Source organism: Dasypus novemcinctus, chromosome 24, assembly GCF_030445035.2.
Source record: "Dasypus novemcinctus isolate mDasNov1 chromosome 24, mDasNov1.1.hap2, whole genome shotgun sequence".
Lineage (NCBI taxonomy): Eukaryota > Metazoa > Chordata > Mammalia > Cingulata > Dasypodidae > Dasypus > Dasypus novemcinctus.
In genome coordinates, this window is record NC_080696.1 from 53,143,265 (window position 1) to 53,287,443 (window position 144,179).

The window sequence follows — 144,179 nt, forward strand, 5'->3', positions numbered from 1 at the left end:
TGCTGTCATCTTAGGGTACCTGTAGGGCACCTACTGTGCACCATCCCAAACCTCAACTCGGCCAGAACCCACGAAGGAGGCGGAGCTCCAAGGGGATCTGAGGAGCTGCTGTGGGAATAATAAAACTGTAATAGCTACTATTATTGAGCACCTATTATGGGCCAGATTTTGGTCCATGTGCTTTACATACATCGTTTCATATGTTCCTTTAAACTACCCACTTTTTTCACCTATATTTTTCAGAGAGGAAACAGACTCAGAGGAATCAAGAAAGCGCACAAATTCATACAGTGAGTGCCTTGGCCAGGACCCTATTAACTGAAAGTGGCAGAAACTTGACCCAAATTGGCTTGCACCAGAAAGGGAATTTGTGTGTCATATATCTGAAAAGAGCAGGGAAAGTGTAGGCTTCAGGCATGGCTGGATCCAGATGCTCAGCTCACGTCTACGGCAATATGTTCCCTCTGGCTCTCAGCTCTGCTCTCCCCCTCACAGGCTCTCCTCGTGGGGTGCCCCTCGCAGCTCCCAGCTTCCCTCTCACCATCAGCAAACCCAGAGGCAAGGGAGCCCCTCTTTTCCACTTGTTCCAGAGCGTGATCTGTAGGAAGGCCTCCCAAACTCCAATGTGCACATGACCCACCCAAGGACCCTGTTAAAGTGCAGATTCTGGCCCAGCAGGATTGGGCTGGAGACTGAGCTGCTACGTCTCTGACAAGTGCCCAGGGGATGCCGAGGCTGCTATCCGTAGACCACCCTTCGAGTAGTGGAGGGTCTCTGCCCAAGGCCTCGTCTCTAAATTAAAAGTGCATGAGACACGCACAAAACCCTCTCGCTCTCTGGCTAGCGTTCTCTATGAATTAACTCATCATCTGCTCACAACATGAGAAGTGGGTCCCTTTTTTTTTTCTTGGACATATGTGGATTGAATCTAGGACATTGTACATGGGAAGCAGGTGCTCAGTGAGCTACACCTGCTCCCGTGGGTGCTCTTTTTATCCCTGTTTCTCCATGAGGCGTAGAGGGCAGTATCTTTCCCCAGGCCATGCAGCCAGGAAACAGCAGAGCTGGCATCTGATCCAAGCCCTCTGGTCTCAGGGCCCACGTGGTTCCACAAGCTTGAATGTTGTGTCTCGCTGCTGCTCCAGATGGATGAGCTGGAGCCCCCTCCACTGTCCCGGTTGATGGCCTTTGAAGCTGTCTCCAGTTCTTCCCTATCACAAAACACTGCAACAAACAACCCCACTGACATGTGCTTGTAAGCATGGACCAGCCCGTCTGTGGGATAGAGTTCTAGAAGGGAAAGTGCCCATCAGAAGATAAGTAAGCATTTTCTTTTCTTTTTAGGAGGTACTGGGGATTGAACCCAGGACTTGGTACATGAGAAGCAGGTGCTCAACTGCTGAGCTACACCCTGGAGGAGCATTTTTATTATTGTTAAATGCTGCCAAATGCCCTTGGGAGAGACTCTATCAATTGATTCTCTCATGGGAAGAGAGCAAGAATGCTAATTTACCCACATCCATGCCAGCACTGGATGTTATCAGTATTTATAATTTTTGCCACTCTGGTGAGTGAGAGGCATCTTTCCTTACAGCCCCAGGAAGGTCAAGAGCACCGAAAAGGAACCTGGAATAGACACAGGTGCCCTGTGCCACCTGCCTCTGGCATGTAGGTAAAGATGAAAGCACACTCCTTTGCAACCAATCAGTTGCCATTGCTGCTTAGCAACCTCAGTAAAAAGAGAAAGACTCTTTTACTGCACACCCAAAAAAGTCCCGGGGGAGACCTCTGTGGCTGGCTTGGCTTGGGTCACTGCCAACCCTTGCCCATCCCGTGGCCACGGCGTGCTGAGCTCTGATTGGCCAGCCTGGCGCACACTGCAGCGAGGGATGGGCTCAGCCCGCCCGCCTGGACCCCCTTCTTCTTGACTGCTAGAAACTTATATTTCAAGCACACGAGGGCTGCAAATTCTCAGGGGATAGTTTTTTCCAACCTAGAGCTCAAGTTGCCACATACAAACTGGATATTTCCCCCCTAACTACCCCCTCAGGGAAAGGGCCCCTTCTTCAGGTGAGAGTCTTGGACTTAACTCCCAAGGCTCAGCCTCTTCTCCCTACGAGGCACATCAAACCCCAAGCGGCCCAGAACACCGGGAATGGTAAGCAGTCAATGGCAGAAAAGCTGATCACGTGACCAGGGGACCAAAGTCAGCGTCCCCAGAATGGGCGAGCCGGCATCCGGTGCCTCCCGGAAGGAAGCACCGAGAAGGCCCCGACGTCATGCCCGTGGTGCCAGCAAAACCACGAGGAGACTTGAGAGGGACAAGCTGCAGAACCGGCCTGTCCTCCAACAAAAATCAAGATCAAGGACGAAAGCTCCTGGTTTGAAGGAGACTCAGGAGACAGGACAACGAACTACGATGCATAATCCTGATTAAATTCTGGAAAAATACGTGAAGGTCGTAACTGGGACAATTGGCAAACTTTTTACGGACTTTAGATACCACCTTTGTTAAATTTCCTGAATTTGATAGCCCTGTGGTGATAAAAGAGAATATCCTTGTTCATAGGCAAGAGGTGCTAAACCATTGAGGGGTAAAGGAGCAGCACGTCTTTATTCTCAAATGATTCAGAAAAAAATTACATGTCTCAAGAAGATAGAGAGGATGATGAAAGACATAGCAGAACGTTAACCATCGGTAAATCTGGGCCACAGGTTTCTTGGAGTTCATGATACTCTTGCGAATTTTCTTTCATTTCTTTCAAGATTTTAAAAATCTTTTTAAAGCCCCTGGGTCCCACTCATGGTCGGGAAACCCTCCCTCGGCACTGGCGCGGGGCGGTTTTCACTCCTCCTTTGCTCAGCCCCGGGATCGCCCTTGCCTTCTCGGGAGCTCCACCGTATCCTTTAAATCCCTGTGCTCCTGGCAGGGGGTCTCCCCAGTTGTCCATGTGGACTTACTGCCGAGCCTCCCAGCTCCGAGGGCAGAAAGGGTCTCCCCCTCGCCACTGTATCCCCAGCCCCTGGTACAGACTTGGGACTCGGCAGATCATTGCTGAAGAAATAAGCAAAACGCAGGCACGGAACGCAAACACACACGGCCGTGAGTTACTAGGAGGCAGCTAAACACCCTTGGGGCCTCCCCCAGTCCCAGGTCAAGAAACAGACTTCACCGGCCACCCCCGAAGCCCCTCAGGATCGCAGCCCCCCTCACCCCCCTCCCTCCCTCCGACAGGAACCCCCGGCCTCACGGAGATGGCTTCAGCACAGCTGCTTCTGCACAGCTGCTTCTTTGCAAGTTTCTTTACAGTTGCTTCTTCACAGTTCTATCAGCCCCATGTGCGTCCCCAGACCATTCATTTTGCCTCTCCTATTTTAAAAAGTGTGCATGTCTTGCGAGTCTCTTTCAATGTGCATTTCCTCCTCCTGCCTCTCTTTTCCGTACGGTTTATCTGTTAGAACTGGAACCCTTTGACCAGAAGAGTTTCCAGGGTCTGTGTCGTGCTGCTTGCAGCCCGGTGGGTGTGCTCCACTCCCTCCTCTCCCTGGGCTTCCTGCAAGAGGGCAGCTGCCAGAGGCCTGACCTGGCTGTTTCCTAGCAACCCCCTCACAGGGTTGCAGGGAGAATCAAGCGGGAATGTACGGGAGCCCTTGGCATGAACGGGCAGCCCCCAAAGGCAGAAGCTGAGACCGCTGGTGGGGGGGTACCCACGTGGCCTGTACACAGCTGGGCCCAAAGAGGTGCCTGTCCCTGCTCATCAGTCCACCCTGGTGTCTCTTCCCCACTCAGACCCGCTCGCCCCACCTCGGGCAAGTTCCAGGGCCGCAGGCAGATTGTCCCAGAGGGAGCTGGCGGCAGAGTGGCCTGTAATTTTAGCTGTTCCTCATCCCTAAAAGTATTTCTCACTTAGAAATGTTTTCCAAACCCTGCCCAGGAAAGAGTTGGTGGTGCAGGGAACATTTTCTATTAAAAATAGCAAATACATATAAATATCACCAGCCACCAAAGGCTGAACCTTTACAGCCTGGGCTCTAGTGGCCTGGCTAAGCACCAGCTGTATACTGGGCACTGAGGTCCAGAGGCTGAGAAAGGACAGTAGGGACAGGGTCCCCAGGGCAGGGCAAGGAGACGGACCCACAGGACATGGGGCACAGAAGAGGGGTCTGGATGCAGGTGGGCAGAGGAGAAGGATTTGGCCTGGGGGAGGGTGGCCTGCCCAGCCATGGGGACCCTCAGTGACTCTGGGTGGTTCTAGGTCAGATTAGAGAAGTGATTTCTTTAGGGATTGTCTTCAGCTGCGCTGAGCCTCTGGAGGGAAAAAGCTCAGGGCCGCGGGTGTGTCCTTATCACCTCGCTACCACTCCCATCTCCCTTTTAACAAACCTCCCGCGGGCTTCGTACTCCAGACCTGGGCTAGGGAGGGCTGGTGACAGCGTCCGGTTAGAAGGTAATGAGGGAAGCGGACTTGGCCCGGTGGTTAGGGCGTCCGCCTACCACATGGGAGGTCCACGGTTCAAACCCCGGGCCTCCCTGACCCGTGTGGAGCTGGCCCATGTGCAGTGCTGATGCGCGCAAGGAGTGCCCTGCCACGCAGGGGTGTCCCCCACGTAGGGGAGCCCCACGCGCAAGGAGTGTGCCCCGTAAGGAGAGCCACCCAGCGCGAAAGGAAGCGCAGCCTGCCCAGGAATGGCGCCGCACACACGGAGAGCTGACACAGCGAGATGACGCAACAAAAAGAGACACAGATTCCCGGTGCCGCTGATAAGGATAGAAGCGGTCACAGAAGAACACACAGTGAGTGGACACAGAGAGCAGACAACTGGGGGGGCGGGGGGGGGGGAGAGAAATAAATAAAGAATAAATCTTTAAAAAAAAAAAAGAATGTAATGATGTTGTTTAGTTCTTATTGCATTTTTATAATCGTCTTCAATTTGGAACAAATGATACAGGATTTTTGTTTCTGCTCGTTTCCTCGGGACAGCAGGATGGGGCAAGTCCACGTAAAATATGCCTTAGGAAAGCAGAGAACAGAAAGTGCGGAGCTTATTCCTGACTGGAGCTTGGAAAATGCTGCTGCCGTGGTTAAGAGGGCAGACTCAAGAGCCCGAGGGCCTGGGCTGGAATCCTGGTGTCAACAATGGCAGGCTGTGTGACCTTGGGCAAGTCACTTTCCCTCTCTGAGCCTTGGTCTTTTATCTGTAAAAGCAAGGGAAATCAGGTCATGTATGTGAGAAGCCCTTGGCACTCGCGGCCTCTAAGTCTCAGCCGGTGAACTGAGCCACCATCTCTCCACCTCCCAGCCCTCCCCACATCCCATTCATGCCTCTTTAGCCGGACTCAGCTGCTGAGGTTTCCTTGAACCTCTTCCCGTCCTTTGAACGCACTGTTCTCCCAGCCTGAAGTGCCCTCCTGCTTCTACCTGGTGGCTGTAATTCTTCACAAAAAAGCCGGTCCCGCACCTCCTGCCCCAGGGGACATGCCCTGAGGCCGGGTCGAGCTCCGAATTTCTGGGCTCCCCCAGCTCCCCGGTTCTCTGACACTCTCTGAATCTCTGATCTGCCGGGGCCGGGAAAGTTCAGCCCGCTCCCCGAGCCGCGCAGCCTGCTTCCCCTCTTCAGCATCAGGTGCACTCAGGCCCTCCCCGGAGCTGGAAGCGCCAGCACCCAACGCAGGGCAGGAGAACAGTATCCCCTGTAGGACCAGACCACCCAGACCAGGGCTGGGACTAGGGTGAGGGAAGTGAGGTGCCGAAGGTACAAAACACAAGTAGGTTCCTGCCCTGCTTAGACCCATCTTTGAAGCCCCAGGGAGTCCCTGATGGCCACTCGCCCCCTGCTGGTCGCACTGCAGAATGACAGCTCCTCTTCTCCTGAGCCTCACCCCCAGAGCCGGCCAGAAGGGGGGCATCTGCCCGGCTTCAAGGGGCGGATCCTGCCTCTGCCCCCGAGGGAGCCTCGGTTTCTTCACCTGTACATGGAGTCAGAGAACCCGCCTCAAATGCAAGGGCAATAGGGGGGTCTCCTCAGACGCGGCTGCCCCTGCCCTCAACACCAGCATTTAAAAAGCACCTGCTGAGGGAGGGGACCCAGCCCCGTAGCTGCAGCTCCGAGGCCGCGAGGACCAGGAGTCTGGGGGCGCCCCTCGCCCTGTCCTCCTCGGCGGCATCAGACTGAGCGCCGACAGCGACAGTCATGAGAAGATATCCGCAAACTGCTCTTGAGAGTCTGTGCACCAGCCCTGTCAGGAGTGAACGACAAGATGAGTGAAAAACCAGCCTTGTCCGAAGTGGAGAAGTTCGACAGGTCGAAACTGAAGAAAACGAACACTGAAGAAAAGAATACTCTCCCATCAAAGGGAACTGTCCAGCAGGAGAAAGAATGTGTCCAAACATCATAAAATGGGGATCTCCTTGCAAGAGCAAATTTCAGCATTGTCTGGATGTCTTTGTTATAGGATCGTTTTTTGTAAACTAATGTGTTTGTAGAGAATCCAGGCATCTTCTTCAATCCTCTCATCCATACTCAGTAGTTAAAGGGTATGGGGTGGCCAGTGCTCCATGACCCTCGTTTTAAAACTCCCATTGGTGCTTAAATTCCAGATAGCTGATGCTGCCAGGAATCTCACCATTGATGACCTTGGTAATATGTAGTCTTTGCACTCCCTACAAGTTAGGGCACTTTTAACTTCCTCCAATGGTTCCCTCCATTGTTCCATAACTTTCAGTAAGTTGCATGACCTAGCAACTTCTCCGTTTATTTTCCTTTCAAATGTAAGCAATAAAATAATATAATAATTAAAAAAATAAAAAAATAAAAAGCACCTACTATGTCCAGCATCTGTCCCTGCAGCACCACCCAGGACAACTCCAAGTCCTGAAAATGCCCCCACATCACATCTCTTCTTCCCTCTCCCTACCCTCAGCAACTACTGTGGCCACTTTCTCCACATCAATGCTACAATTTCTTCCATTACTAATCACAGTATTTCCATAGTAGAATATCAGTAAGTCCAGTCTAATCCACGCTCTGTTCCTCCATCCTGTGGACCCTGGGATGGTGAGGTCCACTCCCCCTCTATCTGCCATGGTCCACTGGGTGGACTGGGGGAGAGTGTAAACTACAATGTAGACCACTATCCATGTGGTACAGCAGTGCTCCAAAATGTAGTCACAAAATGCAATGAATGTGCCACGATGATGAAAAAGGTTGTTGATGTGGGAGGAGTGGGGTGAAGGGGGTGGAGGGTATATGGGGACCTCTTATATTTTTTTAATGTAACATTAAAAATAAAATAAAAATAAAATAGAAAAAAATTTTAATGCAAATAAATAAATAAAAATAAAAGCACCTACTGTGCGCAAAGGTCTCAAGACATCTGAGACACAAGTCCTCCCCTTCAGGGGCTTAGGGTATGGGAATTGGATGGGGAGGGAGGTTGGGAATGGTGACTGAAGTAAGACAATGTCCCTCATGAGCATCGACTGGGCGCCACCCGGTTCTAAACATTTTCTGTGAGTTAGTTCCTTAATGTTCCCAGACACAATGAGGTAGTGTCCTGTCATTATTCCTGTTAGGAGGCTGAGGCTCAGAGAGGTTAATGAGGCTGCCCATGGTCACACAGCCTGTAGATGGTGATGGGACAAGAATCCTTACAGGACAGGGCTCTTTGGCCATCGTGCTGCTGTTGTGCGGATTCATTTGTTCGTTCATTCATTCAACAGATATGTAGGTGCGAGGCACAGAGAGAGGTAAATGGGAGACAACAGTGACCCAGTATTCATGGCCCCTGCCCTCGGGACAAGAAGAAAAATAAATAAGAAAGTGGTGGTTCGTGCTGTATGTAAAAAGAGAGCACAGGAGGGGAGGAGGGCTGGCTGGAGTGCGTTTCAATGTTAACTTGAATTATAAATTGCGTCAGGGCCTTGTGGGTCACTGAAGGACCTTTCGCGCCCGAGGGAGGTGGGAGCCATGGAGAGTTCCGTGCAGGGGAAGCACTTGGCCTGACTTGGTTCTCCCAGGATCCCTCCAGCGCTGTGTGCAGGACGGGCCGCAGGGCTGAGGGGCAGGCGGGGCGCCCAGGCAGGAGACGACGGTGGCTGCACTGAGCGGGGGCAGCAGGGACGGGGACCGGTCCAATTCCGTGCATATCTGGAGGTGGAACCCACGGGATTAGCTGGTGGATGGGATGTGGGCGTGACAGGGAGAGGACTCAAGGTCAGGGCGGCCCCCGGGGCTTCCAGGAGAGTGACGCTGCCTTTGAGCCGAGGAAGGCTGCAGGCAGGGCAGGTTTCGGGGGGGCAGCCAGGAGTTCCGTTTTGGGCACGTCCAGTCTGAGGTGCCCATTAGTGTGGTCATGGCCTTTGGGTTCAAAGACACAAAACACCTGAGCAGTGGCCGGGGACACCGTGAAGCAGGGACACGCCCAACACCGGGGCTGCCGCTGTCATTGCCGATGTTAGCCCACGACGGGATTATCCCTGAACTTGGCTGCTCCAGGGATGCGGGAATGTCCCATGCGGCCACCAGGTGGCGCCATCCCACAGCAGGTGCACCTGCGGATCCCTCCCCCAGCACTTGGGGACAGGATTACTCCTTGGGGGACTGGGGGGGGGGGGACTGCAGGAGGTTTAGCAGCAGCCCTGGGCCCTACCCGCTAGGTGCCAGCAGCGCTCCCCTTCCCCAGCCGGAACCACCAAGCACGTCTCCAGGCATGACCAAGGGCCCCCGGAAGTTCCCGGTGGGAGCCGAGCACCCACCGAGCACCCACCGTGTGCCCGAGCCTGGGCTCAGCCGGGGCTTCGCAGGGGTGGGCGAGTCGGGCTCGCCGTCGACAGGGCTCGGCCACCAGCAGGAGCCATTCGCCCTGTCAAAGCTGCCCCCAAGTGTCCACCAGGCAACCAACCGTTCAAGACAGCGGACCACCAAAAGCCCCTGCGACGGGCCCCCGGGGGCGGAGTCCCGGGTCCCTCCAGGCTCGGCCATTTTTTAACTGTGCGACCTTGAGCAAGTCGCGGCAGCTTTCTGAGCCTTGTTTTCCCCATAGGTCGACTGAGGAACCAGGGCCCGTGCCGGGGTCTGGGGTCCCTCCACGGCAAGGCCACTGACCCTGCCTGGAGTTCACGTGCCCAGACAAGCGACCCGAGCAGCGGGACTGTCGCCTGCGCGAGCACACGTGACCCGCGACCCTCCAGCAGCCTCCCTGCTTAGCTTCTCCCCACGCCCTCGTCGCACAGATGAAGCCTTTCACCCATTTGTCTGGTTTCCCATCAGAGTCCCCCACTTAAGAACGGGAGCTCCACGAGGGCGGCGCCTTGGCCGAAGTCAGCCACGGCTGCGCCCAGGGCTAGCCCGACGCCCGGCCCGCAGCGGCCGCTGCCCTGGGTGGGACCCTGGGTGGGACGCGTAAACTCCCTGTCCTGATTTTGGCCCCTCTAGGCCGTTCTCCACGAGTCGGCCTCAAGGATCCTGCGGAAGCTGACGCCAGCTCAGGGCCCTTGGAACGCTCCTCACTCAGAGTAAAGGCTCAAGTCCCCCCTCCATGGCCTCTAAGCCCGACGCGTCCACCCCCTCCGCCAGGTCGCCCTGACCCCTCCCCCCTCCCCCTCCCCCTCCCCCTTGCTCACTCTGTACCAGCCACCCTGGCCGCCTCGCCCCCACACTGGCACATTCCTGCCTCAGGACCTTTGCGCTTGCTATTCCCTCCGTGTAGAACGCTCTTCCCCCGGATATCGGCACGCCTCTTCCCTCCCTTTCGTCCAGGTCACCCTCTTCAGCGAGGCCCTTGTCCCGGCCATTTTCTACCCAGTTACCTGCTTATTTCTACAACACTATCACCAGAGGATAGGACCTTACTGAAATGTTAACCTCTCTATTGTCAGTCTTCCCCATTTAACAGAAAAACTCCTGGCCTCTCGTAAGCCAGATGGCAAGGAAGGGCCTCTTTGAAGTGGTGACTTTTGAGTTGTGACTAGAAGAATGAGAAGGGGCTGGCTGTGGGGGAGATTGGGGAAAGGTCTTTCCTGGCAGCGGGAACTGCATGTGCAAAGGCCCGGGGGTGGATGACCCCGGCCCCACCCCGCGCCTGCCGTAGAGCGGATGTGTGGGAGCCGGCCACACTCAGCTCCTGTCGGAGAGCCCTTGAGTCAGCAGGAAGTCATGTGGTGCAGACAGGGGCTGGGCTAGACCTGGTCACACAAAGGACCTTTGACCGCCAGGAGGGCAGGGCCGGGCAGCTCCCTCTCGTCAGGGCCCAGGAAACCCTGGGTGGGGACGTCTCCTTCTCCGGAGCCTCGGGTTTCCTGGGGCGTGGTAGCGGACGGCAGGCAGCGTGGTGACCTGCCTGGGCAGGCCAGCAGGTGAGGTCCCGCAGCCCCAGGTCTAAGGCCACGGCCCCTTCCTGGCCGAGGGATCTGGGCTGGGTCATGCCCCCTCTCTGAGCCTCTGTTCCCTAGTCTCCAAAATGGGACTGAAAACAGGACCAGCCTTCCAGGGGTGGTGTGGTAGAGTGGGTGGAGCTATGCGCGGCCCAGGAGGTGTCTAACCCAGGTGGTCAGTGTGGTGGTCGGCCGCAGAGGCTGGCCGTGACGGCTGTGGAGGGCCAGCGGCAGTGGGAGGTGGTACTAAGCCTGAAGACCGGCGGTGGAGCATGGCTTGGGTTTTTGCTCCAGACAGACCTGGGTTTGCCTCCCAGATCTCCTGCTTTCTCGCTGGGGCAGCAGTGAGCTTCCCTCTCCATGCCTCAGTTTCCCCATCTGTGACAGGGATAACGAGAGCATTACCTGAGGCAAGGACTGTAAAGCACCCAGCAGGGGGGGTCTGGTGCTGTGTTTACAGAATGGTCCAGGACTCTGGAGGGCAGCCTTGGGGGATCCAGGACAGCAGATGCCTGCAGGCCACAGGGGCAGAAGAGGGTGGACAGAAGGAAACCTGTGGAGCTGGTGGCTGAGGAGCCACAGGAACAAATATTAGCACAAGCAGGAGCTGGGCCTCCCTCCAAGGGCAGGGGGAAGTTTGAGGCTGATGCCGGGGTTTCTGGAAAGTTCCAGCTAACTGGCAAAAGCAGCATAGCAGGGCTGAGTGAAGGGCGGGGATCCGCGGTCAGCCTGCAGGGGTCAGTGCCCTGTGCTGGGTGCCCTTGGGCGGGTTCCTTCACCTCTCTGCCCTGGTTTCCTCCTTCGTGAAGCAGGGACAAGCTTGTCCCTACCCTACTAGGCCACGGGATTGGCGAGAGGCCAGCTGGCAGAGGCCCCACAATGAGACACAAGCCTGAGGGCATCGACCGCCCCTGGCCGGGAGGGGGAGGGGGATGTGAGCAGGGCCTGGAAGAGCCGGAGGCGCAGCAGGCAGCCCTGCATGTGGCATGTTTGCGTGAGCACGTCTGCAAGCCCGGCCACGGGCGACGGGGGGCAAGCCCGGCTCAGGGGGCGGAACAGCAAGGACACAGACCCCAAGGACGGGAAACAAGGCGGTGAGAGCAACAAGGCACAGGCATCTTGGCAGGCCTCCTGGAGAGGCACTGGACCCAGATAAGGGAGACAAACCCCCAAGATAAGGCGTGTGGACTTCGGCCTGGGGCAATAGGGAGCTTCGGGAGGTCCGGGAGGACTGGCCGCCCTTCCGGGAGTTAGCACAGCTAGGTGCTCAGGGAAACGGTGTTGAGTGTGTAAACGAAAAAATGGGTGAATGAGCATTTTTCGGCCCATGGGGAGCAGATGTAGCTCAATGGTTGAGCACCTGCTTCCCAGGTACAAGGTCCTGGGTTTGATCCCCAGTACCTCTTTAAAAAAAAAAATGAAGTTGCCTGTTAAAAATAAATATATAAATACTCATGTAAGCAAAATAAAATGCTTCTCTTGACCCCCATCATCTTCCAACAAACACCCCGTTCCTCTCCTCCCGGCCACACACCAATCTCTTGAGGGAGTTGTGTCCACTCCCCAGGACAATTCTGCACCTTTGTCCCATCCTTAGTGGGCTCCCAGGTGGCTCCCATTTCTCTGTGCCACCAGCATGAGTCTTGAGGCCACAAGCTCCTTGTCGCCAAATCCACTCGTGGCATCCGTGCTCAGCACACCTCTCGGCGCGGGGCGACAGCCTCGCCTTCCCGAAACAGCCTCCCACCGCGGAGATCGTGGCTTCCCCGCAGCCCTGCCTCTGCTGCTACCCCCCTTCCAGGTGGCCTCTCCTCCATCAGGGGAAACTGGGTGCTGCCAGAGCTCCCTCCTCGGACCCGCAGCCCACATATCCTCTGTGACCTCATCTGCTCCGGGGCTGTAAATAAATCCTGGCCCTGAAAAAACTGTCTCCCACCGCATCCCTCTTCTCTCGTCTCTCTCCTGGGCTCTGGACTTGAGGATCTGATTGCCTACTTGATATCTTGATTGCCTCAAAGACTTTTTCCAACCCCCTCCACACCCCCCACCTACAGTTTGCACTCCCTGCTCCCTGGTAAGTGGCGTCACCCTGTTTCTCCCAATTCCCTTGCTACTACCTCCAAAGATGTCCTGAACTGCCCACTTCTTGCCGACCGCACGCCCACTGGTCCAAGCTACCACCTTCCCCCCATGACTCCTTGCCGGTTGCTCGGCTGCCACATTTACGCCCCACCAACCAGCGGGAACATTTTAAAGCATGAATCAAAATGCATCACCTGTGAACGCACAATTTTGCAATTATGGCAAATATCATTGACTGCATCCTTTGGATGAATTGTGTGTTTATTAATATGTACCAATAAAATTGATTTATTTTTAAAAAATGCATCACTGGCCTGCTGAAAATCCTCAGTGGCCTCTGGCTGGCCTTCCAAACAACTCCAAAGTTCTCACCATGGTCTACAGACCCCTGTAACCTCTCCAACTTTGCCTCCTTCCCTGCCCTGCGGCCACACACTTCCTTGCACTTCCTCCAAGCCAAGATCATTCCTGCCTCAGGGCCTTTGGACATGCTGTCCCTCTGCCTGTAAATCTCTTCCCTCAGTTCTTTCCCTAACTGCTTTTCTCCTCTTTTAAACCCCAGCTGAATCATCTCCTCCTCTGAGGTCCCTTCCCTGACCATCCAATCAAAAGAGCTTCACTCGAGAACAGATGTGGCTCAGGCAGTTGAGCGCCCGCCTCCCACATGGCAGGTCCGGGGTTCCGTTCCCAGTGCCTCCTAAAGAAGACAGACAAACAACAAGCAAACAATGAGCAAAACAGATGGGAGAGCTAACTCCAGGCAGGGGTGGGGGAGGGTTGTTTGTTTTGTTTTGTTTTGTTTTGTTTTAAAAAAAAGAACCTCATTCTCCATCCCAGTCACTCTCAAGCTTGTCACCATTTTTCTTCCGTAGATTTTAGCCCTGTCTGGAGATCAAGGCTGTGAATGGAAGCCGGGCATGCAGCACAGTGCCTGGCACACAGAATATATGCTCAGTAAATATTAGTTAGATGGCTGGATGGCTGGCTGGATGTATGGATGGATAAATGAATGAATATCTGACCAGATAAATGAATCTAAACTACACCTTTAATCATATCATTCTCCCACTCAAGAACGTTCCTTGGCTCCCTGCTGCCTATAGACTAGAGAACAAACTCTTCTGTGTGACAAAGTCCTCTGAATTGGTCCCAAGTGGTGCCTGCTGCACCCCCAGAGGACAAACAAGTCATTCATCCTGAACTATTCGAAGTGCAAGTCCTCTGCCTTCCCACCTGGTCATGCAGCATTTGAGGCAAAGGTCTTGGCACCTTCCTCTCTGTATCTCTGCATTCAGAGATCTCTGATGACCTAATAGATGAATGGGTGAGTGAGTGTGAGTGTGAGTGAGTGGGTGTGGGTGCATGCAGGAAGTCCCACTGTGATTCAGAAGCCCGTAAATGAGAAGGCTCCGAAACAGGAAGCTGAGGCCCAGAGAGAGGTGAACTTTTCAAATTTAAAAGATGGCAATAGGAAGTGGATGGGCTCAAATGATAGGGCACCCGCCTACCATATGGGAGGACCCAGGTTCGATCCCTGGGGTCTCTTGGTGAAAAAGAAGGATAGAAAGTGAGCCCGCGCAGCGAGCCAGTGCCTGCATGGCCAGCCGAGTGCCCGTGCAAATGCCCACGTGGCAAACCAGTGCCTGCACAAGCGAGTCACGCAGCAAGATGATGACGTGAAGCGCAGCAGAGACCAGGAACTGAGGTGGCGCAATTGACAGGGAACCTCTCTCCACAGCAGGGGTCCCCAGGATCGAATCCCAGTGAATCCTACAGGAGAAAGAGAAGACAAAAAGCGAAACAGATACAGAAGATCACACGGCAAATGGTCACAGACAGCAAAAACAGCAGGGCAGGGGAGGGGGAAATTAAAAAAAAAAAAGATGGCAATAGTTTCCTGGCTTCAGGTCCCTGGTCAGACTTCAGAAGCCTGTCGAGCTACTAGGAACCAGGCTGGCAGTGCCCCTGGGAGGGGCCGATTAGGATGACAACAACCTGATCCCCCCACTGTAAGAGCTGTGCAACATCAGATTAATAAAAACATACTCCCACCCAATTTCGACCAAAGCCACGAAAACTCGCAGAGCTGGAAGTGACAGTTCTCGGGATTTCCAGGCTCACTGACCTACTTCTGGTCTTTGCAAACCTCTTGGGCCCTTTCCGACTTGAACCTCCTGGTTTGCGGGCGGGGTGGGAGCAGAGCTGCGATGCAGGAGGAGCAGGTGTGCCTCCACTCTGCCCTCAGCGGCGTGGCCCCGGGCTGAGGCTTCTCTGAGTCACTTCACTGAATGATGAACTTGTCACCGCAAACTGCCACAGCGTATTTTTCAGGTTCTTTTCATCTGTCCCCTTCTTTGGCTGGGTTCACTGGGAAGCTGATCAGGAGGCTCGGAGACTGAGCTTTGTTGCAGGTGGTTTTTGGGGGGCTGCTCTGGGGAACAACGCCTGCGAGGGGGTGAGGGCAGCGGGCCTGGGTGGGGCCTGCTATGCTGCGATGCGCTCACAAGAGAGGCCTCAACGTAGCTCTGAACTTGGGGGGCTTCTGAGACAAGGCGGCTGGGTCTTTAGGTCCCTCCAGCAGCCAGACACTGTGTGGACTGCCCCTGGGGAGGGCACGTGGCCTTGGGCCAGGCGGGTCTCCGGCTGAAGGTGAATTCCGGGGAGGCCTGACTCTAACACTCCTGGGGCGGGCGGCGGCGGGGGTGGCAGAGGGGGTGTGCCTGCCTGGGCCCCCGAGGGGCTTCTCTTCACGTCAGCACCCGAGTCAACCCCACCACCTCTCATCCCAGGCTCCTCTCTGCTTTCTCAGCTTTCATTCCCTTTTTTGTTTGTTTGAGATTTTCTTTTATTTATTTCTCTCCCCTGTCCTCCATTCCCCCTGTTGTCTGCTCTCTGTGTCCATTCGCTGTGTGTTCTTCTGTGTCTGCTTGTATTCTCCTTAGGCAGCTCTGGGAACCGATCCTGGGACCTGCTGGAGTGGGAGAGAGGCAGATACTCTCTTGCGCCACCTCAGCTCCGTTCTGCTGCGTCTTCTCTTTTTCTCTCCTCCGTGTCCCTTGTTGCATCATCTTGCTGTGCCAGCGCTCTGCGTTGGCTGGCACTCCCGCGCGGGGTGGCTTTCCCACGCTGGGCGGCATTCCCAGGCAGGGAGACACTCCTGCGCAGGGTGGCATTCCCGTGTGGGCCGGCACTCCACGTGGGCCAACTTGCCCTCACCAGGAGGCCCTGGGCATCAAACCCTGGACCTCCTATATGGTAGACCGGAGCCCAATTGCTTGAGCCACATCCACTTCCCTCAGCTTTCGCTCTTGACCTTCCACCAACACATCGAGTCCAAACTCTACCCGCAGTCGGAAAGCCAGGGGGGGCTCCCAATGCCTAAATCAGATCGCTTCACTCTGCAGCTTAGACCCCTCCAAGGGCCACCAGAATAAAATCCCGGTAAGTCTGATCCCCACCTCTGACCCTCCCTCTCCACTGCACACCAAGCCACAGTCTATTGCTTGAGGCAGCTCTGCCCCACCTCAGGGCCCTGGTACTTGCTGCTCCCTCTGCCTAACTCTTCCCTCAGATCCTCCCACGCTGGCTCTACAGCCTTCAGCTCACATCGGAACTGCCACCTCCTCGAGGCATCGCCCTGACCACCTACTCTAAAGCGGTCCCACATCCCAACAATGTCCCTGGACGTTACCTTCCTGCCACTTCTCAATGTCTGAAACTGCCTTCTGACTTCCTACCTCCTTCCCCTGGAGTAATTCCCTTGTCCTTGCCGCATGTAGTGCCTGGACCAGTGTGACAACGCCCCACAGATGCACATTATCTTACTTAATGAATGGGTGAATGAGAATTTCCTGATTCTTTGATTGTCTCTTATTCCTAATCTTGCTTTTTTTTTTCCTTCACCTTCATCAGATGTGCCAGGATTTATCTATTTTACGGGGCTTTCTTTTCCAAGAACCCACTTTTCATCTTATTTATCACTTCTACTAATTTGTTTTAATTTCATTAATTTCAGTGTTTACTTTTAATTCCCTATTCCTATTCTCTTTTGTTTTTATTCTATTTTCCATTTTCTTAAGGTAAATACTTAATCCATTTGTTTTCAATGGTTGTTATTATTTTTAAAGATTTATTTCTTTACTTCCCCTCCACCTCCAAGATGGGTCCCTCACCCATCAGTTCATTGGGTCTGTTCACTGTGTCCACTCATCTTCTTTTGGAGGCACTGGGCACCAAACCCGGGACACCCAATCACTCGAGCCACATCCGTCCCCATTTTTTTTTTTTGTCTGTAAAAGATTTACTTTTTATTTATTTCTCTCCCCTTCCTCCCCCCCACTCCCTGTTGTCTGCTCTCTGTGCCCATTAGCTGTGCGTTCTTCTGTGTCCGCTTCTTTTCTTGTCAGCGGCACCCAGAATCTGTGTCTCCTTTTGTTGCGTCATCTTGCTGCATCAGCTCTCCATGTGTGCGGCGCCACTCCTGGGCGGGCTACATTTTTTTCCTCATGAGCTCTCCTTATGGGGCTCACTCCTTGTGTGTGGGGCTCCCTACGCAGGGGACACCCTGTGTGGCAGGGTACTCCTTGCGCACATCAGCACTGAGTGTGGGTCAGCTCACTACACAGGTCAGGAGGTCCTGGGTTTGACCTGAGACCTCCCATATGGTAGGCGGACGCTCTATCAGTTGAGTCAAATCCACTTCCCTCCCATGGTTTTCAATGTTTTGTTTTGTTTTGTTTTTTAAAGATTTATTTATTTATTTTAATTTCCCCCCTTCCCCTGGTTGTCTGTTCTCAGTGTCTATTTGCTGCGTCTTGTTTCTTTGTCCGCTTCTGTTGTCATCAGCGGCACGGGAGGTGTGGGCGGCGCCATTCCTGGGCAGGCTACACTTTCTTTTCACGCTGGGCGGCTTTCCTCACGGGCGCACTCCTTTGCTCGTGGGGCTCCCCCACGCAGGGGACACCCTTGCGTGGCAGGGCACTCCTTGCGCACATCAGCGCTGCACATGGCCAGCTCCACACGGGTCAAGGAGGCCCGGGGTTTGAACCACGGACCTCCCATATGGTAGACGGACGCCCTAACCACTGGGCCAAAGTCCGTTTCCCTTCAATGGTTTTAAGTAATAAAAGTTTTAAGGCTATAGAATTTCCTCTGTGGACAGCATTAGCTATGTCTCATATGCTTTGGTATGAACAGTTTGAACAGTTTTTATTTTTCATTACTCTTCTGGCTAGATAATTTGCTATTTCAGTTAACTTCTGATTCAGGAGTTACCTAGAAGAGTGGCTCCTGTAGTTCAAGAATTTGGACTCTCTTTTAATGATATTATATTATATTATGAAACAAGAATGTGGCTTGGAAAACTCTCTACCATGAGTTTTGAACTTTGCCTCTCACCGACTTTGACGAGGTCAAGTTACTTTGCCACTCTGAACCTGCTTCCTTATCTGTAAAGGGGGCGCCATAAGCAGTGACTAAACAGCTTCTACAGAAGAAGGAACTGATCATCTGGTTGAAAGTTGGGGCTTGGAAACTTGTCTTGAACCTGTATTTGCTTAACAAACTCACTGTCTTTTACTTGTATGCTTATCTGGGGTAGCTTTGGGGGTGGGGTGGGATTGAAACTACAGGGAAAGAACCAAAGGCACCTCCCTATATCCCGGGGTCACCCCTGTGAGGCTGGCTAGTCAGGGATTAAAAAGACTAAGCTGCAACCAGGCAGAAAAAACGTGCCGTTAAACACGTGGCCGTGGATACCCCCCAAGGTGGCTGCTGGAAGAACCTGTAACTCCACTCAGACCAGGATTTCCTCCGGAAGCTAGGAGAAGCCCAGGGTATTCTCAGGGCCCTTATCATTGCGCCCTCCTGGGGGAACGATGGGTGGGGTAACTGATCAAAGCAGCAAACAACTGGGAGTTCTACCCTGACATTAGCAAAAAAGTCGAATAATTAACGGTTTAAAAAGTAAACCAAAAATCCAAACGGGCCCTGTTCTTGCCTTTTTCTCCTTGAATCAGCCTGCAAGTAAATGTGGGGATTTGTACTTTGTACTGGGGAACTATAGTCTGTAAATTAGTCCTCGTCACCTCTTTTCAGCCCCTTTGCTCTCTACCTGGGACCCATAATCTGTTATTCTCTCCCATTTCTCTTTCTCCATTCCTTAATATATCACTGGCCTAACTAAACCGGCTTGCACTTGAAGTTCATTTTTTTTTTGTAGCTTAGCCAAGAACATAGAAAAAGTCCCACAACACCTTGATGCAATGGGAACCCAAATGCTAGTTCCCTCCTGTTACCCACAATGTCCCAGTACTGGGAGGGTGCACAGTTGCCTAAAAAGATATGACCTCAGGGAAGATTTGGCCCAACAGATAGGGCATCCGCCTACCACATGGGAGGTCCAAGATTCAAACCCAGGGCCTCCTGACCCATGTGATGAGCTGGTCCATGTGCAGTGCTGATGCACACAAGGAGTGCCGTGCCATGCAGGGGTGTCCCCCACATAGGGGAGCCCCACGTGCAAGGAATGCACCCCGCAAGGAGAGCCGCCCAGCATGAAAAATGTGCAACCTGCCCAGGAGTGGCACCGCACACACAGAGAGCTGACGCAGCAAGATGACGCAAGAAAGAGACACAGATTCCAGGTGCTGCTGATAAGGATAGAAGCAGACACAGAAGAACACACAGTGAATGGACACAGAGAGCAGACAACCGGGGTGGGGGTGGGGGGCGGACAGGGAAGGGAAGAGAAATAAATAATAAATCTTAAGGAAAAAAAGATGATCTCTGGGAGCTTGCTTCAGCAGCACAAATACTAAAGTTGGAATGACACAGAGAAGATTAGCACGACCCCTGCTCAAGGTTGACATCCAAATTCATGAAGCGTTCCAAATTTTTCAATAGGATTTATCATTTTTTTAAAAGCAGGTTTACCACTGAAGCCTCTGGGAAGTGGGTGAAAAATCTGATCACTGAGTAATGATTCATCTTTAACATCACATGTGATGTTAAAGCGTAATTCATACCAGTTAGGGAGTGAATTGCTCACAGAAAACTTCCCTGGGTGGTTAAGGGTCATGCAACTTCTAGTGAAAACAGCTGTTCCTTTCTCACCATTCCCCTCAGCAACATGCTAAAGTCATGTGACATACAGAGGCTGGGATATGATTTCCAGGCAGATGGCGGGTGGCAAGGTGAAATAGTCACAGGAAAGCGGTCTCCAGTTGGCAGGGAGGCTAGGGGTAAGGAACGTGTGGGAGGGGGCTATCCATCTTCAGTTCTGAATTCTTCAAAGAACAAGGACCAGGAAATAAGCTCTATAGCTGGGACCTAGTTCTGCAACCAGAACTCTACAGCCTGGAGCGGTTGCTTCAACTTCTCTGGGATTCCATTAATTTCTGTAGCAGGCAGACGAAGAGAAAGTAGATAAAATCAGGGATGTGCTATATTTTTTTAAGGACAAACTGAAAAGCAAAGAAATCTGAGTAGACACATTTCATTCATTCATTCATTCAACAAAGATGTTAGCACCACCTATTATTGCCAGACATTGCTCTGGATGGTAGAGAGAGTGAAGCGTCCTCCCGAGCTGATGGGTATGGGGAATGACAGGAAGAGATGAGATGTGGAGGCACCTTTGGGACTTGGAGCTGCCCTGGATGGTGCTTCAGGGGCAATCACCGGACATTGTAAATCCTCCCAGGGCTCACTGGATGGAATGGGGGAGAGTGTGGGCCATGATGTGGACCAATGACCATGAGGTGCAGAGATACCCAGAGATGTACTTACCAAATGCAATGGATGTGTCATGATGATGGGAGTGACTGTTGCTGGGGGGGGAGGGTGCGGTGGGGGTGGTGGGGTCGAATGGGACCTCATATTTTTTTTAATGTAATATTTTTACAAAATCAATAAAAAAAAATAATTAAGGGAAATTAAAAAAAAAAAAAGAGTCCTCCCGATATTTAGTTGGGGGGGGGCAGGAATGGATAATAAACAAGCGAACGAGTAAATGAACAAGTCGATTCACCTAGTGAGAAGTGGTGTGAAGAAAAATTGCACAGGAGGATGACTGGGACAGGTGGCTGCTTTAGACTGGGTGTTCAGGGGAAACCACCGAGGTGATAACACCTGAAATCAGAGGCAAGGTCCCAGAAGAGGGGAGAGCAAGGGAAAATCCCTTGAAGCTAGTGCCCCTAACATCAGTTTTAAGCATACTCTGATTATTTGATGACTATATTATATGAGGAGTGCCAGACTCAAATAAAAAAACTTCATCTTTTATACTTCACACTGAATTAGCTGGGCCAAGCGCTGGCAAACTTTTTTTGTAGAGGACCAGAGAGGAAATCAGGGAATTGCAAGGTCTCGGTCAAAGTTACCCAAGTCTGCCGTGCAGCCCCTCAATTCCGCCACCCTAGTGACTCAATACTGCCACTGCAGGGCAAAAAGCAGCCATAAACAATACTAAAGGAACGGGCGTGGCTGCGTTCCAGGCAAACTTTACAAAACCAAGCAGCTGGCTGGCCATAGTTTGCCAACCCGATTAGAATGAAATCGAATGGAAATAAGACCGATGAAGGAGAATCCCAGAATAAGGAAAGAGTCCAGGGGAAAAAAAATAACCCAACATGTTGTTTAGGCTGGTCTGCCACCATGGAGCACGTAACACAGGAGGGTATCAGACCACCCAGTAAGAGGTGACCACGCAGGCCAGGCTTTGTCAGCACAAAGGCAAAGGACGTGATTGTGAGGAGTGACAAATCAGAGGCACGAAGGAGCAAAGGGCCACACCGCAGGAAGGACATGGTATTACATAAAAACCTGTACAGTCTTAGATCCTGGGACATGCCTAAGGGAGTTAGCGCAGTGGGGACACACTATGTTTTGGTGTCTGTCCTTTTGGTGCCTGAACAGGTGATCAAAACCAAAACTGAGCAAACCCTTTAGAACAGAAAGGAATGGAGGGACTCTGAGCTGCCTCCTGTCCCTTCCTAATGTGACACCCAGCATGAAGCTTTTTTTTTTTTTTTTTGCCTTTCCTCCTAAGGAGAATGAAGGACAAAGATTCTGTGTTAGGTGTTCAAATATTTGCTGAATGAATGAAAGAATGAACTTTCTCAATGTGCAGTCAATATAAGAAATGGAGATAAAATAATCTAAGGTACTCTCACTACTCAGTTTTATTTTGTATTGAGCCATAAAAAAGGAAGTTCTGCTATATGCTAAAATACGGATGAACTTGAAGACATTGTATTATGCTAAGTGAAATAAACCAATATGCAATATCTAGAATAAGCAAATTCATAGATGCAAATAGTAGATTAGAGGTTACCAGGGGCTGGGAGAGGGGGCCAATGGGGAGCTATTGCTTAATGGGTACAGAGGTTCTGTTTGGGGTAATGAAAAAATTTTAGTAATGGAAAGTTCTGACAGCAACACAATACTGTAAAAGTAATTGCATGCTTACAAATAGTAAAAATGGCAAATTTTGTTAAATATATGTAACTATCAAAAAAACAAAGTCTTACTCTTAAAACAAATCCACAAGAGAAGTGACTGTTACTGGAGTCTATCTAGGTTCTTGGCTGTGCGGCAGAAATGAATTTCAAAAGCCAGTCATTTATTCAAGAAGGTGGGGGAGGAGAAATGGGAGAAAATAACAGAAAATAATAGAGCAGGGGTCCCAGGCAGAGAGGAAGGGGATGAAAAGAGATGAAGAGGACTGATTTACAAGCTACGATTCCCCATGATAGATTATAAATCTCCAGTTTGTGTGGCCACGTGGTGGAGGAAAAATGGCAAAAACTACACACAGGGCAGGATGGGTCCATAGGCAAAAGGGCAAGGCGAGAGCCTGCGCTCTGGTTTGTGCCTGGCTTTTAAACTATTAACCATTCCACCCTTTTGCTAATGAAGGGGAGGGGGTCCCAGCTGTTTGCTGTTTGGATTGATTACCCCACCCATCAATTCCTTAGTGAGGACCCAATGATAAAATTTCTAGGGAACAAGGGGCTTTTCCTCGTGCTCAGGAAGGAGTCTTGGTTCTAGGTAGCAGAATCCCGGGGGTGGGATTCCTCCAGCAGCCATCTTGGGACGTTCTGATGTCCACGTGGACTCCGTCAGGTTCCAGATCCATTTATTAATTCCCTATCTTATTAGCCTGCTTCAATTGAGCACTAAGATTTCTAGTTTAAAGAACCATTTTACCACAAACTAGAAAATCCATAAGATTTGTTTATCATTTAGGGATTTTTCTTCCTTCACACTATTTTTGGTTAAGTCTATTGTCTAATAAAAATGTAGTTATGCAGAGCAGCTGTACTCTGTGGTTGTGTGACGGCTTTGTATATCCTGGGTTCAAACCCTGGTACCTCCTAAACAAAATTTTTTTTTATTAAAAAAAAATCTGCTGAATGAATGAATGAACTTTCTTAGTCTGACAGATAAGAAATTGAGATGGGGAAACGGACTTTGGCCCAGTGGTTAGGGCGTCCGTCTACCATATGGGAGGTCCGCGGTTCAGGCCCCGGGCCTCCTTGACCCGTGTGGAGCTGGCCATGCGCAGTGCCGATGCGCGCAGGGAGTGCCGAGCCACGCAGGGGTGTCCCCCGCGTGGGGGAGCCCCACGCGCAGGGAGTGCGCCCGTGAGGAAAGCCACCCAGCGTGAAAAGAAAGAGCAGCCTGCCCAGGAATGGCGCCGCCCACACTTCCCGTGCCGCTGGCGACAGCAGAGGCGGACAGGGAAACAGGACACAACAAATAGACACCAAGAACAGACAACCAGGGGAGGGGGGGAAATTAAATAAATAAATAAATCTTTAAAAAAAAAAAAAAAGAAATTGAGATGATAATCTAAGGTACTCTAAATTGTATTCTTGGGAAGCAGGCATGGCTCAAATGATAGAGAGTTTGCCTACCATATGGAGGGTCCAGGGTTCTACCCCCAGGGCCTCCTGACCTGTGTGGTGAGCTGGCCCACGCGCAGTGCTGCCGCGCAAGGAGTGCCCTGCCACACAGGGGCTCCCTGCATAGGGATGCCCCACGAGCAAGGTGTGCGCCCTGCATGAAAAAAGCACAGCCCACTCAGGAGTGGCACCGCACACATGGAGAGCTGACGCAGCAAGATGACACGCAAAAAAGTGACACAGATTCCCAGTGCTGCCTGATAATGCAAGTGGATGCAGAAGAACACACAGCGAATGGACAGAGAGAGCAGACAATGGGGGGAAAGAGGAGAGAAATAAATAAATCTTTAGAAAAAAAATCATATTCTTTATTCAGCCACATAAAAGGAATGAAGTTCTGATACACACTACAACATCAATGAACCTTGAAACATCATATTATGCTAAGTGAAATAAACCAGACACAAAAGGAAAAGTATTGTATCATTCCACTTATATGAAATATCTAGAATAGGCAGAGAGTAGATTAGAGGTTCCCAGGGAATGGGGTGGGGGTAATGGGAGCTACTGCTTAATGGATACAGAGTTTCTGTTTGGGGTGATGAAAAGTTTAGTAATGGAAGGCAGTGCAGTAACACAATACCGTAAAAGTAACTGTAGGCTTAAAAATGGTTAAAATGGCAAATTTATAGTCTTATTCTTAAGACCAACCCACAAGAGAAGTGATTCGGTACCAAGATTTCTATTTTAAAGAATAATCTTAATGCAAACAAATACACAAAATAGGAAGTCCATAAGATTTGTTTGCCTATCATTTGGGGATTTTCCTTTTTTCACACTATTTTTGGTTGAGTCTACTGCCTAATAAAAATGTAGTTATGCAGAGATAGTGTAGCTCAGCAGTTCAGTGCCTGCTTTGCACTGAACTGGTCCTGGGTTCAATTCCTGGGACTGCCTGAAAAAAAATTTTTTTAATTAAAAAATGTAATTTTAAGGCTTTAAGTGCTTATGTCTGGAACAGATGGTTCAAGGTTTCTTTTAGCAAAATAATTTGGTAATTCTGGAGATAAGACTCACTATGGTAAAGATACAGTCTCCCCAAATTAATACTTCAATGTAATATCAATCATAATCTTAAATAGAATTTTTGAAAAAACTTATTTATTTTTCTCCCTTTCCCTCCCCCTCCCCCCATCCTGCTGTTTGGGTTTTTTTTTTGCTCTGTCCATTCACTGTGTGATCTTCTGTATCTTTATCTCTTTTTGTCTTCTCATTTTTTCTCCTCTACGATTCACAGGGATTCAATCCTGGGAACCCTGAAGTGGAGAGAGGTTCAGCTGTGCCACCTCAGTTCCTGGTCTCTGCTGCGCTTCACCTTGACTCTCCCCTTCGTCTCTCTTTTGTTGCGTTTTCTTGCGGTGTGACTCACTTGTGTGAGCACTAGCTCACCGTGCGGGCACTCAGTTTGCCGGGTGGGCACTGGCTCACCATGTGGGCACTGCTCACCGTGCGGGCACTCGCCTCGCCACGCAAGCATTCGGTTCACCACATGGGCACTCACACGGGCACTCAGCTTGCCATGCAGGCACTTGCGTGGCACTTGGCTCACCGCATGGGCACAAGCTTGCTGCGCAGACATGCTTTCTCTTTTCACCAGGAGGCCCCAGGGATTGAACCCGGGTCCTCCCATATGGTAGGTGGAAACCTTATCATTTGAGCGATGTCTGCTTCCCAAGAGAATTTTAATGGAACTTGACAAAGTGAATCTAAAATTTAATTTGATTGAAAAAGTATTCAAAATTAGCCAAGAATTTTTTGATAATAAGTAACAATAGGAATACACACAGGTAACTCACTCTGACAATTCGAAGAGCTATTCACTTGTGATTTATGGGGTTTTTTGTATGTATACTATACTTCTATGATACTTGGCTTTTAAAAATATAATAAATAATAAGACATATGTAGCAAAATACTAAAAGTTGGTGGATCTGGGTATCTGGGTGGGGGGTATGTTGGAGTTCTCTGTATGGGTTTTGTTTTTTCAATTTTTAAAATTCTTTTTATTTTAAGGAGGTGCCAGAAATTGAACTCAGGACCTTCTATGTGGGAGGAAAGTGCTCAATCACTGAGCTACATCCACTCCCTTGTATTATTTTTGTAACTGACCTGTAAGTTTGAAATTATTCCAAAATAAAAGTTTAAAAAACATACTAATATATAAGAGAAAGTAACTAAAACTATGTAATTCTGAAAGCAGGAAAAGGCATAGCTCAGTGAGATGGAAGAGACTTGATACAGAATTTATCATATAATAGATGTAATTCAAATCAATGGGAAAATGATACCATTATTCAATACTGTTGGGAAAATTAGGAATCTATTTGGAATGAAATAAGTTGGACCACCTCTTATACACAAAATGAATTCCAGTGGATTATAAAGACACAAATGGCATGTTCATTCACAGCTGATAGAAGGGTTAATTCAAACTGTCTTTCTGTAGGACAATTTGGTGGGTTCCATCAATATTTAAAATGTGTGGCTCCTTTGCCCCAGCAATTACACTTCTTGGACCCTGTAATGGTTAGGCTAATGTGTCGACCTGGCCAGGTAATGTTGCCCAGTTGTTTGGTAAAGCAAGCCCTGGGCTAATTGTAATACAAGGGTGTTTCATAAAAACTTTAATTGCATCCATGGATTAAATTACAGCCACAATCAACTGAGGAGATGGCCATCAGCAATGAGTGATGTCTCAGTCAATCAGATGAAGGCCTTAAAGGCAGACGTGATCTGAGGATCCAGGGAGAGAGAATTTCCATCTCTACTTCAGCCAGCCAGTGTCTGACAAATCTATGACCTTCCACGGAGACCTCGGCTTGCAGCCTTGCCCTACTGAACTTGGACTTAAGCATCCCCACAGTTGTGTCAGACAATTTTATAAAATCTCATACTACTTACAGTTATCTCCTGTTGGTTCTGTTTCCCTAAAGAGCCCTGACTCATACAGATCCCCTAACGCTGACATATGTGCACAGAGAGCTACGGACAGCTGTGCTCAATGTGAGGGCGGGAAACTGGAACAATCTCCACGTCCACAGGGAATAGCTAAATAATCACATGCATCCTTAGAATCAGTTACTCTATGAGGCTGTTCAAAGGAGTAAGGTAGGTTCATTCAATTATTCAACAACTGTTTTTTGAAAATCTCTTATGGCTCTGGGGATACAGCAGAGGACAGAACAAAGTCACTACCTTCATGGAGGTAACATTTTAATGGAGTGGAATGAGGAATGATACCACAAAATAGTAAGAGTCCATAATATTTTGTTTGCCTATTATTTAGGGATTTTTCTTCTTTCACACTATTCTCGCAAGAGGGACAGTGTCTGATCTTGCAGGGTTGAGGACTAATTGTGTACAAGGTGCTTAGCACAGACATTTGCCCATTAACAGTCATTAAAAAAGAAAACTCACAGGGTGTTGTGTCTGCCACTAGAGATGGTGTATGGAGAGTTCATAATTCCACCTGTTTTTGGTTTTGTTTTTTGCATTTTGGTTTTGCTTGGTTGTTTTTTTTAAAGATTTATTTATCCCTCCCGTTGTTTCACTCTTGTTGTCTGTGCTCTGTCTGTTGTGTGCTTGCCTTCCTTTTTTTAGGAGGCACAGGGAACTACACCTGGGACCTCCCATGTGGTAGGCGGGCGCCAGACTTCTTGAATCACATCCGCTTCCTGGTTTTGCTTAAGTTTTTACTCTTGTCCCCTGCTACTAGTTCAGGAACATTCTTGCTGAATTATTCCTTGTTTCATATACAGTGTTACCCCTTTCTGGAGAACATTTCCCATGGTTCAAAAACACACTCGAGTTTTTAATGGAAAGCAAAACCTAAACCCTCGCTGAGCCTCATCTCCTTTCTCAGTGTGCTCCACCCCCGTTCAGCAAAATGCCTCATTACCAATGTCGGTCTTGTTGCTAACACATTACTTTTCATTCCTCATTTATTTGCTGCACTCAATATGGCTGGTCACTCCAATTGCTTGGTCTCTTCCTTGAATTTTCCTAACTCACCCACCTGTTTTCCTCTTATAGCTCTGTCTGCCCTGCTCACTCATCCACCTCTTCTCCATCATTAAATGGAGTTCTTAAAGGCATGGGCCAAAGGCTATCTTCTCTTCTAACTCCATGCTTCCTTCTCTACTCCATCCCTAAGCAATCCCATTCGCTCCTGGATTTTCAATTACTTCCTACATTCAGAGACTCACAAATCCATCTAGGCCAACTGTTCCTTTGAGTCCCTAAACCAAACCTGCCCATTTGACATTTCTGCTTGGTTGTCTCAAAACCCTCTGAATTCAACCCTCTGATCTTCCCCATAAACTTGATCCTATTCCAGTGTCCCCATCTCAGAATGGCCCTGCCATCTATGCAGGAGAGAGAGCTAAAAGTCTGGGTGGCTTCCTCCAGTCCACATACAACCCACATCCAGGTCCGACAGGTCTTAGCTCAGCATCTCTGTCTCCTCTTCTTCCACATGTCCCACAGGGTTGTACCCTAATTCCCACATTCTCCTTTGCTTCCCTGCAATCTTCCACTCACCCTTCAGCCAGAGTCATCTTTTTACATTACACCATCCAATAACATCACACACAGCCCTACCTGCTAAAGCTCTCGAACTCATTGCTCTAAGGATGAAATGCTCCCCTCTGCCCTCCTGCTCCGGCCACAGCGACCACCTTTCAGCTCCTGTAGCTCATCCCAGGCCCTGCTCGTCTCCCCTCAGCTCAGGGATGCCTTTCCTGCCATGCACTCCACGCTGCCTACAGAGTTTTCCTTGATTGCACTTACTGCAGTTGTAGCTTTAATTTAATCCTACCACCCAATGTATGGTAAGCTTTACGAGACCATGACCCTGTCTGAATGTATTTATTGTTCTAGCCCCGGCACCTGGGCAGAGAGCCTTACATTCAATATTTGTGAGTGGGAAAGAGTCAATAAATAGTAGCTGTGAGTAGAATCAGGCAGTGAGCAAACCCTGGACTGGCCACAAGGGACCTCTCCACCAGGGCCTGGGTGTCTCATTCAACTTTACTATACGCTTATTGGTAACTACATGCAGCTGCTCAAAGAAATAACGTAGGTTCATTCAATCATTCTGGAAATAAAACCCAAGAGTGGAGGGTGCCTAGCTGGCACCAGGGGCTTCCATGTTTTCACTGCACGGGCTGAGGCTTTCACTCAACCTGAAACCAGTCTGGGGACAGCATTTACTCTCAGGGGCAGGCACCCACGTCAGCCAAGCAAAGTGGAAGCTGAGCTGCTTTTAGGGACACACAGGAGCTGAACTCCCACAGAAACCCAAGAAGCCAAACTACCCTAGACAAAGAGATGACCACCAAAGTTTGGTTCTTGAATATGTATTTTTTACTGAAAAAATCATTCATAAATTAACATACAAAAATGTACAAACACATGAGTAAATAAGGTCATGACAAGGACTATTACTGTGAAAAGTGTTTTTTTTAAAACATTTTTAGATTTCAGTGCAAAAATGTACCCCCTGACACCTCTTAAAACATAAGAGCAAGCTCAAACAAACAAACAACAAAAAATGTAGTGATGGAAACAAGCTAGCTGTGCTCAATGTCATCATCAGCAGTGAGCAGATACAATCAATATGTGCGGCTGCTACTCAGCGGTTAATGTCTGTGGTAGAGGGGCTCTGACAAAAGCCTCCGTAATGTCAAAATGAATATTTTTGCAAATATCACGCATACATCCCTCCCCCCCCCCCGCAAATACTGAGTGAAAAGGGGGAAAAAAGGCTTGCATGTTTTTCATGACCCTTTCCCTGTACGCAGCCATCCATCAAAGACAAGTTTGATTTAAGGGGTCACCATCAGTACCCTTGAAGAATTTCAGCTGCCAAGATATGCACAAGGTCACGATTGGTTATGACTGTTCTTTCTTTACCATGAGAATTTCACGCTATCAACAGCACACACGCCTGGCTGTTTTTAGCTAGTACATTTCCCATGCAATAATCAACATGGCAGGTAACAGTACACATGAAGAGACACCACATTAATAAAACAAACGTATACATGATTACAAGAGAACGCAAGCGACCCTACTTTAAGCAGTGAAGAGAGAACTTTCCTTTTGTCCTCAAATCAACATTTTCTCTTAAAATCAGGTGTTTTGCCATGTTTGTCTGTGATGACAAATATGTCTCGTCTGAAGTTCCCCTTACAACACTCCACGCATACACACATCATCCTTAAGTAAGAATGAGTTTGACTGGCAAATCATTCCAAATTATATCCATAGTTTGATCACTGGGAAAGCAACTCATACCCTTCGGTGATGGAAGAAGAGCGTGAGTAGGCTGGGAGGAACCCAGCTAGCTCATAGGATGGGGTGGAGGAAAGGGAGAAAGGGGGAAAGAAAGCTTTATTGCTCTATGCACCATAAACAAAGGAAAACCAAATGAACTTCGTGTATAATGTTCCTTCATGATCATGAAAGTCTTTTAAAGCACAAATGCTCAAAATTCTTTAAAACATATCATACAACTTACCAGCATTTTCAAGGGCAGATCCCTGCTCTCTCATATGAGCTGATAAGAACTTTGAAATGCAATTATTTTCTGAATACCACTCTATTCCCCAAAAGAACAAAAACACAAGCAAACAAAGAACAAGGCCTGGCCAATCACTCCCACAGCTGGTGGGGATCATATGTCCATGGAACCCACACATACACACACATATATACGCCGCTTACACAAATCCACGTAAACCATGATAATCAAGGAAACTGAAGGCAAACAGGGCAATTAAAAAAAAATATGAAGTACTCTTCAGAATACTCCTAGTCACGATATATAAATATGTTTATGGAAAAGGAAAGAAAAAACTGGCATTTTTCAGAATTCTGCAAAAACCGACAGAGACTATGAATTGAGGGCTCTGGCTCAGGGAAAAACAGAGAGACACAAATTCAAACACAATTTAGAATCTGACTTCAAAAAACACATGGAAATATGAGCAGAGCACCTGGGCTCCCGGATCCCAGCTCACCCAGCACGCACAAGTGTCACCTGTTTCCAGGCTGAATTCTTCATCATTTGATTGTGCATCACTAGTTAATGAAGTGAACAAATAATCTTTCTGGAACCAAAAAGGGAAATATTCAGAGGAATCACTGAAGCCTGTTGGCAATTTAATTCAGGCACAGATTTCAGAAATTGTGGCCAAGTTCCACAAGAGAAAAAAACAAAAACAAAAACAAAAACCACCCCGCTCTCTCTCTCTTTGATGGTGAAAGGACAAAAAAGACCAGAGAGCACGGGATGTGTGCACAGTGAGTCCTCCTAGAGGGTCGGCTCTGGCAGATGGAGCAGCAATCAAAAAACAACAGTCTCCTGCTTTGCAAAAGACTGGATGGAAGTATATGTGCCCAACAAGGAAGAGAGACCAGAGCAAAAGTCAAGACCAAGACTTTCTGGAAGAAGAGGGTGATGGGAGGGGCAGAAGAAGACACCTACCTGTGGTCAAGATCAGATTACTTTGTTGTGTGTGTGTGTGACATGTCCTATAGCCACTTCCTTCCAAAGCGACAGCAATTTGGGAGAAGACATTCTTCAACTGCATTTTAACTGAGTTCCTGTATTCACGAATCAAGTAAGTGATCTAATGTATAAACCCTCAGTTTGAATTGGAGCCAGCTATAAAATTAAATTTTAAAAAGGCATTTTACATGGCTTATTTACAATTTTACTTCTTCAAGAAGTGATTGTTGTATATATATATATATGTCTATTTATCTTCCCCCATCCCTCCCCTCCACCCTCAACGCCCACCTAAAGCCAGTAATTTTTTTTTTTAATGAAACCAAAGAGAACACCAGAGATGTAGAAGAATGGTGGGGGGCATTTCACTCGCTCTTCCTAAAACGCAGCTGCCCTGTGGTGGTTTTGCCCCTTTGCTCTGAAGCCAAGACGCTCCAAAGGTCATTTGTAGGAACAGGTTCCATGGTAGGACCATGGCAGGTCACAGCTGTGGCACTGGAGAGTGTGGCTAAGAGCTTGTTAGGGCAGGAGACAAGGGCGAGAGGAGCAGCAGGACAGACGGCTGTCTTGTGAAAAGAGGAAAGCCAGTCCTGATGAAGGAAGCCCCCAAGCCGACTTGATCCAATCACAGTGGGCCAACACAGCGAAGGCATTTTCTGTGTGTTTTCTCTACGTTTTGTCCTTGAACCCTGTGATCCTTCATTAGACAATGTATTTCTCTTCTCTTCAGTGTAGACTCCAAAAATATCTCACCAGGCTGCTTTCTTGGTGGTGGTGGGTTAAAGCAAATGAACATTCTCTCCGCACCTCAGTACTCATTCACCTGAGCCAGCTCGGGTGTCAGGTTGACAGTTATGTTTTTGTACAAGGCGTCGTATGTGATGTTTGCAAAGTAGTTCAAGTTGTTGAGGCCATCTAGCCTTTGCCGTTCTTTTGACTTCCTCAGCAGAACATACCTGTTTAAGCAGAGAGTAGAGGTGGTTCTGAGCCAGGACAAAAATCTCCTCACATTTACAGAGTCACCCGGAAGGCCTGTCTCAGAGATAGAATATATGCAACCACAGAAGTGTACCCACTGGGCATTCTGCTCCTCCAGGTCAAATGTTATTTTTATTAAAAACACCTCTCATTTCATGCCTCTCATTTCCTTATGACATTGTTTCATTTAATACCCTCACCCCAAAATGAAGAAACCAAGACTCAGTGATGTTAAGCTACTGTCACAGAGTGAGGAAGTGGCAGGTAAGATTCAGGGTCCTCTCCTCCCATGAAAACAGTTTCTGCAATTAGAATCAGTGGCCTAGAGAACAGTCCTCTCCCCAATTCACCAAAAAAGTCACTTTTTTTTTTTTGAGGTGCTGGGTCCAGGGATTGAACTCAGGATCTTATAAGTTGGAAGCCAGGGTGCAACCACTGAGCCACATGGGCTCCCCTGCGTTGGCTTTTTTGCTTGTTTGCTTGTTGTTGGTCTTTGTTTTTAGGAGGCACCAGAAACCGAACCTGGGTCCTCCCATGTGGGAAGCAGGCGCTCAACCACCTGAGCCACATCTGCTCCCCAACTCTTGGTAATACAGAGACAAATGCAAAAACCGAAGCCCGGGAACACCTTTTCAGAAGTGGAAACTTACAGAAAAGGGGCTACCTCTGCTTTTTCACATCAGCATACGTTATGCTGAGAACTTTACCTGAGTGGATTTTTCTATAACTTCCCTCAAGGCTGCAGAGGAGACTACAAAGCTTAAAAAACAGGATCTGTGATTTCCCTGAAAGATCGTACTATCTTATTTTTCACCTATAGCCTCATTTCACCCCAAATGCCTGTCTCAAAGTTAAAATAGAATATAAGCAGCAACTTTAAACGACCTGTCAGAGTAGGAGCTTGGAGTAGGGGTAGGAAGAAGCTGAGGGGCTATAACACGCTCCAAGACATCTAGAAAGCAAAGTCTTGAGGATATATGTAAGAGGAATAAATTGTACCAACCTTCCAAGAAACTGGACTTCTCCTCGATGATGATGAGGAATGGACTTGTACTTCCCTGTGTCACCTTCTGGCCGACTCACAGAATAGCCTGCATTCTGAACTCTGTTTAAGACGGAAGAAAATGGGCTTTTACCTATAATAATAAAATCCCATAGGTGACCAAAGCCTAAAGACTTGTTACAAGTTTATGTTCACAATAAAGTATACAAAAGGCTTTCTCAACTCAGTTCCATCTACCTGACTCACTGGATTAACGAGGCTCTCCAAGTCCCCATAAAACACACCAAGCAGTGCTCATGCTGAGTGCTCGTAGCTAACAGGCCACTCTCTAAGACAGTTGTACAATTCGACTCCCATCAGCGGTGGATGCTTCCCAAACGTCAGCAGAACCAAACGTCAACCCTTCGTGCTAGCTGCACTTGTTTTGTTATTAGTCATGTAATTTAATTTAAAAATGCATAAACTAACAATAGAGAGCCTAAAGTTATTATTTCCATGAAGAATAAATTGACTGCTTTGAAAAGACTTGATAGAGGTAAATCGATTTAAAAACATTTTTAAATGTGAGCTGAGTATGGGTGAGGCAACTAAAAAGTACCAAAGGGAAAAATCGCAAATATTTAGAAGGATTTGACACTGATTATTTGAAAGCAGTTCTCAGTCAACTTGAAAGAGCCCTCCCTGAGCTAGAACTTGTGCTTGAGACACTATGGCTTGATTTAAGCAGAAGAGATGAGATAACTTGCATCTGTGAAGCCGTGATCAAAGAAAGGGCCATAGCCTTAGATAGAAAAGCTGGCAAATTAATGTCCCATGTCTGTAACTGAAGTGGAAATAAAACAATTATCCTTCTTTCATTCCTTTACTTAACCAACTGATTAATATGAACCAGTGGTTCTCAACTGGGGTGTGAGACAATAGACATTTTCAGTTGCTGCAAGGCAGCGAGGGTGGTGATGTTTCCTGGCCTTTAGTGAGCAGAGACCGGGAATGCTGCAAAACGTCCCACAAGGCACAGGACTGCCCCCCACAATAAAGAATTATCCAGCACAAACATCAACGGTGCCACAGTTGAGAACCTTGAGTTTAACAACAGAGTTTCTGCATCCAAATACTCCAACAGCTTATCCTGTAGGTAAGTTCAGTTTTAGAAAAGACACCTCTAATACGTGAAGTTTTGAAAAAGACAAGAATTTCAAAGGAACTCATAATCCTTGAGAGTGAGGTCTGATCTCAGTAATAGGACAATAGTTAGAGCAATTCGGCAAAGTCAAAGCAGGGATGGGTTTTCCCTCAAGTAGAACGGATGTCTCTGCCCACCTCCCCCATCACCAAGGGAATGAGCCAATTTACGTGGCATGCTTCCGATCTAGGCAGGAAGTAGAATTCAGAAGTAGGGTTTAGGGTACTTACCCTTCCCACTTCAGGGATAAAGGGAAGATTTGCCCAAGCTGGGTTTAGTGGAAACTTGATCCACATGGAATTTGTGGTTGTTTTTATATATTAAAATCATGGGAGAATATTATAACAAGATCTTTCTCTTGACTCCTAATTATACTCTCGTTTTGACATATGAACGTGTGTACTCACTTGCATTTGACAGGTATTTATGGAGTGCCTCCTGTGAGCCTGGACTGTGCATGGTGCCAAGGAAAACCAGGCACAGTTCCTGCCTCCAAGGAGCTCCCCACTGAGTGGGGGAAAAAGACTCCCAGAGAGCTAAGAGGACGACAAGTGCTACAAGGCACTGGAACACCAAGGTGACAACCTGGGAAGGCCTGGAAGAGCTAAAGTGGGTTCAAGGACTAGGCAAACAATTAAGTATATGGAAAAGATGTTCACTCTCACTAGGTCCTAAGAAACCCAAATTAAAAAGATGGGATGCAGGGGAGTGGATGTGGCTCAAACAGTTGAGTGCCCGCCTCCTACATGGGAGGTCCTGGGTTCAGTTCCCAGTGCCTCCTAAAGAAAAAAACAAGACAACGACCAAAAACAATAAGCAAACGGACAAGGGAGCTGGGTGTGTTTGGGTGGGTGGGGGGTAAATAAAAAGATGGGATGCCATTTTTATCAGATTGAAAAAAAAATTAAAAGGTTGTTTATATTCAACATTTATAGTGGTGTAAAAGAAAGAGGTACACAAAGGCACTCTTGGTATGAATGTATTTGCAATCTTTTTTAGCGTAAAATTTGGCAAAGGCCAACCAAATTTTGAGAGTGTGTATACTACTTGAGTCTGCAGTTCTACAACTGGGAATTTGAGCTAAAGAAATACTTGCAGGGAAGCGGATTTGGCTGAATGGATAGAGCGTCTGCCTACCACATGGGAGGTCCAGGGTTCAAACCCAGGGCCTCCTGACCTGTGTGGTGAGCTGGCCCATGTGCAGCGCTGATGTGCGCAAGGAGTGCCGTGCCATGCAGGGGTGTCCCCTAAGTAGAGGTGCCCCTCATGCAAGGAGTGTGCCCCACAAGGAGAGCCGCCCTGCACAAAAAAAGCGCAGCCTGCCCAGGAGTGGCGCTGCACACATGGAGAACTGACGCAGCAAGATGATGAAACAAGAAGAGACACAGATTCCAGTGTTGCTGACCAGAATGCAAGCAGACACAAAAGAACACTCAAATGGACACAGAGAGCAGACAACTGGGGGGGTGGGTAGGGGGGAGAAATAAATAAAAAATAAATCTTAAAAAAAAAAAATACTTGCAAAAAGGAAAAACAAAAAACAAAAAGATATACTTGCAAATGTGAACAAAGTATGTTCAAAATTGTAAACGACTGAGACTCATCAATAGGAGAGGGGTAAAATAAAGTATACTATATCCACACAATGGGATAAACCAGGTAATTGTTAAAAATAACGAAGTGGCTCTCTCTCTATAGAGACATGGGAAGAAGCAGAGAAAGGATATGCCTGTGATGCTGATGTACAAGTAGAAAGAACCTTTGTTTCTTATTAAAATGGCTACTTCTGAGGAATGAAATAAGATGTCAATGGAAAGTAAGACGTACGCACTTTGGCTTATGTATTTTTGCATTATTTGAAATTTTTCCAGAAAAGTATTACTTGCCTTTTACAAAGGAAATTATTTCTTTGTAATTAAGGAATGACACATACTTTCTTTTTAAAAATCAAGCTAGACACAAGTGCTATAGCTAATAGGTAGAAATTCTTGCATTTGTTCCTTATTAGATTAATATTTACTCAACTCTAAAAATATTACTTTATACCATTTCTACCACACAGAGTTGCTTACAAATTTTTTATAAGCCTTATCTGATGGCATGGATAAGTGTGTGTACACATATCACTAATATTTAATTCATTGGTTTGATAAGGATTCAATGAAATGGGCACTTACACAGAATGTTGGTGAAGTGTAAAGTTTTGGTAGAAACTTTGGGCACAAAGTTGTAATATGTCTTAAAATGACCATGTTCTGACCCTAGTAATCCCACATCTAAGAATTTTTCCTAAGCAGGAATAAGAAATAGGCAAAAGGACATCCACTATGTCACAACCTAAAATAGTGGCAAAAATGAAAAGACTAAATATACAACAAAAAGATGAATGGCTACACAAATTATAGTATATCTATATAATGGAATTAAATGTAGCCATTTAAGTCCTATTTTCCAAGATTATTTAAAGTTGATAAAATAAAAGCAATAATGTTTACTGAGAGCGTATCACACATCAAACACTATAAAAAAGTTTCATGTACATTAGCTTGAGCCTCAAAACCTGAACATTTGTGCTACTGTTATTTTACAGATTAAAAAAAACCACTGATGCACAAAGAATTTATTTCAGTATTTTTTTTCAAGGATATGTTATTTGTAGAAAGAAAATTCTGTAAATTAGCACGGGTTTATTTTTGCATCTCAAAGTGGAAAAATGAAAATAGCCACTTAATGAGTTGGTTTTATAAGGTGGAAAGATACTTTTTATGCTGTTTTAAGGTTATAATTGTGTAATTTTTTATAAGTGGAAAAAGTCATTTTTATGCTTCCAAATGTTCTAGTTTCTGTCATGAAAGAAAATTATCAGTTGCTCCTGAAATCCAATCAGAGAAAGAACTGTCTACAGCTGTTTTGTCCAATATGGTACCATCAACTACATGTGGATGCTAAACACTTGGAATGGGACTAATCAGAAGTGAAATGTGGAAGTGGACATGGCTCAACTGATAGAGCGTCCGCCTACCATATGGAGGGTCCAGGGTTCGATACCCCGGGCCCCCTGATCCATGTGGTAAGCTGGCCCACGTGCTGTGCTGCCGCGCACAGGGAGTGCCATGCCGTGTAGGGGAGCCCCATGCATAAGGAGTGCGCCCTGCAAGGAGAGCCACCCTGTGTGAAAAATGCACAGCCTTCCCAGGAGTGGTGCAGTACATACAAAGAGCTGATGCAGCAAGATGACGCAACAAAAAAGAGACAGCTTCCCGGTGCGGCTTGACAATGCAAGCGGATGCAGAACACACAGCGAATGGACAGAGCGCAGACAATGGGGAATTGGGGGGGGGGGGGGCGGGGAAGGGGAGAGAAATAAATAAAATGAATCTTTTAAAAAAAAAAAAAGTGAAATATGCTATGACTGTAAAAACATACCAGATTTCAAAGATTTAATAAGAAAAAGTCAATGTAAAATACCTAATAACATTTATACCGATTAAACATTGATGTGATACCAGTTACATTAAGCATACTGTTAATATATTATTAAAATTAATTTCACTTAAAAATGTGGCTACTGGAAAATTTTAAGTTACACACATGGTTCACCTTATATTTCTTATTGGACAATTCTGATCTGGAGAGCTTAAGACAACATTTCTACAAAACACCAGCAGAAGGGTAGTACCTGTTCCAGAGGTCGTCATCTTCTCCACCCCAACCCCAGAAAGCATTAGGAAAGCCATTAATTTTCCGAAACTGTTCCACTGTTAAGCCGCTCACGCCACCAAAGAACTCTGTGTAAGGAAGGCTGAAAGGAGACATACATCATCAATCATCTCACTTGAGAACTAAGTCTTTTTTTTTTAAGGCAGTACTGGGGATTGAACCCAGGACCTCATATACGTGAGAAGCAGATACTCAACCACTGAGCTACATCTGCTCCCCTGAGAATTAAGTCTTAAGTGAAACAGTACTCTCTGTGCCACTGCTCCAAACCATCTGAAATTGCTTTCATTTGCTGAGATTTAGCAACCTGAATAACTACCTGGATTTTTTTTCGAATTGATTTTTAAAATAACTTTACTGACAAATACTTCACAGACCATACAATTCACCCATTCAAAATGTACAAATGAGTGTTTTTTTAGTAAATGCACAGATTTGTGCAACCATGAGCACAATCAATTTTAGAACATTTTCATAAGCCCAAAAGGAAGCCTGGTGCACATTAGCAATTGTTCCCCATTGGCTCCACTCTCTGCCTCCGCCAACCCTAGGCAACCACGGATCTGCTCTCCATCTCTATGGATTTTCCTATTCGGGCCTGTTCAATCAAAGGCAATCACACAATATGTGGTCCTTCGTCTGGCTTCTTTTACTTAGCATGTTGTTCTCAAGTTTTATCCAAGGTGTAGCATATATCAGTGCTTCATTTCTGTTTATTGACCAAGAATATTCCATTAGATGGGTATATCACATTTTATTTATCTATTCATCAGTTGGACATTTGGGTTTAGCTAATTGGATTTTACAATCTTTGCTTCTCTCACATCCTTTTAGATTCACCCTCTTTAATTAAGAGGAAATGACACTCACAGATACATATACTTATCCAATTTGGTTGCAAAGTGCCTTGGCATCTGTCCACATCCATAATAGTTGCGATCGCTTTCTGGTATATGATCCACATCATGAAAAATCAGACAGTCCCAATCCATATCCTTCATAGCTTCTTGAAAACCAACGTTGAAAAGCATGGCTCGATTAAAGGGTTGGGTACCAACCTACAAGATGCAGAACTTTATTTTAAGAAGAACTCTCAAAGCAAAATCTTTGCTGCTTTAGTCTTGCCTAAGGGCGAGCTTATTGGACCTGACTGGAAAACACAACCATGTAACAGCATTTAGAAGACTGCCCACCCCATAAAGGTAAAGACAACACTGCCATTACCATTTCTAATTTTTACCACATTACCTGCTTCTTGCCAATCATTCACTTCAGTGTATCAACCATTCTGTAACTGCTCTACTTCACAATCCTAGTCTTTAAAGAAAAGAGTATGTTTGTTTTGTTTTGAAGGTCCAACTAAGACACTAGTCATTGAGAATATTTCAAATCAGCTACAGCCTAGTTGTGAATCAAAATACCCAAACTTATGATGGGCATATAAAATGTGAAATTAAATAAGAATAACTGATTTGTAAAAAGTCTTATCAATAGGATAAGGCTTTTTACAACCTAATTTCAACAAGCCACAGGCAAACAGAAATGGAAGTTACTTTCTTGAGACTTTTGAACTAGTTCATCCTATTCTTTTTAGGATAGTGATTCTCAGCTTATTTTTATTTTTTAAAAGATATATTTTTAAATTATTTCTCTCCCATTCCCCGTGCCCCCTTCTGCTAGTTGTCTGCTCTCTGTGTCCATTTGCTGTGTGTTCTTCTGTGTCCACTTGTATTCTTGTCAGCGGCATGGGGAATCTGTGTCTCCTTCTGTTGCATCATCTTGCTGCGTCAGCTCTCCATGTGTGTAGGACCACTTCTGAACAGGCTGTGCTTTTTTCACGCTGGGCGGCTCTCCTTACGGAGCGCACTCTTTGTGCGTGGGGCTCCCCTACACGGGGTCACCCCTGCGTGGCACAGCACTCCTTGAGCACATCAGCACTGCACGTGGGCCAGCTCACCACACAGGTCAGGAGGCCCGGGGTTTGAACCCTGAACTCCCGTGTGGTAGGCGGACGGTCTACCTGATGAGCCAAATCCACTTCCCTCAGCTTATTTTTCCATCATCCCAGCACAAGGCCAGCTGCACCATCGCCACTGAGAGCCGCGCAGGCAATGATTCTCAAAAGTGTGCTTTGGAGGGAGGGGTGAGTTTGAAAAAGGTCTTCAAGGTTGAAAATCAGTATATTAAAGGAAACCTGTAAATCTTTCATATTCTCATAATGCCTCTAGCTCAAGGAACAGACTATAAACATGTCCACAGAGGCCAGGTTGGTAACGACAATGTGTCAACTAGGCCAGGGAGGAGACAACAGCAGTGCTGGGGACTGAGGCAAGCTGGACAGTAAGTGTTTCATCTAAAGCAAGCAAATGAAAAAGAACATGCAAGAACGCTCCCAAAGAAAAGGATTTACGGAAAACGGACTTGGCCCACTGGTTAGGGCGTCCGTCTACCACATGGGAGGTCCGCGGTTCAAACCCCGGGCCTCCTTGACCCGTGTGGAGCTGGCCGTGCACAGTGCTGATGCGCCAAGGAGTGCCGTGCCACGCAGGGGTGTCCCCCGCGTAGGGGAGCCCCACGCGCAAGGAGTGCGCCCCGTAAGGAGAGCCACCCAGCGCGAAAGCAAGTGCAGCCTGCCCAGGAATGGCGCCGCCCACACTTCCCATGCTGCTGATGACAGCAGAAGTGGACAAAGAAACAAGATGCAGCAAATAGACACAGAGAACAGACAACCGGGGGAGGGGGGGAATTAAATAAAAATAAATAAATCTTTAAAAAAAAAAGAAAAGAAAAGGATTTACAGGCTGCATTTGTTACGTGAGTCTTCAATGTGTGACTTCTGTGTTTGATTCAATCCTAATACTCTAAAGAGTCAAAAGTCACAAGCCAAAATAAAACCCTGAGGCTCAGATAAGTTTGTTAATGCCTCAGGTCGCATGGTTAATTAATAGTAGATATGAGACAAGCACTGAGGTCTCCTGACTCCAAGCACAGGTCTCTGCCTGAACCTTGACCTAGCTCCTTATCTACAAGCAAATTCCTGGGACTGGAACAGAACCACCTCCCAAAGGGGCAAAGTTCAAGGGCAAGTTCCACCCTGGGATCAAATTTGCTGAGTTTGAGCAACATCTCAAGCCTGGAGCATAGAATTGCGCTCTGCTTTCCTGCCCGCCTCAGGGTGACTCAATTTTAAGATTTCTGTTTTACTGGTTCTTCACACTGAAGATGGAATAGCTTGAAACCCTCTAAACCGCTGTTTCAGAAGAAAAAGAATTTTTTAAAAAAGACCACTCACTTGCTCAACCACATAAAAAGCAAACCGCAGGCGCTGGCGCTGAAGCATGGGAATCAGGTGTCTGAGCAAGACCGGGAGGTGCTCGTGGCGGTTCCGGAAAGGGATAAGGATGGCCACCTGGAATAAGTGACAGCAAAAGAAAAGAGCCAGTTAGTCCTCTGAATTTTCGCTCGACAGCAGTTCACCCCTGCAGAACTGGCAGCTGCCGGGGAGCTCTGGGAGGCTGCTTTGTACCTTACCCTCCTCTAAGTGAAGACTTCTAAGCTGTCAGGTCAACCCTCGGAGGTAAAGGAACCATGTCGTTAGGTGGACCATGCCTAGCCAAGAGCAGGCCTATCAGATGGATTAGTTCATTCAACCCAAAGGAAGAGATCTATGTTACACTGTGCCCAGTACAAACATATCTACAGATAAACACACCTAAAATAAGTTTCACAAAACAGTTCTTCCCCTTATAATGTGCAATGCACTAATATTTTCTTTTCTTTTTAAAAAACTGCTGGTCATTAAATTGATTTTATAACCCAGTGATGGGTTGCAAACACTGTCCTAAACGCTAAGTTCCAGGTCTGCCTTGATCATGGCTGTACCACCAGTGCCTATCAGCACTGGCACAGAAGTAGCACTTTAATAAACACTTGTTCAAAGAATGGATTTAAATCAAGGTCATAAGCTTGATCCACACTACTGACACCTTCTGACTATAGTAGTGCAGAAAAACGCCAAAGAAATCTCAATGTCAAGCTAGATAATTCCACTTTTTATTTACTAACCATAGACTAGCCAATGGAGAATGAAGCGTGAAGCAATGAATTTGTGAAGATGATGCCTGCAAATGAGTCTTAAGAGAACTACCAGCCCCTTTTCCACCCCTACCCCTTGCTTGGTGGATATTTCAGTTAGGAAGACAAGAGGGTCCTGCTGAGTAATCAGAATGATGCAAATTTCTATGGGTACAGAAGAGTTCTCAGTTAAGTCCATTCCTTCAAAACATTTCTATCAATGCACTTTGTATTCAGTGGTAGGAAGCAAATTACTACATGCTATGGTTCATGTATCCATGGTAAGTCAGACCGACGGCACATTCCAGGTGGGCTTCCCTGTGCTTCGGATCTCACTGCGCACCCTACCTTCCACCGAGGCATGCAGTCAGAAGGCTTCCAGTGGCCTCCAAGCTTGATGGCTGGGTCTTTGGAGAAGATCTCATGAACGTCGGCCATCCCGATTTCACTCATGTTTATGTCTATTGGGCCCTCTGAACAGAGAAAAATAAAGAGTTAAGAGGGCAGAAAATGCTATGTGCTTTCCAGGGTGCTAGTCTCCGGAGAAGTTCCATGTTTTTTTGGTTGATGGTGTTTTTAGCAGTGATGGAAATCCCCTCCTCTGTTTTCCAGCTCAATGCATTTCAGTTCACCACTATAATCTGCTCAAAGCAGCAGATGAAGAAATTAAGACTTTGGCACTCTGCTTCTGCCAAGGGTGTAGAAGAAGTTAAGAATGTAAATAAAACAGTAATTTAAAATGATCTCTTATAACCAACTCCCATCTCTCAAAGGTCTCTTCTCTTGCATGTAAAACTTCTCAAAAAGGGGAAGTAGAAAAGCCGCCAAGCGTGGTAGAGCTATCTCGATCTGCTCCTGAAGCAGGTACAGACACTGCTCCAGTTGGTTCACCAGTGAGTCAGAGACCTTGAAACCCACGTGGCAAACCATGTCAAAGCCGAGAACCTTTGTCATCTTTTACTTAAGCCAGGAGGCAGAACCATCTAAGCAGCCCGGAAGTACAGAAATGGTATAATAGTTTAATACCATTGTGTTAGATAGCATATAGGAAAAAAAAAGAAATACAAAAAATTTTTTAACAATCAGCACTTTGTTAAGAAAATAACTTTCTCAATATCAAACAAGCTACAATCAGTGTGAGACACTAAAAGACAAACTAGTTGCCCAAATTCTTCTTTGCCTAAAATAACACTATCCCTTTTCTAGGACATCCTAATTGACCCAAGTTAACACAAAGGCAAGAGTGAAGAGTTTGGTAGAGTGGGCACCCAGGATCACAGGCACCCTTACAGAATGCTGCAGAGCTCTGGGGATCACAAATGACTTCTACAAGCTCTGTTTCCAATGGCAGGAGGTGCTTATATTCTCTACATAGGTATAAATATAGACATCAAGGAAAAATGCCCTCCCTTTTCACTTTGATCAAATGAAAAGACAAATCAGTTTAAAAAGCAGAGGAAGATAAGCTAGAGCTCTACTCACTCATGGAAGGGAGCCTTTCAGGGCAGGTATGGTTTGCAAAGTAGGTGAAGTCTTCAGGAAGAAAAGTCGTGGTCTGTAGGAAGGTGTCACTGTGATTCAAGTCAAAAGGATAATCTGGAGAAATAAGGGGGGGGTAGATGACAAAGCTGACTAGTACATATAATCAATTCTGCACTCTACACACAACTGCCAAAGAAGATTTATTTTTCTTAGGTTTCATCTTCTGTGGAGACAGGATTCTGGACAAATTCTTCATCAGTTAAAACTTTAAACCCATCAACAAAAGTGACTATCAGATAAACACTATTTCTATTTTCAGTGATTTTAGTCTTATACATACTTAATTAAAAAAACAATAGTTCTCCACCCTTGATCTCTTATTCCCTAAAGAAATTACTCTTACTTCTTTCAAGCCAATTGTTTAGTATTTTTTTTTAAGATTTATTTATTTCTATTCCCCTTCCCCCACCCCTTGTCTGCTCTCGTGTCCATTCGCTGTGTGTTCTTCTGTGTCCGCTTGCATCCTCGATAGCACCGGGAATCTGTGTCTCTTTTTGTTGCGTCATCTTGCTGCATCAGCTCTCCACGTGTGCGGCGCCACTCCTGGGTGGGCTGCACTTTTATTAGTGCGGGGTGGCTCTCCTTGCGGGGCACACACCTTGGGCGTGGGGCTCCCCTATGTGGCATGGCACTCTTTGTGCGCAGCAGTACTGCGTGTGGGCCAGCTCACCACACGGGCCAGGAGGCACTGGGTTTGAACCCTGGACCTCCTATATGGTGGGCGGGTGCTCTAACTCTATCAGTTAAGCCACATCTGCTTCCCCAATTGTTTAGTATTTACCTCGATTAAACTATATAGCGAATTTTGGTTTTTCCATTTCAGGTCCTATCTATTAACTTCCCACTATGGAATATAAAGATTTCACTCCCCTTCTTCCTCCTACCCTCACCACACACACCCAACCCATCTCCTACCCTCCCAAAAGAGTCATATATTTCAACTGTTGTCAGGACATTCTTCAGTGTTTATGATTATTCTAGAAATAATAGTCATAGCTGAGAAATATAGAAATTCCTGCATAATTTGGGGGTTATTCCTTTATTTTTCCTGGAGCTTCTGTCTTTTCTGTTTGCTCAGTATACTAATTACTAACTCAACACCATACCCTTCACCGATTCATTTCCACTTCAGACATGCATCAATTATTCCGTCAACCTCATCTTTCAAAAAGAGTGATCTGGCCTTCCCCTGTGCCTGATCTACAGATGCTACCCTTGGATTCCCCTTCACAAGAGGCCTGGATTTCCTTCCCCTCTCTTCCTTACTGAAACTGAACCTCAAGTTTCCTAAATATTCAGTTTCTTCCTTTTTATTGTTTGGTGGAGCTCATGCTTCAAGTTACTTCTTAAGAAGCAGGGGTTAGAAGGTAAATTTTTCTGAAATTCTGTATATTTTATTTTAAAAATTCTCCTCACTTGATTCATACTATGGTTGGGTTTATAGAATTCTAGACTAGAAATAATTTTCCTTTAGAATTGTGAATGTTCCATTCCAATGCCCTCTAGCTTCCACTGTGGCTCAAAGTCTGAAGCCATTCAAATTCCTGATGTTTGGAGTGACTAGTAATTTCTTTCTGGAACAACATTCTCTTTGATCAGAAAACTTCATGTTGGTTTGACTTGCTGAGTCTGTTCTCAAACTCCGTTTTAGCCATTCGGTGGGCCTTTAACAACTGCAAATTCATGTCCTCCTGTTCTGGAATTTATTGCTGTAGAGGTATTATTTCAGGGATGATTTCCTCCCCTTCTGTATGTTCCCTTTCTGGAGAACAGAGAACGTGAGTTGAATATCATTTGGACCTATTGATCCTCTAATGTTCTCATCTTTTCTATCTGATTTCCATTTTGCCTTTTTTTGTTGTTGTTCTACTTTCCAACAGGTTTCTTCAACCCGACCCAACCTTTCTATTAATTTTCATTTCTACCATATTTTTATCTTCCAAGAGATTTTTTTCTGAATATTCATTACAATATATTCATTTAAAAATAATATATTCTTGTATATATTCACATTTGCAGTCACTTTCTTTTATCTCTGAGAATATAAAGGACAACAGTTTTAGGTTTTCTTCTCCCTATATAGTCTGTTTCCTCCAATTTGCTTCTTTTTATTAGTTTTGATCTCTAGCACAGTAATCCTTGGTCATACGCTAATATTTAATAAGAGTGGGCACTAAACAGCTAACTAAACAGTATAACTAAACAGTATGAGGTTCTTCGCTGTAGGTGTGGAGCCACGAAGTTTGGTTTGGAAGCCCGCGGTTCAGTACGTCTGCGTCTTTCCTCTCCGTCTGGTCAGATTCCCCAGAGAAGGTCATTCAACCTCGGAAGGGAGGAGGAGAAAAAGCCCAGATATATTTATCTCCACCTTTTCAATACTACACTCACACCCATGTGGCTGGTGGTCCCAAGACCCAAGACCATCTCTGAAGTTCACATCTCTAGTATTTTGCCACAATGTGAAAAAAGATCTGGGCTTCTAATCACATTTTTTTTTTTAAAGGAGAGTACCGGGGATTGAACCTGGAAACTCGTACATGCCAAGCAGGTGCTCAACCACTGAGCTACACCGGCTCCGTGTGACTGCATTTTAAGTAGCTGCCTACCAACGATTGCCTTAGTCCTCACCTTTATTTCTCCTTGTAAAAATACTTAGTACTGCTAATTCCTGAACTTCTCAGAGATTCGGGGGTCTAAACTGGGTGGTTCTTGGCTTTCCTTGCTGCTGCAATGAGTTAGTTTTCTTGGATTTGTTAAGTTCTTTATCACTGGTCCTCCTGCTTTCCAACTTCTAAATTTTTTGGCTATAGTGTCCTTTCCTGTTCTCATTCTTAAAGGAGAATTAAAAAACAAAACAAAACAAAACCATAAACATATATTCCTTTGCTGTCATTTTAGTGTGTTTTAAGATTTTGAAAGCAGATGCCTTTTTCTAAGAGCTATAATAGTGGAACAGGCAGCGCTCATTCAACCTCTTATATTTACAGATGAATAAACTGAGGCATCGTATACACATCTTGTACAAGGGGACTTGGCTAGTGTGTGACAGAGCTCTGACTAAACTATAGGTCAGTGATCTTCCCAATATACTGCATTATTTTTCACACAGTATTAAAATCTTTCTCCAAATCTTTTAGCTTCAGCCCAATTTCTTTTTGATCCTCATGCTGATTCTATGAAATGAAAAGTTCCTGCCAAATTCACTTCCTAACCTAGATTCGTAGAATCTTCAACTCAGATATAATAAAAGGTACTATGAGAGGGTTTCTAAGAATCAAATGGCTACTTTATATAAGCATGTGGTTGCCCTCTCTATAAGTACTCAGGGTATAAACCTCAAGTAGACAACTTAAAGAATTTAACAGTCTCTTACCAGGAAAAGAAACAATACTTTCTGTCCTTTTGAGTTGCAGTTTTTCTAAAAACACCAATGCCTACATTCATAGAGCCTGGTAGAGATTAATTTACAGAAAGATATAAACGAAGCCAATACAAATCCTTAAGGTAAAATCACATTTACACAGAAATTAAACATTTTTGTGTTTCAAACAATTTCATTAAGACAAAAAGACAGCCAACTCAATGGGAAAAAAATCTTCAGAAACCACATCTCTGGACAAGGGCTTGATTTCCACGTTATATAAAGAGATCACATAACTTTACAACAAAATGACAATCAATCTAATTAAAAAATGGGCAAAAGATTTGAATATTTTTCCAAAGAGGAAATAACAAATGGCCAAAAAGCACCTGAAAAGATGCTCAACATCACTAGCTTATTAAGGAAATGCAGATTAAAACTACAATGAGATATTATTTCATACCATCAGAATGGCCATTATTTTATTTATTTATTTTTCAAAAGCTGTTATTTTAAAAAACAGAAAACTACAAGTGCTGTAGAGGATGTGGAGAAACAGGAACGGTCCTCCCTTGTCGGGAGGGTGAAACGCAGGCATAGCCTCTGCGGAAGATGGTTTGGCGGGTCCTCAGGAAGCTAAACAGAGAACTGCCACATGATCTGGCAATCTCGCTCTAGGAATATATTCAGAGGAACTGAAAGCAAGGCTATTTGTACAACAATGTTCATTATAGCATTATTCACAATCGCTAAAATATAGGAAAAAACGTCTGTCAACCAATGAATGGATAAACAGAATGTGGTCTATACACCTGATAGAGTGCCACTCGGCTTTAGGAAGAAACTGGGGAAGCACATGACAACATGGAGGAACCTGAAGTCATCACGTTAAGTGAAATAAGCCAGACACAAAAGGTCGAATACTGTATGGTTTCATTGATGTGAATGAAATACAACGAGTTGGCAAGCGGGGCCTCCTGGCCTGTGTGGTGAACTAGCCCATGCGCAGTGCTGCTGCACGCAAGGAGTGCCATGACACGCAGGGGTGTCCCCTGCGTAGGGGGGCCCCATATGCAAGGAGAGCCGCCCCACGCGAATAGTGCAGCCTGCCCAGGAGTAGCACCACACACACAGAGAACTGATGCAGCAAGATGATGCAACAAAAAAGAGACACAAATTCCCAGTGCCACCTGACAAGAATGCAAGCAGACACAGAAGAACACACAGCAAATGGACACAAGCGAGCAGACAATGAGGGGGAGGGAGAAATAAATAAAAATAAATCTTTAAAATAAATAAATACAATGAGTAGGCTTACAGAGTTGGACTATGGAGTGGAGGCTGGTGGGAGATGGAATGTGGGCTGAGGAGGAGAAGCTGATGCTGGATATACGCAGAAGGTTTAATAAGGTCAATTGTTAATATATAGTCATTGGTGGAGTTGATGGTAGCACGGATAATGAGTACAACACACACTGTTGATTTATGAATGTGATTGTGGCTGAAACAGGTAGTCTAGAGAGGTTAATATTAGTTGGAAGACCCCTGAATATATAAAAGTGATTTTGGCAACAGGTGAGAATTGTAGTTATTAATATAAATACAGGAAAGTTCCTCTACTACAAGGTGTTAAGAATATGGTGAAATATGGGGAAAATATAACTAATGTAACTTATAGACTATAGGTAACAATACTGTAATATTTTTGTAGTAGAAGCTAAGAAGGTACTGTATCAATTCTAAAGGTCAAAAATATATATGGGGTTTAGTTTTTTGAGATATGAATATGATTAAGCATTTTTTTCCTCTTCATTATTTTCTTTATTAACAAGGAGCTTTTAACCATGTCATTAAAAAATAATAATAATAATAATTCCTAGGTAGAATGGCACCACCCAGAAACCTGTATTATTTAAATAAGAATGAGAAATGCCAAGACACTCGACCACTCATCTACTCATCTATAAAACTAAAGTGGTTGGACTAGATGATCCCAGAGATTTCTCTTCCTTTGCCAATATTCTCAAGTGTGCTCCACCCCATCCTGCTCATAAACTCCACAGGATTTACAATCTTACGTGACAATGGCTTTCAATGACCTTTGGAAGCTTCTCCAGGTCATTACGTCAGACTTATTCCCAGGCTCACATTCCTGATCCCCCAAAGCACACTGCTATTACACAATCACAACTTTAGAACTTTTAAACTTAAAGGAAACCAGCATTACTTAAATGTCACCCTGTGCTTTCTGCTACACTTGGCCCAATGAAGAGCTCTGACTGTGTGGGGCACAGCATTAGCTCCCAGGTGGGGCAGCAGAGCCGGTGGGCTCTGTCCAGTCCTCATCAAGCCCAGAGAGCAGCTGGGGGGGAATGGCCCAGGCAGAGGTGGCAGACATCTGCTTATCTCAGCAGCTTCAGGCCCAGAATACCTTCTCTGACTGTGCCAGGCAGGGAACTGCTTTGAAATGACTGAAGCCAGTGGGTTCTCACCTGATACAATTTCAGTGAAATATTCCCTCCTTAATATTTACCAAGGATATGCCAGTAACACAGAAGCCAACAGAGAAGTATTCTTGCAGACATGTTACAATACTTAAAATGCGCCTTCTTGTTAAACCTACTCATTCACTCACACAGTCAACAATCATGTACTGACTGCCTCCATGTGCTAGCCAGTGTACAAGGTCCCAAGGACACAAAGATGACAAAGGCAATGAAGGTAGCACCGGGGTTCAGAGGGCATGCACTGGAGTCAAGAGTCAGCAAATCTCAACTCCACTGCTGCACTGAGTGCTTTAATCTCTGCATGCCTTAGTCCCTTCATCCATAAAATGGGGACATAGTAGCTACCTTACTGGGTTCTTAGAAGGATTCAGTGAATAATGCAAGTCAAGTTTCTAACACATAGGAAGACAGTCCCTGACAGCAAAGACTTGGATACAAGGAAAATAAAAACACTGAACACAAAATGGATGATTATTCCAACCAGAGGAATGTTAAGAAGAATTATTTTGGTTTATTATAATTTGAAAATAAAGATGCCAAGTCAAATAATAATGGGTCACTGGATACACCTTCCAAGGGTAAAACTCAAATTCTGTGCTCATTTTCAGAGATAAACCCTCCAGGAATTAGCGAGAACCTGGGTTGAGGACCAGCACTGACACAGGGACCACAAGGACGGGAGTCCCACTGCATGCCCTCCAGCTTCTAAGAGAGAACAGACTACCTCGCCAAAAGGTCTCATGCCTCATGTAACCTCAGAGAAGCAAGAAAGTCACAACAGCACAAACATTCCTTTATCCAGAGTGAGACAGGGGAAAGAACTCTGGAACGGGAGTCAAAAGCCTTCCTAGTTTCAACATATAAGTAGAGGCATGTCTTTGGCAGAGTTTAAAGGAAAAGTCACATGACCAAACCCCACCATCTTCCTAAGATTATTTGTACTATATATATATAAAATTGGAAATAACATAAAATCCTGCCTTAACAGAGCTATATTCGAGTCAAGTGAGACAATGTGTGTGGGGATCACTTGTAAAATCTAAAACCACACATATGTAACAGGGCAACAAAAAGGTGTCTGGTCTCCTCCCATGACTCTGGGGACTGCAGGGATCCCTCTTCCAGGTGCGGTTCAGAGCTCAGGCAAGAACTTCTTTTTTAGTAGTAAGGTTAAGACTCGGTCAAATCTTCCCTCTTTTACAATGTACTTTTCCTCCATCAAATAATTATTCAGGGAGCAGATGGGGCCCAAGCCATTGGGCACCTACTTCCCACATGGGAGGCCCTGGGTTCAGTCCCTAGTGCCTTCTAAAAACAAAACAAACAAAACAAAAAACAAGCAAACAAATGGAAAGGTCAACTCAGTGGAGCCGACAGGGCTCAGTGGTTGAGTGCCGGCTTCCCATGTAAGAGGTCCTGGCTTCAGTCCCTGGCCCAGGACCTCAAAATAAATTTATTTAAACCAAATCTTACATTCTAATAAGGTCAGGTCTTTGAATAAAAATATACCTGAGTCATTTACGCTGCTATTCCTCTTGGCATATGCACTCCGAACCACCTGTTCATAAACCTGAGCGCCTATTGTTCTCATGTTGTCCCGGATCAGAATGCCTTGAGCTTGCATCATGAAGAGGTAGGTGTTCACTGCAGAAAACAGAAGGGAAGAGGGAAAGCGGGTAAATTCTAAGGCAATCGTGATATAAAACTAGGAGATCACACACAGCTCAGAATACAATCCCTGTCGTTCACTTCCAACCTCAGATACTATGCCACCTAATTTCAAAAAATTGTGAAAGGCTTAAAAACGTACCTTCTTAACCAGCCGTTCTATTTTACTCACTCAGCCTCATCACTGTGAAATGGGGAAATGCTTTACAGGGATGATGCATTTTTACAAATCTAAACTGTGGGGAGGGGGACTAAAAATTGCATAAATAGTTGGCTGACCTCCAACCGGGCCCCAGGCAGGTTGGACCTAGTGCCTTGGCCGCTCTAGACAGGCACACATAGTTTGGAGCTGTCAGTTGTGGCTCTGCAGCAGGATATATTTGTTGACACTGTTTTATCTTATCAGTGCCCTGTACAGAATAGGCAGTAAAGAGGGACAATGGACCGATAAGGGTTAGAATCAACTTACTTTATTTCAGGCTATTGCGTTGATGCTAATACTGGTGATGGGGATGGAGACAAGGACAAACCAACTGGCACAACTCTCAGCACTGAAAAACCCAGGTGGCCAACATGAAACAGAGGCAGAAAATGTTTCAAAAGATTTTAAATCATCTCTTCTAAGCCACAAATAAGCAAAAGAAGTCAATGGCCAGAATGCTTTTAGAGGGAGCTGTTTCAAATTAGGCCTTGCATTGACTGGAAGACAAACCACTGGCTTAGCTTCTGGCATTTTGGGGGAGTAGATCAGAGTCGGTGTTTACTTTCTATTAGAAAAAGTTAAGGAAAATGATCGCCTTAAATCCAAAAAGTGTAATTCTGTGGAGCCTCTGAGAACCAGAGGTACAGCTTACTTTCTATTTCTAGCACACAGAGTGCCTCGCCACAGGTAGGCAGTTCATAAATATCTGTTAAACATAACATTTAAACTTCATCTAATATTGATCACATTTCTAATTTGATTCTGTAACAATTTTCCTTTTAAAATATTTTTTATTATGATAATGTATATATAAAAAACATACAATTTGTCATTTTAACCATCCTTAATTACAATTACAATATTGTGCTACCATCACCACCATTTATTATCAAAACTTTTAATCACCTCAATCAGAAACTGTACCTGCTGAGCAATAAAAAGCCAGCTTCCTAGGCCCCATCCCCAGAGATTCCGATTCCGCATGTCTGAGTGGGGCCTATGAAAGTGCACTCGTAACAAGCTCCCGGGTTATACCAATTGCTCATCTGAGGACCATACTCTGAGAACCACTGCTTTAGGGAACTTAAAAGCTATAACAAAAATTAAGAATACTAGGTAACATTTATTGAGCACTTAATTACATAATTCTCCATCTTGTTTAATCCCCTCAACTGAAGCAGGCTAGTAAGATAGGGAATTAATAGTTGTATCTGGAACCTGGCAAGAAGTCCACATGGACATCTGCAACCCCAAGATGGCTGCTGGAAGACCCTCCCCAAGATTCTGCCACTCAGAAGACTTCCGGAAGCCAGGAGAAGCCCGGATATTCCTTAAGGACTTTGTCACTGGGTCCTCCTGGGAGATTGATGGGGGAAATAAGCAATCAGAACAGTGAACAGCTAGAGCTCCTCCCCGGCTATTAGCAAAGGGGTGCGAGAATTAACAGTTCACAAGGCAGGCACAAGGCCTGAACGAGCTCTCTTGTGTAGCTCTGCTCTCTTGCCTCTGGACCCGTTCCTGCCCTTTGCATGCTGCTCTCGTCATTTTTCCTCTGCCACTGGGGCAACGCAAGTAAAACCTGGGGATTCATAACCTATAATGGGGAATTGTAGCCTGTAAATCAGCCCTCTTTATCACTTTTCACCCCCTTCCACTCTACCTGGGACCCCTGCTCTGTAATTTTCTCCCATTTCTCTTCCCTCCATACCTGAATAAATTACTGGCCTAACTCACCCCGCGTGCTCTTGAAATTCATTTCTGCAGCACAGTCAATGAACCTAAATAAAATCCTTTAACACAACTATCCTAAAAGCAGATACTATCCAATTTATAGCCAACTTCTTGGCTTCAGTTTCTCCACGGATCATCAGCAAGGTCAACGGATAGGCTGGGATTCGAACCAGGTGTGCCTGTGCTCCTAACACTAAGCTTTAAACCTTCAGTCATCCATGCTCTAGCCACAGCCTCTCCCTCAAAGACTTCAGACACGCTTGTGACTTAAATGATTACGCCTGAGGAGATAGTTCTCAAATCTTTAGCTCCTGCACAAAGCTGCTGGATTGATCTTTCTTAATTACAGATTTATCCACACTATTCCTCTGCTCAAAAGCTTTCTATGGTGCATTATATCTCTTGCCTTCACCCCTGAGCTTCTGCTAATTAGCAGTGGTTCCGCTCTCCTTTATGCCATTCAGATTCTACTAATCATTACTTCAAAATCCCTCACAAACTTTTTGGGAAGACTTCAATCACAGTCTTCAGTGATTTCTTTCCCTTCTCCAATTTCTATGAGTCTATTACAGGTTTTGTTTCATTTTGTCTTAGTTTGCTAACAACTGTCTTGCGTGTTAATCTTATTATCCAACTAAATAGTTTGCAAGAACCATTTATTATTAATACTGTTTCTAATTACCCACAGGAACTTCCACAATGTTGAAAGACTAAGACCGAGGATGTAAATTTTGCCAAACAAAAGAAAATAATCACAAATTCTAAGATTTGGGATTCAACAGGATATTAAAGAACACTGTCCAAAACCACCCAGAAATTATTCCTTCCAAGAACACAGACTCAATATGTAAAATACTACCAACTTACAGGGAACTTAGAACCCAAGCACAGCCAAAGAAAATTCTACTTTGGGTTGAGTTTAAAATGTTTCCTGGTCACTTTTACTTACTGACCCAGATACTTTTCAATGCCCCTATACCCTCAACTCTAACTCACCCAAACCCCACCCCCACCCTTGCCAGGATGGGCAGCCCCTCTTCCTCATGTGTCCTTCCCATTCTGGCCACTCTTCTCTGGATACTGGTCCAGTTGTCTACATTTGACAAAATGGTCCAGGTGCACTCAGATGAGCCCAGAAACAAGCAGAAGGTGGCACCAGCCTCCCTTTTCCCATCTGTTACCAAAGCACTATCAACTCAAGCAGTCTTTCGAAGATTCACAATGTACAATAACTCAAGGTCCAAAGAAATTCTACACTAAAGATGTTCAATTATTTAACCCAGCATTTCCCAATAAGCCCCTTTATTCACATTGTAGCTAGTAGCATGCATCAAGTGATTCTCCACAGAATTCACTTTGGAAAATTCTATTTGGGTTATTTTTATTAATAGAATTTAAGACTTCCATTATATATGGTAGGTCATCAATTGATATTTCTGAATGTTATCGATAAACAGCAGTCACACTATATTACTGATTCATATTAAGCTTACTGGAGGGGAAAAAAAAATTCTTTTTTTTAACATCTACTGCTGCTAAACTGCCATTCTCCTGTTCTGTGTTTATGCAGTTGGCCATGTAGATCAAATTGTAGGGATTTACAACTGTCTCTATTAAAAGTTTTATTAAAAGTAGCCCATGGCTCTAGCCTAAAGTAGAAAATATACATATATACTCACATTGCTTTCAATCTAAATTATCTCATTTAAAATTTATACCAGTGAAGTGTGTATTATGTTGATTTTTTTAAAAAAAGATTTTATTGTATGTATTTATCCCCCCCCTTGCTGCTTGCACTCGCTGTCTGCTCTGTGCCCATTTACTGTGCATTCTTTTTTTTTCCTACGATCTCTATTTTTTTTTTTAATGTTACATTCAAAAAATACAAGAGGTTCCCATACACCCCCCACCCCCATGATCCCATTCCTCCCACATCAACAATCTCTTTCATCATTGTGGCACATTCATTGCATTTGGTGAATACATTTTGGAGCACTGCTGCACCACATGGATAACAGTTTACATTGTAGTTTACACTCTCCCCCAGTCCATTCAGTGGTTTATGGCAGGATATATAATGTCCAGCATCTGTCCCTGCAATATCATTTAGGACAACTCCAAGTCCCGAAAATGCCCCCACATCATATCACTTCTTCCCTCTCCCTGCCCTCAGCAACTACCGTGGCTATCTCCACATCAATGCTACAATTTCTTCCATTACTAGTCACAATAGTTCCATAGTAGAATATCAGTAAGTCCACTTTCTCCACATCAATGCTACAATTTCTTCCATTACTATCACAATAGTTCCTTAGTAGAATACCAGTAAGTCCACTCTAATCCATATTTTATTCCTCCATCCTGTGGACCCTGGGATGGTAATGGTTACTCCACCTCTAAATTGAGAGGGGGCTTAGATTCCACATGAATGATGGATGCGATTCTCCTGCTTGCAGTTGTAGACACTCTCGGGTCCCTGGTGTGGTGGTTGACCATCCTCACCTCCCTGTTAGCTGGCCTGGGTAAGTTCAATGAACTAGAGGGTAGGAGTGTCACTGTGCATTCTGCTGCATCTGCTTGTCTCCCTTTGTTACGTCATCTTGCTGTGCCAGCATACGGTAGATGGGAGTCCAATCACTTGAGCCACATCCACTTTCCTATTATGTTGATTCTTTTTTTTTTTTTTTTTAAAGATTTATTTTTATTTATTTAATTCCCCTCCCCTCCCCCGGTTGTCTGTTCTCTGTGTCTTTTCGCTGCGTCTTGTTTCTTTGTCCGCTTCTGTTGTCGTCAGCGGCACGGGAAGTGTGGGCGGCGCCATTCCTCGGCAGGCTGCTCCCTCCTTCGCGCTGGGTGGCTCTCCTTACGGGTGCACTCCGCGCGTGGGGCTCCCCTACGCGGGGGACACCTCTGTGTGGCACGGCACTCCTTGCGCGCATCAGCGCTGCGCATGGGCCAGCTCCACACGGGTCAAGGAGGCCCGGGACTTGAACCGAGGGCCTCCCATGTGGTAGACGGACGCCCTAACCACTGGGCCAAAGTCCGTTTCCCTGTGTTGATTCTTTATTTCAGGTAAAGATGTCCTTCAGAGATAAAGTAATCTGGCTAAGGCCATACTATGCCAATGAAATCAAAAACAGAGAGGTCAAAAAATAATAATGATGACAAAATTTTAAATTGGCACACAATCCTCCATTATTTCAACAAATATCTACAGAGCATCTACTTTACAGTGTGCTTTTTTAGGTCTAGCACTAGGCTACGGGGGTCACAAAGATGAGTAAGATGACATGGAATAAGGGATAGATTAATTAAACAAGAAACTACAATACAGTGAGGTAAATAAAAAAACAGCTAATAGAAGGTCATGCTTACTAATAATTTTTGCACACTTTCATGAGAAACTGAAATTATTATTCGGCCCCAGTATCTAGATTGAGGGATCTCTTATAAACAGAATTCAGTTGAGAAAAACAAGGCCCCACTCCGGTTTACAAGGTTGGAAACTTCCATCCAGATAGATGCCAGTGCCATAAGCACCCTTGAGTCAGGGTCACAGTGTGAAGAGGAGCGCTTCTGGGAGCAAAGCACTAGGTCCCTGGCCCTTTAGCACCTTCCGGCCATACAAGAGCCCTTCTTCTTGTCCTTCCCGCTCAGTCAGAATTCCAGTCAGCTTCCACATCCTTGTGACTCACGTGAGAGGATTTTCACTTGAACATACACATTAATAAATGCCCTGCTCAAAAAATTCCTCATGATATAATGAAACCTCACATTCCAGATTAGGAGCAAAATAATTCGACACAATAAACCCAAGAAGAAAAAAAAATAAAGTTCTAAACACTTGGAGTTCATAATTTTGCATCCTAAACATGTGTATATACTTAAAGTTTGTTATACTTGGCTTAAAAAGTAACATGAGAAAAGAAAGCCATTCCTTTTACAATCTCAGTCTCATCATCAACACCCCCAAACACACAGGTACACAAACATTCACACACACAATGCCATTAAAAAAAAGGAATAACTATTTCTAATAGTTCCAAACTGGAAAGAACCCAGAAGTCTATCTACAGTACAGATTAAAAAGGTATAGTGGGAAACAGATGTGGCTCAAATGATTGGGCTCCTGCCTACCACACAGGAGGTCCATGGTTCAGTTCTCGGTACCTCCTAAAGAAGACAGCGAGCTGGAGCGATGGGCAGGTGCAGAAAGCTGATACAACAAGATAATGCAACAAAAGGCACAAGAAGTAAAATACAGTGAGAGATACAATAAAGCAGGGAACAGAAGTTCCTGGTACTTCCTAAAAGAGGATGAGCAGGGCAGCAAGCTAGCACAATGGGCAGGCATGGGGAGCTGACACAACAAGATGACGCAACGAGAGACGAAAGAGCAAAAAAGTAATGACAGAGACAACAAAGCAGGGAATGGAGGAGGTTTAAGCAATTAGGTGCCTCCCTCCCACACTGGAGATCCTGGGTTCGGTTCCCGGTGCCTAGCAAAGAAACAAAGACAAACAGACACAGTAAATGCAAACAAAGAGGGGGGCAGGGAGAGATAAATAAAATAAATCTTTAAAAAAGTTATAGTACAGTCAAATCTTGGAATACATATAGCAACAAGAATAAACAAACTGCATACAAGACAGCATGGGTGTCTCACTCTGTAGCATGCCTGCAGTTCACGTCTAAGACAGTGTACTCTTTTTTTTTTAGCGTGGTTTTTAAAAAAAATTTCTCTCCCCTTCCCCTCCCGCCACCCCCCCCCCCCCGCCCCATTGTCTGCTCTGTGTCCATTCATTGTGTGTCCTTCTGTGACCACTGATGCTTCTTCTATCCTTATCAGCGGCACCAGGAATCTGTGTTCCTTTTTGTTGCATCACCTTGTGTCAGCTCTCCGTGTGGGCAGAGCCATTCTTGGGCAGGCTGCACTTCTCTTGCACTGGACGACTCTCCTTACAGGGTGCACTCCTTGCGCATGGGGGCGTGGGGCTCCCCTACGCGGGGGACACCCCTGCGTGGCATGGCACTCCTTGCACACATCAGCACTGCGCATGGGCCAGCTCCACACGGGTCAAGGAGGCCCGGGGTTTGAACCGCGGACCTCCCATGTGGTAGGGAGACACCCTAACCACTGGGCCAAGTCCGCTTCCCTCTTCTTTCTTAATAAACTCTTCGCTCCCTCGCCTACCCTACGGCATGTCCTTAAATTCTTTCATGCAACATAAGCCAAGAACTTAGATGCCCAGAACCAGAGCCTTACGCCAAACGAGCCAAGCCAGGGGACCAGGAGGCAAGCAACTTTCCCCAAACCCTGCCAAAGACGGGTGAGTTTTTAATTAAAACCTGTCAGTGTCCTCTTTTGTTTTATTGGTGAGGCCCCCTAGAGACTCTCACCCTGGGCGGTGCCCGGGGGTTTGTTCCTACTCAGCCCCCAGGAGGCCCTGAGGTTCCTCTTAATCCATTACCACCCTGGACCCCCCTCAAGGCTGTTTGCCTGTAAGGCGCAGAGCAGAGCAGTCTCTGTTTTTAACGTGCTTCTTAATGTCCAGGTTAACTGCAAACTCCTTCCGCAGCAGCGGTCTCCCTCATGGCCAACCTTTCTAAGCAACTCCAAACGTCGCCCGAGACAGCGCTTTCCTCTGGAGGCTACAAGGGCAGGGAGGCTGGGATCTGGGGGTAGGCTGATGGACTTTTTTCCATTTCTCCCTCCAGCAATGGGCTCCGCTTCTCTAGCATTTCCGCGGACTCCCCATTGAGGAGTCTTCTCAGGAACTGGGACAACCTGCCTACTGATGGTCTAAAAAAGGAAGAGGCTAATCTTTTCCTGCCACACCACCTGGCGGCAGCATGGCGGAGCTCGGCCTCTGCATGGGACCCTGAGTTAGTTACACCTGCGTAAGAGAGAAGGCAAGGACAGACAGACCTGTCTCCTTCAAGAGTTGAGGAAACACAATACCAAACTGGTCAATTAAAAGCTCAGGGAAATTAACTGGAGGCAGAACCTAGAAACGCAGCCAGTCTGCCTTGGACATCCCCCGAAAGCTGCAGAAACTTTCCCTGGGTCCCCAAATTTCCATTAACCCCCTTTAGAAAGCCTTCTCCATTTCCAACAATCGATACCAAGGGGCCAAGATGGAGGAGTAAGGAGCAGCGAGCGCAGGGTCCGGGTCAGGCTCACCTTTTAAAACATCGGTGCCAATGACTCGGTCCTGGCGTGCACTTTGGGACCTCTCTAGGCTCGATTGTGTCTAATAAGGAGAGTGAATGGGGAATCAATATCTAGGCCATTTACCAAACCTCTTCATTGCAAAACAAGGAACCTCTTCACATGTCATCAATTAATATTAAAAGGTTCCTGGAAAATGGCTTCTGTCAGGTCTTTCTCTAAGCTAAGTGTAAAATTCTTCTGTTGTAATCTGTGTTTAATTTTTTTAAATGTGTTTAACTTTTTAAATTGATGTTTGTCAGTCTGCTCAAGCCTAGGAATTTGAAATCAGATTTGGGGTTCACCTGTTACAAACTGAATAATGGCGAAACGTAACCTAAAAATGAGTCTTTAAATGCCAATACTATCTTGCAATTGGATTTGATGTACAAAAGGAAGTCACATGGAATTAGTTCAATGGCTAGAAAAGCAGGAAAATTTAGCAACATTGCTACTAGTAACATTTAGTTGCTCAGTTAATAAACAAACGTGTCCGATTCATTTTGGTGGAAAACCTTACTAGAAACTGTGACTAAGAGTTAAGATCATTATATAGATGCCTTTATATTTATAAAGGAGCAGAAAAGTAATATCTGAAATTGCTATAACTGGGTGGATTTAGCCTAGACCTATTTTGTGATGTTAATCTTAGACTAATTTACCTTTGTTTATGGTTACTCCAGGTCTAGCCAGTGCTTGCTATATTAATGGTAATTATAAACTGAATTTACCTTTGATTGTGGTTATTTTGAGACTAGCTACTCCCTTATTCCTACTATTGTGATGGTAATCTTAATTTACCTATGTTTATAGTTACTTCAGGTCTAAACTCACCCTTGTGTAAGCTTGCTATAGTAATGGTAATTCTAAACTGAGTTTGTCTTTGCTTATGGTTATTTCAGGATTGACCTCACCCTTGGTTTTTAACTGCTCACCCAGAGGGACCCAACCACCTTTAAGGCTGTGGGGTGGGGATCCTTGGCCCCGGGGTTGGACATCCACTCTTCCAGTCCTTTGGCCTCCTTCAGAATCCTTATCCTTGAGGACCAGGGACTGGAGGACCTCTCACCTTCAGGGTCAAGAATTCTGAAAGCAGGGTCATGAGAAAACAGTTTTCCTTGAGACTTCAATGACCTCAGTGGGTACTCATCCAAGGTCAAAGTCAAAACAAGAAATAAGCAAAGCTCTGAAGTAAAGGGAAATGCTGTAGATTGTATTTTTTTAAAATATTTTATTTATTTCTCTCCCCTTTTCCCTCCTTCCCCATTGTCTGCTCTGTGTCCATTCTCTGTGTGTTCTTCTGTTTCCACTTGCATTCTCAGCGACACCAGGAATTTGTGTCTCTCTTTGTTGCGTCATCTTGCTGCGTCACCTCTCTGTGTATGCAGTGCCACTCCTGGGCGGGCTGCGCTTTTTTCGTGTGGGGCGGCTCTCCTTGCAGGGCACACTCCTTGGGCATGGGGCGCCCCGACACGGGGGACTCCCCTGCGTGGCACGACCTTGCTCATGGCAGCACTGCACGTGGGCCAGCTCACGACACGGGCCAGGAGGCTCTGGGTTCAAATCCTAGACCTCCCATATGGTAGGCGGACACTCTATCAGTTGAGCCACATCCACTTCCCTGTAGATTGTATTTTAAAGCATTGGGAACAATTTGGTTATAAGTCAATAACTAAACTTGCACAAAACTGCATGGTCATGGTACATATCAATCAGAAATAGCCTTCAAAGAGAGCTTTTAAATGTTACTTTACAGTTAAGATATATTTGTAAAAGAATGAGAATTCTAAGTAACTTTAGTGAGTTGTGTGTCTATGTCTAACTCTTTATTTGTTCAAGTGTATACTTCTATACTTCGGGATGAAATGAAAGTTTAGCTTAAAACTTTTATCTACTAGGCCAGGGAATTAAGAATCATAGTTTAGGGAGCAGATGTGGCCCAAGCAGTTGAGCACCTGCTTCCCACACGGGAGGTCCAGGGTCTGTTCCAGGTACCTTCTAAAAACAAACAAAAAAAACCAAGCAAACAAAGGAAAAAAACCAACTCAGGGGAGCTGATGTGGTGGGCTGGCTTCCCACTTATAAGGTCCCAAGTTCAATCCCCAGGCCTGTACCTCAAAAAACAAAAACAAACAAAAAAATAATAGTTTGTCCTGTAATTCCCCAATTTAAACCTTTTAACAGCCTTAATATAAGGGTGGTTAATAATACTATTATCAAATTTCAGTAACTTATGGAAAACTACTTGAAAGCTATGGAAAGATCTTTTCTAAATTATTAATTAAAACAAATTAAACAATTATAACATATTCCAGAACAGAAAAGTCAGTTTGCTTTTACATTATTCAGAGTTTTAGAATTCTATTAAAGAAGAAAAGAGGTTTTAGTCTCCTGTGAAGGAAGGAAAAAGAACATTTCTTGCATAAACAATAATAGTTTCAATTTTATTTAGCTTGGATGTGATCTCCCTAGGTTTACAGAATACCAATTAAATAAATTAGCATTATATGTACTAAATATTTAAGATGATAAAAATTGTTAAGTTCATGTTTAGTGAAATATAGATCTATCCTGAAGTGAAATGACTTGTTTTTCACAGAACATAATGAGGACGGTAAAACTTTTAAATGGAAGTTTCATTGGTTGCTAACTGTAATTTAATAAGCTTATTTAAAGATAAAGTATTCTATATGGTTAATTATAAGGAGTTTGCAAAAGCATCTTCTAAGCTGAAGTATTTAAATAGCTAATTCCAGGAAGCCATTATTAATTAGAAACCTAAACTGATTGATATAAAAAAAAGTAACTTTGTAACAGAGAAAACTGTTCAGAGGCCACTGTAATCTGCATATTAAAGGGAAGGGAAGGAAAGACCATCTTGATTCTACTGGGAATCTTCGGTTTTCATAAAATAATGGAGAAAGTAGTTCTTCCTGTATGGCGGAAGTAAAATACCGGTTAATTACTGTCATCATGGTAAAGGTGTAAAAGTAAAAAGTAAAGTTCTAAACATAGTTAAGTTCATACATTGCATTGTAAGTGTTTAAAAAGTGTACAGAAAATCAAAAGAAATAGACTTTAGTATTGTCAAACTCTCTGGTGCATTCAAACCAGGCCTCAGCACCCTGCATGGTGCCTCTCTCCATCTGAGTTATTGGTTAGGTCGGTCACTAGACCCCTAAAATAATAAAAGTATCTACCACATCGCTGGTATGCTCCTGAAGTGGACAGAGAATATGCTGCAGTTTCAGAGTCCTGCAGCAGCCAGCAATGGCTTAATATGGCCAGATTTAAAGTGGACATGGCCTCCAGACTGGCCCTGTTTGATAGTTCCAAAGGGCGCTATGTACCAGGCCAGCGAGACATTGGAGCCTTAACTTCCAAGTCTCTCCCTAGGATTAACGGTGCTGCAGCATGCTGGCTGTGTGAAGGACATATCAAGTAGAGCAAAACTTACCAGAGGAATGTGAGCAGAACTTAAACCAACAAAACTGGCATTATGGCCTACTCCCATGGAGAGACAGCTTGTAAGGTACCGCATATCTGGAATTTAGATCTATTAACTGCAGCTCAAAGAGGAACCTGATGAATATAATATCTCTTCTATTGTAGATCATATGCAGAGGGATACTGAAAATGTTAAAAGTCTTGGTAAAATTTAATTCATTTTCTAAGCAGTTAATTAATGTGCCTATAAGATAAAGGAATGGCTTTCTTCAGTACTATCTCTATTTTGCTCCCATGAGCTTGTCTTGTTGTTGCCTATACTGTCTTTCTGAGTTTATGTCTAGGGCAGCCCCTCTCCTCAGACCTCTCCTAGCTATTTTAGACATAATCCCTGCTGTGGGATAAGTGGGGTTGGCAATTTATTTTATACGAAACCCAGCTTGTCTACCACAATCTTTCCCTAGAATTCACCAAGAGCATAAAAGAATGCAAGGAAAAACGCTGTTTCCCATCAACTTCGGGAGAATGCAGCCTCTGAAGGCACCTGGCCTTTCTCACTCGCGTGGTCCAGTATATCACGGCTGGCCCCCTTTTTGGGCCTGCTTGCCACCATCTCATCCTTTTAAGAGGGATCGATCTAAGTTTATTTCTTCCAAAATCAATGCCTTCCAGAAAAAGGTATTAGTCATGAGGGAGTTTCACCCAGCTCCATCCATGGTGCTGGATCCATCTTCCCTCAACTTCAACAGACTAGCCAGAGACTTTACGCTCCATCAGGCAGGACCTACTCCCCCTAACCAGCAGGAAACAGCTACAGAAGAATGGCCATCGCCCTTCCGCTCCACCTTAAGGAGAAGGGTGTAAACTCTCTGCGCAGGTCGAGGCAGGTTAGTAAAGGGAAAGGGAAGACCTGGGTCCTAGCTGACCGGCCGGCAGACAGCATGGCTGGCAGACAGCATGGCCGTGAGGGCCTGCCTAGAAACCCGAGGGGAAGGCTGCAGGAAAGATCCCAGGAGACCCTGGACAACCCGAAACAGGCCTCCTCACCGGGCTCCTGAAAGCTAAAAGGCAGGGATTGTAAGGCAACCAATCAGAACAGCAAACTAATGCCCCTCCCCTACGTTATCAAGGGGGAGGGGCAAAGGTTTTAAAAGGCCTAACCCACGTGCGCATCTCACTACGCAGCACACCCAGAGTCTATGTCTAGGACTGGGCACTCTTTTCTTGCTTCTTAATACATTCTTTACTCCCTTGCCTAAAAATAGAAATAAAAACAAAACAAAACAAAATATGGATGAATCTTTCATACATCATGTGGCGCAAAGAAGCCAGAAAAAAAAAAGAGTACATACAGTATGATTCCATTCATACAGAAGTTCCAAAACAGGAACAACTAATCCATAAAGTCAGAGGCCAGAATATTAGTTACCCCCTCATGGGGGAGGTACAGGGTAGGGGGAGGGGTTCTGCTAATCTTATTTCTTAACCTGGGTACTAGATACATGGTTACGTTCATTTTATTCAAACACTTTATGCATCTAAAAATTAATTAATTCAAGAAGGGAAAACTAAACTCTAAAACTGAATACAAACAGAAAAAATTTATTCCAACTGTGTATCAAACTGAAAAAGGAAGCAGATGTAGCTCAAGTGGTTGGGGGCCTGCTTCCCACATATGAGGTGCCAGGTTTGATCCCTGGTACTCCTTAAAAACAAAACAAACAAATGAAAAAACCAACTCTCTCACTGGGGAGCAGATGTAGTTCAGTGGTTAAGCACCTACTTCCCATGTACAAGGTCCTGGGTTCAATCCCCGATACCGAATAAAAAAAAGAAAACATAACCCCACAGAAAATAATTCACCTAACTTTTAAACTTAGTACTTTATATTCTTAGCAGGATATACTCTAAGGACAAAAGAACCATTAAGAAATCTAGACCTTTATTTAGTAGGTTGTTGCTGGCAATCATATTGGGGTCATATTCATGACATGGATATTGATGGATGCTAAAACCCCTGGGTGAAAGGGTTGTTGGAGAAGATGAGAGTCACACAGTCTGAAAGCATCAGCCCACATACTATCTGTACTTACTGATTACAAAGAAAAAATGCATCTGTTACTGCAAAGAAGAGAGATCTGGCGGGTGACTGTGTACCAACTGTTCAATCTCAGCAATATTTGAACCTAACATTTTATTCTTCCTAATATGATGCAAATAAGAGGAACAAACACTTCCCATAATATTCTTGCTTATCTACTTATGAGGAAACAATTAGATGAATCTAGCATGTGAGACATTCTACAAAGCAATTAGTCTGGCCTCTTAAAAAAATTCACTGTCATGAAAAACCAGAAAGTGAGGCAGGGGACAGGTCCAGATTATAGCAACTAAAGAGAAATAACCAAATGCAATACATGAACTTTGAACACTGAATAGAAAAGGGAAGAGGACTAAAATAGACATTTTTGAGACAAGGAAAACTGAAGGTGGAACGTACATTAGATAATATTACGGATTTATGTTAAGGTTCTTAGGTGTGATCATAGTATTGTGATTATACAGAATGCTCTTACTCTTAGGTCACGCATTCTGAGGCATGTAATGATCAAGCATCATGATGTCTACAACTTTCTTAAAAATGGTTTAGGAGAGAATTCCCATCTCTACTTTAGACAGCAAGCATCTCCTGGGGAACTCATCAAGGAATTCCATGAGCCTCTGGTTTGCAGGACACCTACAGAATCGGGACTTCTACATCAACACAGTCACGAAAATTTTTTCTTCCTGTCCCTGAAACCTTAAACTTGGCTGGTCTGCAGGTCTCAGTTCCAAAAGGAGGAGTGCTTCCACCAGGGAACACAACAACGAGTCCATTAAACTGCAAGTTAAGAGTGTCACCTGGCCACTCCGCCGCTCGAGCATCTGAATCAACAGGCTTAAAAGGAACTTACTGTAATGGCTGGGGAGATTCATCCTATCAAGGAGAGAGAAGACTGCACCTACACAATGGAGGTAAAGAAGAGTTTGCCTGGAATATAGGAGGTCCCCTAGGGCGTCTATTAGTACTTTCAAGCCCTGTGATTTTTAAAGTCAATGGAAAATTGCAACACCCTAATCTATGCAGGACTAACAATAGCCCAGAATCTTCAGGAACCAAAGTTTGGGTCACCCCACCAGGCAAAGAACCACAGCCAGCTGAGACGCTTGCTGAGGGTAAAGGGAGCATGGAAAGCATAGTGGAAGAAAGTTCATAAATATGAACTTCAACATGACCAGTTACAGAAACAATGACGGTAATGGTCATGAATAGTTCTTGTTTTGAGTATGTCTGTAAATATACATAAAACAAATATCTTTGTTTTATTCCCTAATATTTTTCCTTATCATGTCATAAGTTGTTTATTAGTTTCATGTTTCAGTATTTAAGTATGTCAACTGTAAGAGTGACTATTACCCACGAACTTGCACCCTACAGGGATTTAGTGTGTTTCCAATTTTACAAAGGACAGTTGAGTATTAGTAGGTGAAAACATATATATAAACATTTATCTGTAATTGTTTTTATTTAGAGACTAAGTATGGTTTAAAGTGATGTGTATGGCTGCTAATCCACCCAAGGGGTGGATTTTGATGGTTAGGCTAATGTGTAAACTTGGCCAGATAATGGTGCCCAGTTGTTTATGCAAATAGGCACTGGGCTAATTGTAATGTAAGGGCATTTCATGGATTTTAATCATCAGTGAGTTGATTGCACAGATGGCTGGTTGTATCTACAATCAACTGAGGAGATGCAGTCAGCAGTGTGTGATGTCTCATCCCATCTGTTGAAGGCCTTAAAAGGGGAAGTGATTTCAGCATTCAGAGAGAGAATCGCCATCTCTACTTTGGACAGCCAGCATCTCCTGGGAAACTCATCAAGAACCTTCATCAAAGCCCCTGGTTTGCAGCATGCTTTACAGAATTTGGACTTCTGCATCCACAATCACGAGACAATTTTATAAAATCTCAAACTATTTACACATATCTCCTGCTGATTCTATTTCCCTAGAAGACCCTCATAATACAAAAAGCAAAACTGGGCCTGAGGACTCAAATTATCTGGTTGATCTGTCCCAAGGCACAGTTGGGGGGAAGGAGAAATATGTAATTATTAGAGCGATGTTTATGAAACAGAACTGAATACTTTTACTGGAAGCATGAGTTATAGAGGGGTAGATCAAAGACGATAACCAAAGTTTTTTCCTTTGGCAACTGACATCCAGAAAATATTAAATATTTTAAAAAATGGTTCAGGAAAAAAAAGTGTACATATATATGCATATGTGTGTATATATACGCATAAGAAGGGAAGCAGATTTGGCTCAACTGATAGAGCGTCCGCCTACTATACGGGAGGTCTGGGGTTCAAACCCAGGGCCTCCTGACCCATGTAGTGAGCTGGCCCACACACAGGGCTGATGTGCACAAGGAGTGCCATGCCATGCAGGGGTGTCCCCCGTGTAGGAGAGCCCCACACACAAGGAGTGCGCTCCACGTGAAAAAAGTGCAGCCTGCCCAGGAGTGGAGCTGCACACACGGAGAGCTGATGCAGCAAGATGACGCAACAATAAGAAACAGATTCCTGGTGCCGCTGACGAGAATGCAAGCAGACAGAGAAGAACACACAGCAAATGGACACAGAGAGCAGACAATGGGGAGGGGGAGGTGAAGGGGAGATAAAAAATAAATCGCAAATGTGGCAGAATGTTATCAATTGGTAAAGGACATACGCACATTCATTGTACTATTCTTTCAATGTATCTACAGATTTGCAATTTTCTTCAAAATAAAGAGAAAAAAGGTTGTTATTAAGTTTTCCATTCATAGTTCAATGTGTTACCTTTTTTGTTGGAAATAAAGCTTTCTTTAAGAGGAGAGGACAGGGAAAGCAAAGTTTCTCAAACTTATTTAATGAAGAAACCTCATGTCTTTAAGAACACACTTTTAAATAACAGATATGGAGCACCAGCCACAAAGACAGTAGGAAATCTTTTATATTTATATTTTCTATTGTACACATAATAGGTGCCAGGAACTACCCTCTACTCTGGGGATACATGTACATAAGATAATAGTTCCTTCCATCACCTTCTGGTGCAGGAAACAATCAAGAAACCCGTAACTACAGCTGTGTTTGTTAAGTGCTGTGTTAGCACAGGATGTATAGGAGCACAAGGAAGGGGCCACTGAATCATATTGGGGGGGGGGGCAGAAAAACGCTCTCAGCAGAGGAGGTGACTTTAGATTAAAGTCTTGGAAGAGGGGCACTATTCTAGGAAAGGGAACAGCATATATGAAGACAAAGGCACAAGCGATCTGAGGAACTAAAAGTAGTTAAGGCTGGAATGAAGGGTATGAAGGGTATGTACGGTGAATATGAGAGAAGATGCTAGAAAACGAGGCAGGAGTAAGATCACAAAGTGCTTAATGTGCTTTGCTTAGGGGTCTGTACTCCATTCTGAAAGCAAAGACACTGAAGAACAGTCCAGGATCTGATTTTGTGGGTGCAATAAATAGGTATCCACCAAACAAATTTACCCCTATTCAAAATTCATGGCTTCAGATAAAGGGTTAAACTTTTTGGTATACAGACCAAAGTCCCTCAAAGGGAGGAAATTTTTGGGGTGAGATGTGTATTCCTATACATGGAATCCCACCTGGTTACTAAAAATTGGATGCTCAAACCTTGTCAGAGTATACTTTCCCTCTACATGAGCAGCAAGTGGAAGGCCAATCTTTCAAATCCTGAAGGAGCAAGCCGAGGAGGGAAGACGTCAAGGTATAAAAACGGGGACTACCAACCACAGCCAGGAATAGATGGACCAAGTGGGTGTGGGAGCATCTGACAGTCAGCAAAGGGGCTTACTGTACCTTTGGGCCAGCTATGCCAGGTTTTCTTTCCCTGGATTTATTCACGTCACATATCTCTGTTCTGAACATCCCATAGAGATTACACAACTTGCGACTTTTAATAGGATCAAGTAAATTGCAGGAAAACACTGGAGCAAATCTATGGGTCAGAGATTACATTGCATCTGTATGCCTGTACTTTGAAAATAAAATAAGTCACAGGGAAGAGGAAGGGAGAGAATATAAAGAGGATACAAGAAGAAAACAGGGTTGTTCTCTTATCCTTTCATGTGTCTTCTCTCTCCCTCCCCCATATATAAAATGCATACAATAAAAACTAAGGAGGGAAGTGGACTTGGCCCAGTGGCATCCACCTACCACATGGGAGGTCCCCGGGGAGCTAGCCCACGCGCAGTGCTGATGCACGCAAGGAGTGCCCTGCCATGCAGGGATGTCCCCCTCATAGGGGAGCCCCACGCGCAAGGAGTGCGCCCCATAAGGAGAGCCGCCCAGTGCGAAAGAAAGTGCAGCCCACCCAGGAATGGCGCCACCCACATGGAGAGCTGACACAACAAGATGACACAACAAAAAGAAACACAGATTCCCGTGCTAGAAATAAATAAATAAATAAATAAATAAATCTAAAAAAAAAAAAACTAAGGAGGGAAAGGGATGTAGCTCAGTGGCTGAATGTCTGCTTTCCATGTACAAGGTTCCAGGTTCAATCCTCAACACCTCCTTTTAAAAAAAACAACTAAGGGGGAAAAAACCCAGAAATATGTCATGGGAAGGTTGAAGTTTGATTTTTACCATGCTAAAAGAATTGCAAAATCTGCACATTATTTTAAGCTAACATTTCCAGGAAAAAACAGAACCTAAAAAATAACTGAACTCTGATTTTATGAGTCATGATGTTACCAAATCCAGTGAAATAAATATAATAGGGTCTCCCTCAACATCTACCCCAAAGAGAGATTATCACTGTTCACTGCTCTGTACCATAGGTGTTCTTTAAAAAAATGAATTCACTTATTCTGCTTAGAGGTGCAATCCTTAAACAATAACACATTTATTGAGACTTTAATATGTGCCATTGCCTTATACATTATACATTATCTCATTTCATCATCCTCACAACAAACTGAGAGGTAAGTCATTAACATTTTATAGATGAGGGAACTGAGGTTTAGAGAAGTAATTTGATCATACAGAGCCAAGATTTCACAACAGGTATTTGTCTCAGAGTCCAAGCTTTTCACAAGTATGCTATGCCTAGGAATGCTTTGAATCCATAGCTAGTAACCCCACACTTTGCTGACTGATTCCTTTTATCTGAATCTTTATTGTTGATATGTCATATACAACTGGCTTCCAATATTCTACTTCAATATTGGGTGCCGATACTCAAAATACAGTATGAGGCAGCCCTAATATTTCATAAGCTTTATAAGATTGTAGAAGTCTGAGATGCTAACATGAATTACAAATGTCTGCATTCCAAATCTACTTACTATGCAGCTATGGACACTGGGCAGTGGAGACACTAAGACCCATGGTAGTAGGAACCTAGTATCACACGTAAGAAACAAAATTAAGGGGATCTTTTTTTTTAAAAAAAAAATCCATTTTATTAATAAATAATTATACAATTCATCCAAATAAACCAATCTATTTTTAAGATGCAAGGAATTTTTTTGATCCCGAACTTCAAACTTTTCAAAGTTACTGAGAATCCTTTTCTCACATAGCTCCTATTTAATATCTATGAACATACGTTAGGAAGGCTGCCTGAGGATACAGACTTTTATGTTTTAAACAATGATCATGCATCTTTTATGTTGGGGGGGAAGCACATGAATACAACCACACTCTTGCCTTAAGGGCTTTCCCTCTTCTCTACTGTTCCAGATCCAGTAATCTCCTCAATCGCAAACCATTATTCCATCTCCACCTATCTCCAAACGAGTACTAATTATCCTAAAACTTCTGATGCTTCTAGTTGTAACTGCACAAAGCAAGCTTCCTCTACCTGGTCTAAAATGCAAAATATTCTTCCACAGACAGCTCTTTGTTCTCCCTCCTGATTCCCTATGGAAAGGAGATTATTCTCCATGACTTATGGGAATTTATATAATAATCATGTTATTTTCAGTTTGGAAAACTGTAACGGCCTAATGCAGTTATCTCCTCTTTGAGAATTAAATGTTTCCAGAAGGCATTATTCCAGCTGATAGTTTAACACCCAAATCATCAAATGTACGAAATCAAGAGCCATGAGATCCATAAACGGCAAAAGTTACCAGAGTAAGCACCTGAAAACTTATTGCCTCTAAAGGTATAAATGCTTACCAAAATAAGGTTTTCCCATAACTCTCTGTGTATATGATATGCTTCCTCAGGACCAGAGGGTTTGTCCCTAGCAAACATCAAATTATAGCCCCAGAAAGGGATCCTGAGCCATGCAAGAACTGGATTATTTTTCTGTCATCTATTACAAAACTCTGTTCACTTGATCCAGAATGATCAGACATTAACTTTCTGTCTTTAGCTAACGATGTTCACATGTTAAAGTTACTTAGGATCCAGTAAGTCCACAGAAACAGAAGGGCCAACCTACTCCACAGGGGAATGTTGGGACTATCTAATAACTGGCCAAAACTTGAAGAGTCTACATTCTGGAACATTACAGACAAATTCTTCTCACAGATTACTTAACACAAAGGGGGAAATATACAACAGAGATTAGACAGGCTACCACTTAAACAAGGGATCAAACTAGTTGTCATAACATTGGGAAAAGCTAACACTACTTTCAGAATTTTCTTACCAATAACTTTTAACCTAAACTCCATCAAATTTTCATAAATATCTTCTAGTTTACAAAAGGATAAAGGGAAGCTCCCGTCTACCATATGGGAGGCCCTGGGCTCGCTTTGGGTGTGGACCTATTGTAGTTAGAGCCTTTTGATTAGTTTACCTCATTAAAGCATAACCCAGTGTTGGTCTTAATGCTTTTACTGAAGTCCTTTATAAATGGGATGAATATAGAGAAAAAGAGAGAAAGCCAGGGATGCACTGAAGCTGAAAGCAAAGAAATCTGGAGGAGAAGGGAGAGACCAGCAAATGCAACTATGTGCCTTGCATATGACAGAAATCTAGGATTGCCAGCAGCTGGTCTTCTGGGAGAAAGCACCACCTGGTAATGCCTTGATTTGGACATTTTCATGATCTCAGAACTGTAAGCTTGCAAGCATATAAATCCCCATTGTAAAAGCCAACCCATTTCAGGTATATTGTATTTTGGCAGCCTAGCTAACTAAAACATCCAGCAATCTCACTGGTAGGTATATACCCAAAAGACTTGAAAGGAGGGACTTGGGCAGATATTTGTATACCCATGTTCATAGCAGCAATATTCACAATAGCCAAAACGTAGAAGCAACCCAATGCCCATCAGCAGATGACTGAACATTGAAATTAGACTCAGCCTTAAAAAGGAACAAAGCCCTGATACATACCCCTACATGGATGAACCTTGAAAACATCTTATTGAGTGAAACCAGTCACACACAAAGGGACAGTTAATGTATGGCTCCACTTATATGAAACAGCTAGAATATGCAAACACAGAGAAAGCAGTATACAGGCTGGGGGAAATGGAGAGTTACTGCATAATGGGTATAGGATTTCTATTTGGGGTGATGGGAAATGGATCTGGTAATGGATGGTGGAAAGAGTAGTTCAACATTGTGACTGTGATTCATGTGATTAATCCCACTGAATGGTGCTCCTAGGAGTGGGAGTGATGGGAAAGTTTATGCTGTACATATGTTTCCACAATTATTCAGAAAAAAAACAAAAACAGAGCAACTAAAGAGATAATTAAATGTAATACATCATGGATCTAATAACTGAGGAGAAAAGGACTGGAATATAGACTATAAGCTTTATATCAGTGTTAACGTTCTTGAACCTGGTAACTGTACTTAAGGTGGTTTTATAAACTAATATCCCTGTCCTTAGGAAATGCACATAGAAATATTGTTTGTTCTAGGAACATGATGCATACTCTTAAATGGTTTTTTTTTTCACTTTTTTTTCTTCTTTATTTTCTTTTAAATGTTACATTCAAAAAATATGAGGTCCCCTTATACCGCCCACCCCACCCAACCCACCCCTCCCACTCAAAAACCTCTTCCATCATCGCGGCACATCCACTGCACCTGGTGAATACATTATGGAGCACCACTGCACCACATGGACAGTGGTCCCCATTGTAGTCCACGCTCTCCCCCAGTCCACCTAGGTCAACTCCAAATCCTGAAAATGCCCCCATACCATATCTCTTCTTCCATCTCCCTACCATCAGAAGCCACCATGGCCACCCTCTCCACATCACTACTACAATTTCTTCCCTTATTAATCACAATAGTTCCCCAGCAGAACACCAGTAAGTCCACTCTAATCCATACTCTATTCCTCCATCCTGTGGACCCTGGGATGGTTATGTCCAGTCACCCTCTACATCAAGAGGGAGCTTAGATTCCACATGGATGATGGTTCCAATTTTCCTGCTTGCCACTGTAGGCACTCTTGGCTCCCTGGTGTAGTGGCTGACTCTCTTCACCTCCCTGTCAGCTGGCCAGGGTAAGTCCAACAAAACAGGGGGTAGGAGCTGCAAGTCTGCTGAGGCCCAGGACCTCACCATCACATGGACAGTTCAGAGATTCAGGTCTCCTGAATATACACCAACCCAAATGCCAACCACAGGTCTGGTAAAAGTAACAGAAGAGGTACGTGTAGAAAGGTCATATCTGAGTCCAACTCCATCACACTCAGGAACACAAACTCCAAAGTAGGGCCCACTAACATGGCCCTGAACTCCAGAGCCATCTGCCATGACCATAGAACCTGTGGGTCTCTGCAGCCCTCAGGAGAACCAACACCTGGGTTTCCATCTACCTTGGCTGTCTCTGGTACCCTGCTGAGGTGTGCATAAGCATCACCCCTCTGATGACTTCCCGACTCTTTTTTGGAGACTCATAGCTATATAAACTCACTTGTCTTTTCCATTTCTCCCTTTTATTCAAAGTCAAAAAACAGTTTTTAACACCTGGTATTACATGTAGGCTGAGATATTCTGCCGGCCTGAGTTGACCTCTTTATACTCTTAAATGTTTAGAAGATAGATAGATAGATAGATAGATAGATAGATAGATAGATAGATAGACAGACAGATAGATAGATAGATGGATAATGAGGCAGGATAGTATAGGGAAAAGAAGAAAAGACAAGTGACAGCTGAGAACAGGCAGAGAACCTGGCCATGAGACCCCACCCAGAAACCCCCTGAGAGAACGCTGCTACTAAGAATAAAGCCATTAAGAACCTGCTGGGAGCTGGGACTCTGGCCACAAGGTCCTATCTGGAACTCTTCCTGGGGTCAAGGGGAGGCCCCAGATAACTCCACACAAAAGGCCTGATCATTGGTTAGAGCTAAGAGGTGGGGCGACCAAACAGAACTGGCCAACAGCTGGAGCTCCTCCCCCAGCGTTAGGAAAGGGGCGGAGCGGACAATGGCTTTAACAAAGGCACTCCCACAGCCCAAACGCTCCTCTGCCTGCAGGAGCCTGCATTCACATCTCGGGTGTGTACTTATTTTCTTTCCTCTTATCTCTCAATAAACTCTTACTGGCCTAACTAAATTGGCATGTTCTTAAATTCTCTTTTGTGACAGAGCCAAGAACCTAGAGGAATCCAGCATCCCCCAACTACAAATGGACAGTCAGTCATATGAACTGATGAATAAGATAGAATGATGCAGCAAATGCTGCAGGATGTCAAAACTGGTGGACTTGGTATGGGTGGTATGAGGGGGGGTGTGTTGTAGTAATCTGTATTGAGTTTGTATTATTATTTTGTAGCTGTCCTATAAGTTTGAAACTATTTTGTAATAAAAAGCTCAAGAAAATAATAAATAAATAGGGGAAAAGAAGTTACAATAATGTAAGGGGAAAAAAGGTGGGACGACTAAGATCAAAGAGAGATAACTAAATACGTGATGTGGGATAAAGAGGATAGCTATAAATAACATTTTGGGCACTATTAAGAAATCTTAATACAGACTAGATAGTATTATAGAAGATATTATGGAAGTTCTGTTAATTTTCTTAGTTACAATAGTAGTGTTGTGGTTATACAGAAGAACATCCTTATTGTTTAAGAGATGCATGGGAAGTGGATGTAGCTCAAGCGACTGAGCTCCTGCCTACCACATGGGAGGTCCCTGGTTTGGTTTCAGGTGTCTCCTAAAGAAGACAGTGAGCTGGTCGAATGGGTAATTGCAGCAAGGTGACACAACAAGAAATACAGAAGAAAAGCATAATGAGAGACCCAACAATGCAGGGAGCGGAACTTCCCAATGCTTCCTAAAGAGGACGAGCAAGACAGCAAGCTGGCAAGACGAGCAGGCATAGCAAGCTAACACAAAAAGAGATACAAGAAGAAAAACGTGAGAGACAACAAAGCAGGGAATGGGAGGTGGTTTAAGGAATTAGGCACCTCTTTCCCATATTGGGAGGTCCCAGGCTGGGTTCCTGGTGCCTTCTGAAGAGACAAGGAAGACAAGCAGGCACAGTGAGTGTAAACAATGAGGGGGTGGGGAGAAATAAATAAATTAATTTTTTAAAAAAGAAAAAAAAGAGATGCATACTGACGTATTTAAGGGTTAAATGTCTTGATATTTATCTACAATTTAATTTGAAATGGCTAAGGTAAAAAAAAAAAAAAAGAGCCAGAGTTAAAGCAAACAGAGCAAAATAGTAACAACTGTTGGCTTCTAGATGGAAGGTAATGTGTTCACTGTGTAATTCTTTACTTTCCTGTATGTTTTTTCGTAATAAAAAATTGGGGGAAAAGACTGCTTTTAGATGTATCTAAATTGCCAACTAAACCTAAAATAAAGTATACTAATACTACACTAATGCAAGGATCATATAAGAAGTTAAATCATTCTATGGTTATTCTCTGCTGCTCCTACTGCCTGGAATTTAAGAATAAAATCCAATGGATTAGAAAGGAAAAGTTTCCTACCACAACAAAATTAAGAGTTCAGGAAGGAAAGAGAAAGGAAGGAAAGACGGAAGGGGAAGGATAGGGAGGGTGAGGGGAAACGATTCAAAGACCAAACCCAGTTGTGGCTCCCTTTCTCTTTACATCCAGCATTCTTGGGGCTGCCTTGCACTGTGGCTCTGTCCAGTTACATTTCTCCTAGGCTCATCAAAAGAAAAAACCACTAATTCCTGAGACTGGCTTTATTCTCAGACAAAAATCAACTCCCAGGCCTGCACACCCCACCATCAAAAAAACTGAAGACGTTAAGGAGTTATAACTTGGTAAGATCAAAGACCTCATGTTACAGATCCTATGTTGGCACACAGAACTGAAATGCAACAAAAATTAAATTACCATGATCTGTAATAGATTTAGTGCCTTATTTTTAAATATTAACAAGGTTGCCAGAGGAAGTAAATGTATCAAGGGATAAGAATTCTAACAGCACCTCCTAGTTCACTCAGAGGCCAATTAACATTTCCCACTACGCCCAACAACTGACTCTCTGGGTGCTCAAAGTTGCTTTATAACCCTGTGGATTTACGAGCAGATGCTTCTACCCAAAAACCTCTTACATCAATGCACTAGGGGTTTAGCGTACTGGGAGGCAAAACCTGAACTAGTATAACTAACCACCTGAGCAAATTGAGGATGTGTTTTGTTTTGTTTCTTTTGCTGCTATCTGAAGATCAGAAATACATCTAAGGTGGCTATTTGATTTTCAGACTCTTTTTTTCTCACCTTGGTTTTTTCCTTCTCATATTTATTTTTAAAATCGGCAAATGCCTAATATTCATAAACTGTCAGTAGCCATCTGTGCTTTTCACAAGTAGATCACTGTTAAAAGGAGAAAAATCCTCAGCTTTAGACTTTACTTCAACAATCTGGCAAACCATTAAAAAAGTGAGTGATTTCATCTTTAGAGCAGAGTCACTGTACTATGAGGCAAATATAAGCCACCCTAAAGTAAACCTAGTTCTTGAATTTAAATGACTGTAGTTCCTGAATCTTCAGGTTAAGGGTTTTTATTACTTACTACCTCCTTCCCACCCCTCACCCCCATTCCCCAATCCAAACAAAGCTTGGCACTTTCTGGACCTCTGCTCATAAAAAAATGACTCATTCCACTAATGTGGTAACTGACAAATTCCTAACAGATTAAAATGTTTTCAGGTAAAAAGTGAATCGAAAAAGCTGTTGTTATGAGAAAAGTTGTTAAAGATTTAAAATAAAAGAAAAAGTCACCTAAAAGAAAAAGAAATGATCAGGTACCACCAACAACCTTCTACCCAAATTACCTCTCAAGTGAATCTGCAGACTTGCTTGAAGAATCCTTAGCTAAATTGTGGTTAAAGCACAGCACACACAAGAAAATGACGCTCACAGCAGGGCACTAATACCAAGTAATTTAGTGAGATTATGCCTGCATTCATGCTAAATAATTTATGCTGGGAGCAGTAATAAAAGCAGAGATGAAGTTAATCCATTGATTGAAGACTGTACTATCCCTGTCAAAAATCAAAGAAGCATGACTTTAAGTCCTAGCTCAATAGGTACGTACCAGCTTATCCCTTCCTACTTTATAAAGTTCATTGCTCTTATGGATTGCACTTTTGGCATTCAGTTGTGCAGTGGCTGTGTGTGAACCTCGGCCTGTGTGAAGCCCAGGTACCAGGGACAGAGCAGCTGCCTACAAACTCCTTGGAAGCCGGCTGAAGGAAGGGACAACCACTTAGGGGTGGAGGGCAAGTTTTACTGTGTAAATACAGCAAGGTTAACTAGCATTCACACTGTTTTTCAATTAACCCCAAGTGAGGTACAAGTTCATTAAAGGTAGGGTAAGCTCTTAACCTTTTTTGTTCCATGGTCCCCACTGGCAGGAAAACCACAGACCCCTTACTAAGCTCACGCTATTCTGGGTATTATATTTAATAAATATATCACCCCTGCACCAACACGTCCCCACAAAGTAGTGTTTTTGAATTTCAGTTCAAGCTCATAGACCCCTTGTTAAGAACCCCTCCATCTAGAGTATAAATCTTTTTTATTTTTTAATTTCTTTGTCTTTATTTTTTTAATGTTACAGTAAAAAAATACGAGGTCCCCATATACCCCCCCACCCCCTCACCCCACTCCTCCCATAACAACAACCTCCTCCATCATCATGGGACATGATGTATTCCCTTGGTGAATACATCTCTGAGCACCGCTGCACCACATGGTCAATGGTCCACATTATAGTTTACACTCTTCCCCCAGTCCACCCAGGGGGCCATGGGAGGACATACAATGTCCAGTAACTGTCCCTGCAGTACCATCCAGGACACCTCCAAGTCCTGGAAATGCCCACATCACATCTCTTCTTCCCACTCTCCACCCTCAGCAGATAACCATAGCCACTTTCTCCATCTCAATGCTACATTTACTTCCATTAACTAATCACAATAGTTCCAGAACAGAGTATTAATCTTAAAATTACTCTCCCTCCGGAGAGTGGAGAGTATGTGCGGAGAGTGGAGAGTTATGTGCCAGAGTGAAGAGTATGTACCACTCTCAAAATAACACCACAGATACCAAGCCTGATAAGACACTGATAATCTGCTTCTCCCAGCCTCAGTCCACCCCTTTATTATGGCCCCCATCTCCACCCCAGCACCACTCCTCCACCTTAGCTTCCCCAAAGCAGCATTTCCAGGAAAGCACAATTCTTTATTCCACTGATAACTTTAGCATTGGCTAGAGGGGTACTATTATTTTTAGTTTTTATCCTTTCCCACAGTATAGAAAGTAAACACGCCCAAATGTAAAAGTCTCTGAACCCAAATGCAAATGTTGTTAGAGATTATGTGAAAGGAAGGCTTCTAAGAACAATTGGTAAAATGATGAGGAATATGATTCTACTCATTCTATTTCTGGTTTCTGAACTTGAGCTGTCTGCATAGGGAAAGAGCAGAAATTGTTTTTTCTTATGTGGCTGAATGGGTGAAAAAAAAAGATATATAATCAGAATACTGCAAAATAAGGGTCAGGTCCTCCTATATTACATATATATATTTGGCTAATGTGACAGGTGAATTATCTTTGAAATCATACAGTAGCCATGTGTTCTAAAAGACATTTTCCACCTTTGGAACAAAGTAAACAAATTCATTTCTTCAGAGCAGATGAGAGTAGGAAATCAGATGACACTGGAAGAAGGCTAGGTCTTACCCCTCCTGATCTACCAACTGGATACAGCCCATGGCTCCTGGGCTACATAAAAAGATGAAGGTCAACTAAATTAAAAGACAGCCCAAGGGAAACACGGTAGGAAAAGCAAAACCAATCCAGGAACTCAAACAGAATTACATGCATGTCACAGCATTCTTCCTAGCCTAGGACAGGTGAACAATAATTTGGCTGGACAAGAGCTTAAGTTAAGCCCTTTCTGAGTTTACTCACGGACTGTTCTGAAAATGTAGGTGCCATCCTACTGCAGCCAGGCGTTTCCCCACACACGAGGCACCAGCCATGACTGCCTCAGCAGATACCCCCTCTCGGTGTGGTGCTGCCTCGAGGACCAGCCTTATAACCCGCGGGCTACGAGTGCTTGAGAAGAGCCTACCAACACCTGCTGGATAAAGCACGTAATCACCCAGCCTGGGAAGCCTCCAGGAACTCAAGAAGTGAGACAGACACAGGACAAGGGCACATTCTTCTCAGACTTCTTATTCTTGCATAAGCTTTAATCAAGAAGAAAAGTAAGCGTCACAAGGTTTCACTTATATATAGAAAAACAAGCTGAGAATTAATCATCGCTTTGATCTGGCTTAAAAGCTCCTGCTCTTTCCACTTGGATGTTTGTCTTTTAGCAGTAATATTTTTATTTAAAACTTTTATTTGTTCACTAAGCACTACTATTATAGCCTGAACCAAAACACTCGCCTAAGTCAGTGATTAAAACAAATCCTCCAAGTCACTGGGTTCAACTTTGAGTCATTTAAAGTCCTCCTCTTCCCTGCTATCACCCCAAATGTGACCAAGATTCAGCATGATCTAGTGGACACACTAACAGAGAGGTGGATATTATCCTCAGCTCAATTACTAAACAGTAGTAATTTCTCTTGGAAAATTATATTTCCTATTAAAAACTGTCCTTTAAAAACATCATAACTATACTGGCCTTGGTCTGAAAACATCTAAAATTAAACTAAGGCTAAAAATGAAAAAAAAATCTGCTAAAAGTTTGGATATCCTTGGCCTCCGTAGCCACTTAAATATAAACATTGTTACTGCCATTCCTGCTAAAGGGCAAAAGTAAAAACTCCTCAGAGCTCCTGAAGCCTAAAGCAAAATCCCCTCCAAGCACCTACATAGATATATTAATTCCTACGAGAGGGTTACATTTAAAAAAACACAAAAACAACACAACTCTAGTGCCAAGACCCAATGGTTAACCACAATACAAAAGGAGAGAACAATGGATACCTTAATCTTCCTTTTCAACTTTCATTGTAGCTGATTGTTTTCAGCAACACTGGAATGACTCAGTGCATTATGGTAAATGACCTGAAAGGTCTACTGGAAACTAGGCGAAACCAAGGCTGCCTCTTGCAAATAACTGCTTACCTGTCATTTTCTTCTCCCCACAATCTTTTCAAATTATAATATACATATATATATACATACATGCAATCGCAAATCCTGAAATGAAGCCAAAAATTTTCATTCTATCCTCACGACTCTATGTCACCACAGTCAAGAGCATTCCTTAGCCTTGCTAATACCAACTGTTGGTTAAATAAACAATGCCTTGTTCACATGTCAACTGAGTTTTCAGTGGACTAATTCTTGAACTGAGGGACAGCCAGGTTTTCCCTCCAAGCACATTAATGCCATAAATTCTGCTGTTATCACGCAGAGAATGAACAGGTTATTTAGGAAATATGGTAAGTCATTTATTTTGTCACTCCATCTGCCTTGAAGAAACAAACATTATAGGATTTGTCCCAAGTCCAGCAGTGTGTCAAATCAGCAAGCTGTAAACTGTGCCCTCAAGTATCTCTCACTAAATACAGCATTTTTCCACTGTCACTTTTACATGTTTTCTATTTCAATAAAGCACAGTAAAGCACGATAAGCGTATCCTTTGATTAAAAATGCCATGGTTAAATAAACAATGCCTTGTTCACATGTCAACTGAGTTTTCAGTGGACTAATTCTTGAACTGAGGGACAGCCAGGTTTTCCCTCCAAGCACATTAATGCCATAAATTCTGCTGTTATCACCCAGAGAATGAACAGGTTATTTAGGAAATATGGTAAGTCATTTATTTTGTCACTCCATCTGCCTTGAAGAAACAAACATTATAGGATTTGCCCCAAGTCCAGCAGTGTGTCAAATCAGCAAGCTGTAAACTGTGCCCTCAAGTATCTCTCACTAAATACAGCATTTTTCCACTGTCACTTTTACATGTTTTCTATTTCAATAAAGCACAGTAAAGCACGATAAGCGTATCCTTTGATTAAAAATGCCATATAATATCATACATTCCACCAAATCATTTTAGACAGAAATTTACTATCACTGCCATTATTTTACTAGTGGTACATAAAAATGAGATGGCAACATGGGTTGAAAAGCCACTTCAACAAACACTATAAGCTTCCCCAACACACAGGCCGTGATTCTTTTGGAACACAAGACTGAATTTCAGAGATCTCTCTGTAGCAAAGAATTCCTCTTAGAAATAAGACCCAAAAGAAAGAAAGGTTTAAATTATGAAGGAAGTGTAAAATAAAATAAAATAAAAAGCTACATGTAAAGAGCTACATGTAAAAACTTTTAAGGAGTACAGACAGTAAATAGTAAATCTAACTCAAGGGACATTAAAGTTCTGTACTTAAAATTCAATTAAGAATCAGAAGTGCTACATGTGTCCAGAATCAGAATCAACACTCCAAAAGTGCCAAAATACTCTAGACCAAGCTAGTGGCCCCCATTTTAACGCTGGAGGGCCCCAAGGCACAGACCTTGGACGTGTCCATTTACACTCACTCCTTTGGTTCTCATTCAGTCTCAAGATCTTATAATCTAGATGTTAGCTCTGATTTCTACCCTGAAGGCCAGGTTTTTCTAAGAAGTGCCTACTCCACATCCTTGCTTGGATATCTAACAGTCATCTCAAACTTAACTTATCCAAATTAAACTACCGTCCTTCCCATCCACAAACCTACTCTACCAGCCGTCTTCCCATCCTGGTTAATGACGGCTCCATCCTTTTAAAACAGAAGTCAAACTACCTCATTCCTCTCTATTCAGAAACACCCAGTGAATTCTCATCTCACTAAGAATAAAAGTCTGGACAAGGGTCTACAAGGCTCTAAATCAGGAGACAACAAACGTTGGGGCCATCACCTGGTTTTGTTCAATAAAGTAGTATTGGAACAAAGATATCCCCAATGTTTACATATTATCTATGGCTTTTTTCTGTGGCAAGGTAGAGTTGCGTAATTGCTAGAAATACTGCAAAGCTTAAAACATCTGTATGTAGTCCTGTATGGAGTAAGCTTGCCTACTTCTGTTCTAAATGATCTGCAGCTCATGCTCACCTCCCTGGCCTCATCTCTTTACTCTCCACCTCACTCACTCTGCTCCAGTAGTACTTATCTTTTTTCTGTTCCACAAATACCCCATTTCATCCCACACCTCCAGGCCATTGTATGTACTGTTCTCCAAGTCCAGACGGATCTACTTCCAGAAAACCACATGGCTTGCTCCTGTACATCCTGAAAGTCATTTCACTTGTCATTTTCAAACCTTTCCTAATCACACGACTTAAAATTGCAAACCCCCCCAGCACACACCCACACTTCCCCCTTCTTTATCTGTCTCATAGCACTAATCATCTAATGTAACACATAATTTCCTTTTTCCTTTGTCTGACTTGACCCCTACACACTAGAACATAAGCTCCACTGATATGGGTCATGGGTGGGAGGCTGTTCGTCCCTTCGTAGATCACCTAAGCGGTCTGTGTCCTGACTTGTGAGTGTGGGATGGACGTTAAGAGGCTGCAGTTCTGCCCTTGGTGACCAAGGCAACGACTCCAGTCCTGGAGAAACAGTTTAGCAATGCAAACTCCATAAACTTTAAATATTCAGGGAAAAATGCAAGCCAAATGTGCTAAAAGCTTATCTAGAATGTATGAAGTCCATGCTAAAAGCTTACCTAGGATGTGGAAGATATATGCTAATTCAAACCTATTGAGCACTGAAACAAAGAACTAGATTTAGCCCTTTCCCTGTAAAAAAGGAACTTGAAAATCTTGTTCGAGGCTCAGATTTGAAACAGAAGCTCCCAAGTCCAGCTGGCCGTCAATAAATCATTTTTCCTTCTCAAAATCATTCCTGAATCCTGGCCTTTCTATTCACAAATAACTGAACCTCTCTCAACTTCTACAACACCATGAGTACAAAGATTTTTGTATGTTTTTTTCACGTGTCCCAGTTCCTAGATAAGATACAATAGCACCCAATAAATATTTGTTAAATATAGTTTAAACAGTTTAACTTAATATAGTGGAATCTAAGACAAAAATTAAAGATTTATTTTCTAGTTGTGGGGAGGAAGGAGAGAAATCAAATGGTTAAGAAAATCGATGGCAAAAATAAGGAACTGTATTTAAAAAGAATCTTAAAGGGAAGCAGATTTGGCCCACTGGATAGGGCGTCTGCCTACCACATGGGAGGTCCAAGGTTCAAACCCAGGGCCTCCTGACCCGTGTGATGAGCTGGCCCATGTGCAGTGCTGATGTGCCCAAGGAGTGCCCGGCCACACAGGGGTATCCCCCACGTAGGGGAGTGTGCCCCTCGTAAGGAGAGCTGCCCTGCGTGAAAGAAAGTGCAGCCCGCCCAGGAGTTTCACCACACACACAGAGAGCTGACGCAGCAAGATGATACAGATTCCGGGTGCCACTGACAAGAATATAAGCAGACACAGAACACACAGCAAGTGGACACAGAGAGCAGACAACTGGGGGGGGGGGGCAGGGAAGGGGAGAGAAATAAATTTTTAAAATTTTTTTTAAAAAAAGAACAAATTCAGAGACTCACCAGTTATAAGAAAGGTAGAGAAAGAATCTGAGATGGGGGAAGCACACCCATCGAGATATCTCTAGGGGGTTCTGGCTTAATTGGCTATCATTAGGCATTAGGGACAAAGAGGGAGGAAGTTCATTGGGTGATTTGGCTTCTAGGGCCTCCTGACCCATGTGATGAACTGACCCACGCGCAGTGCTGATGTGCGCAAGGAGTGCCATGCCATGCAGGGGTATCCCCCGAGTAGGGCAGCCCCACGTGCAAGGAGTGCACCCCGTAAGGAGAGCCGCCCAGTGTGAAAAAAGTGCAGCTTGCCCAAGAATGGCGCCACACACACAGAGAACTGATGCAGCCAGATGACACAACAAAAAGGCATAGATTTCCAGTGCCGCTGACAAGACAAGCGGACATAGAGAGCAGACAACCTGGGACAGGGGAGGGCAGGGAAGGGGATAGACATTAAAAAAAAAAAAAGAAAAGAATCTTAAAATATAATTTTGGCTTATAATATGCTCCAAATGCAGACCATACCTCTAAAGCTAAAGGTAAATTTCTCAATTAAAAAATCAGATACCAATCTAAAGTTTCAACGAAGTATAAGTAAAAATAGCATATGTGCTCACAATATAAAGCATATCCCACTGAACTTTATTTTTTTATATATTGTCTTTTTTTAAAAGATTTATTTTATTTTTTTAATCCCCCCCTTGCTGTTTGCACTCACCACCTGCTCTCTGTTGTCAGTTCACTGTGTGCTCTCTCGTCTTATCTTTAGGAGGCACCAGGAACCAAATCTGGGATCTCCCATGTGGGAAAGAACGGCTCAATCACTTGAGCCACCTCCGCTCCCTGCTTTGTTGAGTCTCTCATTGTGTTTCCTCTTTATGTCTCTTGATTGCATCATCTTGCTGCACCAGCTCGCTGTCCTGCCCATCCTCTCTCGGAGGCACCGAGAGCCGAACCTAGGACTTCCCGTGTGGTAGGCAGGAGTTCAATCGCTTGAGCTATGTCCACTTCCCTAAACTTTATTTTTAATCTTCACAAATCAACATCTTAATTTATGCACACCCTATTATTCTATTCCACTATCCCATAAGTATTGCTTTTCAATACTTATGCAATAACAGAACTGGAAGGGAAAACTCCTGTTTTGATGAAGTAGGTTAAAGAAATGGTATAAATCAGTGAAAAATAAACCAATCCTATGCTAACAAAATTGACAATTCTAGTTCTTAGAAACAATAGTTACAAGGAGAAAAATTTACTGTATCATGCAAGAGAAAATGGAAGACTGATAGTAAATTCTTTGCCCTACAATCAAGAACATCAAGTAAATCTGAAAGGTCAATTTGTAAGAACTCCAGGTTTTGAATTTACTAACTAAAGTAACAAGACAGCCCTACAGGCAGAGAATTTAATAATCACAATACTGACATTTAATAACACTTAACAGTGACATGAACTCCACAACTAATAACACTTTAGTTTGTTTAGAAAAAAGCTTAGAGGAATATGTACCAGGCTATTTAATAACAGTTATTTGGAGGAACAGGTGGGATTATACAGGACTATTGATTTTTTTAAATAACTTGGTAATGTTTGAATTTTGTATAACTTTATATTTCTCTGCAAACAGAAAAATAAAGATATATATACATGATATGGAAGAGTAAAAATAAGCTTGTTTAAAGCAAATAAAAATTCTTAACTAAAAGTAATGAATGAAGCAACTATTTTAGAAAATGTCTGGTTTCACACAGGTAACATTCAGCCTAGAGGTTGCAAACTATCTGCATGCAAATATGGGTGTTTAGCCTACCATGTATTTTCTGGTTTTGTCTTTAAACTGTGAATTAATTGCCAGGAAAATAATTTAATCCTTAAAAGCACCAATTTTGAAGCTGAATGACTTTGTTTTTTGTTTTTTTTTATTTTATTTATTCCCCCCCCCCCTTAGCTGAATGCCTTTGGGCAAATAATAACCATTTTGTGCCTTATTTCCTTACCCATAAAATGGGGATAACAATGAGTTAATATACATAAAACACTGAGAATAAAGCCTGGAACATAATAAACACTTTATTTATTTGCGTGTTTGCTATTATTATTATTCACATAAAAACTCAGATTTCCAGCTTCTCTTGAAGAACAGGAAGATATAGCAACAGCAGGCATATAATTTCCACTTTGATGCAATTACTAGAAGCTGAATAGCTTAGGGCTGTCAACTTTTAACAGCTTATACTCTCTTTAATTGACCCTCGTCCTCACAGGACCTGCCTAGTCACTCCAGGCACCAGCACCTAGCATTTAGACCCTCTGATCTAGGAGAAAAAGAAAAATACTTTAGAAAACAGAATTTCATTGTTCCTATCCTGCAAAGAGCTTACTTTTAAATTTGTTAATTTATTCATCTATCCATCCATCAACTTTGAGTGATGAGAATCCAGACAATTAATTTGTCAATACAAAAAAAAAGGAAAAAAATGTCAATACAGGGAGCAGCTGTGGTCAAGCAGCTGAGCACCCGCCTCCCACATGGGAGGTCTCAGGTTTGGTTCCCAGGGCCTCCTGACAGACAGTGAGCAAAAACAAACAAACAAAGTCAATACCGCTTAATAATTAAAGAGGCTGGCCTCCAGTGTAAGCCTGCCTGAATCTGAGTGCTGGCCCTGTCATACAGTGACCGTGTAATCTTGGCCCAATTACTAAGGCTCTGCACCTCAATTTTCTCATGCATAAAAAGGAAAAGAAGTGTGCCGCACAATATTACTATGACAAAACAAAAGAAATCAAGGCAAATTTGTAGGCTTAAATAACCTACTAAAGAGGCGCTGACTGGTTTAAATCATTCCACCCAGTTCCCCAGTGAAGGTGGGGCAGCAGGAGGTAGTTAGTCTTTCACTCCCGCAGGCCGAGATCTGAGTCCCCACCCTCTTCGTGAGGCTTAGAAAGAATAAATACAAGACCTAATTAGTGATCAGAACTCAGTGGGCCCTCAATAAGTTAAAGAGATAGTGGAGACTTCCCATGCTCCTACTGTTTTTATCCCGACTGTTATTCTGAACAACTCCTGTTTTTCTGTATACTGATGCTGAAGAGAGAAAAACGATTTCTAAGCAACCTTTCAACCCCATGACAACATGAAAGATGAACACTCTAGGAAAATCCCCATTTAGGCACTTAAACACATCGTGCCACATTAGGTGAATGGATTTAACAAGTGTGTTAAGATGTGTCATAGTTGAAAGGGAGACATGAGTATGCTGAGATGCTCGTCCCGGACCTAGCAACACTTTCTCCATGTTACCACCTTCAAAAGGAGATTTAGCAGGTGTGGCAGGTGGCCCTTCACATCCTATCACAAACCCAGTGCTTCAAGCATGCCTTTTGTTTTCGTGGCCCATCGCAATACAGTATTTCCTTAACCAACCAGAAAACAAAAAGCCCTTTGCCTTAGAGTGTATCTGAAAGCTGCTGGGATGGCTGCTGCTGAGCCCCTGAAGGTGAGACTCTGAGGGGCCATTCAAAATGCCACGGTAGGGAAGAAAACTGCTGGATTCCAGCCTGAAGCCCGGTGCCCAAGCAACAATCACTCACTTGCCCCATTCCCTCCTGTCTGTCTCCTAGCAGCTGCTGGCCTAACTGTGGTATAAAATATTTTAAATCTTATGAAGTAAAAATTAGGACTCAGAGGAGGTGTTCCCAAACAACAGCTAGAAAAGTGGGACAGTAACAGTCACCATCCCAGAAATCTAACGCTATTCACACTAACAGTCAGATCCGCCCTAACGAGCTCTCAAAAACCCCCTATCGTAGACATTTCTGGGTAATTCTTAGAACCTTATTCTTTATGAGTAAGATAAAAGAAGGCTCCTCTGACTCGAAGCTTTTTAGTTAGAGTGGGAGAGAAGTTTTCTACCAGATAAATGTGAAAGGAAAGCGGCAGCATTTGAGCAGTGCAGAGGAACTTCTGCTAACTGGTCCTGAGCTGGTACTGTAATAATCCTCTGACTCAGGAATGGTGGGAAGGGAGTACCATTTAAAAAGTCATGAATTATTAAGAAGAGCTTTGGCATCAAAGCAAAATGATTTGGAAAACAGGAAAGTGTCTGCAGAGTAAGAGAAAATAGTGAAGAGCTTAAAAAAATTTTTGGCAGTGTTGTACCATTCGGAAATGTCTACTCTAAGTCGTTTTTCTTCTGTCTTTTTCTCTTTTAACCCTTAGCTTTAGCCCTAGTTTGGATCTCTTTATGTCCTTCATAAATTACGTACGGTTATTTACATTCTCGGAGTGGATTTCTTTGTGTGAATGCACCCCCTCAGCTTAGGAACTACTGCACACGAGTTAATCACAGTGCAGACAGACGACGACAGGACTGCTCTGCAAAGTCCAAGGAAATGAAACACCTGTTTCCAGAAATCAAGAGAATCTGTCTTCTCAACCCTAGAACAAGTGAACAAGTGACCTAAACTCCAAATTCATAGAAAGCTAGCTAATGGTGAAAAGTTCCACTCTTTTTTAAAAAATTAACTACTGTTTTTTTAAAATACCCTTTAAAGATTTATTCCCCCCCACACACACCATTGTTTTTCACTCCCTGTCTGCTCTGTTCCTCTTCTTTTTTTTTTTTAAGAGGCACCAGGAACCAAACCCGGAGCCTCCCGTGTGGTAGGGAGGCACCCAACCACTTGACCACCTCTGCTCCCTGCTTGTTGTGTCTCTCACTGAGTTTCCTCACTGTGTCAGCTTGCTGTGCCAGCCTATCACACCAGCTTGCTGTCTTGCTCATCTTCTTTCTGAGGCACCAGAAACCAAACCCAGAACCTACCATGTGGTAGGTGGGCACCCAACTGCTTGAGCCACATCCACTTTCCATTTATTACTTATTTATCTCTGCCTCCTCCCCCATGGCTCCCTCATCTGTTTGCTTGTTCCTTTTGCTTGCTGTTTGTCTTCTTTACGAGGCCCTGGAACCATACCCAGGTCCTCCCATGTGGGAGGTTGGCGCTCAACTGCTGAGCCACATCTGCTCCCTCCACTTACTCTCTTACCCGTTTCAGGCTCCCCATATCTACCATCAATTATCAGAAAAGAAGGAAGCTGGAATATAGTACAATGGTCAAAGACAATGACTTGGGTAACTCAAAATTCAATTCCATTCCTCTGGTAATATATCAAGATCGGGAAACTAATGCCTCTCCTTAGACTAGTAGGTCTCAATCAGGGGCAGTTTTACCCTCCAGGGGACACTTGGCAATATCTGGAGATATTTCTGGTTGTCACAACTGGGTGAGGGCGTTGCTACTGGCAACCACCGGGCAGAGGCCAGGGACGCTGTTAAACATCCTGCAATACACAGGAACGCACCCCACAACACAGTCAACCCAAAACAGGAGTCCCAAGGTTTAGAAACTCTGCCTTAGACAAATCGTTTGACTTCTTTGGGCTAATATTTTCTTTTAAATTAACCATTAAAATATAGTTAATATGAAACTCTAAGTTTATATTAGCCGACTGGAGATAAAGATCACAATTCAGAACGTGGAGGTGAACTTCCCAGGCCCTCAGCTGCAACTCCTACAGGATTACCCCCTAAGAGTCTCGACCAACAAAGCAGACACACACCCCAGCCGTGGTCCACCCAGTCCCTGATAAGACATATGGGATCAATCCCCATCCTATCTGGTTAGTAAATGAAGGAGTAAGCCCTCTTTGGAAGAGAAAACCATCTAGAGCTGCTGCAAATTTTTCAACACAATGTCCAGTTTTCAGTCAATAGGACCAGGCATGCCAAGAGACAGGACCAAATGACTGAAAATCAAAAGGTAAAATAGACTGTAGAAAAGATTTACAGGTGACCCAGATTTGGAGTTATCACTCATGGGCTTTGAAAGTACTGTATTCAAGATAATCGGTATTGGGGGCGGGGGGAGGAATAAAGAGAAAAGATGGAGAATTTCACCAGAAAACTGATACTCAATACGATAAAACATTTGTATTGAGTGCTAACCCTAGAAAAGTATTTTATCAAAACAGTGTTTATATATTCATTGGACATTATATGCAGAAATAAACACAGGTGCTAATAGCTCTTTGACAATTAATTATACAGGGTTTATGTTACAGGATCATTTCCATGATAGTATATTTAGAAAAATAATTTTTAGATTCAAAGAAAAAGAAATTGAGAGATTCTTAACAGAGTAAGGATGACGAACACAAAAATCCTTAGCTCTCTACTAAACTCAAAGTTAAAATGATGAAGGCAGTAGGCAGATTTGAATGGTAACTAGAACATGGAAGTTACTAATTTCTAACGTTTTTACCAACATTTTATTATGGAAAAAGTTCAAACATACTACTACGAAGTTGAAAGAATTTTACAGTGAACACCCATATACCCACCGTCCTGATTCTATTACCAATTTTTTCATCACAAATCTATCTATCCATCAAACATCCATCACCCATATTTTTATGCATTTCCAAGTAAATTGCAGATATCAGTGCACTTCCCTCTAAATACTTTAATGCACACCATTAAAGTTCAATACTTGTATTTCCTTTTGATGTAAAATTTTATACAACGAATACATTTCCTGAGTTTTAACAAGTGCAGTGATTTCTGTAGCCCAAATCCCTATAAAATAAGGAATACTGCCATCAACCCAGAAAGTTTCCTCATGCCTCTCCCCAATCATTCCTCACCCTCATTTTCCCGTCTCAGAACAAGCCTTAATTTTAACCCACTATTTTTCAGAGCTGCATTTTCAACATCTTCAAGTAATGTGAAGCGTCAATCTTAAGTAATATTTAAAAGGGACAATCATTTCAATTATAAAATAGTAAATGAAAGCATATTCTAAAGTGAAATGTAATATACTTACACATGTAAAGTAGCAAAATAAAAGTGACATCTTTAAATTCCAATAAACCACTTTAAACTGCTATCAGGCTACTAGCTAATTTACTGCCAGTCTCTTTCAATGAGATATTTAGTTGCAAAGATAAACTGGTATATTCAACGCAGGTATTCTTTGTTTAACAAATATTTGTTTCCTGAAATTCTGTAGTTTTATGAATTCAAAGAGACATAAAATAGTCTAGGGAAGAATCCCTCCCAAGATTTCAATTTTGTCTTTAATTTACACCCCTTGAATACTTGGCTTTCCCTTCTGCATATGACCAAACCAAATCCTTTCTTGGCAAGAATGGATTGGTGATTGATAGATTTTGTAATGGATGCTAGTGATGGTAGCATAACATGGTGAATGCAATCTACACCACTGTACTGTATACTTGCAAGTGATTAAAATGGAAATTTTTAGATTGCATATATGTTACCACCGATAAAAAATATAAAAACTCATAGAATTCTACAACATAAAGAGTGAAACCTGGGAAGCAAATGTGGCTCAGGCAATTGAGCTCCCATCTACCACATGGGAGGTCCAGGGTTCAATTCCCGGGGCCTCCTAGTAAAGGCAAGCTGGCCCAAGTGGAGCGCTGGCCCATGCAAGAGTGCTGAACAATGCAGGAGTGCTAGCCTCCGCAGCTGGCCGAGCAGAGAGCTGGTGCAGCAAGATGACTCAACAAAAAGAGACACAGAGGAGACACAATAAGAGATGCAGCACACCAGGGAGCTGAGGTGGCGCAGGAAATTGAGCACCATCCTCCCACTCCACCAATCAGTTCCAGGGTGCCACCTAAAGAGAAGACAAGCAGATAACAGAAGAATGCACAGTAAATGGGCACAGAGAGCAGACAATAATGGAGGAGGGGAATACATAAATAAATAAATAAATCTTTTTTTAAAAAGCGTGAACCCTAATTAAACTATGAACTAGATTAGTAATACAATTGTAACAATACTGGTTCATCAATTGTAACAAAGGTACCACATTAATGGAAAACATTAATAATAGGGAAAACTGTGGGACGGGGTAATATGGGAAATACATATGTTTTGAATGTTGTTTCTGTAAACCTATAACTGCTCTAATTTTAAAAATAAATGTTTTAAATAAACAAAGAATGGACTGCTCCCTCTTCTGTGAACTATAGTTACCTGGTTTTATCTGGTAACCCGTTAACTGAATACAAATTAGCAGATTATACCTGATGTCAGTTCCTGGAATATTATTTAACAGATAGCAGATAAGAGCTGTAAGTGATCAAAATGGTGTTTGCTGAACAAGTCATCAGGGCATGGGACTATATAACACAGTAAACCCTGTGGTAGATGATGGACTGTGGTTAACAGTACAAATATGAGAACGTTCTCTCACAAACTATAACAAATACACAATACTAATACATGATGTTAATAATAAGGTGATTTGGGGGGGGGGGACTCCAAATATAAGATAGGGACTACAGTTAGCAGTAATTTTTTTTAAAGTAATTTTTTTAAGGAGGTACCGGGGATTGAACCCTGGACCTTGTACATGGGAAGCAGGCACTCAACCACTTGAGCTACATCTGCTCCCCAGCAGTAATATTTTGATGATGTTTTTTCATCATTTGTAACAAATGTTCCACAACAATGCAAGTTGTTGTTGGTGGGGTAATAAATGAGAATCCTGGATGGTATGCATGACTGTTATAATGTGAGCTCAACTGTTTTCTTTTTAAATTATACATATTTTTTAAAAGGCAGATGGAGACGGTACAACAATGTTAATAGCAAATTATCTTTGGGTTGTGAGATTAATATATTTTTTCTTTATGCTTCGCTGTATTTTCCAAATTTTATACACAGAATGTATTACTTTTATAATCCAAAATAAATATAAACTACTGAGGAAAATAAAAAACCCTAGCAGTAACTGATCTGTAATGACACTAAAGGGCTGATTTCCCATCATACTCTGATTATGGAGCTGCAAACCTTTATACCTCTTCCATCCTTGCTGCCCACTCCAAAGGTGCACATAACTTGCTTCTCCCAGCAACAAAACACCTTGACATTCCCATTTACCCACTGTTTATAAGGAGGCAATCAGGCAATAATTCACTGTTCTAAACCTGTGCCCACTACCACCATGCTTTCTCACTATCAGGCTTATTCTGACCTGCCAAGATTTTTTGTAAACATATTCACGGTAGTCTGCATTATAAACAAAATAGGTATGTTCAGTGTGCTTTTTCTTTTTATACACAAGCCTCTCTCTGCCTCACTCCCGAGAGTATCACCACCTTATCATCATCACCATTATTCACTCTGCAAACTTAATGAGAACCCCTGATATAACCTGGTGAAAATCTTTAGCATACAACAACTTGACTGTGCACCCGACCTAGCCTTAGTATTATCTAGAAGGCTAAGTAAAACCTTTAACATCTCTCAGATTCCACTTCCCCATCCATAAAACACATGGGTTAATTCAGTATATCTTTTTTTTCCTCTCCCCTCACTCCCCCCAGTTGTCTGCTCTCTGTGTCCATTCACTGTGTGTTCTTCTGTGACAGCTTCTATCCTTATCAGCGGCACCAGGAATCTGTGTCTCTTTTTGTTGCGTCATCTTGCAGCATCAGCTGTGTGTGTGCACAGCGCCATTCTTGGGCAGGCTGCACTTTCTTTTACATTTGGCGACTGTCCTTACGGTGCGCACTCCTTGCGCATGGGGCTCTCCTACGTGGGGGACACCCCTGTGTGGCAGGGCACTCCTTGCGTGCATCAGCACTGCACTTGGGCCAGCTCCACACGGGTCAAGGAGGCCCGGGGTTTGAACTGCGGACCTCCCCATGTGGTAGACGGACGCCCTATCCATTGGGCCAAGTCTGCTTCCCTCAGTATATCTCTAAATATCTTCCCCACTTTAAAACCTTAAGATTCCATTATATCCAATATATGTCAATTAGTCCCTAAAATACATTGAAGATTTCAACCCCCAAGTAGGCAAAATAACAAACAGCTAACATTCCTGGGAATGCTTACCACTGCCAGGTTCCTTGCTAAGCACTTCTCTATGAGGCAGAAACTATAATCATCGCTACGAGGAAACTGAAGTAGGAACAGAATGGTTCGGTAACTTGCTGAAAGTCACAAAACCAGTAAAGAGCAGAGTAGGGACTGGAGCTCCAGAAGATATGGTTCTCGAGCTCACTAAGTCTCTCAGGTGCAGGTGAATTTCCTTAGTCCTAAACAAAGCACAACTCAATATGGTACAAATTGCTAAGTGCTTCTAAAGGCCTGTAAGTCAGATGATTAAGTAAGCTTTCTACACCTCTGATTTCTAGGACTCTAGGAATTCTGAGTATAAATATCCTTACTATTCTCATTGTTATACAGCACTAAGAAATAACTTACTTTCCTGACCACTTTTTTTTTCCTCTCCCCTTCCCCCCCCCCCCACCGCCTCAGTTGTCTGTCCTCTGTGTCCATTTTTGCTGCGTGTTCTTTTTGTCCATTTCTGTTGTTGTCAGCGGCACAGGAATCTGTGTCTTTTTGTTGCGTCATCTTGTTGTGTCAGCTCTCCGTGTGTGCGGTGCCATTCTTGGGCAGGCTGCAGTTTCTTTAGCACTGGGCGGCTCTCCTTACAGGGCGCACTCCTTGTGCATGGGGCTCCCCTATGTGGGGGGCACCCCTGCATGGCAGGGCACTCCTTGCGCGCATCAGCACTGCGCATGGGCCAGCTCCACACGGGTTAAGGAGGCCCGGGGTTTGAACCTTGGACCTCCCATGTGGTAGACAGACGCCCTAACCAGTGGGTCAAGTCCGATTCCCTACTCACCACTTTTTAAAAGACTTTTTAAAAAGCCTGGCTGACACTGTGTGTTTAGGAGTGAATATGATTAGCTCAGCTCCATAGTTACAAAGTAGTACAAATGAGGTTAAGGTGCCAATTTGACTACAGGGCAGGCCAGCAGCTTTGCATAAAGAATAACTCTTTGCATAAGGAGTAGCCTCCAAGGAAGTTCCCCAATCCAAGACAGTGAATTCACAAATGCTTGTGACAACAGTCACAAGAGAAAGCTGATGTGAAGGGGAATAAAGGTGCAAAGCAATCCCTGCACCTGGAAATAACTCAAAACCACATGATGGGTACCCCACTTTCAAGTAATAATTTCCCACATCATTCCATTCACACACAAAAATAACTGAGATGAGCCTCCTCAAAATCAGTACCTGTTTCACTTCCTATAGCAAAGCCTGAAAGAAGTATAGAGAAAGTTTTTCTCTGGGGAGACTCCCCTTTCTAGACTACTTAAGGCTTTCTTTCTATCCCCCACAAATTCAGGAATAGGCTATCTTTGCCATTCTCTAAGATAAACTGAGTAAGCCTAGCTTACTGAGTAAGCCAGCTCTTCCTTAAAAAGCATCGGATAGCTTAGGAATACATATTTTTTAAAGACCCTAATTTTCAAATTAGTTTCCAGAGAAGTTAGAAAAGTTCTGATCCCCATACTTCAACTTTTTGTTATACACTCGTATAAAATGAGGAACTGTCCCTAGATCAGTAAAGAAATATGTTTATCACTGCTTTGGGCCTATTCCAGTATATAGTAATTTAAAGTGACAGTTTCCCAGACAACTAACAACTTTTACTTTTCTTTTTTCCAACTGTATCTTTCAAGTGTTCACACTTCTTCTTTCTAAATTAAAAAGAATAAAAAGCAATGACTAAATAACTTACTATAATTAAATCTATCCTAAACCAAAGGCAGCATAGACTTAAAGAGCACAGGGTCTAGAAACAAGTAGCCTAAGGCTCAAATTCCACCCCTTTCCCTTACAAGTTATGTGACCTTGAACAAATAACTAACCCTCTCCAAGATTTGTTTTCCTCATTTGTAAAATATCTGCACCTCAATGAGCTATGGTAGTAACAGGATGTTTTGCACTTAAGATAGTGTTTAACATAGTAAGTGCTCAATAAATGGAAGCAGCCACTGCTGTTACTTTGGAAGACAGGGGAAGATGGGCTGGAACTAGCAGAAAGGGAGAAAAAGAAATTATATTTTGGGCAGTGGATATGGCTCAAGTGATTGAGCTCCTACCTTCCACATGGGAGGTCCTGGGTTCTCTTCCTGGGGCCTCCAGGAGAAGGGCAGCTGATGTGACAGGCAAAAGCGGTGAGCTGATGCATGCAACAAGATGACATAACAAACAGACACAAAGAGGAAAGACAATGAGAGACACAACACACCAGGGAGCTGAGGTGTCTCAGGCAATTGAGTGCCTCTCTCCCACAAGGGAGGTCCCAGGTTCAGTTCCCTATGCCTCCTAAAGAGAAATCAGGGAGACAGTGAGCACAAACAATGGGGGTGTGGGGTAATAAATAAAATAAATCTTCAAAAAAAAAATCATATTTTATGAGACTGTTATATCTCTAAGTATTGACCAAAAGGGTCACTTTTGGGGAAGAGGATTTCTTAAACACCACGGTCCCTATCCGAGACACAAGAAAGACACTGAAAAAACAAACCTCATAATTATATGGGCTAAATGTTTGTTTCTCTTTGTTACCCGAAGAAATCAGGAGTATCCTGTGGAAGATGGAGGATTACAGAGGGGGAGGGATCACTTCTCTCCCAGAAAAAATTGCTAAAGGACGGGCAAAGAATGCCTGGTGGGCTCCTCTGGGCTCAGGACACCAGAGGAAGGCCAGACACTTCCCCGAATCAGCAAGTTAGACACTTCTCAAGGGCTCAGGGATCTTCACCCAGGATAGACCACACAGTGGACCACAAAACAGCTCTCAACAAATTTAAGAAAACTGAAATTATACAAAGCACCTTCTCTGATCATAATGGAATGAAGCTTGAAAGCAATAACCGATGGGAAAGCGGCAAATCTGCAAAAAAAATGGAGGCTAAACAAGACAATCCTAAATAATCAGTGAGTCAAAGAAGAAATTGCAAAAGAAATTAGTAGATATTTCAAGACAAATGAAAATGAGAACACAACTTATGGGATACAGAGCAGGTAGTGCTAAAAGGGAAATTTAGACCTAAATGTCTATATTTAAAAAGAAGAAAGAGCTAAAATCAAAGACCTAACTGCACAACAGGTGAAACTAGAAAAAGAATAGTAAACCAATCCCAAAGCAAACAGAAAGAAAAAGTAACAAAGAGAGCAGAAATAAACAAAATTGAGAACAACAACAAAAAAATAGAGAAAATAAACCTAAAAGGTGGTTCTTTGAGAAGATCGATAAAATCCACAAACCCATAGCTACACTAACAAAGAAAAAAAGAGAGAAGATGCAAATAAATAAATTCAGGAATGAAAGGGGGGACATTATAACTGACCCCACAGAAATAAAAAGGATTGTAAGAGGATATTACAAGAACTTTTTGCAAACAGATTAGACAACAGAGATGAAATACACAAATTCCTAGAAATGCACAAAATCCTACATTGACTCTACAAGAAATACAGGAATTCAACAAACCAATTACATTTAAAGAAACTGAATCAGTCATCAAAACTCTTCCAGGAAAGTGAAGTCCAGGACAAGATGGTTTCACAGGTGAATTCTAACCAAACATTTCAAAAATTACCAATCATGTTTAAATTCTTCCAAAAAAATTGAAAAGGAGGGAAAATTATCCAGCACATTTTAGGCAGCCAACATCACCCTAATACCAAAGTCAGATAAAGATACTACAAGAAGGGAACAAATACGGTTCAAGCCACTGTGGGCCTGCTTCCCACATGGGTGGTCCTGGGATCCATTCCTGGTGTCTCTTAAAAACAAACAAACAAAAAAAAAAAACAAGGAAAGTGGCTGTGGCTCAGTTGGGCTCCCGTCTACCACATGGGAGGCCCTGGGTTCGCGTCCCAGGGCCTCCTTGTGAAGGCAAGCTGGCCAGCGTGCCATGTCAAGCTGACAGCCCATGCACAACGGAGAGCTGACACAGCAAAATGACACAACAAAGGTAGACAAGCAGACATTGAAAAGCACCCCGCAAATGGGCAGAGAACAGACAGGAAAAAAACAAGCCGCAAGGGGGAGAAATAAATAAATAAATCTTAAAAAAAAAAAAAAAAAAAAAAAAACAACTAAGGGAAGCCAATGTGGCTCAGTGGTTGAGTGTCAGCTTCCCACATATGGGGTCCCAGGTTCAATCCCTGGACCTGGTACCTCAAAAAAAGAAAAAAAAAGAAAAAAAATACTACAAGAAAAGAAAATTACAGACCAATTCGTCTAATGAACATAGATGCAAAAATTTTCAACAAGGGAAGCAGACTTGGCCCAGTGGTTACGGTGTCCGTCTACCACATGGGAGGTCTGTGGTTCAAACTCCAGGCCTCCTTGACCCATGTGGAGCTGGCCCATGTGCAGTGCTGATGTGCGCAAGGAGTGCCGTGCCACGCAGGGGTGTCCCCGCGTAGGAGAGCCCCACGTGCAAGGAGTGCGCCCCATAAGGAGAGCCGCCCAGCGCGAAAGTGCAGCCTGCCCAGGAATGGCGCTGCCCACACAGAGAGCTGACACAACAAGATGACGCAACAAAAAGAAACACAGATTCCCGTGCCGCTGACAACAGAAGCGGCCAAAGAAGAAGACAGACAAAGAAGACGACACAGCAAATAGACACAGAGAACAGACAACCAGGACGCGGGGGGTGGGGGGGTGGAAGGGGAGAGAAATAAATAAATAAAATAAATCTTAAAAAAAATTTTTTTTTCAACAAAATACTTGCAGATAGAATCCAACAGCATATTAAAATAATTACATACCATAATCAAGTAGATTTTATTCCTCGTATGCAAGGGTGGTTCAACATAAGAATATCAACATAAAACACCACATTAACAAATCAAAGAGAAAAAAAAAGTGATCATCTCAACAGATGCAGAAAAGGCATTTGACAAAATCCAGCATCCTTTCTTGATAAAAATACTTTGAAAGATAGGAAGAGAAGGAGAGCTCCTCAACATAATAAAGGGCATATATGAAAACCCCACAGCCAACATTGTACTCAATGCGGAGAGGTTGAAAGCTTTCCATCTAAGATTGGGAACAAGACAAGTATGCCCACTGTCACCACTGTTTTTCAACATTGTTCTAGAAGTTCTACCTAGAGCAATTAGGCAAGAAAAAGAAATATAATGCAAATGCATCCAAATTGGAAGAGGAAGTAAAACTCTCACTATTCACAGATGACATGATCCTATATTTAGAAAATCATGAGATATTTACAACAAAGCTACCTAAGCTAATAAATGAGTTCAGCAAAGTGACAGGATACAAGATCAACAGCAAAAATCAGTAATGTTTCTGTATACTAGTCATGAGCAAGTTGAGCAGGAAAACAAGAAAAAAATTCCATTTACAATAACATCAAGGAGACTCAAAATCTAGGAATTAATTTAACCAGGAATGTAAAGGATCTGTATTCAGAAAACTACAAAACACTGCTAAAAAAAATCAAAGAATACCTATACAAATGAAAAGACATTCCATGTTCATGAATTGGAAGACTAAATATCATGAAGATGTCAATTCTACCCGAATTGATTTACAGATTCAATGCTAAACCAATCATAATCCAACAGCCTACTTTACAGAAATACAAAAGTCAATTACCAAATTTATTTGGAAGGGAAAGGGGTCGTAAATAGCCAGAAACACCCTAAAAAAGAAGAGCAAAGTCAGAAGACTCACACTCCCTGTCCTTGACATGTCTTATAAAGCTACAGTGGTCAAAACAGCATGATATTAGCATAGACAGACACATTGATCAATGGAATCAAACTGAGAATTCAGACCCTCACACCTCCATCGTCAACTCTTTTCAATAAGTCTACCAAGTCCACTTTTATGGGACAGAACAGTTTCTTTAAAAATTGGTGCTGGGAGAGCTGGATATCCATAACCAAAAGAATGAAAAGAGGATTTCTATCTCACTCCCTATACAAGAATCAACTCAAAATGGATCAAAGACCTAAACATAAAAGCCAGGACCATAAAACTCCTTGAAGAAAATGCAGGGAAACATCTACAAGAACTGTAAGAGTTGGGGGTCTCTTAAACCTTACACCCAAAGCAAGAGGAACAAAAGAAAAAATAGATAAATGGGACCTCCTCAAAATTAAACACTTTTGCACCTCAAAGGACTTGATGAAGCGGGTGAAAAGGTAACCTACTCAATGGGAGAAAATATTTGGAAATCACAAGAGTCTAATATCCATGAGCTCCTACAATTCAACAATAAAAAAACAAATGACCCAATGAAAAAGTGCACAAAAGACCTTAAGACATTTTTCTAAAGAAGAAATTCAAATGTTGAAAAAACACATGACAAAATGCTCAACATGACTAGCTATTAGAGAAATGGGAATCAAAGCTAAAATGAGATATCATTTCACACCTACTAGAATGGCCACAATTAATAAAACAAAACACTGTAAGTGCTGGAGATGAAATGGAGAGATGGGAATACTTATTCACTGCTGGTGGGAATGTAAAATGGTACAGCCACTGTGGAAGTCTGTTTGACAATTCCTAAGAAGTTAGATATAGATCTGCCATGTGACCCTGCAATATCGCTACTAGATACATACACAGAAGAACTGAGAATAATGACATGAACAGACATCTCCACACTGATGTTCATAGTGACATTACTCAAAATTGCCCGAAGATGGAAACAACTCAGGCATCTGTCAGCTGAAAAATGAATAAACAAACTATGGTATACACACACAATGAAATATTATTCAGCTGTAAGAAGAAATGAAGTCATAAAGCATATGACAACATGGATGAACCTGGAGGGCATTATATTGAGTGAAGCAAGCCAGGCAAGAAAGGACAAATATTCTATGACTTTGCTATTGTGAATGAAATAAAATGAGCAAGCTCGTAGAGTTAATAGCTAGAACTGTTAAAAAGTTGTTTGGAAATGAATAAAAATGGTGAAAGCACATCCACCAACATGGGTTGATAGTGGTTTGTTTTTTGGTTTTCTGGAGTAATGAAAATGCCCTAATATTGATTGAAGTGATGAATGCACAACTCAGTAATTATACCAAATGCCACTTTAGATAAATCATACAGTTTATGAACAACAACAACAAAAATAACAGGGTGAGTTGGGGGAAAAAATACACCAAATGTAAAATACAGACCACAGTTAGTAGCAATACTTAGACAACGAACGGTCTTTTATAATTTGTTACAAGTGTTTCACAACAATGCAAGGTATTTGTGGTAGGGTGATATATGGGAGCCCTGTATTAAATTATGCATGTTTGTTTTGTAAGTTCACAACTTTTACTATGCACTTATTGTTTATGTATATTCAAGCTGAATTATATATATATATATATTTTTAGGAGGTACCAGGGATTGAACCCAGGACCTTGTACATGAGAAGCAGGCGCTCAACTACTTTCGCTACATCCATTCCTTGAATAATACACTTTAATAAATTGGAAAAAAAAAAGTTTTGTGTCGCCCTCTCTCTTCCCTTTTTCTTCTGAAACAATTCAGTTCTAAAGCCTTTAGGTGAAGCCAAACAAGGTAGGTAGGTGTCTGTGCCAGGAGGTGGGAGATGGGGACAGGTGGTGGTGGAATGGCAGCCAGATTTCTATCTGAGCACAAAAGGATGGGGCCTCCTCTGCACGGGGTGTTAAAGTGAGTGAGGAGGAGGGCTTCCGTCCAAGGAAGACACAGATACCATGGCAAGGACCTGAGCACCACCAGGGGTGAGTAAAGTGTCCACACAGAGGAGACAGAAACTTGGTGCTGGGTGCCAGAGTCCTAGCAGGGTGAGGAGGACATCAATGATGGAAGATGATCCGTGCACCCCAAACGGGTAAGGAAGGAGGACAGTCCAACAAACAGAACTGAAGAACGCTTGGAGTTCAAAGGATGTCCAAATATGGGGTAGAGGCAGAGCATTCTGGTTAAATACAGGTAAATATAAGGAAAATAGGAACTAGGTTTCTCGTTAGCAGAGAAAGGGGTTACAGATATGGAAAGGGAGAAAACTTTAGTGAAACCTGCGGTTCTGGATTAGAACTGAAGGTACTGTTGTGAACTGATGATTTTCATTATATATAAAGTCAATACCTCATTATTCGGATTCCATATTTTCAAATTCGCCTATTCGCTAAATTGATTTGTAATCTCCAAATCGGTACAAGCATATCTCATTTTTACCGCATTTTGCTTTATTGTGCTCTGCAGATGTACTCGTTTTTTTTGGTTTGTTTTGTTTTTTTACAAATTAAAAGTTTGAGGAGACCTTGAATCAAGGAAGTCTTCTGGCACCATTTTTCCAACAGTATATGCCTCACTTTGTGTCTCTGTATCACAGTTTGGTAATTCTTGCAATATTTCAAACTCTTTAATTATTATTATATCTGTGTATGGTGATAAGTGATTAGTGATCTCTGATGTTACTGTTCTAATTGTTTTGGGACACCACAAACTGTGGCCATATAAGACTGAGAACTTATTCGATAAGATTAATGTTTTGTGCGTTCTGACTCCTCCACCAACCAGCCATTTCTCCATCTCTCCCTCTCCTTGGGCCTCCCTGTTCCATGGGAGACAAGAATATTGAAATGAGGCCAACTAATAACCCTACAATAGCCCGTAAGTGTTCAAGTGAAAGGAAGAGACGCTCTTTTCTCACTTTAAATCAAGAGCTAAAAATGATTAAGCTTAGTGGGGAAGGCATGTCGAAAGCCCTAGACCTCTTGTGTCAAACATTGAGCCAAGCTGTGAAGGCAAAGGAAAAGTTCTTGAAGGTAATGAACAGTGCTACTCCAGGGAAGACATGAATGATCAGAAAGCAAATTAGCCTTACTGCTGACGGGGAGAATCATTTTAGTGGTCTGGATAGACCAACCCAGCTACAAACATTCCCTTAAGCCAAAACTTAATCCAGAGCAAGGGCCTCTGCTCAAGCTGAGGAAGCTACAGCAGCGAAGTTTAAAGCTGGGAAGCGGATTTGGCCCAATGGATAGGGCATCTGCCTACCACCTGAGAGGTCCAAGCTGCTGACACAAGCGGACACAGAAGAACACACAGCGAACGGACACAGAGAGCAGACAACGGGGGGGGGGGGGGGGGGGGGAAGGGGAGAGAAATAAATTAAAAAATGAAAATTTAAAGCTGGTTCATGAGGCTGAAGGAAAGAAGCCATCTCCATAACATAAAAGTGCAAGGTGAAACAGCAAGCACTGATGTAGAAGCTGCAAGTAATCCATCAAATCTAGCTACGATGATAACTGATGAAGGTGGCAACACTAAACAACAAATTTTCACTGTAGACAAAACAGCCTTATACTGAAAGTTTATCTAGAACTTTCTTTCTTAGGAGAAGTCAATGCCTGCTGTAAAGCTTCAAAGGACAGACTGACTCTCTTGCTAGGTGACTTGCAGCTGGTGACTAAGCTGAAGCCAATACTCAGTTACCATTCCAACAATCCCACGCCCCTTAAGTACCATGCTGCAACTACTCCACTTGTGCTCTATAAATCCAACAACAAAACCCAGATGACAGCACATTTGTTTACAACATAGTTTACTGAATATTTTAAGCCTACTATTGAGACCTCCTGCTCAGAAAAAAAGATTCCTTTCAAAAAATATTTTGAAATATCATTGAGCACCTGGTCACCCAAGAGCTCTGATGGAGATGGACAACAAGATTAATATTGTTTTCACACCTACAAACATAATATCCATTCTGTAGCCCATGGATCAAGGAGTAATAATTTTGACTTTCAAGTCTTATTATTCCAGAAATACATTTCATAAGGCTACAGATGCAATATATAATGAATGCTCTGATGGATCTGGGCAAAGTACAATGAAAACCTTCTGGGAAGGATTCACTATTCCAGAAGCCATTAAAAGCATTTATGATTTATGGGAGGAGGTCAAAATATCAATGTTAACAAGAGCTTAGAAAAAGTTGATTACAATCCTCATGAATGACTTTGAGGAGTTCAAGACTTCAGTGGAGAAAGTAACTGCAGATGTAGTGGAAACAGCAAGAGAACCAGAATTAGAAGTGGAGTCTAAAAATGTGACTGAATTGCTGCAACCTCATAAAACTTTAATAGATGAGTTAATTTTTATGGATGAGGAAAGAGTGGTTTCTTAAGATGGAATCTACTTCTGGTGAAGATGTTGTGAACTCTGTTGAAATAACAACAAAGGATTTAGAATATTATATCAACTTGATGAAGCAGCAGCAGAGTTAATTGAGAGGATTAACTCCAATGTTGAAAGAAGTTTGTGGGTAAAACACTATTAAACAGAAGTTGTTGATGTGGGACGAGTGGGGGCAGTGGGGTGTGTGGGGAGTGGGGCATATGGGAACCTCATATTTTTTAATGTAACATTTTGTGTGATCTATGTATCTTTAAAAAAAAGAAAGATTAAAAAATATATTTAAAAAATTTTTAAATGCTATCAAACAGCATCACATGCTACAGAGAAATCTTTCATTAAAGGAAGACTCAATCAATGAGACAAACTTCACTGTGGTCTTATTTTAAGAAATTGCCACAGTCACCCCAAACCCACCACCCTGATCAATTAGCAATATCAATATGGAGGCAAGACCCTCCACCAGCAAAAAGATTACAACTCGCTGAAGGCTCAGATGATGGTTAGCATTTTTTAGCAATAAACTATTTGTAAATCAAGGTATATACATTTTTTTAGACATAATACTATTGCACATTTAATAGACTACAATATAGTGTAAACATAGTTTGTTTTTTGAGGTACCCAGGGCCAAGGATTGAAACCAGGACCTCCCATGTGGGAAGCCAGCGCTCAACTACTAAGCCACATCAGCTTCCCTGAGTTGGTTTTTTCAACTGTTTTGCTTATTGTTTGTTTTTGTCTTTTCTAGGAGGCACCAGAACTGAACCCAGGACCTCCCATATGGGAAGTAGGCACTCAACTGCTTGAGCCACATCCACTCTCTATAAACATAATTCTTATAAGCACTGGGAATCCAAAACATTTGTGTGACTCACTTTATTGTAGTACTCTGGAACAGAACCCACAATACCTTTGAGGTACGCCTGTACTCACCATGCTTTGACAGTCATTTTTAGACATGGTCAGAGCAGTGAAAAAAACAAATTGCCCAACGTGTATATTGCCAGTTGAGGTCAAACAAGGCGACACTGTGCCTTCATGGTTCAGTTCCCATATTGCAAATAAGAATCCTTTTCACGGTATGTTATAGTGCTATGTTTTTTACCTTTTTGTGCTTTTTCTTGGTGATTTCATTGTTTAAAGTGGCCCCCAAGTGAAGTGTTGAAAGTACTGTCTGGTGTTCTAAGCTCAGGAAGGCTGAAATGTGCCTTATGGAGAAAACGCATGTGTTAGATAAGCTTCATTCAGGCCTGAGTTACAGGGCCACTGGCCATGAGGTCAAAGTCAATGAATCTACAATACACACTAAATAAAACATATAAAACTAGGTTATGCATTGATCAGTTGAAGAAACTATGACCTGAGGTTCCCGGGAACCTAAACCTGTATTTCCATAGGAGCAAAGGTTCAATAATTGCTAATTCAATGTTCACAGTGATTTTACAGAACATAACTACCGCAAATAAACAGTAATCTACTATATACGTAAAATGTAATATAGATGTAAATGTGCATACATTTATTCCATAGCTAAGCCACAACACCCCAAAAGCAATAAGCACAACCCAAATCTTGGCTTCTGAATACCATTATCCACTAAAAATAATCAGTTCTTCAAATAGCAGCATCCAGGTCTGGGATAGGGAAAGTACAAAACGAGCCTGGAACTCACTAGGCCATAAAGTAAAGAAGTGCTAAAAGCATCAAAAAGATGTGTCAAAAAGGACAGATGCCAGGACGAAGAGGATCCCACTACCCAATCAAGAGAAATGGGCATCAATATTTGGATAGTGATAATTAAAACCCATAAGCCTATACTGATTTTTAAGAAATGAATTGAAAAAATTAAAAACAAGTCTATGTCGATACAAAAAGTACACTGAAAAGTATGATGAAAAGCAAAATATTTACATAGTTTTTAAAGTACCTCCCCACAAAATGCTTACTAATTAAGAAGAGGATAAGATTAACCTTACAGTGGAAAAACCCAGCAGATACCCCCTCAATCAAGTGACCAAAGTAAACATCACCAGCAACAAGTAAAGACTGAGGAACCTTTCCAGATTTTCCAGAAGGAGACCAAAGAGACATCACTTGTAAATACAACAGGTGATTCTGAACTGGATCCTTATTATATAAAGCATGTTATTGGGGCAACAGGCAAAATTTTATGGAAATCTGAGGCTTAGATGGTAGCAAAATATCAATGTTAATTTCTTAATTCCAATGGATGCATTCTGCTTTGTTGGAATGACCTTGTTTGTTGGGAAAAAGGCATCATGTCACCAAATGGTTCAAAAAAAAAAAAAAAAAAAGGTCACTGTACTATACCTGCAATTTTTCTGTAAATTTCGAGATTTCAAAATTTTAAAAACTTCTTAAAAATCATTTTTTAAACGTTTCACATATTTATGCAAATTACATTTTGTCTTATAGAGTCACTTCTGCTATAATGCTTGTTTTAAAATGCAAATTTGTTTCAACGCAACTGATGTACTGGAAATGATGAACAGAATTTCTTTCTTGAACTTCAGGTTTCGTGTAATTTTGTCCAAGAGAAACACCAGAAAACTACACCCATCTAAAAGGATTCTCACACACACACACACACACACACACACACACACACTTCAAATATCTACCTGCTACCTCTTTCACCAAGTAGGAATACCTTACACAAAGGTATTAGACTTGTAGTACAATTTCAGACAACCCTCCCTTTCTACCACTATGCTTTCATTTTCTTTGAGTTCCTATTTTTGTGTATGTCACTGATGACATTTCTGAGTGCTAGACACCTAACCCCATTTTTTCCATAAGCTCTGAAACTTTTATTGAGCAATTTTGCATAGCATGGTGATTTTTAGGAATGCATATATTGTGTTGTAGTGACTGCATTTAACATAATCATCTTTACAAAAACAAACAAACAAACAACTGCATGACATCAATACATTCCAATTCTGGAGATACTGGTATTTAAGGATTCCTTTTAAAAAGAGGGAAGAAAAAAGAAAATATCACAATTAGTTTCATCATAATCATTTCCAACAATTCAGAAGCAAAGGAATATCCTAGATTTTTCTTATGTCTCATGCATCCAGATGCGATCTTCCAAAGGGTCAAGAAAGTCCAGGTTAACCTACAAAATGTGGCACAAATTAACTTTAACTACATATTTCACTCCTTGAATTTAAAGGTGGGCTGTGCCACACAGCTACATTTGAAGAAACAAAGGAAATAATGGCAACAATGTGTATGTTTAATTTGGCCAGGACCAGCCTCATCTACCTACTCTGGTTTCTGTTCAACTGATATGATCCACTCCTGAATAGATTATCAATTATTCAAAAGAATAGTTCCTCTTGACAATCTAGAGAAAAGTTCCAGACTGGAGAAAAATAATCACTTAAGTCCAAATAAGTTTCTGAAAAAGGTCTTGTCTGTACTCTGTGAAATCTAATCAAAGGAGAAGACAGATAAAATATTCACTCTCCTATCAAATTAGCCATACTGTTATATAATAAAATTTGAAATTCTTCTATTTAATTTTATTAATAGTATTTAGGAATGAGATTAAATAGACTTGACTGATACCAAATTTCCCTTAAAGTCTTTCACATAACCTTAAAGACAGCAACTGTTTTTCTTACAGCTTTCCTTTCAAGAATCCCTTGCCAGAAATAATCCTATATTAAATACTATGTTTAGTTATAGTGGGGGAAACACAGAACTGCCCAGGAAAATACTTTAGAGCAAAAAGATTGTAAAAGATTATTCTAGCACAAGCAAAGCATTTATTAAATTGCTGCCATCCTTCTAGTATCGATTATTTCAAGCTTAGCAAATCCTAAATTTCAAATATCTGTGTGTGTATAAAGATGAGAAGGAAATATGAACTTGTGATGAAAAGATGATTATGAATAAATTATAAATTTCCCTTTATAGTCTTAGAGTTGATTTAGTAGTTGAAAAATATTGTTCAACAGAATGGTGGAAACATTTGTTAGATCCCAACATGATTCATTCTGGAATGTTTCTGATGACACAAAGCTTACATAAATAATCTACTGGTGAGGTTGTTCAAAATTCACAATGGGAAAAAACAAACAAACAGTTTTTACACATACAATACAACCCGAAACTATAGCTTCAGTCTATGGCAAACTCTTTTACCATTTTAATTACAGAACTAAAAAATAGAACTAATAATACTAAAATTAGATCAGCGTTGCTGTTTACTTTGTGGCTATAAGGGAATGATACTAAACACAAACCACAAAACCTGTGCCAAAACAAGACCTAAAAAGGGTATTTTCACCATCCTTTCCCTTGCAAGCTTTGCATTTGGCTTTGGTCAAAGCTGATGTAAATAGCCACAGAAATAAGCAATAGATTCTCAGGAACAAAAAGGCCAAGGGAGCCAAAAGAACACAGGTGCGCACAAAATAACAGTAATCGCCAGCTCCCAGAGCACCCTAGAGACTTCAGCGTCTTCAGAGGGCACCTGCTTCTCCAGCTCAGCATGGAAAGGTTTACTCTCTGCAAACACACTTACCCTTGTTCTTCTACCTCTAAATTTTGAGGGGTCAAATGAAGGACGAGGTAATGAAAAAAATGAAATCCTCTGAACACTCCACTATAATCAAATGCTCCTCTACCATGTACCAGTTCACCAGGATTGCGAATAACAGGAAATTTCCTTCTTGCCCTACCCCTCTCTATTCGGAATGAACACTGTGACTGAGGGATTGTAAAACATTTACTTATTGAGTACTGAACTGGGCACCAAGCTCTGCAAACAACAATTATTCTCTCCTTTAACTCTCACACAATGATCCTGTGAGTTTAAATACTGTTTCTCCCCTTTTTACAGATAAATCCTCATTTAGATAAAAGTTAGAAACCTGAACAAAAATGAAATCTAATTATCCAGAAGCTTTAAAAATCCAGATTATGAATTGGCCTAAGTGCCTATTTTTTATAATGCACAATGTCTTTTGATCCTTTCACCTTTCTATTTTTCACCCGTGGTTACATCAAATAATTACCTCACTCTACTTCTGTATGTTTGAAATTTTCTGTAATAAAGAAAATTTTAAGGAAAAAATTACCTTAAACATAAAGGCAATATAAAAAGTAGCTCCTACCTACAGTCAATGTTCCCCTATTGCCAAATGAAATCCAAATGAATCCAAATATTCTAATTCACACATGCCAAGGCAACAATGAAACAGAAACCAAAGCCAACACAAAACCCAAAACATTTAACTTCCTCCCACTCTCACAGTCAGACACACACACACACTCACACACACTACACAATGAAGAATTCTAGTTGCTCCTTGCAGACAATGCAACAGGTGGGCACTGGCCTAGCCCTAGTCAGCCAGAGCTTTTAATGGAAAAAAATTAAAAATAGTCTTAGTAAAAAGCAAGATTATTTCTACCTTTCATCCAATATAGGCATTATCCTAGTACAAGAAAATTACCATCCAGGAAACTTCTCTATCAGTATTCTATAGATTATGAGGATAGGGATAAAATGAGCGACTCTGAAAATTTTTAAAGATTAAATGGTTTTATTTAAAAGGCAGATTTAAAATAAGTACCTCTTGAATCCTAAAGCCAGTCTATTACCACCTTTAGTCCACCTAGTTTGACCTCCTTAAACTGGCAATTGTGTCATTTTTATCCAAACTGGAATAAAGGATTTTTCAAACATAACCACAGCACAGTATTTAGGAAAATACTATTTTCTGAACTTCACCAGTCAAAGGCCTACTCATCAGCAAATGTATGCATCATAATCATGAACAGAATTTGAGGCCTGATGCCAAAACGTGGGACTCCTCAAAATGGGATAATCAGCATTCTATCAGGAAAAAAATACTCCAATTTTCCCATTTGTCCAAGTTTATGGTCATTTAACACATGAGAATTAAGCAAAAGTTTTAAATGTCCATTTAATCATACTTTTAGAACCATGGTGGAAAAAAGTTCCTTCCACATAAATATGTAAATATTTTACAAATCTTCAATAAAAACATATACAGTTGTGGTTGCTAGTACACCCTTGATTAATTTAAGCTTTCAAACACAATATTGAGCTTCCCTACAATCTATACTTTCCTGTACCTGACACTTCACAACATTTTTCACCATCATAATCAGGGTCAGATAACTGTCCTTCATAATTGATGACAGTAGCTAAAGCACCTCAGAAACAATAACCAGGTTTCCTTCTAGTCATTGCAAATTACCTGGGTATCTCTGTAACCTGGAAAGAAAGAGGAACAATACTCAGGACCTAATAATTGCTTACACAAACTAACAAAAAAGAAAAAAAGGGGAATTTGAGAAGAGACAGCACTCAAAATTATTCAATGTGATTCCTACGCTTGGGAAAACACTGAATTCATGAGATCAGCAGGAGGTATGAATATTCTCTAGTGATTCTTGGTCTCTTAGATTAAAGTCAAAATACAAAAAGAATTACTGGGTCAAAATTTAAAATTCATTTTCATTTAATATCTAACTACCAAGAGGAATAAGAATGGCAGGAGCTAATGAATCCAGGGCTCTATTTCATACTTGAAGGCAAAAGTGTGAAGCTAGAGGAAAGGATGGATTTAGCAGATTAAAATTTAAAAGGTTTACCCAAAAGACAAAAGAGGTAGAGAAGGAGAGAAAAGAGAGAGAGAAGAGAGGAGAGAGAGAGAAGAGAAAAAGAGAGAGAGAATGTGCAGGAGGGAGGGAGGAAGGAAGGAGAAAAGGAGGGAAGGAAAGAGGGAAGGAAGGAAGGGAGGGAGGGAGATAGAGAAAGAAAAATGGTCTTAACCATCCTAAAGATATTTCATAAAATTCTGTCCATTTTTTCTTTTGACCAAGAAAACACAATTTTGTCGCCCCCTCCTCCCCCCCTTTTTTTGTTGCATTGATTTCAAAGATAAATGTCTGTGTCGAAATTCTAAGTAACCACCCTAAAACAATAGCATTACACAGTGTGAATTTCACCATTCACCCCAAAGAGTGAAACTGTGAAGTCTGATGATTACACACAAACACTACACCATTCCAGCAGCAGCACAGACTCTATGGCTCAGTACTTCATTAAAGGGAGGAGACTAAGTGAATGGAAAATCTGAATTTTAAAAAATGGAAGTGTCTTTACTTCACAAAAAAAAACACTATTCCTTTTTCTACTTCAAGTATCAGCTCACACTTGCTCAGAATCATGTAACTTCACATGTGAAGGGGCCCTAGAATTTGTACTACAGTTGTTTTTCTCAGATTACAGATAAGAAAACTAAAGTAAAAATTTCCTATCTAATTATTGGTAAAGTCAGAATGGAGGCCAGTCTTCCTAACTCCAGTTTAGTATTTAGAATTAAACCAAGAGGACATACATAAATGTATGGAGTTTCATGTCAAGCTCTGTGCTAAGCCTTTTACATGCATACTTTTTAATTCTCACAACCCCAAGAAAAAAGTAGTATCTTCTATTTGACATCTTAAGAAAATTGAAAATAATGTGCTCATTTCTTGGTAAGGGGCAGAGCTGATCTGACCTTATGTCTGGCTGACTTCAGAGCTAAGGCTAACTCCTATTCTACATTCCTTACCATGGCCTATAGGGAGCTACTTGGTCTGATCCCTACTACCTTTCTGAACTCATTTTCTACCACTCGCCTAGCTCACTGGACCACAGTTAACATTCACCCAAGCTCATCCCTGCCTCAGGGCTTGTACTTGAACTAAAGACCCCCTAACCACACCCTACCCGTCAAGTCGAATATCACCTTTTCAACAGGCTTTCCCTGTCCATTCAATCTAAAACTGACTCCACCACTATCAGAAATAATCTTGTGTATTTGTTATCTCCCCATTAGAAGAGCAGAAACCTTCCACTAGAATAAAAAGCACCATGACAGCAAAAAAAATTATTTCCTGGTCACTTCTAAATCGCCCAACACCCAAAAGATTATCTGACAAAAGGTGCTCAAAAAAACTATTCGAACAAATGAACTTCCCTCTACCATTCTGTGTCTGAAATTCCACCTCATCACAAGCCAATATACAAGTTAGCAATTGATTATAGATTATCTTCTATTTTTCTCTAATTGTTTCTTGTGATTAGTCTTGTCTTTCAACCAGATGGTATGGCACCCCAGTGGAATCTCATCATTCTCAACTATGGGCCTGTTAATAACTCATTTTGCCCTGGTGTGATCAGGTATCTCCCATAGCTGGTAACATGACAGATATTCGAATATTGGATTAGTGACCAACAGCTCTTAAATTCCTTTAATCAAATTTCTCACAACTTTCCAGGAAACATTCAGGGTGCAAAAGAATGCCTATTTTTATTTGGCTGGTGCTAGAAACAAAAGAATAACTGCCCTTTCCCTGATAGTACACAGGGGCCTGCCTTTTCTTAAGATAGTGCCATTATCATGACCTGCCACTTTTCTCTATTTCTTTGACAGGCCTCAGCAGTATTACATTTCGTGCTTCATATGCTTGGATGTGCGCAACGTATCTTCCATGATCTAAAAATCTGCAAATTTTAGGGAAACAAGTCAGTAGCATTTTGGCCACTTTAATTTCTTCTCTCTCAAAGAGCTCTGAAGAGTCATGACAATGTTAAGAACCATCCTTCCTGGTACTGATGATTCGCAGCTCTCCCGGTCTGTCAAGTTCAGGGGAAAAGGTGTCAGGATTGGAGTAGGATCATCTACTGGCTAGAGTATCAAAGTCCTGGAACAGCAGCTGATATTGTTTAAACAGCTGCTTCCAAAAATTATCCAAGACCAGCATATTTTCACTATTAAAGAAATAGACACTGCAATCCCAAGACCTTGTTTCCAGTAGAGCAAAAACTCTGCAGAAAGGAAACAAAACATCACCAAGGTCCTGGCGAAGTGGTGTTCAGTTTTTATAACTTCAGCCTGCTCTCCAAACTAAAAAGACACGCTATACCCAGAGAAAATGTGTGTGTGTGTGTGTGTGAGTGAGAGAGAGAGAGAGAGAGAGAGAGAGACTGTGTGTGTGTGTGTGTGTGTGTGTGTTGGGAGAAGAGAAGAAAGGTGTCTTTACAGGACCCGTCTTTTTAACTTTCTAAAATGAAAGAGTCCACATTTTACCATATGTATTTTATGCCATAAAAACACAGAAACTAAGCTGAGGCATTCAGAGGGCATTATCAAGTGAAGAACAAAAATTACATTATAATTAAAATTAGAATAGAATAAGAACAGAATACAACAGAATAGAATAACAGGCTATTTTCATACTTTACTTGCTGGGGGAATCTGAAAATTTCCTCTTGTTATTAGAGAAAGCTGTATTTGATGATATAAAACATGTATGTTATCGAAAATCTTGGGCCCCGTATTTGTATAAAATGTAAATAAACTATTAACTTTCTTTATGTAAAAGCACTTCACTGAAAATGAAAGTGAAGCATTTACTTTTTTCAATAATCAAAGGACCAAAGAAAAATTAATTTAAATGGCAGAACTTTAATTAGTAAAATTTCACCAATGAATGGACTATATTTTCCCTGTCTCAAAACTGGTAGCTGTTCTAACAATTTTCAAATGTCAGCAACTTCCATACACTTTTAACATATGATAGCATAACTTAAGATGTTTTAAAATCAGCACCTCATACTTTTATCTATAAATAGCTCACTTCTGTTATCTCTTTTTTTGTTATCTCTTAAAAGGCCTGTTCAGACTGGAATATGGAAGTACTGAGCTCTTAAATTGCTTTTTTTTAACTTAAAGGATCACAGATAAGTTCAAAGTTTTCTTCAGAAACCTGAAAGAATAGAAATATTTCAACATTGCTGGTGAAATAAGAGATTAAATAACTGAATATCACCTAGGTTGTAGTCTGAGCGGAGGGGGAGAGTCGGAAATGGAAAGAAGAGGTATGTATACGTTGGCATACAATGTATCACTTTTCCCCTTCCCATTTTCATATCCACAACTTCCTCATACCTTTTGCCCCATCCTCATATTACTACTTTACATAGCTAATATAAAAATAACATACAACTATAGGATAACTTGTCTCATCTTTAAGCATACATACCTCTATTCATTCACTCCCAAGTTTCAATGAGTCACCTGTACACACTGCTTTTTTTAAATTAATAACAAAAACATAATGTCCACTGATGCCATACTTTAAAAAATATTATCTGGATTGGAATGGGGATATTAAGGTACCAAAAAAAGAGCACTTTATATTAATTGCAAACACACTATAATCATCTTTAGTAATTTTTCTTGTGCCCAATTTTCTAGGTCAAGTTGTACTGTTAACCCCATTTTACAGATGACCCTCGAGTCTAAGAAATTTCCATTTGCCCTCTGATTATGGGTCACCCATATTAAGAGCTGACATTAGATTGCAAAGAATACTAAATTAATGAGCTGGAATTCTGACTGGGTTATATTACACATAAATAACTTAAAACAGTTAAATATGGCTTTTCTCTTATTTCAAATTCAAGTCTACCTATTTGTGATATAGATTTGATACAGTTTTGGAGTACTGATTTCTCTTTTTAGCCCTTGAACACAAAGTGGTCCCAGGGTATACAAAGCAAACCAAAAGCAAAGATGGGGGAAAAAATTAAACCTGGTTCTAGGAAATACAAGGCTGACATTTTCCATTATATCAAAAAACAGAATTGTCATTTGGAAATGCATTAAGCTGAACTATATGAAATTGTCGATATACAATTATTTAACCTGAAAAATGGAAATTTCACATGGCTCAACCTGATATTCTTTTCTAAGTTCATTTTAATAATTGTTTCAAATAAGGTCCTGATATCCCAAGTCACATAAAACCTTATTATTTCTCTAGCCTGCCTGAACCATTTGGAAAGACCTGCCACCCCACTGTCCAATGATGGCCATTTGAAAACTTAAATTCATTCACCGGAAAGTCAAGATAAGTAAAATTGCCAAATTGCTGAATGTGATCCTGGTTGCATGAGCCCTTAAGCTACTCCACATCTTGTTAACTGTTTCCCTTTCCCATTAAGATTCATATTTAAGGAGACAGTAATTTAAAAATGTAAGTGCCTTGCATCTTTTTCAGTTATTAGTGATACAGGAATCCAAACATGATAGTAGCCCACTGCTTTATATTGGGATTACACTGACCTATAAACCTGCCATTGAGGAATTTTAAATAAGTTGTTACGTTCCATTTCTGTTGGACAATCTGGCTTCTAACCTTTCTCATCAAAAGGAAGATCATCATCCCAGTGGGATATATTTTTCAATTAAGATATGCCTGATTCATGCACCCACACCAGAAATACCTGTCACTTTCACAAAAAATGAAAAAAGGTGTTATAACTCCAAGACCACTTAGGTCCAAATTTATCATTTCACACCCATTTTTATTACAGCCTAATACCTAATACATTAGTGAACTCTTCTCAACTAATTCCCCTAATTACTCACCCCTTCTTGTTTTACCAAATTCCTATCTTTTCCCTATCTATTTGTCAAATCCATCAGGCCACATATCCTAGCTTCCTAGAGGGGCACTACAGGTATTTCCTAAGATACTGTCAGGGTAAGGTAATGTTGCCTCTTCTATCTTCCCAGACCTAGCTTACAGAGTCCAAAACACCAATATTAATCATCAAGTGAAATGTGCTTTTTTAAAAAATTCAGGAATCTCCTCCTCTATCTGGAAATTTCTCTATTCAACTGGCTCAGTGTTGACACAACAGAGAATGGCACTATGTATCACAATCCTAAAAGGCATTTCCCTATATCTAAATCTTCATCCAAATAACCTGGTTTTTACAGCAGAACACACTCCCCCTCACCCCAGCCAACAGCACCTCTGGATCATTTCCCCCCCTAAAGTGAGGTTTCTCCCAGAGCTCCGTGATGATGCCAAGTCAGGCAAGTAATTCCTTAAACCTTCCACCTACTCCCTTCTTTCTCCAAAGTTACACATAGTAATTGATAGCTGCCATTTTCTGAAAGCTTTCTATGCATCAGGCACGGTAAGTGCTTTAAATGGGACTCTACCTCCTGCCATCGTTAAAATTCTACGAGGTTGGGATGAGATCCCCATTTTACGGAGGAGAAGCTGAGGCTCAGTAACTTGCCCAAGGTCACGTCGGGCAGGCATTCGAATCCAAGTCCGATCTCAAGGTCCTCAAACTATTCTTCCATCTCCTCTCTTTATGTCCTCAGTGTCTGCCTGGCAGCCTTAAAAACTCTACGAGGCTCTCCAGAGGCTGTCTTGATCTGAAAGGCTATGCCTTGGAGCAGAGTGACATCCACCCGGTCCATCTTTTCTCCCTGCTCCCCCTTCCCACCTGGCACCATTTCCGGGGCGCCCTAGTCACAGCCTCCTCTAGGGCTCGTTGGAACTTCCCCTCTTCCCCCAGAGCAGGCACCGCCTAATCCTGAGGAGCCACCTTCTACCCTCAGGGCAGGAGGGAGCAGAAGTCAAAGACGGGGACGGAGGGAAGAGCATCCCTTCCCGGGGTCTTCGATCCTGGAGGGAGCTGAGGCCGAGCACTGGAGAAGAGGGGCGCGGGGCAGAGGTGACTTGGGTGTGTCCTTGGGGTAGGCGGGGCGGGGGGGAGGAGGTGCAGGACGCTCTGGGGGTAAAGGGGAGATTGAATGGAGGTGGGACTCGGGTGGGGGGGGGGCGGGGGGAGGGGGAATGCCGCCCGGCGGGGAAATCCGGCCACCAGGAGAAAGAGTAGGGGGAGGCCCTGGAGGTGGATGTAGCAGGGGAAGGAAGGAGGGAGGGAGGCGGCTCCTGAGCAGGAAGCGTTGGAAGGGGAAGGAAGGATGGGGATAGGGAAGGTGGGGCGCCTCGTGATGGGGGGCCGTGAAGGTGAGGGTGAGGGGAAGGCCGGGAACGGGGGCTCGAGGGAGACCCCGGAGGGGGGACTGGCGAGCCCTCGAGGCGGGGAGCGAGGGAAGGGAAGGACGGGAGGGTCCGGCGGCGAGAGGCGGCGGGCCGGGAGCCCCGCGGGGCTGGCCGAGGAGTTAGGCGCGGGCCAGGGGGGCCGCAGGCTGGCGCGGGGGTGGGACTTCCCGAGCCCCGCGGGTGCACGAGGCGCGGCTGGCCTGCACCCCCCCACCGGGCGCGGGGTCCCGTCCGGGCGGCCAGGTGGTCCCCGGGGTCCCCCCCCCCCCCCCCAGGCCGGAGCGGGCCCTGCCTACCTATGCCCGGCGCCACATAGACGAAGTAGAGCAGCGAGGACGAGAGCGAGAAGAAGAAGAGCGCGGCGAGCAGCGAGCGGCGCGGCAGCCGCAGTCCCCGGCGGACGCGCATGCTGCAGCCGGGCGGCCGCCCGCGGCCCGGGCCGAGCCCGCTCCCGCCGCCGCCGCCGCCGCCGCGCCTCGCCAGCCGCCGCCTGGGCCTCGGCCGCCGCCGCCTCCCGCACCCCGCGGGCCGCCGCCTCGCCGCTCGCCGCCGCCGGCCGCCGCGGGCCGGGCCACATGAAGCGGGCGGGGGCCGGCGCGGCCCGAGCGAGCGCCGCGGCGCGGCCGGGGCGGGGCGCCCGCGCGGCCGGGGCGGGGCCAGCGCCGCCGGGCACCGTCGCCAAAGACCCCCGCGCGCGCGCGCTCCCCGCCCTGCGCCCTGCGCGCCGCGGCCGGAACGGCGCCAAATGGCGACGGCCCCTGCGCCGAGCGCGGCCGCCGCCCGGGCTCGAGGGCCGGGGGACTCCGCGCCCGGGTGTCCCCTAGCCCGGGGCCCGGCGGCGGTCTGCGAAGTCCCGGCTCGTCGCCCACTGCGGCGGAAGCGCCTGCGGCTTCCCAGCGAGGTGGCCGGGCCCGTCCTGACCCTCATCCATCCCTCCATTCATTCATCCGTTCGCTTCCTCAGTTATGAGCGGACCTGCGAGACGTAGGCCAGGCACGGTTCTTCTCGCTGGAGAAACTCGAGAACAAAACAAAATTCCTGTCCTCTTGGGAAATTACATGCAGGTGGGAGAAATGATTCACAGCTCCAGGTACTGATAAGTGACCTGGACACAACAAAATAGAACGTGTTGGAGGATGGTTATGGAAGGCCTCCCTGAAGAGGTGACGGGCTGAGCGCGAGCTGGAGAGAGCTCACTCCCTCTAGAGGGAACCACAGACGCAAAGGCCCTGAGCTAAGAAAGGGCCTGATCTGTTCCCAGGTTGACTCTCTAAGGCCAGTGCAGGTAAAATCCAGTGAGGCGGAGGGAGTGGGAGGCACACGCTTGGAGCCCTAGGCAGGGTGGGCATCCCACAGAAACGTAATAATTAACAAAATTAAAAACGAACAACAAAAAAAAAAAAATCAAAAAAACAGCAACAAAACACACACACACACAAACGTAATAACTGTTGCCAATGTCAGGACTTAAGCTGAGACACTGAGCTTTACTTATGAAACGCCCAAGAGCACTACAAGATGGGTGCTTTTATTATTTTTGTTGTACAAATGAAGAAATGGAGGCTCTGAGGAGAAGCAGTTCACTCAAGCCTTGCAATGGGGCCTCAAATCCCTCTCAGCCTGTCTCGAACGGAAGCCCAGGACCAAGTTGTAACTGCCTCTGCATTCCATCTGAACCCTAATTCTCTTCTTGCCGGCAAACTGGTATCCTACCCTCTCCTTAGTGTAGGGCCAGTATCCAGGAATCCAAAGCCTGTGCTTTAATCTGGCCTCAGTCCAGAGAACCTTAGGCGTCAGTGAGCAGTCACCAGAGACTCGATGAAGAGCCGCAGAGGAGCTGCCAGCTGAATTGGGGAGACAGGTGTTCCCCGTGTAGACACACCCAAACCCGGGGTGCGGTCATACATGGTAGAAGCAGCAAGGAGAGAGGACTTCTCAGAGATTCTGAGACCTATCGCATTTTATATTCCTAAAGTGATGTAAACTTTTTAAAGTGCTTTGTTGACCCTTTAAACAGAGGCCCAGAGCCAGATTGCCCAGATCCTCCGATTCTCACCTCTTCCATTCTTAGCTGTTTTGGCCTTGGCAAGGAATTTAACCTCTCTGTAAAATGGAGGATGCTCTTAGTAAAAATCACATTGAGTTGTGGTGAGGATTTAAATAACACATGTAGGGAAGCGGACTTGGCCCAGTGGTTAGGGCGTCCACCTACCACATGGGAGGTCCAAGGTTCAAACCCCGGGCCTCCTTGACCCGTGTGGAGTTGGCCCATGTGCAGTGCTGATGCGTGCAAGGAGTGCCCTGCCACGCAGAGGTGTCCCCCACATAGGGGAGCCTCATGAGCAAGGAATGCACCCTGTAAGGAGAGCCGCCCAGCGCGAAAAAAGCGCAGCCTGCCCAGGAATGGCGCCACACACACGGAGAGCTGACACAGCAAGATGACGCAACAAAAAGAGACACAGATTCCCGTGCCGCTGACAAGGATCCATGCGGACACAGAATAACACACAGCGAATAGACACAGAGAGCAGACACCTGGGAAGGGAGGAGAGAAATAAAATAAAAAATAAATCTTTAAAAATAAATAAATAAATAACGCATGTAAACCTGGCTAATGGCAAATGCCATGTTGCTCTCACCTGATCCCCCTAACACCCCTGGTAGATGGGATGGGAGAAGAGAGGCTTAAACAACAGAAAGAAAAGCAGAGAATTTTTGCTCTGGCAGATGTGGGTTCACATCTTGACTTGGCTGTGTGACCTTGGGCAAGTCACCGTATTACCAGATTTTGTCTAGGTTCTTGACTACGCTGCAGATATAAATAAATAAATCTTTTTTTTTAAAAAAAAAAAAGAGCACATTGGGGGGGAAATGGATGTGGCTCAACCAATTGGGCTCCCGTCCACCATATAGGAGGTCCAGGGTTCGATGCCCAGGGCCTCCTGGGGAGGGCAAGCAGGCCCACACGGAGTGCCACCCTGTGTGGGAATGCCACCCACCCTGTGTGGGAATGCCACCCAGCATGGGCAAGCTGCCCTGCGTAGGAGTGCCGGCCAACATGGAGAGCTGGCGCAGCAAGATGACATAACAAGAGACAAAGAGGAGAGAAAATAAGAAGACGTAGCACAACAGGGAGGTGGTGAAGAGAGTAATCACCTCTCTCCCACTCCAACAGGTCCCGGCATTGGTTCCCACAGCCACCTAATGAGAAGACAAGCAGACACAGAGGAACACACAGCAAATGGACACAGCAGACAATAGGGGAAATGGGGGGAGGGGAGAGAAATAAATAAAATAAATCTTAAAAAAAAAAGAGTACTTCGGGTGAGTTAGGCCAGTAATTTATTCAGGTAGGGAAGGATGAGAAATGGGAACATGGGTCCCAGGTGAAGAGGAAGGTGCTGAGGGACTGAAAAATGATTAAGAGGCTGATTTACAGCCTAGAATTCTCCATTATAGATTATAAATGCCCAGGTTTTACTTGCGTGGCCATCATGGCAGAGGAAAAACAGCCATAGCAAGGAGCAGAAAGCAGGAACAGGGGTCCAAGGGCAAGAGAGAGCGGTCAGGCCTTGCACCTGCTTTTTGAACTGTTAATTATTCCACCCCTTTGCTAATGTCAGGGGAGGAGTTCCAGCTGTTTGCTGCTTTGATTGATTACCCCGCCCATCAATCCCCCTTGAGGGCCCAATGATAAAATTCTTGGGGAATGTCCAGGGCTTCTCCTGACTTCTGGAGGAAATCTTGCTCTGGAACGCAGATTTTTCTGAATATCTCAGAATCTGGGGGTTTTCCAGCAGCCATCTTGGTGTTATTGATGTCCATGTGGAATTCTTGCCAGGTTCCAGATCCATCTATTGATTCCCTATCTTGCTAGCCAGCTTCAACCTCTCTGAGCTTCTGTTCATCACTTGTGAAATGGGTGCAGTGCTGCCCACCCCACAAGGATGTGATGTGAATTAAGTGAGGTGGCAGAGATGAGCCCTTGACCAGATCTAGCTGGAATAATCTGACCAGCAAATACTTTTTGTTCGCCCCAAACAATGCCTCCCCCACTCAAAAAAAAAAAAAAATGTCTTTAATGAACATTTTAAATGTATAGGAAAGTTGAAAGAAAATACAAGGAACACCTATATATACTACACCTGGATTCAACAATTGTTATCATTTTTCCAGATTTATCTGTCTATAGTTATACGTACATATTTTTTCCCCAAATTATTTAAAAGTAAGTTGCTGTGGAGAGAACCAGCAAGATGGCAGCAGAGTAAGGAGCTCCTAGAGTCAGCTCCTGCTACAGAGCAGTTAGTAAACACCCAGAGCTCTCTGGAGCTAGCTGAAGCACCTCTTTGGGGGCTCCAGGAGACCAGAGGAGCATCCTGCAGCATCCTTGAAGGAAAAAAAGGAGGAAACTGCCCATCTGCAGAGATTAGTAAGTAGAGTGCTCCACGCCACGGAGGCCGGTGCCCATCCTCCACTAGAGGCACAAGCTGCCCTCAGGAGCTGTTCTGCGGCTGGAGTTGAAAGCTCCGCTTCCCAAAAACGGAGGAAGAGATGATTAGGCACCAGCTTCAGATACTGGTGAATAAATTCAGCAGGCTAAAGTATAATTGTAATAAGAGCTTAAGTTTGAACCTGCCCAAGTCAGAAGGAGGCAGGTAGCCACCATCTTAACTCCACACCTGACACAAGGGGAAGTGGGGCAGACTGAAAATCACAGAGCTGGTGGGAACTGGCTTCTCTCGATCCAGATCAGATTGCAGCTCTAGCCTAGGCCCAAGCCCCACCTCTGGCAGGGAGGAAACTGGGGGGCCTGTGCCAGCCTCTCTGGGAAATTACCAGCCAAGCCACAGAGGCTGGTAATCATCCTATTTTGGCAGTGCAAGCTCCCAGGAGCTATTCTGTGGCTGGAATTTGAAGCTCCATTTCCCAAAAGCAGTAGGAAGAGATGGTTGGCCGCCGATTTCGGCTACTGATTAGTAGACTCAGCTGGCTAAGGTATAAGCCTAGAAACAGCTACGGTGTGAATCTTTCCAATTCAGAAAGAAACCGGTGGCCGCCATATTGACTCTGCCCCCAGCATGTGGGGAAGCCAGGCCGACTGAAAATCACAGTGATAGTAGGGATAGGTTTCTTTCACCCAGATCAGCCTGCAACCCTAGGCTAGGTTTTAGCCCCTCCTCTGGCAGGGAAGAGGCTGGGGGGCCGTGCATCAGCCTATCCAGGAAACTGCAGGTAACTTTGGCTGGCATAGACTGAATAATCAGAAGTCGGGGCAACTGTGGTTATCTTGGACCCAGACTGTGTAGATTGCTGTCCACCCCTGCAGCTCCATCCCTGCCCCAGACAGGGGAGAAAGGGGCAGGAAACTTCATCAGTCTCTCTGGGCAACTAAAGTCTAGGCTTGCACGACTTGGATTATTCCACATAGCTGTGACTCTGTCCCTACCCCTGCCAAAGGAGAAAGTTGGGAGAAGCTTCATTGGTCCCTGGGGCAATGAGGGCAGCTTGAGCCAACACAGCTTATAGCACAAACTACATCCTTGGCTCCTACTGCACAACCAGCAAGGGAGAAATGGCAGGAAGCCCTAAACTAAAGAGAAAAATGGTACCCAGAATAAATACTCTAGTAAATCAGATCCCAAGACACCAACAAAAAATTACAATCCACACCAAGAAACAGGAAGCTATGGCCTAGTTAAAGGAAAAAGATAAGCCTCCAGATGTCATAAAGGAGTTGAGACAATTAATCATAGATGTTCAAACAAATCTCCTTAATAAATTCAATAAGATGGCTAAAGAGATTAAGGATATTAAGAAGACATTGGATAAGAACAGAGAAGTGTTTGAAAACCTACAAAGAAAAATAGCAGATCTTATGGGAATGAAAGGCACAATAAATGAAATTTAAAAAACATTGGAATCATATAATAGCAGATTTGAGGAGGCAGAAGAAAGGATTGGTGAGCTTAAAGAAATGGCTTCTGAAAGTAAACATACAAAAGAACAGATGAAAAAATGGAACAAGTTCTCAGGGAACTAAATGACAGCAAAAGATGTACAAACATACATGTCATGGGTGTCCCAGAAGGAGAAAAGAAGGGAAAAGGAGCAGAAGGAGTATTTGAATGAATTATGGTAGAAAATTTCCCAACCATATTGAAAGACATAAAAATCCATGTCCAAGAAGCACAACATACTCCCATCTGAAAAAAATCCAAATAGACTAACTACAAGACACATACTAATCAGAATGTCAAATGCCAAAGACAAAGAGAGAATTCTGAGAATAGCAAAAGAACAGCAATGCATAACATAAAGGGATACCCAATAAGATTAAGTGCTGATTTCTCACCAGAAACCTTGGAGGCAAGAAGACAGTGCTGTGATGTGTTTAAGATACTACAAGAGAAAAACTTCCAGCCAAGAACCTTATATCCAGCAAGATTGTCTTTCAAAAATGGGGCAAGATTAGAATATTCACAGATAAACAGAAACTGAGAAAATTTCTAACCAAGAGACCAGATTTTCAGGAAATACTAAAGCATATGCTAGAGTCTGAAAAGAAAAGACAGGAGAGAGAGGCCTGGAAGAGAGTCTAGAAATGAAGATTATATCAATAAATGTAACTAAATGTGTAAAAAGAGTGGTGAAAATAAAATATGACAGATAAAACTCGAATAGTGGAATAAACTTAACCAATGATGAAAAGCACTTGTATTCAGAAAACTGCAACTCAATGTTAAAAGAAATTTAAAAAGGCCTAAATAACTGGAAGAACATTCCATGCTCACAGACTGGAAGACTAAAGATCATTAAGACATCAATTCTACTCAAATTGATATACAGATTCAATGTAATCCCGATAAAAATAACACCAGCATCTTTTTTTTTTTTTAATTAAAAACACAATCATCAAATTTATTTGGAAGGGTAAGGGGTCCTGCATAGCCAGAAACATCTTAAAAAGGAAAAGTAAACCCTCATCTCCAGACTTTAAATCATGTTACCTAGCTATAGTGGTAAAAACAACATGGTACTAGCATAAAGACAGAAGCATAGACCAATGGAACCAAACTGATGGTTCAGAAACAGACCCTCACACGTATGGTCAAGTGATTTTTTGACTAGCTTGTCAAACCCACACAGCTCGGGCAGAACAGTCCATTCAACAAATGGTGCTGAATGAACTGGATATCCATAGCCAAAAGAAGGAAAGAGGACCCCTATCTCACACCTTATCCAAAAATTAACTCAAAATGGATCAAAAACCTAAAAATAAAAGCAAGAAAGATAACACTTCTAGAAGAAATTGTAGGAAAATACCTTCAAGCCCTGGTGGTAGATGGTGGATTCTTAAAGGAGATAAGAGAGGAGGACTGAGATGGACTACTGTTATTTAATGTATGTAGCAGTTTTAATTAGCTTTACTGTAAAAGTGTGGAAATGTATAGAGTGGATGGTAACAAATAGTGAGTAACAGCTAGTTTATAAATGGGGATGTGGCTAAAAATGTTAGTCTAGGTATATAAATGCCAATTGACAGAATGTTAGAGAATAATCTAGGAACTGAATAGCACAGTAAACCAAGAGGCACATGAGAATTGTGATTTATGGTACAGATGCAAGAGTGTCCTTTGTGAGCTGGAGCAAATGTACTGCACTACTGCAGGGTGGTGGGAATGTAGAGAAGCAGGAGAAAAATACAACTGGAGTGGCCTATGTAGTGTGGTTAGCAGTAATAAAATATTCTTGCATCTATGCCAAAGATGTACTGTGTTGATAATGGAGCAGATTGGAAAATGCATGCCAAACGTACACTATGGACATGGTAACAATCAGATGATATTGTATTATTTGTAACAAATGTTCCACCACAGTGTGGCGTGTTGATAGACTAGTATTGTTTGGCAATTCTGCACATGTTGCATGATTGTTTTATAAGTGTACAACTTCTGTCATAAAAAATACATATTTAAAAAATAATAGGGTGGGTTGGGGAAAAAAACACACCAAATGTAGGATAAGGACTGTAATTAGTAGTAAGATTTTGACAATATTCTTTCATAATTTGTAACAAACTTCTCACGACAATGCAAGGTGTTGGTGGAGGGTTGATGTATGGGACCCCTGTATGATGTTTGCTTTGTAAGTTCACAACTGTCACTATACATTTATTGTTTATGTATGTTCATATATAAATGATACAAAGATAATAATAATAGGGTGAGTTGGGGAAAATACTTTGGTTAGCAGTAATATTTTGACAATGCTCTTTAATATTAGTTAAAAATGTTTAACAACAATACAAGGTATTGGTGGTAGGGTGAGTTATGAGAGTCCTGTATAATGTTATATATGTTTGTTTTGTAAGTTCATAACTAGTTCTATACATTTATTGTTTATGTATGTTTAAGTATGAGTGATATACTTCAGTAAATTTTTTTAATGTAAAAAAAAAGTAAATTGCTGACTTACTAGCACTTCATTCTTCAATACTTCAATAGAGAATCATAAGAAAAATGATGTCCTACCTAACCACAATAATATGCCTTAGAAACAATCATACCATAAAATCCTATCATATCCAGTCCATTTGTTTCAAGAATGTTTTATCATAGCTGCTTTTTTAGCAGTATCAAATCGAGGTGCACATCTTGCATTTGGTATTCTTACATATATCTGTTCATCTCCAACAGTCCCCTTACCGTTTTTTCTCATCATTCCCCTACCAATTTATTTAAAACATTTTTAAGCCTATAGAAAAGTTTAAAGAATAGTACACCCATATATCACCAGTGTATTTGTTTGGTTTGGTTTCATTGACCTAGTGCTAGGTCAATTTGGATTACCATGTGGGGGAAAAAAAAAATGAATCTTTACTCCTACCTCACACATTATACAAAATCAGTTCAAGATGAATTATAAATCTGAATGTGAAAGATTAAAAAAAAAAAAAAACTTTTAAGAGAAAATACAGATGAATACCTCTGCATCTTGAAGTAGGCAAAGATTTGCCAAAGAGGGAAACGGACTTGGCCCAGTGGTTAGGGCGTCTGCCTACCACATGGGAGGTCCGCGGTTCAAACCCTGGGCCTCCTTGACCGTGTGGAGCTGGCCCATGCGCACTGCTGATGCACGCAAGGAGTGCCCTGCCTTGCAGGGGTGTCCCCCGCGTAGGGGAGCCCCACGCGCAAGGAGTGCACCCATAAGGAGAGCCACCCAGCACGAAAGAAAGTGCAGCCTGACCAGGAATGGCGCTGCCCACACTTCCCTTGCTGCTGACGACAACAGAAGCGGACAAAGAAACAAGATGCAGCAAATAGACACAGAGAACTGACAACCGGGGGAGGGGGGGAATTAAATAAATAAATAAATCTTTAAAAAAAAAAGATTTGTCAAAGAGGATCTAACCAGTCAAAAGGGAAAATTTAGGATAAATTGGACCCTGTTAAAAATAAGCATTTCTAGTCATCAAAAGGCACCATTAAGGGAAAAAAAACAAACCACGAAATGGAAATATATAGCCAATAAGGAAATCATATCCAGAATATTATTTTAATAAAACAATACAGATTTATAAGGAAGAGACAGACAATGTAATAGGAAAAAATAGCACACAAAAGACTTGAACAGGCATTTCATAAAAGAACATATTCTAATGGCCAATAGGTAAATGAAAAGGTGTTTGACTTCCTTAATCTTTGGATAAATGCAAATTAAAACCACACTCCAATACCCTCTGTGAGCCCTCTGGTTAGGAAGAAGAGAAGGCCTGGAGCCAAGCCGTAAGTCCAACTTTTAAAGGCGGGATAGAAACCTGTATGGTGACTCTGCCAAAGAGGGGGAGAAAAAGCCAGGAGGCTGGTAGCTCTGGACACCCAGGGAAATAGGCCAAAGAGGGTTCCTACCTGGCCTAGGATGCATCTTTTAAAAACCCTCGCTTCATCGCTATGGGCCTCCATTTCCACATCTGTGAAATGGCACTCATAGGATTAATTTCCTCAAAACGTTGGGAGGTTGAAAGATCGCAGGGGGCAAGGAGGCCCAACTCCTCTCGCCACATTCTCTTTTCATCTCCAAGTTAGGTTTCCAACTCACTTACTCACCCACCCATTCATTCATTCATTCGACTATGCAGTTCCCTTAGCCAAACAAGCTCACTGCATGCCCGTCTCTCTGCTCAAAGGTACCTCTTCAAAAGACTTTCCTCTGAAATAGGTCCCCCCACACACACAGTGCTTTTCCTCACTTCAGCCAGCTTTATTCTTCTTCATAGCTCTTTCACCTCCTGACAGTATATCATGTGCATGTGCTGCTTTTTCATTTTCAGAACACAAGCTCCCTGAAGGCAGGGATTTTGTTTTATTCTCTGTTGTATCCTTGCACCTGGCACAGTGCCCCGCATCCAGTAGGTGCTCAATAAGTGTTGAAGGAATGCCGAAAGAATAGCAAACATGCACTGAGCACCTTCTGGGCACCGCACGTAAAGAGATGAGAATGTAGAGGTTCTGGCAGCCCAGGGGTCAGACCGGAAAGTGAAGTAACTGAGGTAGGATGTGACGAGGACAGGCTCCTGTGCTTGGCAGGGAAGGAAAGCGTCCTGTGTGATTCCAGATGTTTTCTGAAGGAAGGGTTGAGACAAACTTGCTTAAGGGGCAGGAAGAGGAGGCCAGCCCATCTTGGAGTAGCTGGTCCCTTCAAGGAAGGGGTGAGGGGTGAGGGTAGAGGGAGCCTGACCCTGTGGCTCAACAGGGGCCCTGGAGTCAGATGGATCTGGCAACCAACCAGTCCTGCCTCTTCTCTGCCTCACTCTGTGAACTTCGCAAATCATTTCGCATCTCTGGACCTCCATTCCCACATCTGCAACATGGGGATCGTGTGGTCCCTACTCCCTGGGGTTCCTGTGAGGGTTTTTTTTTTTTTAAAGATTTATTTATTTATTTAATTCCCCCCCCCCTCCCCCGGTTGTCTGTTCTCTGTGTCTGTTTGCTGCGTCTTGTTTCTTTGTCTGCTTCTGTTGTCGTCAGCAGCACGGGAAGTGTGGGCGGCGCCATTCCTGGGCAGGCTGCACTTTCTTTAGTGCTGGGCGGCTCTCCTTACGGGTGCACTCCTGGTGCGTGGGGCTCCCCTACGTGGGGGGACACCCCTGCATGGCAGGGCACTCCTTGCGCGCATCAGCACTGCGCATGGGCCAGCTCCACACGGGTCAAGGAGGCCCGGGGTTTGAACCGCGGACCTCCCCTATGGTAGACTGACGCCCTAACCACTGGGCCAAGTCCGTTTCCCCCTGTGAGGGTTTGAGCTAGTGGCTATAAAGTGCCCAGCACATAGCAGGTACTCAGTCAATGGGAGCTGTCACATTCCTATACTTTTTCTTGTAGGCCCTGGGGAGCCATTAAAGGTTTTAGAACAGGAGAGTGGCCTAAAGAAATGGAAATCCCAGGAGAAATCTCAGGAGAGGATAAGTTGGGCCTCCGGGGCTATGTTTGTCAACACCCACTTGCAGGCGGTCCCAGAGCAAATGCATAAAGAAAAGGATCTACAGTCTCATGTAAAACATCACAAGCAACACCTGTGCCCTGCCCACCTCCCGTGAACTCCGCTGGAGAAGGTTACAGTTGCTCACCCTCAGGGTTGACTGGGTGATTTTATCTCATCACTGTTGATGAATCTTTATGAAGATAAAATCACTGGGCAATAACTATCTCCTGTCAAACTCCCAGAGGCCATGAGTAGATAAAGATCTTTGCATAACTGGTTCTCAGGTACCTAGAGCTCAGCACTGAGCGTAGACTGTGAGGTTCACTCTTGGAACACTTAGCCCCGCCGAGTCATTAGTCTCTTTTACTTTTTTTAAAGATTTATTTTTTATTTATTTCTCTCCCCTTCCCCTCCACCCCCCCATTGTCTGCTCTCTGTGTCCATTCGCCGTGTGTTCTTCTGTGTCCGCTTGTATTCTTGTCAGTGGCACCCAGAATCCGTGTCTCTTTTTTGTTGTTGTTGCGTCATCTTGCTGCATCAGCTCTCTATGTGTGCGGCACCACTTCTGGGCAGGCTTCACTTTTTTTTGTACTGGGCCACTCTCCTTACGGGGCGTACTCCTTGCGCATGGGGCTTCTCTACGTGGGGGACACCCCTGCGTGGCACGGCACTCCTTGCGCGCCGTCAGCACTGTGCGTGGGCCAGCTCATCACACTGGTCAGGAGGCCCTGGGTTTGAACCTTGGACCTCCCATGTGGTAAGCTGACACCCTATCCATTGGGCCAAATCCACTTCCCATCATTAGTCTCTTTTAGAGGCAACATGTTCAGAGCAGAAGTGTCATTTCCTGAGACAGGTGTCATTTGCTGCCTACAGCCTTAAAGACTAGTGAGTCCTTCACCACACTCTTCCCTCTACCACAATACCCATCAGTGTTCCACAGAGCAGATGCTCAGCTCTAGAGTGGATTCCAGGGTGAGGAGGAAAGAGACTTGGAGGAATCACCTCCTCCCCCCACCTCCCGCACCCCCTGCCTGTGGTAGACATGTAGCATGAGCAGGAAATAAAACATTGTTTTAAACCTCTGAGATACAGGGATTTTTTGTTACTACATCATAACCTGATCTATCCTAACTGATAATGAGTATGTTCTTCTGCAACTTGCTTTCTCTCAACGTTATTTTTATAACACGTATCCATAACGACATATGTAGCTTGAGTTTATTCATTCACTGCTGTATATTATTTCATTATATAACTTGGTCATATTGGTTGTAATTCTTTTTAGTGATCCTGTCATTTAGGTTTTTTCCACTTTGTTGCTCTTAGTCCCTTAACTACAACTCAAGTCCAAATACCTGAAAACCAAAAGCTTTTTCATAATTTATTTGACAAAAAGACCTGACCTGACCTGAACTGAACTTTTTTAGTGGCAAAATCTGACCACACAATTTCTGAGATAATGTAGCTCTGACTTCTTGCTTGGGACGCTCACCTTTGGGGCCATGAGTCATCGCGCTGTGAGGAAGCCCAGGCCACATGGAGAGGTCACGCATGGATGAAGTCCCAGCTGGCAGCAGCGTTAGTCACTACACATGTGAGGGAACAAGCTTTGAGACAGTCCAATCCCCAGCTGTCAGGTCATCCTCGGTCTTCAAGTCTTCCCAGCTGAGGCCCCAGACAAGCTGTCCCCACTGTGCCCTTTCCAAATTTCTAATCCACAGAGTCCATGAGCCTGATAAAACGGTTGCTGTATACCACCAGGTTTGGGGTGGTCCATTATGCAGCAATAGTAACTGTAACAACATCTTCTGTATGTATCCTTGTGCAGAGGAAGAAGAATTTCCCCAGGACCCGTGTGTACAAAAGTGAATTTGGGGACAAGCACTTGGCCCAGTGGTTAGGGCGTCCGCCTACCACCTGGGAGGTCCGCAGTTCAAACCCTGGGCCTCCTTGATCTGTGTGGAGCTGGCCCGTGTGCAGTGCTGAGCGCAGGGGTGTACCCGCGTAGGGGAGCCCCACGTGCAAGGAGTGCGCCCCGTAAGGAGAGCCGCCCAGTGCGAAAGAAAGTGCAGCCTGCCCAGGAATGGTGCCGCACACCCGGAGAGCTGACACAGCAAGATGCTGCTGTAAAAAGAAACACAGATTCCCGGTGCCATCTGATAAGGATAGAAGCAGTCACAGAAGAACACACAGCAAATGGACACAGAGAACAGACAAGGGGGGTGGGGAGGGGAGAGAAAGAAATAAAAAATAAATCTTTAAAAAAAAAAAAGTGAATTTGCTGACCAGTAGAGTATGCACAACCTGGTAACTCCACCATTGTAGCACAAAAGCAGCCAATGACAGTATAGAAACAAATGTGCATAGCTGTGTTCCAATAAAACTTTACTTGCCAAGAGAGACAGTTGGCCAGATTTGATCCCGGGTTATAATTTGTGGACTCCAGCACTAGAGAATGAGTCTTATTTTTTCCAAAGTAATTGCTATAGATTACGGCACTTAGTAAAATTGATTAGTACCTTAATTTTGCCTTGCTTTGAAAGAATTATTTTTATAAACCATTACCCTACTTCCCTCACCACAATAAACTTCCTAAAACATAATTTTCATCATGTCACTCTCTTACCCCAAACCTTTGATGACTCACATAGCCTATGGAACAAAGTCTAATCTTCAAATGGCCCTTAAGACCTTCCATGATCTGTCCACAACCCTTTGCATCCCCTACTTCTCTCCAACTCATAGAAAGGATGTTGCATAAATATTTCAAGATTTCATACTGAGGAATGTGCTCAGTAGCATTTGATGATTTTATATACACGGTAGGGGGCTCAGCCAACATTCCATGAGTCTACACAGAAGCAGGGCATTCAGCTAGCATTCTTGGAGACGCTACAGATGAGGAAGCTCTGCAGACATTCCATGATGCCTAAGCAAAAGAAGGGGTTCTACAAACTTTTGATTCTACACATAGGCAGATGTTCTGCAAACAGTACAAGAGTCAAGCCATGAGAAGGGGCTCTGAAACCATTCCATGATTCCATATACTAAAGGTGTTCTTCAAAAACAGTTTCTATTCTATATATGATATGGAAAAGTTGTTCAAACTCCCCAAAATTTCATTCATGGAGGGGGGGTGTCTCTGAATATTTTACAATGTTATAGCTAGGAGGAGGCTTTATAAAAATTACACAATTCTATAGACAGAAATGGTCAGTGTAGACCTTCCTCAACTTTACAGTGTGCTTTGCAAACAACTGATGATTCTGTAGCTGGGGAGGGTTCTGCAAATGATCAATGATTCTACACAGAAGAGGGCGTTCATTTCCCTGATTCTATTCTTTGAATAGGGGTGCTCTGGAAAGATTCCGCAGAACTAAACATAGGAGGGAACCCTGGGAACAGCTAACGGCGCGACAGATAGGAAGGTGTTCTGTAAACCTCCCTTGATTCTATGCAGAGATGTGGGGCTCAACACACAGGCCCATGACTCTATACACAAAATAGAATTCTGCAAATCTCCCATGATTTGTATATAGGGGTCCAGCAGACACCTCTTGATTCTGCAGATAGGAGAGAGAATCTCTGCAAAGATCCTCAGGAGGGAGCTTTGGAAGCAGGCCATGAGTTTACATGAAGAAGGAGCTTGGCAAGTGTTTGGGATTCTATGGGCTGTCTTGAGCTTGGCAAATCTGATCTGATGAAGGAAAATTGGTGCCCAAGCTGTTTTACCACTGGATACCATTGGCCCAGGGCCCATAGTCTCCAAATGTTTCAAGTGCAAAAGAAGATGTTTGAGACCTGCTCACAATATTAGGTCTAAAATTAAAAAAAGAAACTGGAAGATTGCAATTAATCAGTGCAAAATTTAACATTAGGCTAACAAGTCAAATACGACTGAACTTACTAGGCAAGAAGGGTGCATTTTCTTATGCATAAAAGAATATGATGGGGGAAGCAGACTTGGCCCAGTGGTTAGGGCGTCCTCCTACCACACGGGAGGTCCGCGGTTCAAACCCCGGGCCTCCTTGACCCATGTGGAGCTGGCCCATGCACAGTGCTGATGCACACAAGGAGTGCCCTCCATGCAGGGGTGTCCCCTGCGCAGGGGAGCCCCACATGCAAGGAGTGCGCCCCATAAGGAGAGCCACCCAGCGTGAAAAAAAGTGCAGCCTGCCCAAGAATGGCACCACACACACAGAGAACTGACACAACAAGATGACGCAACAAAAAAAAAACACAGATTCCCGATGCCGCAGATAAGGATAGAAGGGGTCACAGAAGAACACACAGTGAATGGACACAGAGAGCAGACAACGGGGGGGGGGGGGGCGTGGAGAGGGGAGAGAAATAAATAAAAAATAAATCTTTTAAAAAATACATGATGGGCCTCAAAAAGTAATAATGTGAGGGAAGATCCTCCCATCACCCTGGGTGGAAAAGTTGCTGGAAAGTCCCCGTGGGAAGGTCAGAGGACCTCCAAGCCACCTGCTGTTTCTGCTCCAGCCCCGTTCCTGAACAGAGCGCGGACATTCCAAAGCTCAGCTTAATTCATTTGCTGCTGGGGTGAGAAAACACCCCGACTCCAAAGAGTTGAACAGGGCTCCAAATGTCACCCACTGCTTGGAATAAAGGCATCGAGGTCGGCACAAGGGAAGCCAATTCGCCAAGGGCATTATGTTTGGCAGATGTCGGGAGGAATCAGATTGTCATGGTCTCAGGAAGGAAAGACAGCTGTTTCTGCTTCTCTCTCCCTCCACCCCCACTCCCCCACCCTCATCCCACCCCCATCACATCCCCTGAGTACAGTGGATGGGCATTTAGCCTGCTAGAGCAGAGAACCAGGGTGGGGGGTGGGTAGAGTGTACGGGTGCAGGTGGGGAGGCCGGAGGCAGGGAAGCAGGAATGACGGATGCTAACCAAAGGTGGGGAGAGGAAACCTGAGTCTAGGGTCTTAACATCCCAGAGCCCAGGCATAATCGCCAACGCCACGTGACAGCATATATAATTTTGGCCTAAGCTGGAGCCCATGGGAAGAGGTTGTAGCTGTATTTCTCTCTCCTTTTTTTTTTTTTAAACCCATACTCCCTTTCAATGAACATAAAAGCATTTTATAGTCTACTTCAGTCCACTTTGACATCATTTTAGTTTAAAAAAAATTTTTTTACAGGAATTCTAAAGTTACTAAAGGCAAATATAGAAGAATATCTTTGTGACCTCAGAGAAAGGATTTCTTAAATCAGGCACAAAAAGCACAAACCATAAAGGAAGAGATTAATATATTTGACCACATCAAAATATAATGTTCCTTTATGACAAAAGACCTCACAAAGTGAAAAGACAAGGGACACGCTGGGAGAAGATACTAACAACCCATATAACAAAGGAATTATATCCAGAATTTACAAAGGACACCCATAGGTCGATAAGAAAAAAATAAAGACAATCACCCCAGTGAAAAAGGAATAAAGGATTTGAATAGGCGCTGCTGTGAGAAGAGGAACCCCAAAACCCATTAACATGAAAAAATGCTCAGTCTCAGGAGTCATAAGGGAAACACAAATTAAAACCACAATGAGATACTGTTTCACATACAGAGATTGGCAGAAATTCTATTTCCAGACATGTACTCCAAAGAAATTCTGGCAAGTGAGCATAAGAAGATATGTTCACTGGAGCACTGAGTACAATAAGGAAAAAATTGCAAAATTTCCATCATTAGGGTAATGAATGAAAAAATGTGGTTTAGTCACCTGGTGGCATACTATGCAGCAGTGAAAATGAAGGAACTACAATGTCTCTATGTATCAATATGGACAGATATAAATAATAATGTTGAGCAAAACAACAAGCTACAGAATGAGTAAAGGATGACACTTGACTGAATTGTAAAGCATGTAACAAAGTAAAAACATAAATGTTAGAAGAAAATGTGAAAGAGAGCTTTCTGATTCAAAATCCAGAAACCATAAAAGAAAAGATTGATACATTTGACCACATTAAAAAAAACCCTTCTCTGACAAAAAGAAAAGTGAAAATGAAAAAATCACCACAAGCAAAGTCAAAACATAAATGACAAACCAGAGAAAAATTCACAAAGAGCTATTCTCCCTAATGTAAGAAGAGCTCTTCAAGACAGATAAGAAACATGGACAACAGTCCAACAGAAAAATAAGCAAAGAGTATAAACAAAGAGTTCATGGAAAAGGAAATTCAAATGGCTCTTAAACATATGAAGAGCTTCTCAGACTCTCTCATTCTAAGAAATGCAAATTTAAACTACACAGAGCTACCATTTTTCATCTGTCTACTGGCAAAGATCAAAAAGCTGGATAACATACTCGGTGGTAAGAGTTTGGATAACAGGCATCTTCATGATTGCTGATGATGTGCCAGTGGAAACTGGCACAGCCTCTCTGGAGGACCATTTGACACTATCAAAATGATAAATGCATATACATTTTTGACCCAACCATTTCATGTCTGTGATTCTTACAAATAATCCTGCATATGTGTGAGACAATAATTGTACAAAATTATTTATCTTTTTTTAAGAAGATTTATTTATTTCTACCCTCCTTGTTGTTTGCACTCACTGTCTGCTTGGCTTCTTTTTAGGAGGCACTGGGAACTGAACCTGGGACCTCCCATGTGATAGGCAGAAGCCCAGCTGCTTGAGCTATATCCACTCCCCACAAAAGTATTGAAGGCATGATTTGTTACAGGAAAAAAGGAAAAGAAAAGAAAAGAAAAGAAAAGAACCCATTCTCCATTAATTGGAGACTGGTCAAATAAACTGTGATCCATCAAATAATAGAATACCATGCAGCAGTAAAAAAAAAAAAAGAATATCTTTTTTTAAAAGATTTATTTATTTTTTATTTATTTATCTCCCCTTCCCCCCCTCACCCCCCAGTTGTCTGCTCTCTGTGTCCATTCGTTGTGTGTTCTTCTGAGACCGCTTCTATCCTTATCAGCGGTACCGGGAATCTGTGTTTCTTTTAGTTGTGTCAGCTCTCCATGTGTGTGGCGCCATTCTTGGGCAGCCTACACTTTCTTTCGCACTGAGCGGCTCTCCTTACAGGGTGCACTCCTTGCGCATGGGGCTCCCCTATGTGGGGGACACGCCTGCATAGCACGTAGCATGGCACTCCTTGTGCACATCAGCACTGTGCATGGGCCAGCTCCACATGGGTCAAGGAGGCCCGGGGTTTGAACCACGGACCTCCCATGTGGCAGGCAGATACCCTATCCATTGGGCCCAGTCCACCTCCCAAGATGAATATCTGTTTGTGAATCAAAGGAAACTATCAAGAGCATGAAAATGCAACCCATAGATTGCAAACCATATATCTGGTAAAAGTTTAGTGTCTAGAATAAAAAGGACAACTCAACAACAAAAAAACCACTAGCCCAATTTAAAAATTGGCAAAGAACTTGAATAGAACAGACATTTCTCCAAAGATGATATACAAATGATCAGATAAGCAAATGTAAAGATGCTCAACATCATTTGTCATTAGGGAAGTGCAAATCAAAACTACAATGAGCTACTACTTCATACCTACTAGGATGACTATTATAAAAACCAACCAACCAAACAAAAAACAGAACATAGCAAGAATTGTAAGGATGCAGAGAAATTGCATTGTCGGTGGAAACATAAAATGGTGCAGCCACTATGGAAAACAGTTTGGCAGTTCCTCAAAATGTTAAACATGGAATTATCTTATGACCCAGCAATTCCACTTCCAGGTGTATATCCCAAATAATTGAAAATAGAGACTCAAAGAGGTACTTGTATGTCAATGTTTAGGGCAGCATTATTCACAATAGTCAAAAAGTGGAAACAACTCAAATAACCATCCCCAGATAAATAAACAAAATGTGGTAGGTATACACACTCACACATACACACACACATCTCAGAAAACTAGTCACGATAAAAAGGAATGATGTGTTGATACTTGCAATAACATGGATGAACCTTGAAAACATCATGCTAAGTTATAGAAGGCAGATGTAAAGGACAATTATCTATGATTCTATTTATACGAAATTTCTAGAATAAACAAATCGAATAGAGACAGAAAGCATATTAGTGGCTCCCTAGGTCTGGACATGGGAGCAGGTGGGGGTGGGAAAAAGGAGCAATGGGGAGTGGCTGCTAATGAGTACGAAATTTCTTTTTGGGGTGATGAAAATGTTCTAAAATTGATTGTGGTGATGGATGGTTGCACAACACTGTGGACAACTAAAAGTCATTGAATTGAGCACTTTAAATGGGTGAAATGTTCAGTATGTGAAGTACATCCTAATAAAGCTATTATATTTTTAAAATATCCACTCTTCCATTTTGCCTCATCGCATCCCTGAAAGCAAGATGGGTCACCAGCAGCTCTACTGGAGCCACCCATGAAAATGTGGCCAGGGTGCTGGCTCCTGCTACATCTGCTCAGACTGACACAGTCTCATCCCAAAATAGGCCTCAGATGTGTTACCACGTTTCTGTCAGTACGTGGAAGATACAGGTGTCATCAACTTGGGCTAACTGATCTTTGAATGGACTGCCCAAGACATCTACTTGACTAAAGAAACTACGCTAGGTCTTTGTTTATTTATTTATTTATTTATTTATTTAAGATAAACCAGTTGTTTTATTTTAGGACAAAATTATTACCTTTTTCCTTAACAATAAAATACATTGTATCTACTTTACATACATAAGTTATTAAAATGATTTTGGAAACTGTTTTATTGTATATTTTTAAAAAAAGAATCAGTGAAAAATCTTTTCCCCATCCTGATTCTCTTATCCAAGGAGCTCCCACCGCCATCTGCCTCTTCGCCCTGCCTATACACACATAAAGAGCTATTATTGTTATTTTCTTGTGTGGTTTTCCAGAAGCCTTTTTGCATGTACAATATAAATACAGATTCTTCTCCTCTACCCTCTTTATACAAAAATAATATATAATACATACAATTTTGCTCTTACTTTTTTATAAGCTCATGATATTCCCCTTTATGAATGAACCATACTTTGTTTAGTTTTCTTTTAATGGAAATTTGGATTGTTTCCAATCTTTTTACCATTACAAATAGTGTTACAATTATATACATTTGTTTTGCACAGATGAGTATGTCTACAGGGTAAAGGACCAGAAGTAGACCTGGGTCAAAATGTATGTATCTTCACAATGTTGAGAAATGTTGCCAAATTGCCCCTCCCCACAAGGGTGCAAGGGTGTTGCAGCGGTTCCCAGCCTCCCCCACCCAATGCATGAGGGAGGAGGGCACATAATCTTGCCAGCCTGACAGGATGGAAAGTGTATCTCGGTGTACTTTCATTTCTTTTGCTATGAGAATTCAAGCATTTTTCAACATACTTAAGAGCCATTTGTATTTTTCTGCTCATTTCCTTTGCCATTTTCCCACAAGGTGTGCACCATTCTAAAGGAGCTTTATCAGTTAGGAAGTCATTAGCCCTTGGCAAATGAGTTGAAATTTTTCCTAGTTTACCATTTGTCCTTTGACATGATTTTCATCCCTGGACTCTACATTTCTTGGCCAGACCAAACTGCCTCCCACACCCCACCCACCCCCCGCCCCTGCCAAAGTCTTCACCTTAGACATTGCTTTCCCTGAAAACATAACAACGAAGCAGAATCCTCTTCCAAAAGGGAAAGAAATTTAAATCCACATTTCCCATACTTTATGGAGCCCCTGGCCATAAACCTCCAAGAATTCACAGAGTAATTAAAGGGCTAAGGCAGGTACCAGCTGTAACATCAAATAACTATTTGGTCTTTGGTCCAAGAGATACAAAGAGCAAAGAAAGACGGGGCGGGGCGGGGCGGGGGGGGGGGGGGGTGGGGGGAGGGTGGAGCTGAATTCTGGGGGAACTCCAAGAGGAGGGACCAGTTTTATCAGGAGAGCCATTTATTGGGAAACACCCATGCTCTAAAGCAGAGGTTGAGAAGGGCTGGCAGAGAGACTTGATTTTGTTCTTGTTGCCTTAAGTTGGCATCATTTAAAAACAACAAGATTTTTCAAATGCATCTGAATCTGTGGGCCTCACTGGCTTCAAGTCCCTTGGAGGAGCCATGCTTACCCACCGGCTCCTTCTGCCGCGCCTTCTCCCTGCCCTTCCCACTCCCTTAGAGGAGCAGACCTGCGGGCTCGGCAGCGCCTTGCCCTGAGAGGAAGCCTGGCCCAGAGGAGGGGCAGTGAAGGGTGGCAGCTGGAGGAGGCCAGTGGGGGTGGCTGGACGGGGAGAGTGCAGGGGTGAGGTCAGAGGGTAAAGGGTTGCCTCCTCCACCCTCCCCTGCACAGAAGGCTTTGTGGATCAGGGTAGGACCGCAGAGGTTACTCTGAAAGAGGTCGACGCCAGACCACCAGGTCTGACTTAGGGTCTAACAAGAGGCCTTTGGCTTCTGGATCGGGAAGGCCCTGCGGGTGGGCGGGGCAGAAGGAAGACCCTCCCCCGGCAAGTAGAGTTAACCCCCACTTGCTGGAACCACGTCCGGTCTGCTTTAACGAGCAAAGGTTTTGATTCCTTTGCTTGTTCTTCCACCAGCCGGTAGACAGCTGGTGCTGAAGCCCAGTGGTTAGGGCAAGGGCTGCGGAGGCAGGCCTGGGCTGGAGGCCAGCCGCTCCACCGAACCGGGTGGGGGCTTTGCGCCTGGAACCTCAATTTCTTCATCTGTAAAATGGGGGTGATAAATGATACCGGCGTCCTAGGGTTGTTCTGAGGCTTAAATGAGTTGATCCAAGTGAAGAGCTGGTGCCTGCAGTAAGGTCAGTGCTCAGTAACTAGCAGCTGTCATTACCAAGTGTCTGTCCCCGTTACCCTAACACCAGTTCCTCAGGAACTTCCCGTGCAGAGGCCACCTGTGGGCAAAGCCTGGTGGAGATTCAGGCTTCCGCAGGCCTGTGGCCTCCCCCCATCCATTCCCCCCCATCCACCCCCCCCACCCACCTCCCCTCTACTTCTATCCCACCTCCTCAGTCTCCTTACCTCCCCCTCCTCCTGGGTTTGTTGTGATTCTTTTTTTTTTTTTCAATTTTGCTTTTTTATTTATCAAACATATGCATACAAGTTTGTTTTTTTAAAGATTTATTTATGTATTTCCACCCTTTCCCCTCCTCCCACCCTGCTGTTTTTGCTGTCTGTGTTGTCTTCTCTTCTCATTTTCTCTCCTCTAGGATTCACCGGGATTCGATCCTCGAGACCTCTGATGGGGAGAGAGGTTCCCTGTCAGCTGTGCCACCTCAGTTCCTGGTTTCTGCTGGGCTTCACCCTGACTCTCCCCTTGTCTCTCCTTTGATACATCATCATCTTCCTGTGTGACTCACTCACGCGGGGCACTGGCTCACCCCGTGGGCACTCGTGCAGGCACTGGCTTGCCGCGCGGGCACGCTTTCTCTTCTTTTTCACTAGGAGGCCCCAAGGATTGAACCCAGGTCCTCCCATATGGTAGGCAGAAGCTCTATTGCTTGAGCCACATCCACTTCCCTGTTGTGATTCTTGCAATAGATCCCTGCAGAGTTTTCCCTTTTTAACACCCCCAAAGGACGCCACTGAAGTCTGGGTTTCCTGTAGGTGCAAAGACTCTGGGAAGCATGGCACTGCCAGAGGGAGCCTCAGAGCCCACGGCTCACATATGCCGGAGGTGAAGAAATGGAGGCCCAGAGAGGGCGAACCGCTCGACGCGAGGCACACAAGTGAGGGGCAGAACTGGGGCAGGAGTCCAGGTCTCCTCCCTCTTGGGCTGGGGTACTTTTGTGCAATTTTTAATTGCACAAGTGAGCTTATTTTTAAAAACGCAAGTAAGTGTAAATGTCTTTAATGATCACCCTGCGCCCATCTGACAACGTTCTCTATCTACCCCTCTCACCGCTACTCCTACCCCTGATGCCTCTACTTTTCACCAAAGCTCTGTTTCCACTTGACATACCACCCACTGGAATGGAAACTCAAGAAGGCAGGAATCTGTGTCTGTTTTATTCAGAGCTGTAGTCCTAGTGCTTAGGATTGTGCCTGGCACAATTTAAGTGCTCAATAAATATTCATTAAAATACTAAGTAGTGTCCTGTAATCCTTGCCCTCTCCCATGCCATGGTCATTGCTATTATCAATGCCCCCCTGCCCCCGAGATGAGTCCCTCGTCTGTTTTGTTCATTGTTTTTGCTTATTGTCGGCTCATTGTTTGGGTCGTTGCCTACACGACTCTTCTTTAGGAGGCACAGTAAATCGAACCCAGGACCTCCCCATGTGGGAGGCAGGCACCCAACTGCTTGAGCCACATCTGCTCCTACTGTTATCAATTCGACTTTTTTATCCATCTAGACCAATATTGTCCAGTGCAATGTTCTACAATGATAGAAATATTCTATACCTTGGCTGTCTAATCTGCTAGCCAGTTGCCATATGTGCATTTGACTGTGGCTGATTCACTGAGGAATTAGATTAAGAATTTTATTTATTTCAATTATGTTGCATTTAAATGTGACTGGTGGCTACCTATCAGAAGGTGCCTTTCTAGACTTTTTTCTTATTGCATTTACATATGTGTGTGTACTCCTAGACTGTTTTGCATTTTTGTGTTTTACTTGAATTTCCATGCTCCATGATCCTTCTGCTACTTGCATTTTCAGCTGAACACTTTATCTTGGAAATCTTTTTACATCAGGCCATATAGATCTGCTCCATTCTTTATAGCTGTGGCACAGAATTCCATAGGATGACTGTACCATAACTTGTTTAGCTGTTCTCCAGTGAGAGACATTTAGATGGGTCTCATTTTTGCCCCTATTAAAAATTGGGGGGTGATTAAGCATTTTCCTCTTCATTTTTTTTCATTTATAAGTAGAACTTGACTATGCCATTTAACTAATATGTGTATCTTTCTGAACACTGGAGGAACAATAGAGAGAATGGTTGGAATTAGATGAGATAAAAGTGCTTAGACAGAACTTTTTTAGGAGTAAAGCTTCCATAATTTATTCAGCTCCCTTTATCTGTTTTTTTTTTTTTTTTTTTTTTTGAATTTGAAATAAAGCTTTTTAAAAATCTAAACAAAAAAAAAATTGGGGGGAAGTGGATGTGGCTCAAGCAGTTGGGCACCCACCTACTACATGCGAGGTCCCAAGTTCGGTTCCCGGCGCCTCCTAAAGAAGATGAGCAAGACAGCAAGCTGATGTGATGGGCTAGCACAGCAAGCTGACACAGCAAGATGACCCAATGAGATAATGCAATGAGGAAACACAATGAGTGACACAACAAGCAGGGAGTGGAGGTGGTTCAAGTAATTAGGCACTTCCCTCCCACATGGGACGATCCAGGTTCGGTTCCTGGAGCCTTCTAAAAAGAAGAGTAGAGACTGAGAGCACCCAGTGAACAAATACAGAGAGCAGACAGCGAGTGCAAACAACGAGTAGGAGCAGAGAAATAAATAAATAAAATAAAACTTAAAAAAAAAACAGCTGTGTTGCATTGACTATTACTGCTCATATCTCCTTGGGCATTTGTACGGCCTTTCCTCTCTGGTGATACTTATTGAGCACCTTTTATGTGCCAGGTATTGTTCAAAGCCCTTAACATGTCTTACGTGATTTAATTCTTACTACGATCTAATAAGGGGGTTTCATTATTATGGAAACTAAAGCATGGAGAGGTTCAGCAATTTGCCAGTAAATGGTCCAGTCAGGATTTGAACCCAGGCAGTCGCCTCCACAGTCTGTTTTCCGACTTCCAAACTACCCTGCAGAGGGTGCACAAGCAAATGCAGGTCCTTCACCCACAGAGCTGACCTACCACCCCCAGGCTCCTGGGACTCTGGAAGGACACACATCCATGGGCCCTTCGGTGCTGCACAGAGCTGCCCTCTGCGTCTGTCTCGCAAGCACTAAACTCTTGCTGACACACCTGCGTCTTGCCCCTGGGCCCCATGGGTCCCGGACACCCTTCATGCCATCCTCTCTGGACGCCGATGTGCTTAGAGTGGGGTGGAAGTGACAGCAAGAGAGGCAGCGGGGGAGCAACAGGCAGCCTTACGCAACCGAGTGGAAAGTGATACCGGCACATTCGCGGGTTGGAAACAGACAGACAAGGAATCAGGCAGAGCTTCCTGGAATCCAGGTCTGGGAGCTGCCAAAAGCAGGCCTCCTCTCTTAGGAACAATTGAATGTCACTGGGGTAACCGAACACTGCTGGCGAGAGAGCCTCCTGCCCACAGCCTCACAGAGCGGCCTGTGTGAGCTCGGCCTGCCTCCCGAGGAGAAGGCCATCTGAGGAGATGCTGTGCAGTGCCCCTCCCCACCCCCACCCCTGCGCCACTGGACTGGCCCCTGCTATAGCAGGGTGGACAGGCCATGGCTGGGGGCATGCCCAGGTAAGTCTCAGGCAGGCAGGCAGCTAGTGAGGGGGCGTCGAGCCCAGCTCTTAAGCCCTGACTCCGAAGTCAGGATGCCTGGGTTCCGATCCAAGTTTTTTTCCTGCTGTGTGACCCTCGGAATATCATAACCTCAGTGAGACTCTGTCTTTTCATTAGTAAAAAGTGAACAAAAACGACCCGACTTCACATTCATGTTCAAAGAAGGGAATAAGTCAGGATTCAGCAAACCTTTTAGGGGAAGAGTCATAGAGTAACTATTTTCTTTCGCTTTGAGGGCGGTATGGTGTCTCGTACCTCTTGACCTCTGCGGTTGTCATGTGAAGGCAGACTGAGCAGTAAAAAAACAAATGGATTATAGTTTATGTTGTACAGTATAATATAATCCATGCTGTGTAGCAGTGCTCTGAAACATACCCATCAAATGCAACGAATGCACCACACTAATGAAAGAAGTTGTCGATGTGGGAGGAGTGGGGGGTGTGGGAGTGGAGCATATGGGAACCTCTTACATTTTTTAATGTAACATTTTGTGTGATCTATGTATCTTTCAAAAAAGAGATAATAAAAATTAATAATAATTTAAAAAAGAAAACAAATGGGCATGGCTATGTCCCAATAACACTATTTTGGGACACAGAAATGTAAATTTCGTATGATTTTTGTGTGTCACAAAATTTTCTTTTGATTTTTTTAACCATTTAGAAATGTAAATATTAGAAGGCAGGCTTAGCCCAGAGCTGGCCCACATACGTGCTCCAAACATTAGTGATAGCGATTGTCATATTGAGGGGACACACAGAGTTAGTGAAAAATAGATGCAGGGGACAGTACAAGACCTCAGCAGGTAAAATCATAATACCTAATATTCATTACATCCTTTCTTGTGCTAGGTTCTTGTATTTATGTGTCAATTAATCACAATAATCCTATTATCAGACCCATTTTGCAGATGAGGAAAGAAGAGGTGCAGAGAGGTAGAGTAAGCCCAGGACTGGGTCTCCCTCCCAGGAAATCTAATTCCAGAGCCTACACTTACCATGTGAGACTTCTAAGCACTTTATATTTTTAAACTCACTTAATCTTCCCAAGAACTCTCTATAGTGGAAACTGTAATTATCATCATTTTACAGAAGAGGAAAGTGAGACTCATATAGTTCAAGTAAATTGTTCTAAGGGTAGAGTCACGATTCGAACCCAGTCTGATTCCAGAGCATGGGCCTTTAATCACTAGGCTGCACACACACATGTAGCCTTTCCTAGCACAATTTTTCATATCGTACTTTATTTAAATCTCTGTTAATGGACATTTAGGTTGTCTTCAGTTTTTCACAGTATTACAAAGCACATCCTCAGTTATCCCTGTCTGCTTGTTTCTTTTTTTTTTTTTTTTTTTTTTTTTAAAGATTGATTTATTTATTTAATTTTCCCCCCTCCCCTGGTTGTCTGTTCTTGGTGTCTATTTGCTGCGTCTTGTTTCTTTGTCCGCTTCTGTTGTCGTCAGCGGCACGGGAAGTGTGGGCGGCGCCATTCCTGGGCAGGCTGCTCTTTCTTTTCACGCTGGGCGGCTCTCCTCACGGGCGCACTCCTTGCGCATGGGGCTCCCCCACGCGGGGGACACCCTTGC

General features: G+C 43.5%; 1 protein-coding gene, 1 long non-coding RNA gene and 1 other non-coding gene across 3 annotated transcripts; 2 read left to right on the plus strand and 1 right to left on the minus strand.

The window, feature by feature from the left end:
• The first annotated feature begins 10,177 nt into the window (after positions 1–10,177).
• On the plus strand, positions 10,178–14,430 carry LOC139437503 (uncharacterized). The gene is made up of 2 exons (XR_011647346.1): positions 10,178–10,355; positions 14,194–14,430. It is a non-coding gene; the product is annotated as an uncharacterized lncRNA (long non-coding RNA).
• A 4,819-nt stretch (positions 14,431–19,249) lies between these two features.
• LOC111759628 (U6 spliceosomal RNA) lies at positions 19,250–19,352 on the plus strand. Its single transcript, XR_002793550.2, has one exon. It is a non-coding gene; the product is annotated as a U6 spliceosomal RNA (small nuclear RNA).
• A 9,411-nt stretch (positions 19,353–28,763) lies between these two features.
• Positions 28,764–117,142, minus strand: B4GALT5 (beta-1,4-galactosyltransferase 5). The gene is made up of 9 exons (XM_058287218.1): positions 116,966–117,142; positions 50,813–50,947; positions 43,376–43,489; positions 42,242–42,366; positions 41,112–41,228; positions 38,690–38,877; positions 37,779–37,901; positions 32,917–33,018; positions 28,764–31,891 (listed from the first exon to the last, which is right to left on the minus strand). The coding sequence occupies exons 1-9, from the start codon at positions 117,075–117,077 to the stop codon at positions 31,744–31,746; spliced, it is 1,164 nt and encodes a 387-aa protein (XP_058143201.1). The 5' UTR covers positions 117,078–117,142; the 3' UTR covers positions 28,764–31,743.
• Positions 117,143–144,179: the final 27,037 nt, after the last annotated feature.

Bases quoted from the DNA above. Each gene is read 5' to 3' on its own strand.
- B4GALT5 (XM_058287218.1), bottom strand. From the start codon at position 117,077: ATGCGCGTCCGCCGGGGACTGCGGCTGCCGCGCCGCTCGCTGCTCGCC. The intron at 41,229-42,241 runs GTAGGGTGCGCA...CACTTATTCCAG, and splicing joins ACTGCATGCCTCGGTGGAAG to GTGGCCATCCTTATCCCTTT. The intron at 31,892-32,916 runs GTTGGTACAATT...CTGCTTAAACAG, and splicing joins GAAGTCCAGTTTCTTGGAAG to GTATGTTCTGCTGAGGAAGT.